Source organism: Camellia sinensis, chromosome 9, assembly GCF_055761805.1.
Source record: "Camellia sinensis isolate YWXY chromosome 9, ASM5576180v1, whole genome shotgun sequence".
In the NCBI taxonomy this organism is placed as follows: domain Eukaryota; kingdom Viridiplantae; phylum Streptophyta; class Magnoliopsida; order Ericales; family Theaceae; genus Camellia; species Camellia sinensis.
The window spans coordinates 98423873-98542559 of record NC_138969.1 but is presented as its reverse complement, the minus strand read 5'-3'; the positions used below and the strand labels follow the sequence as shown (position 1 = coordinate 98542559).

The 118687-nt window shown below is 36.0% G+C and overlaps 1 protein-coding gene across 2 annotated transcripts; it reads left to right on the top strand.

Annotated features, from left to right (window-relative positions):
* The first annotated feature begins 4814 nt into the window (after positions 1 to 4814).
* Positions 4815 to 113734, top strand: AIR9 (Outer arm dynein light chain 1 protein). 2 transcript variants are annotated; one of them, XM_028235033.2, is made up of 38 exons: positions 4815 to 5145; positions 5704 to 6617; positions 7063 to 7134; positions 8132 to 8197; positions 8995 to 9066; positions 9161 to 9226; positions 9340 to 9402; positions 9475 to 9540; positions 15869 to 15968; positions 16200 to 16301; positions 24385 to 24617; positions 24716 to 24830; positions 24926 to 25046; positions 25863 to 26038; positions 36810 to 36945; positions 43017 to 43117; positions 43225 to 43272; positions 43607 to 43791; positions 43873 to 43990; positions 47690 to 47817; positions 58005 to 58173; positions 61671 to 61789; positions 62064 to 62232; positions 62546 to 62630; positions 62721 to 62794; positions 62889 to 63008; positions 68851 to 69043; positions 69134 to 69255; positions 69673 to 69880; positions 76327 to 76400; positions 87892 to 88030; positions 89366 to 89547; positions 90322 to 90477; positions 103884 to 104015; positions 105618 to 105676; positions 112784 to 112816; positions 112914 to 113045; positions 113319 to 113734. In XM_028235033.2, the coding sequence occupies exons 2-38, from the start codon at positions 5769 to 5771 to the stop codon at positions 113493 to 113495; spliced, it is 5160 nt and encodes a 1719-aa protein (XP_028090834.2). In that variant the 5' UTR covers positions 4815 to 5145; positions 5704 to 5768; the 3' UTR covers positions 113496 to 113734. The 2 variants fall into 2 exon arrangements, with proteins under 2 accessions (XP_028090834.2, XP_028090835.2); XM_028235034.2 differs by having other exon boundaries at positions 5132 to 5290.
* Positions 113735 to 118687: the final 4953 nt, after the last annotated feature.

Sequence of the window (118687 nt, the reverse complement as noted above, 5' to 3'; positions counted from 1 at the left end):
GACTTTTGTTTTTTATTCTCAAATGGTAGAGCTTGGAGAGATAGTCTAAAAATTATATATGGTTAAACCTACAATTAATTATATCACGATTCTCTACAAAAAAAAAAAAAAAAAAAAAAAAACGTATATCACATATTTCAATATTATATAACCATCCATTCCTATTTCTTGATAAGTTGAGATTTGTTATGATTTTTATCTTTGTCATTTTATAAGGTATTTCAAATCACATAAGACGCTTCATCGGTCATAGGTTATGCCCCAATGGATGCCAAATCTAAATTTGCAACCTAACTCAATTTCCAACAGAAATTCTAAGGAAAATTTGTGTAATTACAAAAACATCTAGACATTGTTTCTGCCAATTTAAATTTGGGACAATCACAAAAGGAAAAGAAAAAAGAAGATTCATCCTTTATTTTTGCCTCCCCAATTTTACCGCTAATGATATTGACCTAGAGGAGGCTAAAGATGAGAGAAAGAAATGAATATGAGACCGCTTCAAATAAATCTTAGGCACGTCATTGAGGGTGGAATTAGGGTGTCACGACCCAGCTGCAGGGGCTTAGGGCTGGAATCGCAACTTACTAATTAATTCTAATTTTAATAAATTAAATGGCGCAGACGGAGGCATAATGGAAGTAAGAAAATAATTAAACAGAAAATTTACTTCGTTAATGATAAAAAATGCATCCATGGGGCTTTTATTATTTTATTATGTGGTGAAAAAATTTTAGAAAAAAGAAAGAAAGAAAAACAAAAGAAAAACAAAATGTAACAGGTCGGTATCAAATTCTGTGCAGGTTCCGCTATACGAGGTTACAGTTCTTCTTTACATCTCATCACCTGAAACGGGTAATAGCTATAAGCACACAGCAGAGTAAAAAATATTATACCAAGAATATATTAAGCACAAAATAACCATGAATAGTTATTTAAGCTAAAATGTTAACATAACTTAATTTGAATAAACAAATTATTTAAGTGGCAGAAACTAAAATATAGAAATTATGTAAATAAAAAACCAGAACCATGGTATAGAGCATAATAGACTAGAGGTCATTGTAGTGAGAATCAGAACAGAGGTCAATAGATCTATGACAAACAGAGGGCCATAAGGTGACCAATCAGAAGCCAATAGTTTATTTAAATCCCCCAAGGCATGTGACTTCCATAGTGGTGTTTATAGAAAACAATTGTTTATAAAATCATTGTCAAATAATTTTTAAAATTTAAACAAATATATCCATAAGTTTCAATTTAAGCAAATAGAGTTCAAAAAATAATCAACATAGTTGACATATTAATATAACTTTATAAAACATGAATTGCATAACATAATTTATCGTAACTTGAGACATACATAAAATATATTATGGTAACTGAAGGTATAATATAACTCACTTTAATATCGACCCTTAGCCTTTACTTTCCTACTATAAACTCCCCGCAACTAGCACGCTGCTCCTTAGTTATTTGTGTATTTCCTATATTTTTGAAGCTTCCTCAGTTGCTCCCTATTTATAAGTGGTGATTGCATAGGTTCTAATTAATCATTACGTGTGGCTTGCTTAAAATTGGCCACCTGTCTAACAGATGCCATTTCCCCTTTGCCCCACGTGACTATCTACTTGGATTATTCATCAAGGCTATATGGTCTAGCCTGGTGATGCACCTTGGCTATATTGCTTAGCCACCATCATATATATTAGAATGGTGATAAATCACCATATATATATATATATATTTTTGTTACCCTTAACCCACAAATTAATTTTTAAGGTGTCACATGAGGGGCCTCAATTAGGGGATGTAGGGGGACTGTACAAAAAAGTCCTAACGTTTTAGCCTAGTAACAAAATAAATTTTGAATTTTGTCAATTTAAACCCTAATATTTTGATTTGTTTTTAATTTAAATCATTTGCCTATTTTCGTTAAGTAAAATCAACGGGAATTTTTTTTTTAATCAGTAAAGTGTCTGCAATACCCTTTTCATTGAGTTTAATGACTAAAATACTCATTTTTCATTGATTTTACTTTTAACGAAAATAGATAAATAGTTTAGATTGAAAATAATTAAAAAATATAAGTTTTAATTTGATAAAATTAAAAATTAATTTTGTTATAAAGCTCAAACCTTAAGATTCTTTTAAAATAATTGTTTTTTAATTTTTTACTATATTTAAATAGAGTGCTGTTATTAGCACTCCATCAATTATTTTAAACCCCAAATTTTTTAGTTTTTTATTTTATTTTATTTATTATAATAATAACCTCAAATGAAATTACTAACAAGGACATCAATAATTTTGGGACACGCATTCTCACAATTAAGCCCAGACATTCACTACATCACGAGTTAGGGTTTATGAGAGCACTCACCTCCATCGCCACCAATCTATCTTTCCTAAATCCTACCTTCAAAACGTATTTACTCTCAAAACCTTGAAAACCATTTGGCGGTAATTTTCCAATGACAACTGTGGCAACTATTTGATTACATACACTTCTCCGGCAATGACAATGAGTGGAAGTTTTTCCATCTGCCGCAACTTCATGAAACAATAGGAGTACAATAATAAAAACTCATAAGAGGTTTATAGCTTTAATGGCATTCTTAACTAAGAGGAGATTGGCTTTGTAAGGATAAGTTTATTAAAAAAAATGATAAAACTAATAAAAACTGTTCATCATTTTTTTGAATTGAACTCCCGAACCTATGACGGAAATTTAGGAACACAAGTCCGAATATTTTTTATTTGTTCAAGAACAAGTAATTGAACATTTCTTATTGTTCGAGAACAAATAACCGAAGTAGTATTAGAAGCAAGCAAACAATGGAGATTGGACCACCCTTGGGTGGTCGACTAGAGGGTGAAAACTTGCATAGTTTTGCTCACACAAAGAGTATATAAGTATAGTGGAACCATGGATGAATGGCAGAAAACCAATTAAAGAAACATGGAAGTGGATTGCGTTGTGTGTGAAAAGAGGTAATAGAAAAAAAATTAAATAAATTGACCAACTGAAGTAGAGAAAAAACTTCTTAATCACTATAAATTTTTTTCACTAATTTTGAGAGATTCCACCATTGTAGATTTTGTTAGAATTTTGAGAGAGAGGCTTTTTGGGATATAGGGATGTGCATTTGAATGGGTAGACTATTTTTACAAGGATAATTTTAGTATTATTTAAGGGAAGAAAATAAATTTTAAAGGTTTTATAATTTATAAGTGGGGTCCAAAGAAATAGAATATCCAAAAATAATTGATGAGGTACTAATAGTAGCACTCTTTAAATATAGAGTTTTGTTACATTCCCATTTTATCACTCCTAATTGCACCTCTAATAGTGAGATAAAAGAGTAGAGCCTCACATAATTAAATATTACTTATTTTGGAAAATAAATTAAAAGTTGATTTTTTTTTTGTGATTATTTTTGATTTTTTTTTTAAAAGAGTATAAAAAAAGTAGAAGGGTGAATTTGATTAAAAACAAATTAAAAATTTTAAAATTAACTTTTAATCGAATTTCTAAATAGACTTATATGACAAATTAAAAATTGAGATATATTTCCTGTTTGGCAAGTAGGTTTTGGGCTATTTTTTGACTAAAATTCACAAAAAAAAAATAAATTAAAATAGTTAATAAGGCAAAATGTCATATCAAACTCATAGTTATCTTACTTTTTCTTTCAAAAATATCACATCCAATTACAAAAAAATCAAATCATCTTCAAAATACAAAATTTTAATCTAATAAAATAACAACTAATAATAACTTTCCAAAAACTCACATCATTTTTTTATTTTTTTTATAAAAAAATTCTCTCTATTTTTTCGCAGGTCCAAGGCAACGCCTCTAGTAGAGATCACCAGATGGGGGCTTTTCCCTAATTAAGTTAAAATACCAAGCTATTTCCCAAACTAGACCTAGTTTTGACGAATTTCCCAAAATAAGCTAAAACGTGATTAGAAACCATGCTTTCACCATTTTTGTAACCCAACCGCAGAAAATTTGTAAAATCGTAAAAGTATGATTACAAATCACGTTTTTAATTAAGAAAGCGTTGTTTCTAATCACGCTTTTAAAGATTTTTTTTAAAAAAAAATGTAATTTCTAAACCGCGCTTTTAAAGAAAGTTGTGTTGTAAAGAAAGCGTGGTTAGAAACCATGCTTTCAATAACAAACTATCGTGCACTCACAAACTCTCTCTCTCTCTCTCTCTCTCACACACACACATCACTCACACACACACTCACACTTACACTCACGTCAAAATAAAAATAAATAAATTTTAAGGATTAAATAAATAAAAATAAATAAATAATGTTTAAAAGTAAATAAATTTTAAGAATTAAACCCTAAACCTTAAAATAATAAAAAAAAATTTCTCCATAAACACTAAGATAGTGTTTGGGAACGTTTATATTTTTGGTTTATGTTTACAAAAATTTTATAAACTGATTTTTGTTTATTTTTAGAAAAATATAAATTACAAACGCGTTTGGTTTGAACAAAATACTTAAAAAAATTAAAAAATATAAACTAAAAAATATGTTTGTTCAAGCTTAAAATATTTATATTTATATTTATTATTTATGACAATAGGATCACACATATTATAATTAAAAAAAATTAATTAAAAAAAATAATTGAAAAAAAAAATATTTTAAAAAAAATTAATTAAAAAAAAAATTAATTGGCAACCCACATCATTTCACTGTCATTAAAGATGAAATTTCCTATCCTAAGCATTTTCCAAATAAATACACACTTAGCTAAGCTCACTACAGTACAGTGACCACCACCGTGCCTCATTGGCATCCAACAAGAATAATATTTCCATCCATCTGTCCCTCTCAAGCTTCTTTATCACTGCTTCCTCATTACAGATGTCCCACTCTCTCTCTCTCTCTTACATAATTTCAGCTGATTCTCACACACAACTTTCTACTTTTTACTTTTTCGTGTCACGCCGCGAAAACTTGTCTTTTTTCAACATGTATTATACTAGTAGTAGTCTCCGCCGACTAGTATGTAGAAATCGTAGAGAAAAATTATTATTATTGGGTTGTTGTTGTTGAACAGTCCCAGTCCTTGTAGGTTTCTCTGTTCTTCTCCAGATCTAGATGGCATTGCAGGTAAGAACGACCCACATTCTCTCTTTTTCTTTTTTTCTATTTTTCTTCCAAATTTGTTTCGATCTGGTATTGTTTTTTTCTTGGCTCGATCGACGGAGGGGTTTGAATTTAAGCTAAAGAAGCTGCATTTTGGTGCTAGATTCAAGTAAAGTCGTTACTGTTCTCTAATTAGTTACTTTTTTGTTTTATTTATTTTATTTTTAGAGCTTATTATACTTCTTTTGGCTGGCTTTTGTTTTTGGGAACTCTAAAACTGATTAAAAGAAAAGAAATTTAGACTTGGGGGAGTGTTTTTTGGTTTCATAAAATGAAACTAATAGCCCAAGTTATAACCCATGTTTTTGAATTCAGTTGAGAGTTTGGGTTGTTTAACCAAGCCAGATTGTTGAATCAGGCTCAGTTGGGTGGGGGGTTTTTATTTGTTTATTTTTGATGTCTTGGACCCAAGTTTTTTGGACTGCCTAAGTACAAAAATTAGACATTCTTCTTTTTCCGCAACATTTTCTTGGAAACCAAACACAACTGATGCAAATTTACACGGTTCTTTGTCAATTGCAGTTTGGTTTTGCTTGAATCAGACTGTTTGTTGTTAAATAATTGGAATTTGGGATTTTTGAACCAAAATGGAAGACCTATTAGTTCAATCTGGTGAAGGTCCAGCGGATGAGACCCAGAATTCAGAGTTAAAGAAACAATCATCTGCAGAGAGCGAGCGGAGAACATCGAAAACTGAAAAATTAAATGCCACAGTGACGCCAAAGGTCTCAGGGCCAACGGGGTCTACCAGAAAGAGAATGGAAATGAATAAAACTTTGGATTTGAGCACAACATCTGTAGCTAAATCAGCCTCAGCCAAATCAAGCTCTTCACGGAGTTCGAATTCAGTTTCATTGACCATGAGAAGGAACAGCACTGGAGGTGGAGGTTTGCTGGAGAAGCAGCCAATCTCAGTTACTAAGCGGCAAACTAGTGTTAATACCGTTGCAGGCAAAAAAACTAGCCCTCTGGCCTCGGAAACACTTAGGCGGTCTCTCCCAGAAGTTCGAAGGAGTTCATTGCCTTCTGTTGCTACCAAATCGTTGACTCGGTCGAGCATCTCAGAGACTACAAAGTCTGTTCCCTCTGCACCTGTTACTCGAACTTTGAGAACATTGCCTACTGATGTAAATAAACAAGATTCTGGAAAGAAGTCTTCTGTGAAACCATCATCTTCAACTTCCTCTTCAAAGAGGGTGCCTTCTTCATCGTTGGACAGCACTGCCAGCAGCACAACTAGAAAGGTGGTTTTGAAGACCTCTTCTCTATCACCTCGGACACCTTCAGTTACCAATGGATCAAAAGGTCGTTCTTCGACTTCATCTGTAGACAGGAGTTCTGGTTTGTCTGGTCGCCGGAAAGTGGGAACACCGGAGAGTCGGGATTCTCGTTTCATTATGCTTCCGCAGGTGGAGATCAAAGCTGGTGATGATGTGGTAAGCACTGTAGTTAACAAACCTTCAAGAGCACATGGACAATGGAATACGTGACCACCTACCATGTTGGATAATTTATTAATTTGGCCCCAACTTATGAACTGCTAAATTCATTTCTTTGTGTGCAATTCAGATACCCAAATGTGCCATCAACTGAGTGGGGGAGTTTGTCATCCACTAACCTTTAGAATCTTGACTAAATACATTGCTTTTATAAGCTGCAATGCACAGAAGTAATGCTAGTTAGCTGCATGACTATAACTTGGCGACAAGAAACAAATACCCATGTCTGATCTGACATGTATTACGATGGTCATAATTGCATATATTTGAATTTTTAATATAGAATACATTCACTTGTTAACCATTTTCATAGGTGTTTTATGATTTTATCATCTTGGGTGATCCTTTGTTCTGTACTAATCACCAGTTATTTTCATACTAGAGGTTGGATCTTAGGGGTCACCGAATTCGAAGTCTCAATTCTAGTGGGTTGAACTTGTCACCTAATTTGGAGGTAAGCCAATTAATTGCTTTGTTGTTCTTGTTGTATTGCCAAAGCTATAAACAATTATTTGTTGCTCACAAAAGAAAAGAAGTATTTTAGTTTCTTTTATGGTGAGGTATATAACTAAGATATATTCTTGCCATTGTGTTTGAGTTCCTTGCCCAAAAACTTATAACAAATGAGGTTTTGATTTGCCAACTTAGAACTTAGTTGTTGTTTAACTTATAACAATGATACTCTAGGGTACTGTTATGCGTTTAGGTTTTTAATTTCATGCTTTTGGTAGTTTCGGAGGAGATATTTATTTCTGCTTTGATTGATCATTGAACACAATATCAACATACAGTTCATAATTCTATGGGTTTGTGCAGTGGCAAACATTTTGAATATATATAAAAAATTATATGGCCGTCTGAACTTCATTAAAATCTCATTAGCTCCCATATATTTTGAATGTTTATATATGAAAAATTATCATTTTGGCTCTCAAAATCTATGTAATCTTACTTTGGTCTCTTCAAAATCTAAATAATTTTACCTGGCCTCATTGGGTTTGTGATTTGAAATTCATCCGAATTAAAAATTAAGAAAATCTTGCTAAACTATGGGATTCACTAATAATGATAACCTAGAGGCTAGAATTGACAATGGAAGATTGACATTCAGCTTTCATTTAGAGCTCGTCATATTGCCTCCTGCAATCTTCAGAGTTGGGGATGTTGGTACCTTAATTTCATTTATTGATGACTTCGTTTTAATCGTGAAACTGACATAGGGAGGGGCCCTACTGCTTAATCTACTATGAACATGTTGGAAGTTTGTGCGTCTATAATTTTGCAAATCTATTCTTGGAGTTCTTTTATTTTTGTTTCATAGTGCCAAACAGCAATAGGTGTGATGCATGTGAGCAGCAGAAGGCTCCCAACTCCCTAGCATTTGCTGCCAATATTTTTTAGGTTCTTTGGATAACTATAACCAACTCCCTAACTGGAACTCCTTGTGGCAGTTTGTCTATCTCAGAGACAATCTCTTATCTACACTGGAAGGTGTTGAAATATTGAAGAGGGTGAAGGTTTGTTTTCCATTTACACATGCCAGTGTTTCATTCTTATTTTATCCCGTTGTTCCTTTTTTTTTTTTTTCTTCTCTTCAAAGTGGAACCTTTCTTCAATAATGTTTCTGAGTTTTTAGAGGAACGTGATTAGACATGTTCATCATGCGTATCTGGATGTACAAATTATATTAGTAAAGTAGTTGGAACCTTTTATTTATTTATTTTATTTTAATTTTTACCAAAGCTTGGCGCATTGATGTTCATCGTGTGTCTAGATCATGTATCTGGACATGCAAAATATTCAGTATGTTTGGTTTCAGTTTTCTGAATTTAGTTTCCTGAAACCTGAGTTTTTTGTTTTTAGTGAATATTTTTAAAATTTTAAGCAATTTTTTACTTTTTCAGATGTACCTTACTTAGATGTATCTAAATAGTAAAATATTTGTGAAAAAATATTTTAAAAAATTAATAAATATACAAAAATACGAAAAATGTATTGAATTTTCATTTTTTTTTGTTGTATTTTGTTGTATTTTTTGGTATTTAGTGTATTTTTTGAAGATTTTTTTCCACAAATATTATATTTTTTAAGTGTATTTATGTTAGATTTGTCTAAAAATTAAAAAAATTGCTTAAAATATTAAAAAAATTCATTGAAAACATTAAAATATGGAAGATAAAAAAGTAAATTTTTTTTAAAACTGTTTTCTGAAAACCAGAACCAGACAAGTTGATTAGTTTTGTGGTTTGACCTTTTCTTTTTTCTTTTCCTAAGAAGACTGAAGCTCTGTGCATTTGTTATTATTGCTTGCCAGGTTCTTGATTTGAGCTTTAATGATTTCAAAGGGCCTGGATTTGAACCACTTGAGAGTTGCAAAGCTCTACAGGTCTGTCTGTCACATTTATACATATCTGATGAGGTCATGAATGTTGGAATGTACTCATGGAACGAGGTTCTGAAATATTTTATTATACATGTAGCAACTCTATCTTGCTGGGAATCAAATTACATCACTTGTAAGCCTTCCTGAGCTTCCTAATCTAGAGGTGAACATTTAGACCTGTTTTCATTTTGCTTATCTTTATTTAAGACACAGAATTTTACCATGATTTCCATATTCTATCAACAGCTAATATAATCTCAAACATTTTCCTTCCAGTTTCTTTCTGTTGCACAAAATAAGTTGAAGTCTCTTTCAATGGCCAGTCAGCCTCGATTGCAGGTTTGTTGTTAGTTATTTGATTATTGCCTTGCCTTCCCACTTTTGTATGAATCACTTACATTTCTTGTACAGGTACTAGCTGCAAGCAAAAACAGAATATCAACTTTGAAGGGTTTCCCACACTTACCAGCCCTTGAGGTTGGTTCTGCATAGCTAATTGTAGTGCTTCATTATCATTGAAAGAGCTTCTGACGTTATCCTTTAGTAACTAAATGTTTGTGGTAGGTTTTTTCCTAAAATTTGTTGGAGAGCACAATAACCCTTCTTCTTAATTGCCTATCCAAAGAAAAAGGAATGGAAAAGTAACATCCAATTTTGAATGGAATGTCATATTTCTAGTGTGTATAAGAAGCACCGCTACCTTTTATGTATAATGTAACCTGTCAAGTATCTTATAGCTAATGTCTGAGGCAGTGTTTTTAAAGGTGCGCCTAGGTGTATGCCTAGGCCCAAGCCCCCTCAAGAAGCAATTAATGCGCTTCGGAACATCTCAAGGGGCCATAAAGGTGCATGATGCGTGCACTTTAGGCTTAGGCTCAAGGCACATGACTTGCGCACCCTTTTAAAAATGTTTGTTTATAATAATTATAACCTTTGATTTCACTTAATCTCATTTTTTGTGTGTGTGTTTACATACGGCTACAGTGGATTAGACCCTGAAACATACAATGCAACCCAACACTTTTTGAGCCCTACTTGTACAAAGACATTGGCTGGATAGGGCTTTCTCTTTGACGAAACTAAGAGTTGTCATTCCTCATAATGCAATCCAAATGCTAATCAAGTGTCAAATTGAGAGAGAAAAGACAAATGCCCCAATTAGGGGTAAAACCCCTAAGGGCTAGAGAGAGAAACCAAGCTCTACTCCAATTTCAAAGTATATTCTTTTAATCCAAAACTAACTATAATGAGTATTACATCACCTATTTGTAGACAACAGCTAATAGGCCACTTAGTAGACACTTAACCTATATAGTCTATTACATCAGACTCTTCCTCTTAAAGAAACTTGTCCTCAAATTTAAGCAGCCGCTAACTAAACTCAATGTAACACTATTCATGTAACCATAGGTAAGGAGTAGGTGCCTACATTTCCCTGATCAAGAACAAGTATGATTCTCTCAACTTAGCCATTTGCAAATACATTGAACTTCATCCTTGCATCCTTGGCTCAACAACCCTCTTGCTAAAACTTGGATAGACCCCCATTTCGAAACCCCTTCACCTCTAACCTGCATACTCATGCAAAAGGGTACTCATTTTGTTGGAATGAGACCAATGGCTGGCAAATGACATCTTCCAAAGCAAAGCTGAGAAAATTGACAGAACGATAGGATGGACGATGCATCCACTAGGCAAAACCATGAGAGTAGCTGATCACGAACTAGAATTTCGCATTGCAGGCATTTTTGCCTTCCTTCCTTGGCACATATGTGAATTGAGCACACAAGAAGCAACCCACTCAACTCGAAACAACTTCATACAGAGGTATGAAAGAGTCCAACGATAAGACTGAGAATAATTTCTCTGAAGCTTTCAAAAATTTCAAGGTTGACAAGTCGTCCACTCATTTGCTTCAACTCACCACTTTGATTATGAGTTTGATTTGAATTAGCATCATAGCTCCTTCCAATTGAGAGAGTTATCTCAATTTCCTAACCCAAATTCGCAGCATTTATGATTTATCCTACTTTGTTGCCTTGACCTCTATTAGCAATCAATGCTTCAACACTTCGATATACAGAGCCAGTGTCAAAGTCAATCAAAATCAAGTCACGTGATCAATAGCACAACAGTCCAAAGTCAATCAGCAGGTTAACACACACTTCAAGTACCCAGAGTAAGACCTCCATTGTGATTGTTCAACAACAAAACTCAGATTTCAAAAGTCCAATCAAGAATCACAAACCCAAGTCGACCAACAGTTCAAGAATAACAATGGAACAATTCAAATAGTCCAATGTTGAACAATTCAATCAATTGAAGAACATAGCATAAGCAAACCATCCCAATCAAATCCCAATCCCAGATATAGATTCCCCAAATCACAGTATAAGAATTTCAGAACTTGCTCCAAATCAAGAAATTCAGAATTTACAAATTGAAATCAATTCGACGTCAAATGAGTTAAAGGTCAATACTGAGAGGTCCAGGTTCGAAATTCAGGGACGAACACGAATGGAAATCCAGAAATCCATCAGAGAATCTGGTTCAGAGGCAAGCTTAAACAATCCAGATAATGTTCTGAATCAACCTTTAGTCATGGAAAACCCAAATCAACAAACAACTCAGAGTTTGAGATCACAAACTCAAATTGCGATGATGAATCTTGGGCCTCATTGGGTATCAGTCTCAGTTGCGGAGTGAAATCAAGTTTTGCAACTTTGAATCAAGTGAAATCAGTTTTCGCAACTTCAAATCAGAAGTGAAATCTAACCGAGACTCAAAATCTGGTGCAACTTCAAATCAGAAGTGCTAGGGTTCAACTTCAAGTAAAATCGCAATCCAGTTCTAGGGAAGATCAACTTGCATGTGGCTGCGAAACAGATCGCGAGTTCAGGTCAAATATATCAGATGACTAGTATTCACTGGTGGACTTCAAACTGTGGGCTGCGAAGTCGATCAACAAAGGAAACCACGAATAGAGATCCAGAGTTTTGATGAAGACCTGAATGCTTTGAGATTGTCAGATTAGAGCTTCAAAACTGGCTTTGGACTTGAAGGTAGGCTTCGACTTAGATACACAGGTCAGATTGCGATCGCTTGAACCAGGTCAGTGTTCTAGGTCAAAGATTGAACGAATCTTAGGCTTTTGATACCAAATAATGCAATCCAAATGCAAATCAAGAATCAAATTGAGAGAGAAAGACAAATGCCCAATTAGGGTAAAACTCCCAAGGGCTAGAGAGAGAAACCAAGCTCTACTCTAATCTTAATGTATATTCTTTTAATCCAAAACTAACTATAATGAGTATTACATCACATATTTATAGTAGACACTTAACCTATCTATTGCATTACATCACCTCTTCTTCTTCATCTCCTCCCTCTCTTTCTCCTTTTCTGTGCTTATCTTGTTCGACACTTCGACTTCATCGCTGTTTTCAAATGTTTATGATTTATGAGTTAGATATTTTTGTTTATTTGAACCTTGAATTATTTGTCTATCATAAAATATTGGTGTTTGTTAGTAGTTATGTTTACAATATTTAATATTTCATTTTACTTATGTTGAACCTTGAATTATTTACTTGTATTAAATTATCTATTTTTTATCGTCAACATGAGACTCGCTTTGATGAAGCTCACACCTTGCCTTGCACCTAGGCCCTAGTAAACCTTGGCGCTTTAGTGCGCCTATTGCCTTTAATAACACTGGTTTGAGGGTAAGGTCTTTACAATTATAAAGTTGGGGTTTACTTTTTATTCTGTCTTTGTTTGCTTTAATTTCCTAGAATTTTATACGTTTCACAAAGTCTCATCCTAATGTTCTTTTTGGCCCCCTTCTCTCACTTTTGGCATTCTTAACTTGGATCAAGTCATTCTTTGCTCATGTTGCAATAGATGGTTTATGTTGCACTTTGCCAAATCAAACCTTTTCCCCCCATTTTATCTTCAACCAATGCCACTTCTAATGTCCTATGAATGTAGTTGTTTCTTATTCAATGTATTTTAATAGCACCGCTGGTGCAACATAATTTAATTTAAGTGAGTTATTTTGAATCTTATGTACCATATCAAATGCGAGTAGCTAAATTCATGATGCTCTTCTTTTTTTGTACGAGAGCCACTGATGAAGCAGAACTACTTCTAAAAGGGAGTAGTATCCATATTGGATAGAAAATACTCCTTGAATACTTGCAGATATGTATTGCAATACTTCTTAACCGTATGCGATGCTTGAAATTAATTTTCTTTAATTTTGAAAAGTATCGGTTACTTTTTCGATACTCTAGTCATGTATTATGAAATTGAGTTTGTAATAATTTTTGCATAAACTACTGTATAATTATGAGGATAAATACAAAAATATTCTTTTAATTCTTTTCTTACTTAAAGAAGAAGAAATAATGAGATTATAGTATTATCCAACTTTTGGAACTTAGCAAATTGACTTGTCCTTAACGTGCATGTGTCTAGTATCCATGTCCATACTTTATAGAAAGTAAGAATAAATTAATAATATAATATACTAAATCATATTTCAATAATAAAACAAGAATGGAAACTTGCGCACAATATTTTTTGTTTACTTCATTGAAGTGTGAAAAGGACAAGCACAATAGCAATATAATTAGTTTCAAATTTATATTTAAATGAATTTTTTTTAGGGTCTATTGGAAAAAAAAGAAGGAAACTAGTTACTGGCTCTTAAACTAATTCCTAATTTCTATAAAACGATTTATCACCATTCTTTGAGCTTATGTATAATACAATACTAAAAATTATAATTTTGTTTTACAATTGTATCATAGTTGTACCCGTATCCTACTTTTTTAGGTTTTGTCGCATTGCTGTATTCGTCTCATATTGTATCCATCTCTCGTATCTGTATCTGTGCTTCATATATGTGCATGTAAAATTCAGTTTGACAATATGTGGCAACCATATTTTCCTTATTCAGTACCATATGTGGAGTGTTGTTAATAAAAAAAGTTGTTAGTATGATAGTAGTTTAGGCTTTGTTTACTTTTCTAAAGTCATCAGTTATTCTTAATTCCTTCAGGAAATGATGCATGTTGATATCTACGTTGAAGTGTCATATAATCCAATGCTTCACTGCATTGTGGTGTATTAGACCTCTGTCATGTATATCATATTTCACATTCAGCATGCACAACTGTTTTTCAAATAAATGTAAAATTTTGAATTTTAGCCCCATGTGTCTCCCTGAATTCATAGTTGAGACATTGAGTGATTTGTAGGGTAATAGTGTACCTGTGGGCAGTGTTATCAAAATTGTACGATACACAATACGTATCGTACTATACATATCGTATGGAAAAAAGATACGTATTGCGGACTTGTATCGTTGGTGACTTGAATCGTGAGATATGTTCTCATTTCGTGTGATTCCATATCGTATCGCGATTCAACTCATATCACATGATTAATTAAGTCTTACATTTTTCTTCACCTTTGGCCCCATTAGCTACTTTTTTCACTATCAATCACATAGTTGACACTCCATTGCATAGTCGACACTCATTGAACAGTCATGAACTATATTATCAAAAAATCCCATACAAAGGAGACCCAAATTCAAATAAACTCGCAAGAAAAATTAACATACTCCTTTTGCCACAAGAAAGTAAACTACTATCATGAATCTAATTTGATTGAATTTGTGTATATCTTATTGACCAATTTGGTCATTGATTATATGATTTAGTAGCTTATTTTTGCAATATATTTATATATTATATGAAAATACTTATTTTTTTTTTTTATCTATATTTATATATGTTAATGTATCTTACAATACACGATATGATATGATACATGATACGTAAAAGTGGTATAATGATAACACTATATGTATCACGATTCGACAACATTGCCTGTGGGTATTTTGTAGACGCAGTAGTGTAGATGTGCTGTTTTTTCATCCTTGTAGTGAAGGTGCAGAGAAGGGTATTGATTACTTTGCATAGTTAGACTATTATGTGAATTTCTTATGTGCTTGGCAGGTTCAACTAGAAAAATGATGAGTGGAACTACATAGGAAATATTTTAGTTGGTGCCTGAAATATTGACTGTATACATTATTAGTTTTCATGGGTTCTAGCAAAACAACATATTTGACATGACAAAGATCCTGGACTAGCAAGAATTGATAGCTGAAAACCTTTGTAATTGGTTGATTTAAATCTTATTGGCAATTCTAGCAAACTTACATTATTAAGGAATTTGAATTCTTTAATGTAGGAGAATAGTATAATGGGTTGTAGTGCTGAATGCTAGATTGGAATTAGGCTTTTTTGGGTTATTTAACTAAAAGGCAATTCTGCTAAAAACACTTGCAATTTTCATTCTTACATTTTCGTCCATGTATATTTCTAAGTTTCTTTTTATTGTTTCGTTGTTATTGGATGTTCCTGAGGGGAGATATTTCTAAGGTTCAGCAATTCATCTCTTAAGTCCAGAATAGTAATTGTGAGAAGAGGTGCTCTAAACTGTTTTCCAATCTGTTGCATTATTTTGTAACTTGTTATTGAAATAAAGTTAAGCTACATTGTTACATTTTATTTTTGTTATCCAATTTTTTTTTTTTTTTTTTTTCTTCTTTCCATTTTTGGCTATGTGTCATTCCATGTTTTCTTTTGGCAAAAAGAAATGAAGGCCAAATAAAAGAAATCCATGCCTCAGGAATTACAAAATATTAGTCTATCGATTCTGTGAATGCACAGGCATTTCAGTGATCATGCATGCACTGTAATTTTTCTGATATTGTGATGTTCTGCAGCATCTAAGGGTGGAGGAGAATCCCATACTTGAGATGCCACATCTAGAAGCAGCTTCTATTTTGCTTGTTGGCCCAACTTTGAAAAAATTCAATGATCGAGGTACTGAAATTTTCTAAAATCCTGGATTTGGTGTCAATGTTTGCTCTTTTTTACTTTATTCATCTGTTCCCCAAAACCTTTTTGTCTTCCTTAATTTTATTTCTTTCTTTTCTTTTCGAAATTTGGTATGGTGAGCTAATCTCTTCATTATATTGTCCTAAAAACTTTTTTTTTTCTCTTTATGAAAATTGTTTCCAAGTCTCTAATGTATAAAACTGAAAATGGTTATAGATCTTTCTCGAGAGGAGTTGGCATATGCAAAGCGTTATCCTGCACACACTGCCTTGTGCATTAGAGGTGGTTGGGAGTTTTGCCGTCCAGAGCATGCATCAGGTGAGTTTTTGAGAAATTGCCTTTTTTTAGCATGCATCAGGTGAGTTTTTGAGCAATTGCCTTTTTTTAGTGGCTAGTTTATGTATTATCTACTAGAAGAATACCTTCTATTACCTAGTCCAGTGAACTGCTGAGAGAGAGAGGGAGAGAGAGAACTAATTTACTGTGATAACACTTGGTGGGACCTCAAATGATTCCACATTTGTCGATGTCTTCTAAGTGTTGTTGTCCTTTTTTTGTTTGAATGAGTGTTGTTATCCTTGGATAGATAAGTTGCTAGTGTGCATGTGTGCAGTAAATGGGGAAAGCAAGAGCATATAACTGTCATTCTGTCATGTATTCTACATCTTAATAGTTGTGTATAAGTACTATAGATTATGGTGGGAAAAGGAATGTTGGTGAAGCCTTGGCTTTTTTTTGGGTAAAATATCAAAGATAAGGTGCTTATGTCCTCTATACGGGTATTAAAGTTTGTTTGCATACTGTTTTTGGCTTGAAACATTCGGAATCAAATAAATTTTTACAAAATCCAGATCATTATACTCATGTGTTCGTAATATTCTAGTTGAATAATGTGATCAATTATACCTTTGCAGCTCCGGTTGCAACTTGCAATCCAAATTACACGACGGTTCAATTTTGAATAAGAACTCAAAAGCTTGTACTTTATTACTCTGAAATCTGAATTGTAACTTTCAAGAACACTTAGGTATTGATGGATTTCTAGAAATCTCGATGAACGAAAAGAAACTTGAATGTAGTTCTTCAATTCAATTCCCTTTGGAACCTTAGCATAGGTAGCATGGTGGGATTCTTCTTTCTCTATCTACTATCACAAAAAGGAAAAATAATGAATCCTAGAATTCAACCTTGGCCAACCAACTTGTTCAACTTGAGTTATACCCTAGAATGCACATGCTTTCCTTGTGAAATCTGCAAGGAGAGAGTAATCTCTTTATTGAATAATAATATTGATCAAAAGGTTACATTGGCAATGATTACAAGGTTACGGTCCTTATTTGTAAATATGGCTAATGAAAGTCAGAGTTTATATGCATGGTTCTTTAACTCTCATGATCACGAGGATGCAGAAATTTTGTAGTACCATTTACACCATTGAGAATCTAATGCTTATTCTTGCAATTTGAGATGATAGCTTATTTATGATAAAACCATGTTCTCTATTGACTGGTGAATTCATGTTGACTGGTTTGAGGTTGTATCCATCTTAATTGACGGTTATTACTTTTAGTATCACAGACAGTTTTTGTTTGGGACTGCTTGATGCAGCATAATCATTTACATTTAAGGAGAAAAACATGAGAATTTATAACCTTAACCAAAGTGTTATTTATTTATTTATTTAATGTTTTTTGCTTTTACTTCGTTAATTGAATATGGTCCTACACAGGGACGTGGCCAACTAGTAGCACTTAACTACCAAAGGCCTAACTAGACTGAAGTATTTGTGAATTATTATTGTAGTATTTTATATTATTCATTAAGGATAGTTTAGTCCTTTAGGTTATTAGGGTTTTATCCTATTAGATTATATATTTGTACTTAGCTTTCGATTGATCAATGTAATCAATATACAAGTTTCTTCTCTATTATCATGGTATCAGAGCCAAGTTCCAGACACTAGCATACCTTTCGTAGGTCATCATCGACCATCGTAGCCCCTTTCTCTCTCTTCACAAGGCCTTTGCTAGGTCCTCTGTCCTGTTCGTCGAAGGTCATCTGCTGGTTTTGGTCTCTAGGTTGGTTCGATCGATCCCTCTGTGCGACTCTCTCTTTGTCTTGCCCTCTAGTGCACACGATTAGCGTAAGGTCTGACCTTGACGCTCATTCTTGCTTCAGACTCAGAAATCGACTGCGATTTCTGGTGTCGACTTCGACTTCTGATTTGCAGTTACTTGACAGTTATACCAAGTATCGGGAGAAGCAACGTCTTGTTCAATGTCTTATGGCTCTTCGTGATCAATTTGAGCCACTTCGGGGAGCTATTCTTCATCGGTCTCCTTTGCCTTCTGTGGATGGTGCTGTCCGTGAGCTTACTGCAGAAGAAACTTGGTTTAAGGTCGCTCATGGTGCTCCTGCTTCCCAGTTAGTTTTTGCCACTCCTCCACTCTTGCCCACCCTACTTTCTCCTTTATTTCAGGTTACTGGTAAGCCCAAGCCTTGGGTTTCCATGGATGAGTACAGCTTTTGTTGTAAAAAAGGCCATTGGAAACATGCTTGTCCGAAACTTTTGTAGCCCAAGGGTCGTTCATCTGGTCCACCATCCTCTAAGCTGACATCTTCGGGATTTCGCTCATCTGTCGCCTTTTCTGCACCAGTTTGTGAGAATGGTCCATCTTCCAATATGCAGTCTATGTTTTGAGCAGTTTAAGGCTTTCATGGTGGCCAATCCAAATCTTTCGTCCTAGGCCTTCGCTATGACTACCACTCAGTTAGGTTTGTTTGGTTCATCCTCTTCAGGTAATATCCACACTTAATAGATTTTTGATTCCGGTTGTTCACATCATATGACCCCTGTTACATCTCTCCTTAGTAATTGTGTCTCTCCTTCTTCTTCTATCACTATTGCTACCGCTAATGGTTCGTCTTTGCCTGTACAATCTATTGGTTCTATTTTCTCTTCCCATTTTTCTCTTTCTCCTGTATTTTATGTGCCTCACCTCTCACTCAATTTTATTTCTATTAGTCAATTATCTGATTCCGATTTTGATGTTGTTTTCTCTTCTTCTCATTGTGTTGTGCAGGATCGGGTATCCAAGAGGCAGATTGGGATTGGGCGTCGAGTTGGAGAACTATATATCTTGGACAGCTTACATGTTCCAGAAGTGTCTTGTACTGCATTGTCTTCTTTTTGTTTAAACAATAAGTCTTCTTTGTTTTATATTTGGCATTCTATGTTAGGTCATCTGTCGAGTGATCGTTTGAGGATGTTAGTTCGATCTGGACATTTAGGCAATTTTCCTATTGAGGATATTTTTTAGTGTCGTGGTTGTAAATTGGCTAAAATAAAAGTAGTTCTATTTCATCTTCTCTTTTTCAATTGATTCATACTTATGTTTGGGGTCCTTCCCCTATAGTTACCAAGGGTGGTTCGCGATATTATGTGTCTTTTGTGGATGATTACAATCGGTTTACCTAGGTTTATTTGATGACTCGAAAATTTGATTTTTACAAAATATATTCTAATTTTCACTCCATGATTCGCAGTCAGTTTTCCACCTCCATTAAAGTTCTCCGTTCTGATTTGGGGGGTGAGTATTACTTGTTTGAGTTTGAGGAGTTTCTAGCTACTCATATCACTATTCATCAGTCTTCGTGTTTTGACACTCCTGCCCAACATGGTCGAGCTGACCGCAAACATCGCCATCTCCTTGATACAAGTCGCTCTTTGTTGCTCTCGTCTTTTGTCCCTTCTATTTTCTGGGGATAAGCTGTTCTCACTGCTACATATCTTCTCAATCGGATGCCTACTCTTCTGTCAGGCTCATCTCCATATGAGCGTCTTTTTGGTGTTACTCCCAATTATTCTCTTCTTCGTGTTTTCAATTTTGCATGCTTTGTGCTTCTTCCTAAACGAGAGCGCTCTAAGCTTAGTTCTCGTTGTGTTCTATGTGTCTTTTTAGGGTATGGCATTAATCAGAAAGGTTATCGGTGCTATGATTCTGCCACCAAAAAGCTATATGTGTCTAGGCATGTCACCTTTTTAGAAAGACTACCCTACTACACTATACCTTCCATCCCTGTCTTTATTACCAAGGATGAATTGGTTCACATTGACCCATTTCCTCTTGATATTTCTCCTGATGAGTTTGTTTCTGATCTTGAGGTCTCTACCTTGTCTCTTACTAGCACTTCTGATATCTCGCCAACTACTCTCTCCCCCGCTTCCTCTCCAACTCCTGCTTCCCCTGCTTCCCTTCTTGTTTATTAGCGCCGCAAAGCACTTCCGAGCTCGCCTGTCTCTAGCTCTACTGTTCCTCCAGCTATTTCTTTGGATCCTGCTCCTCCTGCACATCGCTTTCCAAAGCGAGACTGTCATCTTCCGAACTAGTATGGTTTTGGTAATACTTGTTTTTCTCTTTCCTATCAGTCTTTTCTTTCTTGTCTTTATACTTATTTTGAGCCCAGGTCCTACAAGGAAGTTTGTCATGATCCCAATTGGATTGCTGCCATGAATGACGAGTTACTGCTTTGGCTAACACTCAGACTTGGGATTTGGTTCCATTACCTGCTGGCAAGAATGTTGTAGGCTGTAAATGGGTCTATAAGGTTAAAACCCTTTTTGATGGTTCTTTGGAACGGTACAAAACTCGTTTGGTTGCCCATGGCTTTTCTTAAGAGTATGGGATTGATTACGATGAGACTTTTGCCCCTGTTGCCAAGATGACTACTGTTCGCACTCTTGCTGCTGCCCATCATTGGCCTTTGTTTCAACTAGATGTCAAAAATGCTTTTCTAAATGGGCATCTTGCTGAAGAAGTGTATATGCGCCCTTCATCGGGCTATGTTACATGGACTCGGGTACGAGTATCGATTGCGGGTGCGGGGTGCGTATCTCGGTGTCGGACACTTCAAAATTAAAAATTAAGGATACGTGGATATGCATCCAAATTTGGATATAGGTATGGGGATACGTTAAACAGTTTTTTAAAAAAAAAATAAAATATATTTATTATATGAAGATGAGTTATATTATATAAATAACAAATAAATATTTATGAAGCACGGATACGGATATGGATACGGACACGGACACGGACACGGACACACATACAGACACAGACACAGACACGGACACGGGACACGACAATTTCTAACAAATGGGGACACGAACATGGTAGGAGACACGGCAAATTTTTTAATTATTTTATAAATATTTTTATTTTAATATACATTAATTATTTTATTTATTTGTTATATTTTTTAAATAATGTGTTCCAATTAATTTATTTTATTTTATTTTATTTTACATGTGTTTATTTTTTATTTATTAATATACATAAGTATATATTATCTTATAAATATATTATATGTTATATAATATATAATAATAATAGTTATTAACTATTATTATTATTATATATAGATAGATACGAATAGATATGACTCAAGAGACAGAGATATGAATCAAGTCAAGAAGATAAAACGAGAGAGAGGGAGAGAAAAGCGAAGCGATCGATCGCGATTGCGAGAGAGAGAGGAGTTGAGAGAGAGATTGAGAGAGGCTTTTCGAAGTCGTCTGGGTTGTTCGACTATTCGATCGACTGATGGAGTTTCGATCTTCGACTAGATCGATCGGATGGAGCTTCGACTGGGGGTCTTCGATCTTCGACTGGATGGAGCTTCGGCCAGGTTCTCTCTTGCTCTCTCCTCTTTCATTTCTTTTGTTGTTTGTAAAGAGCCATGTTCGAGAGAGAATAGGCGAATCTGACATAGATCCCACACCCGCACTCGTGTCGTGTCGTGTCGACACGGGTATTGCGCCCCATAGTGCCAAGTCCATGTAACACAGCCACCAGGTCTCTCTCACCCTCTTGGTGGTGTTTGTCGTCTTCGCCGTGCTTTATATGGTCTCAAGCAATCTCCTTGTGCTTGGTATGAACGATTTCACTTTGTTGCACTACAGCTTGGTTTTCGCCCTAGTCATCATGATTGTGCTCTCTTTGTTTGGCGCACTCCTGTTGGCCTTGTTCTCCTTCTCTTATATGTGGATGATATAATCATCACTGGCTCTGATGCTAGTACTATTGAGGCGGTTAAGCATCAGTTGTTTCAAGAGTTCGAGATGAAGGATTTGGAGTCTTTTCGGTATTTTCTTGGTATTGAGGTTGCTACTTCTCGTACTGGTTATCTTCTCTCTCAGACTAAATATGCCTGTGATATTATTTCTCGTGCCAATCTCATTGATGACAAAATTGTCGATACTCTTGAGTTGCATGCTAAGTTTTTTGCTTCTGATGGCGTTCCTCTTGAGGATCCCACTTTGTGTCGCGAGTTGGTTGGGTGCCTTGTTTATCTCACTATTACTCGTCTGGATATCCCCTATGCTGTGCACATTCTTAGTTAGTTTGTTTCGGCTCCTCGTTTCACACACTGGGCTGCCTTACTCCATACTCTGCACTACCTTCGTGGCATTTTGTTGCAATGTTTGTTGTTATCTGCCTCTTCGGAGTTGACGTGCCTATGCTGACGCTGATTGGGCAGGTGACATTTTTGATCGCAAATCCACTTTTGGTCTTTGTGTTTTCCTTGGCGATTCTTTCATGTCCTGGAAGAGTAAGAAACAGTTTGTTGTTGTTGCTCGTTCCACCGCTGAGGCTGAGTATCGTGCTATGGCTTATGCTACTTCCGAGATTGGTTGGCTTCGGTGGCTTCATTCTGATATGGGTGTCTCTCTTTCTGATTCGACTCTGTTGTATTGTGATAATCTGAGTGCTGTCCAAATTGCCCATAATTCAGTCTTCCATGAGCGGACCATGTATGTTGAAATAGATTGTCACTTTGTCAGACAACATTTTCAGGCTGAGGCTATTACTCCCTTTTGTTCCCTCCTCTCTTCAGTTGGCTGATTTTTTTACAAAGACTCACATTGTTGATTGTTTTTGTTTTCTTCTTGGCAAACTTTCGATTCTTTCTGTACTCGCATCCTCAGTTTGAGAGAAAGGGGGGGGGGTGAATTATTATTGTAGTGGTTTATATTATTCATTAATGATAGTTTGGTTCTTTAGGTTATTAGGGTTTTATCCTATTAGATTATATATTTGTACTTAGCCTTCGATTGATCAATGTAATCAATTTACTAGTTTCTTCTCTATTATCAGTATTGTCCACCTGTTTATTGTTGAGTAATTACAATTATAAAAGCGAAACCTTAACAAATAATTTGTGATTAATAGTGTAATTCATCACAATTCATATGAGCTGTTGGAAATAAGATTTATTGTCCAAGATATCCGAAGATATGGAAGATATCAGAATATATGGAGATCTCATGATTTGTGCATATTATGATTCTTTTATATCTTTGATTTATTTCAATTCCTTAACTAAGGGATTTGATTGTCTTTCCCACTCTATATATATGGTGTATCATGTAAACAAGAATATCAAGTTGAGTGAATGAAAAATGTAGCCCCTTTGCGTGGATGTAGGCCAATATTAGCCAAACCACATTAAACCTTTTTGTTCTTTCTTTTCTCTTTTCCATCTCTATTATTTCTCCATATTCAACCTTATTGTCTTATTACAATATTCAACTAGAGCTATGTGCCTAAGTGCTAAACATCATTTCATAAAAACCAGGGACTTGATACAGCTAGTCATTGGCCTTATTTGGTGCAGTTTATAGAGCTTTTTATAGCTTCCTTTTATTATTATTATTATTTGTTATTTCTTTGGAAATCTATGTGAGTGTTTGATGCAACTTTTGTTTACAATTTATGAGGCAAAAATCAACTTATATAAGCTGGAAAAAATTGATTACTGAAAAGCAGGGGAAGGGTTGCTTTTAGCTTCTACTTCCGATTATAAGCTTCTAGCTTGCAAGAGGCTGAACCAAACAGGCCCATTACAACTTATCTGGCAAACAAATAGGGCCATAAAGTACATATGTGTATCATTGTCAAAACTATGAAATTGAAGGTTATAAGGCACGCACAAACTTCATTATCTCGTCGTACAAATACATGGGATCTTCGTTATAAGATATGCACAAACTTCAGTCATCTTCATGTGCACGGATATACAGGGAAGCTGGGTCCACAGTTTTAAGTATCATCCCCTGAACATATAGAAGAGATAGGGTGAGCTAAACCAATAGTAAATATATAGGAAATGGGGCATACACTTTACCATGGATACGTTGTAAAGGAAACATAAGCTGTATCCTTTTCAATTGAAGGTTATCACTTTCAGTGTGTAGTATGGACAGTTTTTGTAATCATTTATATTTGAGAAAAAAAATGTATGAGAGAATTATAACATTATCCAAGGCTATAATTTTCTTCTTTAATTGTTTTACTTTTTAGTTATATATTTTAAATTATATGTTATTCTTGAACAGATTCAACTTTTCGGTTTCTGTTCGAACAATGGAAAGATCACTTTCCCCCAGGCTACCTGCTCAAGGAAGTGTCTATTGATCAACCATTTGAAGAAGATGCTTGTTGCTGCCGCTTCAATTTTATCACAGACAAAAGTGGGAGTAGTGATTCAGACTTAGTTTTGAAGTACCAATGGTTTGTAGGAGAAAGAACTCCTTCAAATTTTATTGCCATTCCTGATGCCACTGGAGATGTAATGGTTTCTAACCTAGTTATTACATGGTAAATTCTGGATTACGGATGGTTTTTTTACATGGTACCATGTCATGCTGATAATTATATGATCGCTAGGTGTATTGGCCAAAGCATGAGGACATTGACAGAATTCTGAAAGTGGAGTGCACACCTGTCCTGGAAGGGACCGAGTATCCTACAGTTTTTGCTATATCTTCACCAGTTTCACCTGGTATGCTCTTTTTATGTTTTTGGAGCTTAGTTAACATCCATCATTCTTCTAAATCATTCATTGTCAAATCTTTATTTTGTTGTTTTATTGCAAAGGAACTGGGTGTCCAAAGGTTTTGAAGATTGATGTTCGTGGGGAACTAATGGAGGGAAACATTATTAGGGGTTATGCAGAGGTTGCATGGTGCGGTGGAACTCCAGGAAAAGGTGTTGCTAGGTATACCACCGTAACTTCGCTAATCAAAGTACTTTTTTTTTGATAAGATGGTGTGCTGGCTGGCTTATGCGCACCTCGACTATAGGTACAACACTGTAAGTACTTAAAAAGTACTTATAGTGTTGTCAGTATCTTATGATTCACGATACTTATCTTACAATTCAATACTATTTAGAGGTAAATTGATACTATCATCAATATGTTTCTTAAATTAAATGTATCTTACGATACATGATGCGGTATACATTACGTGATACATAATGCAATAAATATGTTACATGAATACTTAAATTTCCTTAGAAATTTTGGAAAAAATTATTCAACTTATTTTATGTAAATTAATATTGTCAAAATTTTTCATTAACTTATTAAAAAAAAAGTATTTTTGAGATGAGAAGGGTACTTTTTATTTTCTTTCTCTACCTTTTCAACAAATTTCTATTATGTGGTTTTAAGTATCTTGTATTATTGAATTTACTATGGACAAGCTATTTGAGATAAAATATTAAAACTGACATTGTGATTGAAGACGATATGTCTTCATGCTTGCATGTCTATAATTTAAGGAACTTTGCTTTTGTAATTTTAAGGATTATACATTGTTTAGAGTTTTATTCTCACAAGATATTTAATTTTCATAACTAGATTTATTTTTCTACCTATTTTTAAAGGTTAACATCTTATGATACGCGATTCAGAAAATTAAAAAAACAACACAGAGAATACTAATAAAAAAAGTCTATCAACATCTAAAACTAATTATTCCCTAAAACTTCAATTGGCTCTCAAATGAATTTTTTGGTCTGAAATTTCCAGCTGGCTAAGGAGAAGATGGAATAGCAGCCCAGTAGTAATTGTTGGTGCAGAAGATGAGGAATACCAATTGATTCTAGATGACATTGATTCATGTTTGGTTTTTATGTATACTCCTGTGACAGAAGAAGGTGCCAAAGGAGAACCTCAATATGCAATTACAGATTATGTAAAGCCAGGTATGAGGTGGATAAAACTCCAGTGCATGATTTTTTGTTTTTTCCCTTGTCTTCATTGTTAGTGGACCTTCCTAAGAAAAAGAAAGGAGAAAGGATGCATCTTACTTTACTATGGACGTGTTAATTTATTTTCTCTCAACTTTGCTGCGATACCATCGTAATTACCTCCAAGCTTAGGTTTCTTCTTTTTTTATTTTTTAATTTTCTTATCTTATATATATAGAATTTTTTTCCTCATTAACTGTGCATTGAGTTGTTCATTGGATGTGGATGTTACAAAATTGTGTCACATGACACTTAAAGAAAGATTTTTTGTGTATACAACACCGCCCCTAAACTTTTGGTACTGTGCTTCTTTCAAAGTTAACTTAAAGATAGCTTCAATAAAGTTTAATAATGATTTTTTGTGTTTGGCAGTGAAAAATTTCACTGTCTTTTCATACGGAAATTTCAAAATTAACAGGTAAAAAACAAAAAAAATTGATGAACAATAATTTCAATTTTTTTAAAATCCAAAATTGAGGGGTACAAAATGAACAAATTATTTGATTATGTTTGTCATTTTTTATCAGTAAAATATCACTCTCTTTTCAAACTGAAATTTATAAAAAGGAAAAATTAATTTTGTATACATCCTCCGTCCCAACATATTAGTTCCATTTAGGGAATCCAACTTTTTTGTGGTAGTACAATTACTATAGCTAGAATGTAAATGGAGAAATTTAGGGTTATGGTTTGAGAGGAAGAAAGAGAGAAGAGAGAAAGAGACAGATAATAATATATGGTTTAGAGTTGTTGAATTACTCTACACCATGCAGGAGCCTTAGACAAAAGAGATGAACGGGCTGGGCCATAAGAAACAATGCCACGAGTTTGGAACCGTTGATAAACCTGTAGAGGAGAGGGAGGTAATGGAGTAGGATCTAAACTGGGGTGAGGATCTATATTGGTGGGAGGTGAGATAGAGGATGAGGGAACACAAGGCACCGGAAGAGTAGGTGGGGGAGAGGATGGCTCCTCCTCACGACAAGAGAGAAGATCAACGGATAACTGCTGCCCAGGTGAAGAACAAAAAGGAGTAGCCTCAAAAAAGGTAACATCAACATTGACAAAGTACCTACAAGACTCATGATGGTAACACCGATAACGTTTCTGAGTACAAGAATAGCCTAAGAACACACACTTGTGAGCATGAGGAGATAATTTATCCAAATTCGAGTCAAGAACATGGACAAAGGCCACACAACCAAAAACACGAGGAGACAAGTGAAACAGAGAAGATGTTGGGTATAACTGAGAGTAGGGAGACTAGTTGTGTAACACAACATCACCCCAAAACTACTTGGGAACGTGCATGTTAAATATCAGTGTGCGAGCCACATCTGGCAAATGGCAGTTTTTTCGCTCCACAACACCATTTTGGGGGGATATATGAGAATAACTAGTCTGATGAATAATATAATAAGTATCACAAAAGTTATTAACAATAGATTGCGCATATTCTAAGGCATTATCAGATCGAAATATCTTGATACGTTTCCCAAATTGAGTAAAGATTTGATTATAAAACTTAGAAATGATGGAAGGCAAATCAGATCTCTGTTTGATTAAAAACAACCAAGTCATTTTAGAATAATCATCCACAAAAATAAAAAAATAAAAAAAATCATTAACAGTGGGAGTTCGAGAAGGACCCCAGAGAAGAAGAAATCAAACGGGGACACACACCAAATACCAATGGTGAGACTTGAACCCTAGACTTTTATCAACCTGGACTCTGATATTATGTTAAGTTACCAATTGTTCAAAAAGTTTAAGCTGTTAGGAAATGGGTCAAACAATATATATCAAGCTATCCAACACTAGTAGTTATCCTCATATTCTCTGACATGCACATTAATTGTTAGATGAGATAGAAATGGAAGGAGGAGAGATCATCTTCGGGCATTGCTAACTTGTAGGAAGCCAAATCAAATATTCTGTATTACAATATTCCTTTTTGTGAAGCGAAGTCTCACATCGCCTGAGTACTGAAGAAATATTAAGCATATATGCATGAGGGCAGTGTGAGAATATTGTTCTTTGATTCTGATTCTTTGACCTCTAATTTGATCGCAAGGGCTTTCGCATCTCTCTCTCTCTCTCTCTCTCTCTCTCTCTCTAGTTCAGATACTCAAACATCCATCGTGGTTTGTTGGGTCTGTTCAAACGACGATTTTGTCTCTTATTTTGGTTGGTTGGCCTCTGATTTTGGTTCGTTGGTCTCGATCTCGCTCTTGGGTTGATACATCACCATGGTCTCTCTGTTCCTTTGTTTGCTCCATCCAAATTTGGTGTGTATGTCTCTCTCTCTTAGTCTTTCTCTGTGTTCGTGTTATTGCTCTTCGTTTATTATAGACCCAAACTTCAGTTCTCGGCTTATTACTATTTGACCTATTAATTCTCTCTTTATTACACTTTAATCCATCCCTGGTTTATTACAATGTCGGACACCAAAATCCAAGCCATCAGATGTAAACTCACTTGTTCCAATTATGCTTGTTGAGCCAGTGTTATGAAGAATTTTCTTCTTGGTCAGAAAAAATGGGGTTATGCTTCCGGTTCAGTTCCTTGCCCATCAGATCCGAAGAAGGAAGGATATCTGACTTCTTGTGATACTTTGGATTGTAATAATGTCCAAGTTCTGACATGGTTTCATAATTCCGTGGATGACCGTTTTGGAATGATATTTTCTAAATACAGTACTGCTAAGGAGGTATGGGATTATTTACAGTGTTTATCAGTAATCTAACTTTGCCAGGCGGTATGAGTTGGAAACAACTATTCAGGGTGCTCGTCAGCGATATCAGTCTATTTAGGACTTTTATATTGAGATGACAGGTCTTTGAGATCAGTTAGCTCTTATGGACCCATCTAGCCTCAAGGTTTTAGATGCTTATATTGAGTTTCGGGAGCATGGTTGATTAGTGCAGTTCCTAACGGCTCTCTTCCCTCAGTATGAGGCTATTCGTGGTGGTATTCTTCACCGGTCTCCCTTTCCCTTTGTGGATGCTATTGTTCGTGAGCTTCTCTCTGAGGAAACCCGTCTTAAGACGGGGAGTTAGACTCTGTCTCCATCTGTCTTCCTGGCTCCTGGCCAACCTCCACTACTATCAACCCCACCTCCTCATCAGCTTCCAGTTACTACAAAGCCCAAGAAAGGGCCCCTGACTTCTGATGAGCGTGCTTTCTGCCAACAGAGGGGCCATTGAAAGTACAACTATCCCAAGAAGGGCCGTGCCTCTTCTTAGCAGTCTTAGTTACAGTCCCGAGCTCCTACTCAAAATAACTTTCGGCCTCCTGTTGCTTATACTGCATCTACTCTGGCTCTAGATCCTGAATTGGCTTCCTTGAGTGCTTATATTGCTCAACTTCAGCACCTCTTGTTTACCTTTTAGCCATCCCCATTTGCCTCTGCTTTTACCTCTCTTCATTACAGTTTGCTTGAGTCCTTTTCAGATGTATCTTTTTCTGTTTAGCTTTTTGACTCTGGTGCTTTTCATCATATGAATCCTCACTTTTCCTTACTTCAAAATTGTATCTCTCCTTCTCCTCCTATTACTATTAATACTGCTAATGGGTCTGGTATGTCCGTTCTGTTTATTGGGTCTGTCTTACCCTCTGCCATGTCTGCAGTTACTATTCCCATTGTTCTTTATGTTACTCAGCTATCTGTTAGTTTATTATCTATTAGTTAACTAGATGCTTCTATTTTGGTGTTATTTTTTCACCTTATGTCCGTTGTGTGTAGGATTGAGTGTCCAAGAAGCAGATTGGGACCAGCTATAGAGTTGGAGATCTCTATGTGGTAGAAAGTTTGCATCTCCCTCTATCTACCTCTCTAGTTGCATTTTTCTCTTTTTAGTTAGATTCTCAATCGAGTTAGTTTTATTTATAGCATTCTCGTCTATTTGTCTGTTGACTGCTTACGGTCTTTAGCTCAGTCGGGAGTGTTGGGTAAAGTTTTTCCTAGTTAAATTGATGAATGTCGGGGGTGTAAACTTGCCAAAATATCAACTTTACCATTTAATAAAAGTACTATTTTTGTTTTTCCTTTTTCTCTTGTGCATACTGATGTCTGGGGACCTTCTCTTGTTTTCACTAAAGGGGGTTTTGCATATTACGTGTCTTTTGTTGATAATTGCACCCGCTATACTTGGGTTTATCTTATGACTCACAAGTCTGACTTTCATCAAATATACCGTACCTTCCAGTTTATGATCACTACACAGTTTGGGATTACCATTGAATTGTTACGGTCTGACTTGGGTGGGGAATATTTTAAAACTGAGTTTTGTGAGTATCTGGCCAATTTAGGTACCATTTACCAAACTTTCTGTACTGATACACTTGGCCAAAATAGTCATGTTGAGCGTAAACAACGTCATCTTCTTGAGACAACTAGATCTCTCCTTTCTGCCTTTGTTCCAGCTCCCTTTTGAGGGGACGCCGTTCTTACTTCTGTTTTTGTTCTAGACCGTATGCCTACCCTTTACTATCTAGTCGTTCTTCTTATGGGGCTCTGTTTTCCTAACTTCCCAATTACTCTCTCCTTCATGTTTTGGGTCTGCGTGTTTTGTCCTTCTTCTCCGGAAAGATAGGACAAAACTTAGTGCCCGTTCTGTCCTGTGTATCTTTTTGGGTTATAGTCTTACTCAAAGGCTATCGTTGTTACGATCTTGTTTCCTGTTGCCTTTATGTCACTTGCCATGTTGCCTTTTTGGAACGTCTAGCTTACTTTCAGTTTCTGCCTCTCACTGCTCTAGTTTCTAAAGATGATTTGGTTCACATTGATCAATTTCCTTTTGATGTCCCTCTTGATGAGTACATCTCTATTGTTTCTCATGAGCTTGTTACTTCTTCTCCTCCTAACTCCCCTGCTGAGCCCCTCTCCATTGTACCCCACGAGTCTATTACATCCTCTCCACTTTCTCCCCGCCGGCTCCTTCTGCCCCTCCATTGTTAGTCTATTCTTGTCGCAAGGCTTTCCCTCCACCAGTTGTTTCTGCCCCTGCTATTGATCCTCCTGCTTCTGACGACTGATCTTGCTAACCGTAAGTATCCCTTTTGCATCCGTAAACATGTAGTCAAACTTGGTTTTGCTAAAACTTGTTTTTGTCCTTCATATTGTATGTTTTTGTTTGCTATTCACTCTTTTTTAGAACCTCAATCTTACAAGGAGGCTTGCCAGGATCCTCATTGGATTCAAGCTATGGAGGATGAGTTGTTTGTTTTGCAGAAAACTAGTAGTTGGGAGTTAGTTCCTTTGCCTGCTGGTAAGAATCTGGTTGGTTGCAAATAGGTCTACAAAGTTAAGACTCATTCTGATGGTTCTCTTAAGCGCTACAAGGCTCTCTTGGTTGCCAAGGGTTTTTCACAGGAGTATGGTATTACTTATGAGGAGACCTTTGCCCCTATTGCCAAGATGACTACTGTTCATACTTTGATATCTGTCGCTGTTGTTCGTCATTGGCCTCTTTATCAGATGGATGTTAGGAATAGTTTTCTTAATGGCCATCTCGTTGAGGAGGTTTACATACGTCCTTCCCTTGGCCTTCACCATTTCTCTAGATAGGTTTATTGTCTTCGGTATGCTCTGTATGGTTTGAAGCAATCTCCTCATGCTTTGTATGATCGCTTTCAGAATGTTGTTATTGAGCTTGGGTTTCATCTTTTTGCCTAGGACTCTGCTTTGTTTCTCCTCCACACCTATGCTGGTTTTGTTGCCTTAGTACTGTATGTGGATGATATAATTATTACTGGCTTTGATTCTTCTGCTATCTCTGAGGTCAAGCAGCATTTGTTTCGCACCTTCGAAATGAAGGATTTGGTCCCATTGCAGTACTCTCTTGGTATTGAGATGGCTTTTTCTCCCAAGGGCTACTTTCTGTCTTAGGCCAAATATGCTAATGAAGTTATTCACCGTGCTGGTCTTACTGATACTAAGATTGCTGATACCCCTATTGAGCTTAATGTGAAACTTAAAACTACTGACGATGTTCCGCTGCCTGATCCTACTTCATATCAAGAGCTCGTGGGTTGCTTAGTGTATTTGACGATTACTCGCCTTGATCTTGCCTATACTGTTCATGTGGTTAGTCAGCTCGTTTCTGCTCCTTGTTCTACACATTGGGCTGCATTGGTTCGGATTCTTCGCCATGTTCGCGATACTATCCTCCAAGGATTACTGTTGCCCTATATTTCTTCCTTGGCTTTAGTAGCCTATGCTAATGCTGATTGGGCTGGTAATGTTAAAGATCGTAAATCCACTTCTGGTTTCTGTATGTCTTTTTGGTAATTCCTTGATTCCTTGGAAAAGTAAGAAACAAACTGTTGTTGCCTGTTCTATTGCTGAAGCTGAGTACGGTGCTATGGCTCATGCTATTGTTAAAGTTGTCTGGCTTCGTTGTTTTCTCTCTGACTTTGGCGTCCCTTAGTCTTCTCCGACCTCCCTCTATTGTGATGACCATAGTGCTATTCAAATTGCCCATAACACTGTTTGTCATAAGCGAACAAAGCACATTGAGATTGATTGTCACTATGTCCGTCAGCATCTGCAGTTCGACTCTATCTCGCTTCCTTTCGTCTCTTCGGCTCTGCAACTTGCTGACTTTTTTACCAAAACTCACACCACTGCTCGGTTTCAGTTTTTTCTTAGCAAACTCTCAGTATTTTCTACTAAAACACCTTGAGTTTGAGCGGGGGTGTGAGAATATTAGGTTAGGTTTATATATATGGTAGTGTATATTGTGTATATATTCTGAGAGATTTTGTGTATATATGATAGTGTTTTCTTTACCTTTTTAGTCTTAGGGTTAGGATTACTATATAATAAGATGTATTCTTTGTATTACAACACAATTGAATATTTAGAAAACTTACAGGCACTCTCACCTTAATAGCTAGCTTTAGGGGGGTGAGTTCTATCCAAGATTGTGTAACATGGTATTAGAGTTAGAGTACTCAAGGATGGGTAAGGTGCGTGTCTCTGGCCTGCACACCGTAGGTGCTATCGAGTGAGAACGCTGGGTGTGAGGGAAGGTGTGAAACAAAGTCCCACGTCGCTTGAGTACTAAAGTAATATTAAGCATATAAACGTGAGGCACCCTCACCTTAATAGTTAGCTTTTGGGGTGAGTTCTATCCAAGACCGCATAACATGTTATCAGAGCTGAAGTACTCAGGGATGAGTAGGATGCGTGGCCCTGGCTTGCATGTCGTAGGTGTTGTCGAGTGAGCACGCTGAGCGTGAGGGAGACTGTGAAGCGAAGTCCCGCATCACATCACCTGAGTACTAAAGTAATATTAAGCATAGAGGCGTGAGGACGCCCTCACCTTAATAGCTAGCTTTTTTGGTGAGTTCTACCCAAGACCGTGTAACACTTTCATCCTGGAATTTAGAATTTTGCTCATGTGTGCTCTTAAAACTGCGTGTACAACTCAAGAAAGTTTGGTTGGGTTTGGAGCTTGTCGGGGCCCATCCCAAATGGCACCGAGGCTTGATCATGCCAACCCAAACCTAAGCTCCTAACCCAAGGTCCCAAGCCCAAAGCTTCCCTAAGCTCAATAAATTTAGCTCTGGTTAGCTTGGTTGCCCACAAATGAATAGACTGGGTTGGGTAAGCTAGTTTTTTATGCTGCCTAACTTATTATTTTGGGCTCTTATGGGCCTTTTAAATTTTTGACAGGCCCATTATGTTCTAGGTTTTCTATAGATACATCATAGCAAATAAAGAAGGTTTCAACAATGATGTAGAAAGTTGACTGCATGTTGTGAATAAAAAGATTAATGGCTAAGTTATAACCCAATAAAAAAATCTAGAGATACATCATAGTAAATAAAGAAGGTTTCAACAATGATGTAGAAAGTTGGCTGCATATTGTGAATAAAAAGATTAAATGGCTAAGTTATAACCCAATAAAAAGGCAAATTGCTGTTGGATTCTCCTCTGGACAATTCAAGAATTGATTCCACATTTCTCCTGCAGCAAATTAACTACATTGTTAAGGCACATGGCATTAACATAAAATTTTAAACAAATAACAAACGAACAATACAGTCGTAAAAAAATTCCAACTAGTATGAAAAAAATAAAAAATTAACAGATCAAAAATAGCAGCACGAATTGATAACAACAAAAGGAAGTAGTAAATATGTTAAGGCAGGTTGAAGAGCTCTTGGTTCTTGATGACAAGACAATCAAAATCTTCCAAAGCAAAACTGCAAACAATTGTCAGAAAAGGGCCTCTTAAGGCATGCAAAATGATCAAGTAGATGCAAACTGTTGGAGAACATGTAACAAAGTTAAACAAAATTACTTGTCTTGGTGCAACCAAACAATCTCACTATTCCTAGATATATATGTCACATGTATATATAGCAATGGAGCTAACAGTGCTATATATGTCACATGTATATTGAACAAAATCCATTCAAAATTGCCAATCCCTTTACAAAATTAGCACAACTCAGAAAAAAAAAACAAAGAGGAGTCGGCTTTGAGAACACAGAAGTTATGCATTGTATTCTGAATACAAATTATTTTAGAAAGAAGCCGTAATGGTTGTTTTATATATATACCATCATGGTGGTGGTGGTGCAGACTGCAGTGGTGCTTTGATGGTGCATTCCAATTGTTACAGTGGGACATACACAGAGTTTGAACCCTATTTGTTTTGTATCCAATGGTCGGGAAAGACAAATCCAATAGTTGTGTATGCTATACATACATTATAATATGTGCTTGGGCTAGGTTGGGTTTTCTGATGCCTTTGCCCAGGGCTGACCCACACTTAATTCTAGTTGATGAAATCAGCCCAAGTTTGGTTGGAATTTTCCAGGCCTGAAAAATTTTCAGGTTGGGCTCGAGATACTTGGGGTTCAACCTGCCTGAGTTAGTAGCTTAGTTATTTAATGTATGTGTAGACAGTTCCCTACACATACAAGGAATGTGGCAAATCAAGGAAAAAAAAAAAAAAAAAAAAAATCAATGATACCTGGTTTATGCATAGTTGTCAAATCGGGATACATATCGTGTATCAATATTGTGTATTATAAGATTTTTTAACGTCTTTAAAAATATTATAGAAAAATAAATATAGTCAAATATATTGTGAGAACAAAATAAAACAATGTATAATTCTTAAAATTGCAAAAGTAAGATTCCTTGATTTAAAAATATGTATACATCAATGCTTAATGCAAATAAAACGCAGAGCCGAGTTAAAATATCCGTAACAAAAGATATAGCATTCTAGTACATTATTATATTCTTGAATTAGATTTACTCTCAAAATTTTTTCTCATTATTAGTAATTGTGTTATATATTTTTTATATAGTCTTCATGCACCAATTAAGTTTTAATATTTAGGCCTCGTTTGGGAAGTGGCTATTTTAGTAGGCTATTTGGCTATTTGGCTATTTTAGTAGGTTATTTTAGTTGTGTTTGGGAAGATGAGATGAATTTTTAGTTGAGTTGTTGTATTGGAAAGTGTGTTGAAATGATGTTTAAATTTAAAATGACAGATTTATCCCTAACTTTTTTATTTTTAAAATTGATATAAAGGGGCAAAATCATTTTGCCCTTGATGTAACACTGTGCGGCTGTGACAGTGTAGGCTGTGCCTACACTGTCCCGTGCAGCAGCCTATTTTTTTTTTTTTTTTTTTTTTTTTTTGAAAATTAGAGAAAAAGGTGCTACAGTAGGGGCTTATGGGCTAATTTTGCAAAAGAGGCTATAATAGCCTAAACCTCTTATTGCCAAACACCCCCTTAATTTATGACTTTTAAGTTCTCCAATAGCTTGCCTACAATAGAAAAGTTTTTTCTTTAACTGGTATAAGTAAGTTTAAATCATCAGTACAAGATACTTAATGGCATACAATAAGTATATATTTGTCAAAAATATAGACAAAAATAAAAGAAAAAGTATCAAAACATTATTTTTTAATAAGTTAATGAAAATTTCTAACAATATTAGTTTTTATAAAACAAGTTTAATTTATTTTTTTTCCCCAAAATTGCTAAAGAAATTTAAGTATTTATGTAATGCACCATGTATCGTATATGTATCGTAATATATATTTAATGTAAGATATGTATAGATGATAGTATCGAATTCCCTTTAAAAAGTATTGAATTGTAAGATACGTATTGTGAATCGTAAGATACTGCCAACACTTTATGGCTAGTGGTAACTGTTCATTCAGCTTGTTAGTGTATCTATTGAAATCTAAAAGTCAATCTACTGCACAGTTAATCATATAGGTGAGACGAATAGATATGCGATTGCTGCCCAGCCGTGGTTGCATATCCTGCACTAGGTACAAAGTGTTATTTATTTTGCTCATCTATCTCTTTCTTATTAACCTGGAAGACTATTTCCTGTCCATTTGACCAGAGTAACAATCTTGACCCACTGTAGCGTGTGTTGAATCTCACATTAGAAGCCTATATGGGGGACGCGTTTATATGAGAAGTCTAGATGGGGTTCTTGGTATATAAGCATGAACAAGGAGCCCAAATGACATTTTGGCTATCCCTTTGGGGTGAATTCTTGTGGTTGCTACCTGGTTTATGGATTTATTGCTTTTATGTGGATTTTGTTTTGATTTCATCGGTGTTGCTTATGTCATATGTTTTGTTATTATGTTAGAGAATTCTGGAGTTTGATACATAGCACATTATGTTACTTGCTTTTACTAAGTCACGTAATTACTATTCTATTGGCAGCTCTTCCATCAGTCAGTGATGTGAAAATTATTGGTGATGCTGTTGAAGGAAATACCATCAAAGGTGTTGGAAAATACTTTGGAGGAAGGGAAGGTCCCAGCAGATTTGAATGGTTGCGTGAGGATAAGAACAGTGGGTTAGTATTCTTTCTCATTGCTAAGCTATTATCATGCTGGAATGGAGGACTGGGTGAAACAGTCAAATCTTAATGAGCTAGTTTGACCATTTGTTTGTTTGTTTGTTTTTTTCTCACAACAAACATATGATAGTGAAGATCAGGTGGTTCACATGGTTTTTTAAAATTGCCATTTTGGTTATACAAACATCGTATAAGATGTGCTTCAAATTATTAATATTCTTTTATGGTGGGATTCTAGGAGTTAGGGATTTCGTTACAAGGTAGCTGTTGTTGAAATCCCATGCTTTGGTCGAGCATGGTGATTGGTTTGTTTGGTCAGGTAGGCCAAAAATTTTAGGCAAATATGGTGTGACATTGTTGATTATGCTTGATCACCTTTTTTTTTTTCTTCTTACTTTGGATTAAAAACACTTTTTGTCTCAATGTCACTTTGGTCCCCATCTTTTTTAATTTTCTCAATTTGATCCCTAAAATTTACAATTTGAATCGGAATGATCCTATTCCTAACAAACATTGACTTGGCTAATAGTGAAGGGGCATTTTGAACTTTTCAACTTCTTCCATCCATTTCTTCTTTAACCATAGCCGGCCCTCCCTCCCCCTTCCCTTGTCATCTGCCACCACCCCCTTTTCCCTTTCCCTCCCCATTTCAGCTACCACCCTCTCCTTCCCCGTCCCAATTTCAGCCACCACCTCCTTTTTCATTCCCCTAGCACAACCTATACTCCTCCTCCATCACCACCATTAAGGGCAAATCTAGTAATTTTGTCCATTAGGGGCAAAATCTTACATTTTCCCTATTTTCTTTTCCGAGTTGACATGTTCCATTGATGTCCATAAATCAATAAGGCTACTTCACTTTGGTATCAAAGTTTGCCTCATGGTAATGGGCTTGTTTGACGCAACTTATTGTAAGCCAAAAGTTGATAATCAGAAAGTAGAAGGCATAAACATTCCACCCCCCAAATTCTAAATAATCAGCTTTTTTCAGTTTTTTTTTTTGGGTAGGTTCTTTTTTTTAGCTTATTTAAGTTATTTTTGCCTAATAAGTCATAAGCAGAAGTTGCACCAAACAGTTTGGCAGTCTCAGAATTAAAAAAATCAAAAGCAGCTCTAATAAGCTACACCAAACAACAACTACATTAAGACCGGTGGAAAAGCAAGAGTTCCACCATATGATATTTGCATGGTGATAAAAATTTATATAATATTTGCTTATTTACTGCTATTGATAAACAAATGTATTGTTGCAACGCCAAGTAAGAATGATAAATTAATCCACCCAGATTAACACAAACCAAATACTCGACACCAACAAATAACTATAGTAAAATGCAACAGTAATAATTTTTTATAATAGAAACTAGATGGTTGTTACGATATTTTTATAAAGTTGAGTGGAGGCAAATGCTCTATTGGTGCCAATGTTCATCCGCCCCTGATGATTGTAATCTCCTTCCTAGTGTTCTCAAATGTGCGTTGAGGCGAATGGGTAGGCGCACGGCACACCTGAGGTGCCTCAACACCATTGAGGCAAGGCAACTTTAATGAAGCACATGTGAGGTGCTTGAGGTGTGTAAGGCGTACCAAGGCACAAGGTGCGAAGAGGCACACATCTTTTTCAACTGTGCCTGATTTGTTAAAGATGCAATGTCAACCCTTTGATCTAACGAAGCCTATTGTAATTTTATATATTCCACACATGCTATCAAAGCACCCCAAATAAATAGATGGTCTCAATCTTAGACTACAAATTGAAAATAATTGCCTAAACTTTTATATTTTGGCTTACATATCATGTTTTGTTTTACTGTTTCTTTTTCCTTATAGGAAGTAGTAATGGTCAAATAGTAATGTGCAGGTAAAGTGTTTATTGTTAAATGACTTAGTTTGCTTAATTGGTTATTTTATTTACTTAATTTGTTTAAATACTTAATTGCTTAATTAATTTTAATTTTTTTTAAATAATTAATTGCTTAATTAATTACTTAATGGCTTTGTTGTATAATTGTTTAACTACTTTTAATTGTTAAATTTGAATTTATTTAATTTGAAAATTTTGATGTGGAGTTATTTAACACAACGTAATGTGTTGGGTAGCAATAATCTCATGTAAAAATACAATGGTTCATTCATTAGCACATGGTAGATAAAATACTCAACAAATCTCTCAATACTCGTAAAAATTTATGCAATATCTATACATTGGCTTCACTTGGATGAAGCCTACGCTTCACCCCTAGGCTTCAAGATATATTGGTGACTTGGTGTGCCTCTCGGCTTAAATAACACTTCCCCTTCCTCTTCCGCATGAAAGTTGCCACCCTCTCCTCGTGCCCTCAATCACAACCATTACTCCTCCATCATCCCTCACCACTGGAAACTCTTCCTCTTCCCATCATAACCATCACTCCTATTCTCTCCCCCATCAAGCCCTTAGCCTCCACTTACTCACCACTAGAAATCCTCTCCCTTGCCCATGACAACCACGTCATAGGCCAGCCCCCCCTCCCCCATCACCACTTGGAACCCCCTCCATTTTCCCCATGATAGCTGCCACCTCGTCCTCTCACCTTCATATCTGCCACCCTTTCCCCACAAACATTGTAACCCTCTGCCCCAAATTCCTCAACCCTCACCTCACCATTGCAACCCCCACCTCAAGTCCTATAATCTCCCACCCAGAATCTCACACCACTAGAGATAGAGAGAGAGAGAGAGACAGATAAGATGGTTGAGATGTTCAAAATGCCCCTTTGTTTTTTGTAAAATGTCCAAAATGTTCCTCAAGTGTTAAAAAACATGTTAGCCAATTTGACTGTTGTCCATTAGTAATTATGTTAAATTTGATACTTTAGGGACCAAATTCAAAAAATGATGATCAAACTGACACTAAGCGTATACTTTAGGGACCAATACTGTAATTAATCTTTTATTTTTAATTAATAAATGAAAACATGCAAGTTAAGCTCAAGTTTTTTTTATTTACTAGTGGTTGGGCATGTGCATTGCACGTGGTTTTTCATCAATTGTTAATACTGTGATTATGCTTGTTTCTTAAATTGGTATGTGATATGTATTCAAAATATGGAGACTTGTATGGATAAATTGATCTGTATCCAAAATATAATTAACCAAGAAATGAATACATACTCGGCTGAAGAATTTAAATAATAAATGAGAAATTTTATAAACATAAACATCAATTTATAGCTAGATTGTTGAGATCATAATCTTATCTTAAATATTAAATAATAAACAATAAACAGGTCCTTCAAATATATAGTATTGCATAAATCTTTCTCTATCAACTTCCCACTTCAATTTTTCATAATCCATACATGTAATACAATTGAAGGTATGAAATTAATTGTACAATTACAAAATTTTGTTTAATAGTTCATTTCATAATACAAATTTATTGATCCAACTATTGCATATTATGCTACTGGTGTAAGAATGTATTAATATCATTGTGTAATATATTTTTATACATCAAGAGTGTTGAGTCTCGTTTCCGGTGCCACGAATATCTTGCATGATGAAAAATATAACATTAGCCATTAGTGTATTTTCATTTATGTAAAAAATGTAAAATAGTTTTTATAAGAAAATGGAATGATATTGTAGCTTAATATTTCGATCGATATAGGAATTTCATAGTTGTTTTCACGATGTTTACAGATCATGCTTATAAGTGTTTGCAGGGTCACTTTCATGAATCTGTCAAGTTACATAATTTATTATGTCATTTATAAGTAATCAACATATGACAAAAATTGATCGAAACTTTTTATTTGTACTTACTTTCTGTATCATTGAGTTGCTACGATAATATTTGGGCATCATTGGATTTTTTCCATGTAATTTGACTAAACAGATAGGACAATTCCTGCTTCAGCTTGTCTAACTTTGCTTGAAGAGCATGTTGCAATACATCTTCTGTAGTTTTTGTTTCATCATTTTCTTATTTTTCTTCTTACTGACCATTATAATTTATAACTCATTGTAATAAATATATTTTGATGAGTAAGAGTTTGAGGCGATATCATATTGTTATGAATTTCAAAATCCATTTTCCCTCAATAATGTGATTTTTTCTATGAGGGGGAAAAAAGTACAATTATTGTCGTGATGGAAGTGTTTTGCAAGTCTTGGTTTGTTATTGAAAGTATTTGTTGTGGATGCTTGTTTGTATGACATGTATGTATATATGTATTGAACATAAGTTGATAGGAGAATAATACACAATTCTCAATTTTTTCCTATCAAATATAACTATATTACTGAAGTGATACATGTGAGAAAATTAAAGTATTCGATAATAATATAGCATTACAGATTGATAATGTATGAACACAGTAACATATATACATTTACATTTATATATATATATTATATATTTATATATGTAGACATTGATATATATAAGATATTACAAAAGTAATATTTGGAAATCTTTTGCAACAATATAATATAGGTAACAAGGCGAATTTAATTATTCATAATTAAATAATTGATCATAATGTTGATATTTAGGGTTACATTTTTGTGTGTATGGACCATTTTTTAATTAGATTACTAAATTCACATAAAAATTGAAAGGAATTTGTGAATAATTTGTGTAAAATTAGAGATTAGTAAGGAAAGATTTAAAAAAGAAAAGTTGATAGTGTTTGGTTTGTGGTTTTCATGTGTTTTGTTGACGGCGCTTTTTTTTTTTTAATAGCCCTTTTATTTTCTTTTTAGATTCACTTATTTGATACTTTTTTATTTTTTAATTTTACTTCTAGATTTAGATTCACTTAATCTAAATACACATAGAAAATAATTTTTTGTGTATTATTTTTGGTAAAAAAATTATTAATATTAAATAATAAAAATAATCATAATAATAACGATGATGATGATGATGATGATGATAATAATAATAATAATAATAATAACAATAATAGTACATGTTTGAATTTATAATTTTTTTTACCAATATTTTACTTTTTAATTCTATTTAGATTATTAGATATTAGATTTGCATGTAAAAGTGTAAGTTAAATATAAAATATGAAGAAATGCCAGTATCTTTAATCACTAAAACTGAGAAAATATGATAACCAAAAATTGGAAAACAAATTTAAAAAATAAAACCAACGAAAATTGTTCTTGTTTGGAATTTTGACATCATACCTTGGTAATTAAAGTACTATGTAAAATATTATAGTTCATAAAATATAATTTAAAAAAATGAAAGTATATGAAGATAGTCTATGAATTTTTGAGATGTAGCACAAATTCTGTTTTAAAAACACATGCGCTTTCCTCTATTTAGATTTGAACAAATGTATACAATTTTAAGATTCAACCAAAATTATTCACAATGATTTGATTCATGGTGGACAATTGTAAATATTATGTATATCAGTATAGAAACAGACACAGGAAATAAGAAAGAGTAATTGTTTTTTGTTCTTCAATAATGATCAATGTAAAAAATAGGAGGACGACTTTCTTTTTTTTTTCTTTCTTTCTTTCTTTTTTTTTTTTTTTTGTGATAAGGGAGATGATTTGTTTATATTTATATAGAACTCTTGGAAGCAGATATATCTTTTTGACTGTTCAACTCCAAAAATATATAGATAGTTGGTTTATATAGGACTTTTCATGATTTTTAGAAAATATAGTAGGTTTGAGAGGGCAAAATTGGGATTTAAAAAAAGTAGAAAACATGGTAGGTTCTTCACACTTTTATAATAGTAGTAGATTTTTTATTTCCCCCTTTTATGTACATTTTATGCTCAATCATTTTTCCCAAGTATGAGAATGTTGGTTTTGATTTTTTATTTCCTTTTAACAAAAGCATTCCTTGTGTTGGTAATTTGTACTAATCAATTATTTCTTTTGAAAATATAGAGCATTAATAAACTGAACTATATAAAGTGAATTAAGATAGAACTTAATTTTCTTTTGGCCGATTTTGTAATCCTATTCTAATTATTTTTTTTTTTCTGTTTTCTTTTCTTTTCTTTTATTAAAATTTTTTTTTTAAAAAAAAAAAAAAAATTATCTGGCAGTGAGTTTGTATTAGTGTCAACAGGTACAACTGAGTACGCTATAACCAAAGAAGATGTTGGCCAGCAATTGGCTTTTGTGTATATTCCTACAAATTTGGAGGGTCTGGTCATTCTCTTCTGTTTTATTGACACATTATATTCTTCTTACGATGTATCGTACTCATAGAATGTATGTATCATTTTTTTAAAAATCTTGGTTCAATAACAGGGCAGGAAGGCAAGTCTGTATCAATACTGTCTCAGATCGTTAAGCAAGGTATCTCCAGTTAATATGCGCAACTGAAGAACTTACTTTCATTGTCTTTGTCTTCTTGTATATATGTTTTTTTTATTTGCATTGTGAACAAATTTTACAGTCTCTGGGATGACGGAACCTTATGTTTTTCTCTCCCTTCTATCAATAGTTTCTCCATTTCTTTTACATATGTTTCCCTAATTCTGAATTTTTGATTAATGTACAATTTTTTTAAAATTTTATTCACTCTTGGTGCTGCTCTTGTGTTTTTGAGTACTGGTACGCCAATTTTTTTATGTCACAATTATCACTTAAAGTCTTGTGATCTTATATGTTTGTCCTAATCTGATTCTAGCCCCACCAAAAGTAGCAAATGTGAAGATAATTGGTGACATAAGGGAGGGAAGTAAGGTCACGGTCACTGGTACTGTGACTGGAGGAACTGAAGGATCTAGCAGAGTTCAATGGTTTAAAACAAGCTCTTCAACATTAGATGGTGAGAATGGTCTTGAAGCAGTAAGCACATCAAAAATTGCAAAGGTGGGACATGTTATATGTTGGCATTTGTATTCTTGGTTATTATTTTGATGCGTTCTCAATTGAGCTTTTGACTTTGTTCAGGCATTTCGCATACCTTTAGGAGCTGTTGGCTATTTCATAGTTGCAAAATTTACTCCTATGACTCCAGATGGTGAATCGGGTGAACCTGCATATGCTATATCGGAAAGAGCAGTTGAAAGTAAGTAAATTTATTTATTTTGTTAGAAATTAAATTACAAGGGAAAAACTACGTGGACAGTATGTGTGTCTATTTGTATATATGAATGCTTGATGTCAATCCGAACAAAAAGGGAATCCTCTCTCCCTGTCTCTTGCTCTCTCTCTCTCTCTATATATATATATATATATACATATAATTTATTTGAAGCAAGGTCTACCAGTTGAATTTGATGCTTTGCATGTTGCAATTTACTTGGCAATATTAGCAACATCTTATATAGGGGAGCTTTTATTTACACAAACAAAACAACTCCTTACACCGCCATTTTTCATTCGGATAATTTTATTTCCACACATCAAATCCTCTTAGTGCACATCTTTTCTCAATACACACACTTAATGAATTTGAAATTTTGTGTTTTGCTCAGTACACATTATATTGTACCAAAAATACCCACATCTTCATCATTCAAACCCTAACCCTAACCCCAACCCCCTAAATCCTTATCTTCTTCCTTCATTGTTGGCGAGCTACCACTTCCTCGATCAGAAACTTTTACTTCCACTGACAAATTAAATATAATGAATTGAATAGCTTGTCTAGAATAGAGACTAGACCATATATTTATATGGATGGCGAATATACAAAATAGGAAAGAAATCATAATTACAAGAATATTGCCTAATATCCTGTGATTGCACAATTACGAGATGTTTTATTCTAGTTCTAATTCCAACACTCCCCCTCAAGCTGGTATGAAGACATTCAACAAACTCAGCTTGACAATAGATGGTTAAAGTGATGTTGGATCAACAGACTTTGTGAACATATCATCTAGCTGTTCAGAAAAGGAGACAAAGGATGGACTCACAATACTAGTCCGAACCTTTTCTTGAATGAAATGTATGTCAACCCCTTCGTATTTAGTCTGCTCATGAAGTACTAAATCAGAGGGTAACATAGTAGCTAATTTGTTGTCACAAACCAAAGACGAGGGAGCATCCTCTTCAAACCCTAACTCCGTAAGGATAGAGCGAAGCCATAGAACCTCACATATACCTTGTGTCATTGCCCAACACTTAGCTTCAGCAGAAGATCTATAAACAACTTCCTATTTCTTACTTTTCCATGATATGAGATGATCACTATAGAAAGTACAAAAACTAGACATGGAACATCTATTAGTTCTAAACCCTGCATAGTCTGCGTTAGTGAAAAAGAGTGCCCTGCATGCATAAATTGACTTACAACACTAATTACAAATGTCAAGTCAGGTCTAGTGTTAGTGAAATAAATGAGGTGGCCAATAAGGCGTCGATATATGCTTGGATCCTTCAATAACTCCCCAGATAAACTTGAGATTAGGATCCATAGGGGTAGAAGTAGGTTTGCAGCCTAACATACTAGTGTCTTGAAGAAGATCAAGAACGTATTGCCTTTGGAACAAGGAAGTCCCCTGACGAGATACCGAAAAAATATTTAGGACCCAGATCCGTAAAATCAAATGGCTGACTTCAAATCCCTCTTTACTTGAGCTATGCCGACTGAATTGTCATCTATGAGAATGATGTTATCAACATACACAAGCAGAACAATGCACTGACCGGTGGAATTCCGGCGACCTAGGTAGGGTTGCAAGTTAGAGATGAGTGGAAATCGCGATTCCAGTGATGAACAAAGTTAGATCACACAAAGTTGTTAGCTCTAATGTTTAGACGGGCTCTCAATTTTGGCGACAAATGAAGTCAGATCAAGGCACAGTTTTTGGTCCTAGGGTTCAGATGACATCGTGATTTTGACGACGAACGAAGTCAGATCAAGGCACAGTTTTTGGTCCTAGGGTTCAGATGACATTGTGATTTTGATGACGAACGAAGTCAGATCAAGGCACAAGATTTCCAGCATCTGACAACTTTGATACCATTAAGTCTTTTTGAGAGAAAAATACTATTGAATTATTTGTCGTATAAACAACAATGAAAACAAAGCAATAAATAAGATCAAACCTAAATGCTAAATAATACAAAAGTCTAATCTACGCTCATAAAAATATAGTATATCTTACAGTTGATATGAAGTTTGTGGGTTAAAGGAACCAGTGGTCATTTGACGATATTGAGGTTCTAGTTCATCAAGTGAAGAGTAATCTATCTCTATATCTATCTATCTGTATATTAAAGGAACCATTGGTAAATGGAACCAATAGTCGTTTAACGATATTGGGGTTCTAGTTCATGAACTGATGGGTGAATCCCTCTTCAGGTAGGTTTTTGGACTTTATATTTGCCCTACAGATCGATTCTTTTTAGAGCCAAAAAAATAAAATAAAAAATGAAAGAGTGGTGATGGCACCAAAGATGGTAGTTATTGTCAACTAACATGTTTTAAGAAATCAAACATGCTTAGGAAGAAGAAAAAAAACTTGGATGATGTAAGATGAAGCATAGGGTTATACTATATGCTAATATTGATCAAAGTAGGGTAGAATCAATGATCTTGCAAGTCTATTCTTACCTTAGGGTGGGTAATTTTTTATATTTGCTTGTGAGCAAAATCATATATATACATGTTAAGAGAAAATCAATGGTGTTAAATGTAGGTGTGCCATTTTGAGTGCTTATCAAGTTAGTTATGAGGGAACTGTTTGTTTATTATAAATGGACTATATGATGCTCTGTCAAAAACCACTATCTTTGCAAGTCAACATTCTCTTTTCTGTGTCTACATCTTTCCCATGATTTGTAGAAATTTTTTCATTCCCTCCCTGGCTAGATGTGACATTGAATCTCACAAGAAGTCATCAGAGTGAGATTACTGTGCTATCTGGGACTGAAAAATCTGGATTGCATTTCTCAATACTACCAAAATCATTCTCAACACTTTATCACAGATTAGCATGAGAGTAGAGATCAAATTGATCCCCCCAAGTTGAAGCTGCAAAAATGTTGAATTTTCTGGAAGCTACAGAAATACTGAAAACACCATTTTTGTGTATTACTACTGATGCAGGTTGAACCCCTATAAAATGGTCTCCTATTCAAAGCAAGCTTTGCTAGATGGGATATCAAAAAACTCATCCTTTTTTGTGTTGTCAACTGTTTCTTTATGGTGCTCGTTTCAATGTCCTTATAGGCATATCATTACCAGCTTATTTGGATCCTTCTTCGTGGTAAATTAATGTCGAAGTCTACTTGATCTAATACTAAATCATATTTTGTGTTTGAATGAGAAAAAAGCTAACAAAAAGAGGAAAGAAAAAGCTTTTGTGGAGGAAGCATTAGAATTCTCACGGATCTTTCTTCTTAGTACTAGTAATGCTATGCTCTAAAAATAAATAAACCCCACCACAATTACAGTACTGTTCAACAGTATTTATATCTCTCTTCTCATTGAGTAAATAAAGATGAATTTCTTTGTAAGTTTTTGAGGTGTGGATGCTTGTAGACTTTAGGTACTGTTTTACATACTGGTTGCTTGTAGGGTAGGTATCCTTTGTGCTGTTTATTTTTTGCACTGTGTATGTTTCATTCCATGTAGGCTAGCTGTGATTTTTGTTTTCGTGAATGCTTAAATTTTAATCATTGCTTTATTGCTTGCAAGTTTCTCATGTAGCTGAGATTCTTTTATCCCATTCAGTACATGTTTGTTCCTGAATCTTTTGCAGTCTATTCTGGCAATTGTACACCACTAATATGTATTTAATTATTATCTTTGCAGATCTTCCGCCAAGCCTAAATTTCTTATCTATTACTGGTGATTACTCTGAAGGTGGAATACTGACAGCATCGTATGGGTACATCGGGGGTCATGAAGGAAAAAGTATTTATAATTGGTGTCTTCATGAGGTATACCCTTTTCCCCTATTTGTTTTATTGTTTGTATGGTGTGGCTCCTGCAATTTTGGTTGTGCACATGTTAATTTCTCTCAACTTTCCTTGCCAAAGTCGTTGAATTGGTAAGTTGTCCTAGAAACGTCAATGATTTGTGAGCCACCTCACTGTTACCTGAATGGAGATAGAACAACTTTGTTGCAGGCTTGCAGCTGATGACTTGGATTCTTAAATCGGCTTTGATACTGATATTGTATGCGTTGTGATTGGGTTTTGTGGTTCTGGATGCATTATTGCTAAGATTTTTATAGCTGCACATCTCATGTTTTCCCTAGCTAACCTGAAATAAGCAAATTAATAGAGAATTGCTTCATAATAAAGGCAAACAAAGTTACTTTTACATTGGCAGGGGTGAAGATAGAAATTTAAAAGGACCTACACTTGCCAAAATTATTTAATAAGCCAGTGTTTACTCAACACAATGGAAAAATCCCTGAACTAATGGAAGCCCAATATTGAGTTCGGAGGTCTGGGGTGAAGTATACGGTCTGAAACCTTTTAGTCCAATTAATGTAATTGATAGATTTCTATTTTTATTAGTAGTACTATTTAAGATAGGATTTAACTAAATAATTGCGTAGATTCCAAAATAATATTAGGTTTAGTTTCCTATGTTAAACTAGGATTTTGCCCTATAAAAAGTAGGCTAATGTTATTGTAATATTCAGACTTGGTTTAATAATATTTAGGAGTGTTTTAGGTTTTGGCCGTTGTGGGTAGGGGTGTTCATAGGTCAGTTTGGGTAAGTTTTACCCTTCAATCAACAATCGAACCGACTGCATTGGGTTGGACAAATGGTCACCCATGGCCGGCCACCTTCCTATTTGAAATCAACCGAACCAAACTATATGGTTTGGCAGTCGGTTTGGTTGGTGTAATGCTGTCACGACGCCATCTCGCCCCAAACAGGACAGTGTAATAACCGGCCAGTAGTCATAGACTACCAAAGGCCTAACTAAACAAAATGAGTTAGACTGATGATAATTGGGGCGAATTTTTGTTTTAAGTTGCGGAAGTCATTAATTTCTTTAATTGAGTCCATTTGAAACATCTATTTAAACCAGTGCATAATTATATGAAATGAAACATACATCATTCTTGATTATATCAGTTAGTTCTTTTACAAGGGATACAACATTTTGAAGTAACACCATTTCCAAAGCTAAGTACAACTTTCTTTTCACTAACATTGGCACATAGACTTCAAGAAGCCAAACTCTCCATGATACGTCTCTTTCACCTACATATATATAAGGGAGAGGGGGTGAGCCAAAGTCCAGTGAATAGTAATATAGTAAAGTGATAAATGAATGAACATCGATGAGCTTTATAAATCATGGTACAAGAATCATAGTTTGAACATTGGTTAATAAGGGCATGATACATCAAGGCTTAGCTTTCAAACATATTATGGCCTTGTTTGATAGGGTTTATTTTCAGCTTATTTAAGCTTTTAGCTTAATTTAAGCTATTTTGGTGTGTTTGTTCAGCTTAATAATACTGATTATAACTTTTTCTAAGCCAAAAATTAGCTTTTTCTTTGAGTGGGACAGGAGAAGCTTTTCCAAACAGCTTAAGCGCGCAGCTGCCATTTGAGGGGCAAAATGACTTAAATGCCCCTCAAAATTTCAAGTTATGACAAGTGTGCCATTACTAAAATAAATTTTATATTAATTAATACTAATTAATAATTTTAGTATTAATTTATTACAAAAAGCCATTAATTGCCACTAATTAATTTATGATGAAATAATTTTATACTAATTGATTTATAATGAAAAAATGAAAATAATAATTTATAATGGAAAAATGAAAATAATAATTTATAATGAACAAATGAAAATAAGCCATTAATTGACACTAATTAATTTATAATGAAATAATTTTATACTAATTGATTTATAATGAAAAAATGAAAATAATATTTATAATAAAAATAAGCCATTAATTGACACTAATTAATTTATAATGAAATAATTTTATACTAATTGATTTATAATGAAAAAGTGAAAGAAATAATTTATAATGAAAAAATGAAAATAATAAATTATAATGAAAAAATAAAAATAAGCCATTAATTGACGCTAATTAATTTATAATGAAAAAATGAAATAATTTTATACTAATTAATTTATAATGAAGAAATGAAAATAATAATTTTTGTAATACTAATTATATTAACTTTTATTAATGAAATAATTTTTTTAAAATTAAAACTGAAAAAAAAAATGACAAAATAATCATTTTTATATCATATAAGGGCAAAAAGGACAATTACACAGCAAAAAGTTATTTTACATCTTATCAACCAAACACTACTCTGTTGTTTAAATTCATAATCTCACAGCTACACCAAACAGATTAACAGCTTATGTTCACAGTTATAAGCTATAATCTGTTAAGTTATAATCTATAATCACTTTTCCACAACTCTACCAAGCGGGACCTATATAGTGATGAACATTCCATGGACCTTGACAAGGAATAACCGGCCCAAGAACCGATTAGACACCCCATCCGAGGTGGCAAAGAGCTTAGCCATCATGGTGTTATTGGCATGTTATCACATCCCCCAATAACTAGGACGTTTCCAAGGGTGTCATCTTCATACATGATACAAGAGTATGGGATGTTCATTCATAACAAAACATTAGCATAACTTTCATAAACATAGCATAGGTTTTGCATTTCAAATCATAGCTTAACAAACATAATTTTACAATATTATTACTCACCAATGGCTCTTACAAAAGGGGGGGACTTCCAAAGATGTAACCTACACAAGAACAATAAAAGCATTCAATGAAATATGGTTCAAAGTGATAATACTACTCTTTTTGGTTCTAATTCTAATTTTCTGGTTTATGATTATATTAATTCACTCAACCATAGACTTTTAGGTCTATTTTCAAGTCTTATTCATGTTCATTTCGAGTTCCAATTAGGCGAAACGAGGCCCGGAGAGTGAAAAGGGTGAAAAAGAAGCCAAACGGGCCAAAAGCCCTGTTGGCTGCACGTGCAGAGCTTATGCAGTGCTGAAATTTGAGTTGGCTGCACGTGGGGAGGTTTTGGCCGCACGTACGGCCGCTGGGTGACAGAATTCGTAGTCTAACTTCAAATAGTCATATCTTCCTCATCCGGTCTCGGTTTTGGGTAATTCTTGAGTCTAAATTCAAGCCCTGTAAGTCTAGTTTCTAACGGTTGTGGTCTCACATCCAAAATCCAAGTATACAAAGAGAAATGATTAAATTAGTGAAGGCAGCTTACTTTTCTCTTAACTATTTCATTCCAAATTTTTACCTAACTTAATTTCCTTCCATTTCTTCCTATTTTCTTCAATTCAAAACATCTAAATATGATATAAAACATATAAAAATGTTGTAGGATGGTTGGTTGAAAGATTCTACACAAAACCCTTTGATTTATTCAAGCAAATGGTTGAATTCCTACAATTTATTCTCAACCTAGCTTCTTTCCATTTCTTTTCTTTTAATCTTATCATATCTCAATCTTCCCCTAAATATTTACTAGATATGATGATCAAGACGAGAAATATTGACAAGAACTTACCTTAATTCAAGTATTGGTGTGCCTAGACTCAAGCTCTTCAAGCTCTAATCCTTGTTCTTCCCTTTTCTTCCACTTTTCTTCTTCCTTTCACCTGCCTTCTTGTTTCCAAATTTCCAGCAACTCTCTCTCCTCAAGGCTGAAATTTTGTGTTTTATAATGTAAGAGAGACACTTGTCTTGCAAGGGTGCAACCTAATCTCCTAAGTAGGAGGTTTAAAGATTTTGGTTAAGGTGGATGCTTGCTACACCTAGTTGCTTGGTTCACCTTCTAGCTTGCTTCACCTATGTGTTTGCTTCACCAAATTCCTAATCCTTCTTCCTTAGCTTAGTTAATCAAGGTTAGGTCTCTAATCATTATTAACTTAATTAATCTTGATTAGGTCTAGTTAATCATGCTTAATTAGCGCTAATCCCGATTAATTTTGGTTCAATATTTGAAATTGCTCTACTCATTAGACACAAGTTATTAAGCTCCTCAATTAAAGTTTTCAAGATGTTTAGGGCATCATAATTCAAGTTAAACTCATCTCCTAACTCTTAGTAATCTTCAAGTATTTCTATTCTTAGGTTTGTTTTATCAAGTCATGCTTTTCACTTCTAAATTTCTTACCAATTGCGTTCATCTTCTAAGGTTTCATCTTAGCAATTCATATTTTTATTTCTAGAGCATTGTAAAGTAATTAAATTCGGGTAAGTATTCGATCATGTCACATAAAAATGCTTTTGATGTGGTATACACTTGCTTACTGTGTTCAAGAGGTGACTACTTCCCAAGTCTTAATAGTTGACAATGAAATTCACATGTTCAAAGCATCCTAACTACTCATTGCTAAGCTTTAGTATTTTCTGTAATGAGATAATTAATTAGACTTAGAGTATTCAAAGATGGATAATAATATGGTTATGGCACGTGGCATTATTTAGGGTGTTACATCTACACAACTCAAATACTATGGTGCTAATTCAAGCAAAGTAAAACATATGGAGGGGAATGGAAGAGGGACAAGACTCGTTCAAAGCCGCCACCACCACCATCATTTGCCACCCCAATGCCATTGCTATCCTGTGTCACCATGGAATAAAGTCATCATTGTGGATCTACTACCATGTATCAACACCCGCTGCCTCCACCATTTATGATTTCGAGGTGAAGCAGATTGAAGAATGAGGGGTAGATTGAAGATGGAAAGGGACTTTTGGGAAGGAAAGATTGAAGAGGGCAAGACGAAAAGACAATATAATTAATTTAGGACCAATATATTTTTCGAAGAAAGGAAGAGAGAGAATTAATGGAAGAATATATCTTGAATACCGAAGAGGTGTAGAAGAAAAGAAATAGTAGAGAAATAAAGAGTTTTCAATGCAATATTAATGGAGGACAAATTGAAGAACAAAAGAGGCGATGATAGAGATAGAGAGTAATGAATGCAGTGGAGAGAGAGAGAAGCTTTTGTGAATGGGGAAGAGAGAAAGTTAGAGTTGGTGGAAAAAATCTTGGTTAGAGAAAAGTGTAATCTAAGAGGCCCAATTACATTATGACATGTGAACAAATTATATTCAATATATATATCGGTTGGGTCAGGTTATGCGGGTTTTGCTACTCAATCAACCGACAACCCATGAAAATTGTACATATTTATCCATGCCAGAGCCCATGAAGTGTTGAAACCGTCCGTTTGCCTTCAGTCCAGGTCGGGTTGGACGGGTATTTGAACAACCCTAGTTGTGTGATTTCCTCCCTCATTCCCTATCGTATTCTAGATCATTTTGGCATCGGACTGTCATGACCCCAACTTGCCCCAAACAGGATGGTGTAGTGATCGGCCAATAGTCCTCAACTACAAAAGGCCTAATAAAGCAAAAACAAGATGGACTCTTATTATAAATAGGGCAAAATTTCTTTAATAGATGTGCGGAAGCCATTATCTGTTGTATTGAGGTCATTTATAGCATCCATGCAAAGCAGTGCATAACTATATGAAATGAAAGCATACACTCCTTTTAATTGCGTTACATTACATTATTACACAACTTAAATGATAAAATATAATACATGTGTCATAACTTTACCAATTAGCACAAGCACACAAGTCTGGCTTCTAATTTAACTTCTCTTCATACCCGAACTTTCCGTCACCTACATAGAGGAGTGAGCCATTGCCCATTGAATAGTAATAAAGTAAGATGGTAAATGAATGAACATCCATGAGCTTTAGAAATATAACATTTAACATAACTTGTTCATAACTTTAACTTGAACAAGGCAAAACATACTTGATTTGCAAACATTACATAGTGATGGACATTTCAAGGATTACAAGGTGCTTAACCAGCCTGGTTACCGGCTAAACGTAATAAATGAGGTCAGCCATTATACATGATTGGATATTCTCCCAATAGTGGGCCTGACTGGATGTTCCCCCAATTATGGGCTTGATCAGTGAATGTTATCTAAATACATAATAGAAGAATATAGAATGTTGATTCATAACAAAACATGTCAAAGCTTGTAAACATAATCAAGTTTTGTATTCAAAACATAGTTTGACAAACATAGCATTACTGAATTACTACTCACAAATGGCTCCGGGAGCGAGTGTGTAGCTTCTCCAAAGCTGAACCTACAAAAAACAAGAACAAGCATTGAAATTAAATTCAACTTGCAAGTCCTAATCTTAATTCAAGTGTTCTAATCTTGCTTAATGTTTCCTAACATCTTTTCTAAATTGTTCAAGGCTTGGCTATGACTTAACTTGTATGCCTCTAGATTAGTGAGAGCGTTCTAAGTGACTTAATGTGTTCTTAGTTCTTACTCACATTGTTTAATCCCTTAAATTCAATTGTTGGTTGTGGCATTGAAGTACCTAGCTTATTTGTGCGAACATGACAAACCGAGTGCCTAAACTTGGTTAGATGTTTCCCTAAACTTCTCTTGAGTGTTTAATGCTAATCTAAGCTTAATTCATGTCTTTTCTAAATGTGAATCAAGTACAAAGCGTGTGCCAAAGACGTACTTTGAATGGCCCTAAATGTTCACGGCTTGAATTAATGTTTCCTAATTTTCTAAGCTCAAGTTCAAGCATTAATCATGTACTAAATATGCATATGGAAAAGCCTTAGGTATCCTATAACAGTTTCATATGTTTTGTATTGAAATTATCACGTTTAGATGCTTGAGGTTCAAGGAAATAGGAAGAAATGAAAGGAAACTAAGATAGGAGAGGAAATAGCATGAAACGGTTAGGAAGAAAGTGAGCAGCCTACATTTGGACATATCTCTTTGTAAACTTAGAATTTGGATGTGATACCACCACCAATGGAAACTAGACTTCCGTGGCTTGAATTTAGGCTCAAGAATCGCTTAAAACCCAGTCTGGATGGGAGAGATATGCGTATTGGAAGTTGGGTTGTGCGGATTGGTCAAGGCACGTGCGGGCCGCAAGTGCCTTTTATGCAGTCTGAATTTTGATTTCTGAAGGGGCAATCCGCACATGCGGAAATCCAAACCGCACGTGCGGTTCTGGGTAGACAGGTGCTGTTCGAAAACCCTGCATTTTTGAGCTTTTTCTTTCTACTTCTTTGAGCTAGGGCCTAAGAAAAGTGGACATAAACCTTGCAAAATCAATGACATGGGGAAAAGAATGTTTTTCAAATCAAAACCATCAAAATTTGGTTTAAATTCAAGAATTAAGAATCAAACTTGAAGTTCATCAAGGGATTCAGGAAAATCTATCTTTTCATGAACTTCTCTTCTCCTTTCTTTCTAAACATGGTTTGAAGCGGCAAAACCTATGCAAATCAAAGAGATATATGATGATGAAGGTTCATAAGTATCAAGAACACCATAAACAACTTCAAAATGAGATGAAATTCTAGCTTTCTTACCTAATTCTTCACTAGCTCAACTTTCTCCTATTCTTTTCCAAACTTCTTCATTCCTAAATCAATTTAATCCTAACTTTTTCTTGATTTTGGATGATAGGAAGGTTTACTACAAGAAATTGGATATAAATCTTACCTTAGAACACTTTTTAGGTTAGATTTGTTGAAGTTCTTGAGCTGTCCCCTCTTCTCTCTTCTTTCTCTTCTCTTCTCTTCTCCTTCCTTCTCCCTTTCTCTCGTTTATTCTACAAGGTTTCTGAATTCTCCTCTTTATTTGTTTGGTTTGATTAAGGTTTTATTGGGTAAGGTAGGGCAAAAGTTGTATAGTTCATCAATTGGCTAATTCCCTTGCTTAAGCTTAGCTAACCAGGTTTAATACTAAGAAATCTAATTTACCTTAATCATTCTTAACTTTGATTATCCTTGTTTACTTAACTTGGGTAATCAATTTTAGTTATAATTAATCAAGGTTAGATTCTAATTAATCAAGGTTTACTTAATCTTACTTAACTTAATTAATCATGATTAAGGTTCACTAACCCTACTTGATTAACACTAATCCCGATTAGCAAAACGACATGTGATATTGAAATGATGAGTACATTAGTCTAAGATCTTTAAGCTCCTCAATTAGTGCATAGGCACATCCTAGTATTCACAAATTTAAGCTTAAGGGATTCCCCTATCTCCTAATAATCTTTGAATTATTTATTCTTTTTAGTTTTCACTAGGGGCATATTTTCATTTCTAAGTTTCTATAGATATCTTCTAAGGTTTCCATCTTATCATTTCAAATTTTGATCTAAGCTATTCAAATGTGGACAATGATATAGTTATAAGACGTGGCGTTCTTTGGGGTGTCACACGGAGCCATAATTTTGATCCACTAGTTATGTTCAACTGGCACAGTTACCTTTTTGATACAATCCTGTTGGTTTGAACAATCATCACCATCATCGTTCAAGAATATTCAGCCAGTCAACCACTACTTCATCAATATTCCTTGGGAGTTTTCAATCGACATTTATCGTCATCATCTTCATTAACCCTTTTGGCCACTGTCATCAGCAACCATTGTTGCAACATTGCTACCTTGCATACCACTGTTAGTCACATCATCGCTTCCATCCACACTAACAATTCCAGCTTCTTTGAATCAAATCTTCTTGCCATTGAAATTGAGCCTTTGGTGATGCCCTTGCCAACTTTCACACCCATCATCTTGTTGCAGTGGTTGACCACTGAATTGAAGTTGCAGCCCTGTACTCGCAATCATTTCAGTCTTAAGAATGAATTGGTTTAATTAGTTATGGGTTGGGTAGGTTGGTTCGTCAATATGGTTTGAGCTGGTTATCTTTGCGTAAAAGGGTATTAGGTTTTAAAATGGGTTGGGTCAGGTTAAGGTTATTAAACTTAGTTGTCTGCTTCCTCCATCGATTGACTGAGCAGCACAAGCGCTAGGGAAAGAGGGCACCAACGATCAACAATGGGGAGTATCTTGCAAGAGCCATGCGACAATGGGGAGTACCTTAAGCCAAGAACAAGAACTGAAGCAATCACATCAACGACTGCAGATGAAACAACACTAGATGGCACAGATGCAAGCTACTTTAGTGAAGTTAGCTGACACCTTTTTGGAAGATAAAGGAAAGGCGAAGGTTGCAACTAGTGGATCTTTGGGTGCTCCTCCACCTCGTGCTTTTGGGTACAGACACCAACGAATACCAGATGATCATTGCTGGACTGATGTAGATAGAGGCACCAAGCTTGATGTTCCTAGTTTTAGTGGAAATCAAGACCTAGATGCATTTTTTTATTCGTTACACAACTTGGATATTTTCTTTCATTGGTACCAGTTGACTAATAAAATGAAATTACTTTTTTCTGACGCATAGTTGAAGAGTACATCCAGAATTTGGTGGACGTGCCAACATCTACTCTTTCATTCATGGCCTACAAAATACACCTTTAATTGTGCCACTGACTAAAAAGCCGTTAAATTAAGGAAGAATTCATTGGTGATTAGATGTGTTTCTCCTTTTGATAGAACTCTTGGTTGTCCTCCTAACTTGCTGGAGTTGGGTTCTTTTTAGTGAAGGATAATTGATGACGGAACCTAGGGTGAAGTACATGGGTGCAAAAACCTTTTGGTCTAATAAATGCAATTGGTACGTTTCCATTTCTATTATTAGTAATTAAGCTAGGATTCAACTAAATAATTGCTTAGAATATTTGAGTATCTTTCTAAAGTAATATTAGGTTCGGTGTTCTATTTTAAACTAGGATGACCTATAACTGTTAGGCTTATGGTATTGTAATATTCACACTTGGTTTTATTAATATATGAGAGTGTCCTAGGCTGTGGCTGTTGTCTAGTTTTCTCCCTTTTTCCTTGCCCTTTTCTACATCAATAATTCTATAACTTGTATTTTCTCAGTCTGCTAACATTAATCTTGTATGGAATGAAAAGAAATAAACTTTCGTTTATTTTATAAAATTTTTCTTCAAAAGATTATCCACTCGATATATTCCTGGTTGGGTATACTGATCTTTAGACTAAATTTTTATGCTTGAGCACAACAACTTCATCACATATATATTTCTGTGCCTTTTTCTTTATTTTTTATTATTATGTAGTGCAATATTGAAAGTCCTGCTTTTAACTTATACCCACACTGTTAATTATACCAGGTAGAAACTGACTCTGGTACTCCAATACCTGAGGTTTTCGGTCTTCTTCAATATCGTGTTACCAAAGATGCCATTGGTAAATTCACTTCCTTTACGTGCACCCCAGTACGTAATGATGGGATTGTGGGTGAGTCAAGAACTTGCATGGGGCAGGAGCGCGTTCGGCCGGGTAACTATATATATTCTCATCTTGAAATTATGTTTTTATATTTACCTAAACAAATTTGAGATTCTTTATGTAGTGCCAGAGTATGTCGCACTTATGAAAGGAATGTAATGTGTTTTAGTGGTGAGCTTTTTTTGGTTATTGCATATGTTTAGTGTAAGAGTACTTTAATTTGTTGGGGCTTTGCTTTTATATTTCTTTAGGGTTAGTTAAGTTGTGCCGTTGCAGATTTATTGAAATAATTTACCTTTTCTCTTTTTATATTGCACATCGTAACATGGTATCAAAGTGATCCTCTTCCAGTGATCTTTGGTGTAGTTCTTTCCACAAAGACGCTGCCTCGATTTGCACTTCTCTCTCTCCTTCAACATTCAGTTTCAGATTTTTGTCTTTAGCTTTTGTCAAACCTGTGATCATCGGCTTTCTACACTTTGCACTTCGTTGCAATTCACGATTTTACTTTTTCTTGTAAGGCCACTACCAAAAGCTAAGCACTTCAAAAGCCTCCTAAGAAACATTGCTTTTGATGGTCTTTCTGTGCAGCAGTCCACTAGTAGAGGAACAGAGGATTGGTGTGCATACAAGAGTCTTCCAGTTCTTACGGAAGCTCTTTCTTACGAGTCTAGTAGTACAAGAGTTGTGCCTTATAGGGTCACCTACTGTTTGAGAATATCTATAACTGCTTTTTAAAAATGAAGCCTTTTACACGGAGTGCTAAGACCCCAAGTAGGCTATTGAATAATAAGCTATTGAATAAAGTACTTTGAAATCAATCTCTTTCAGTTGCCGTTTGTTCATTCTAGGGCAAGTGGAGTATCTCTGAAAGTGAGGGAACCAGAATATTGTATTATATTAATGTAATTAGCAGAACAAAGTACAAACTCAAATAGGCAAAATATGAAAACCCTAGAGGCCTAATTATACGTATTAAGAGTAAACTGCCCTCATAGATGGTGAATAATATGACATAATGTCTCAACCCCTCCCAGCCCACTGCCATAACTCATGATGTGAGCTCAGAGAGCATGGAGAGTTTGCCAATAAGAAATCGAAAGCGATTAGTTGTGAGTCTTTGTGTAGTAGTCAGTTAACTGAGGAAGGCACAAAGGGAAGATCAATAGTGGCAGTTTGAGAATGTTGATGAACAAGTGGCAATCGATCTCAATATGCTTTGTGCGCTCATGAAAAACAAAAGTATGAGCAATTTGATTGTCACAGTACAAAGATTTCGGGGAAGAAATTGAAACATCCATATCTGAAAGAAGCTATAAAAGCCACATTATCTCAGAAGTGGCACACAGTATTCAACTTCAACAGTGGAGTGAGCAACAACTAATTGTTTCTTGCTTTTCCAGGAAATGAGAGAATTCACCAAGAAAAGCACAAAAACCAGATGTAGACTTGTCATTGAAGATATTATTAGTCCAACCAACATTAACATAAGTGCGAAGAGTCAAATCTAATGAGGAAGATAGTAGTAAACATTGGAGCAGAGTACCATAGATGTAGCGTAGAGTATGTAACAGGGCAGCCTAGTGGGTAGAACGGGGAGCAGAGCCATACTAAGGATGTGAACAACACATGAAATATCTGGGCATGTCACATTGAGGTAAACTATAGCTAACTAGCTCACGATAGGCAAATGGATCATTAAGGAGCATAACATCAGAAGTAGATAACTTAGCTTTTGCTTACTTTTTGATGGTTGTTTTTATTTTGATTGGGTTCTTTTTCATTGTATGAGGACTTCTTGTCCTCCACACTTTCTTTAATAAATTTTGTTGTTGATTTTCAAAAAAAAAAGAAAAGAAAAAAGTAGATAACTTAGCATGCAATTTAATAGAAGTGTCAACAAGCTTGTCATCAGTGAGATGAGCACGAGAGAGGATATCACTAGCATATTTAGTTTTAGACAAAAATACCCCTTAGGAGATCATGACAACTTAAAGCCAAGTTGAAGAGCAATAGAATGGAATCTCTCATACCAAGCTTGAGGAGACTACTTAAGACCATAGAGGGCCCGACGAAGACGACAAACAAGGCTATGGGGATGAGAAAGGCTAGGAGGAGCCCGCATATTAACTTCTTGTTCAAGATAGCCATTGAGAAATGAATTCTTGACATCCAGTTGAATAGAGGCCATTGAGATACAGTAGCCACACAGATGAGAGTATGGACAATAGTCATTTTAGCAACTAGAGCAACGGTTTCTTCATAGTCGAGTCCATACTTTTGAGAAAAACCCTTAGCCACCAAGTGGGCTTTGTACCGTTTCAAAAAACCATCACAATGAGTCTTAACTTTGTAGACCCATTTACACCCAATAAGATTTTTACCACCAAGCAAAGGAACTAACTCCCAAGTTTGAGTCTTAGCCCAAGTAGTTTACTCGTCATTCATGGCAGCCACCCAATTTGGATCATGACAAGCTTATTTATAATACTTGCACTCAAAATAAGTGTAGATACAAAAGAGAAAAAGAACAATAGAAGGAAGAGAAACTGGAATTAGTTGAACCAAGTCTAATCAGTGGACGACGGTCCTAAACGAGGTGCAGGTCAGGTGACTTTTTGTCTCTAGTTTGTGACTTTTGCTTCTTGTTTCTAACTAGTAGAAGTTGCTTGTTTGCGTCATCTCTGTTTTATCTCCTTGTAGGTCAGGTTAACTCAAGTCTCTCCTTTTTTCTTTTTCCCTCAAGCGACTCTTTTTGTTGCCAAATGAAATTTTGTTTACAAAACAAAGTGAAAGCACCTTTTATTCGTTCCACTTTTTTTTTTTCTTTCCATTTTTTGAAAACAGTTCCCAATTATTTTTAGCAACCCTAAAGGATGAAATGTATTGTTTCCTTGTTGTTTACCACAACAAACGTGAAAGAAGAATTAAAGCAAGTGGCGAAAATAAGCAACCTCAAATTTGAGGTAATAGTCAGCCAATAAAATTCCAAATAATCAACCCAAGGGAAAAACAATAGTTCAATTGAATATGCAAAAGTCTTCCCATTGATAAAGGCTACAAAGAAAAATGCTAAAAATAATAGCTTGCTGTAGTAGCATAAATAGCGGTGATGCAGTAGCATTACAGTACTGCTAAAATAACATGTATAGTACTCGTATAAAATAAGAAACAGAAATTAAAGGAAACTACAGAATTAAAATATTGAAATTTGCCATTGTTTTGGCTGCTTTGTTGAACATAAATGTAGCTCTAAATGTGCTGTGTCATTGTTCGATATAATATTTGATAGAAAATTAAGTACCTTAACAAGAATATGGTTAATCTTTGTGAACAGTTTGTTGCTTTTTAAAATTTAGAGTATGTAGATATTTACTTTTATGAAAACTTGATGTCAAAAAACACATGTAATTGCATTAACTTCATTATGTGGTAATTGTGCTGTATGTTATCTTTTACATAGATGGGACTAGTATTTTTGTGCATGATTCTCACAATGTGGTGCTTACTAACATTTTGTCTACTGTTGACTGCTAATTGTTTATCAGGGAGCCCGAGATTGCTTTCTCTGCAAATAATCGGAACTGCTGTTGAAGGCTCTATAATGACTGTTGATAGAAAATATTGGGGTGGCAAAGAGGGAGAATCAGTTTTTCGGTGGTTCCGGGTATTTTAAATTAACACAGTCCTCGTAAATTTTCACCTGGCCCATTCTTGGAAAGCAATGATTTGAATTTACCTTGGTTACTACTTGACAATGCTCATTACTTTTCTATGAACAATAATTGGTATTATAGATACCAGATTTTAAATTGTTGGATGATAGTTGGATCTCACTTATATTGGTGACATATACCACTGGTCCATTAACTTGAAAGTGGTTGCATTGTAATTGATTGGTAACTGTTACAATTGCTGAATAACATAAACTGTTGATGCAGACTAGCTCAGATGGCACCCATAGTGAAATTAAAGAGGCTACTACTTCATCATACACGCTCTCGGTTGATGACATTGGCTTCTTTATATCAGTTTCATGTGAGCCTGTCAGAAGTGATTGGGCCCGTGGTCCTGTTGTGCTTTCTGAACAAATTGGACCAATAATACCTGGTATGCAAATGATTTCTTTGCATTGCCTTTTGATGATATAATGGCCATGGTCCAATTGTGCTTTCTAAACAAATTGGGGTGATAATAAGTACTGGAATGATTTCTGTGTAGCACTTTTTGCTAATGCATGTTTAGGCAATAGTGGGTTAAAATTTTATTTTCCTTCATAAATGTTGTGATGTGTATTGTTATTGACATTCTCTTCATTCATGTTTGTTAATCTATAGTAATGCCTATATATGTCTCCTTCCAGGAAAACCATTATTTAAAAATTGGAAGTAACATTATCTTTGAATATGACTTGCTATTGTAGGGCCACCTAGTTGTCAGTTACTTGAATTTCATGGATCATTTATGGAAGGGGAACGTTTGAGCTTCTTTGCATCTTATAGTGGAGGGTGAGACATTTGCTCGACTATCATACTGTGGAAAGCTTGAGCTTCTGAACGTACTTGTTTTGAAATTGAATTTATTAAATCTTGGTTCAGGGAAAAAGGAGATTGCTTATCTGAGTGGTTTAGAGTGAAAAGTAATGGTTTAAAGGATAAACTAAATGCTGGTGGTAAGTTCATTTGTGTCTTACACAATATTCTTATTTATTTTGTTTTCCCTAACTGGCTTGTTTGGACTTACAAGATTAAATATTCTGTTAGCAGAGTTCTTTGACTTAACTATTGAGGATGTGGGAAGACGTGTGGAACTTGTTTACACACCTGTCCGTAAAGATGGAGTTAAAGGGACTGCTAATAGTGTGATGTCTAGTGTGGTTGCTCCTGGTAAGTAGTTCCTTCAAATGGAAGTTCCAACAATACTGAAGCAGTAAATATTTGGTCATTTTACTTCTAACATTTTATATCCCAAGAAGCATGAGCACTTTTAAGAAGGTGATGTGTCCGCGTTGGACACCAATACTCGTCGGACACTCCTAGACATGTGTCGGACACATCCAAATGTGTCATATTATTATTTTAATTTATTATTATTATTATTTAGGAATTGGACACTACAAATACTTAAGAGACACATGTCCTTGGTTTAGAGACACGTGTCCTACAATTTCCAATTTGTGTATGAATAGAGTTTTCTAGATATTGGAATTTTTTGTTCACACTTCTCCAATATATAGAATGTGCAAAATGATGTTTGCTTTTTATATAATGAATTTAAGTGTAATTTTAACGTTAAAAAGGAATAACTTATTATTTTCATGTACATATGTAAGAATTTTTATTTATTTGTCGTCATTTCCATACCTTGTTGCATCTTGGTTTTTAAAAGTTTTCATGTCGACATATCAATATCGTATTGTATTTGTGTAGTGTATAACAATCGTATTAGATAATGTGTATACTATATTATAGTATCCATGTCTTGCGTACATATTTTTTTATTTTTAGTGTATATTGATTATATTATAAGGGTAAATTACACTTTACCCCCTTTAAGGTTCACCATTTTCTCACTTTGGCCAAGTATTTTTTTTCCCCAATTTGGCCCTTAACATTTCCAATTTGGCCCAATTTTCTCCAAAAGCTAATTGCCATCCATTTTTTGATAGAATTTGCCACGGTAGTAGCCACATGGTGCCACATGGCACGAAAAAAATCATTATATAATTCAACCCAAACCCAAACCCAAACCCAAACCAAAATTCAAAAACCCAAACTCTAACCCAAAAAATAAAAATCAAAATCAAAACACCTAGGAAAACACTATGGACCATTAAATTTTGCCCTGAATTTTACCCCAAAAATGAGGTTGATGGAGTACATTTAAAGTTGGTGAGATGTGGGCTACACTTAGAATCATCGTGGTTTCAACACATCACTATCAGAAATCTCCTCAAGTTCAACCATCTCAAGTTCTTTAGTCTTGTCATCAAGCCTATCTTTGTACATGACAAGACTCATTAAACACCACGTCCATGCTTCTAATTATTTTTCGATTTTCCATGTCCTAAACTCGGTACCCATAATTATCAAAGCCATGCCAACTAAAGACGCATTTACTAGACTTGGGATCTAACTTCTTTTATCAGAATCAATGTGAACATAAGAGATACAACCCAATATTTTTATATGTGACAAATTTACCTCTTTCAAGTCCATGTTTCTTCTAGGGTTCCGCAATTTAGGGGAACTAGAGGACATCTGTTAATCATATATGTTGATGTACTCAAAGCATTTGCCCAAAATTGTTTTGGCAACCCGACATTAATCCTCATGTTCTAGCACATTACAGGATTATTCGGTTCATGAGCTCAGCCACACCGTTTTGTCGTGATTTGCCTGAAATCGTCGTCACATATCGAAGTCTGTTTTCTCCACAATATTTTTCTAGAGCGCCATCTATGTACTCCCCACCATTGTCGGACTTGAGACACTTCAACTTTGAACCTGTCTCATTCTCAATCAAAGCTTTCCACTTTCTAAAGACGTCAAACACATTAGATTTATTTTTCAAAAAATATATCCATAATTTACACGTAGCATCATCAATAAAAGTGACAAAATAACTAGAGTCACCAACGGAGATGGTCCCTACACCTCTATATGAACTAACTCCAATCGTTCTGACTTCTGAGCTCTCAGAATCTTGGTGAAACTAACCCTTTTTTGTTTTCCAAAGATGTAATCTACACAGAAATTCTAGTCCAAAGAATTCAAACTCGGTAGTTTCCCCTTTGACATCAAAACCTTCATCCCTTTGTCAATCATATGTCCAAGTCTACAGTGCCATATGATCGTTTCAATTTTTGATGATGTTACGACAATCGCACTATAGTGCCCGACGTCACATATAGAGTACCTTCTATTTTTCCATGAACCACCACCATGGCTCCCTTGGTCATCTTCCACGTGTCACCGACGGAGATTATCACAATATTGGAATTTGTGAGTTGGCCTACAAAAATCAAATTCTTCTTCAAACATGGCACTTGTCTGACATCATTGATTTTCCTGTTGGGTTGGTTTATTTGTACTTCACTCTTGCTAATTATGTAGCATTCTTCATTGTTTCCAAGGTACACGTTTCTGAAATTACTTGAGACATAATTGTGGAGCAACTCTTTGTGCGAGGTAGCATGAAACCACGCACCAGAATCAATCACCCACGATTCTTGACGAGTTTCTAAAGCCCACAATAATGCTTTAGAACCCTCTTCATCAAAAACATTCACGAACTACTCACCTTGATTATTGTCGTTTTGTTTCTTAACTTTGCTTTTGCGTGACTAGTCTTACTCCAACCCTAGCACTTGCGTGTAACTTTGGTCGAGATGGGGATCAACCATTCGTGGATTTACTTGTGCTTGTCTTCTTGTTGCTATTGGAATTAGGAATTGGAATTAGAATCCCGTGATTGTGTAATCGTGGGATATTAAGCATATATTATGTGATTCGTTTCTTTATTTTATTTCCGTTCCTATCTTGTAAATCTTCATCAGTATATATATACATGCTAGTCTCCATTCTAGACTAAGCCATTCAATTCATTGTATTCTATTTGGTATCAAAGCCTAACCCTAACCCTAGCTCTAGACCTAACCCTAACCCTTCTCTCTCTCTACTGCCTCATCCTTGCCTAAGTCCTCTAACAGCCTCTCTCCCACTCTTTTGTCTCCGACAGCCTCTCTCTCTCTCTCTCTCTACCTAGTCCACTACCTCCAACCCGCCCCAAACAGGATAGTGCAGTGATCGGTCAGTAGTCCTCAACTACCAAAGGCCTACCATAGCAAAAACAAGACATACTCTTAAATATAATTGGGGCAAAATTTCTTTAATAGAGGTGCGAAAGCCATTCTCTGTTATATTGAGTCCATTTACGACATTCATTCAAAGTAGTGCATAACTGTATGAAATGAAAGCATACATTCTTTTTAATTTCATTACATTGCATTATTACAAACTTAAATGATAAAATAAAATACAATACATGTGTCATAACTTTACAAATCAACACAAGCACACAAGTCTGGCTTCGAACTTAACTTCTCTTCATACCCGAACTCTTCGTCACCTACACACACACACACACACATAGATATATATATATATATATATATATAAGGGAGGGGTGAACCATTGCCCAGTGAATAGTAATAAAGTAAGGCGGTAAATGAATGAACATTCGTGAGCTTTAGAAATATGACATTTAACATAACTTGTTCATAACTTTAACTTGAACAAGGCAAAACATACTTGACTTGCAAACATTACATAGTGATGGACATTTCAAGGATTACAAGGTGGTTAACTGGCCCATGTACCGGCTAAACGTAATAAGGTGAGCTTGGCCATTATACATGATTGAATATTTCTCTAGTAGTGGGCCTGATTGGATATTCCCCCAATTGTGGGCTTGATCCATGAATGTCATCTAAATACATGATAGAAGAATATAAAATGTTCATTCATAACAAAACATATAAAAGCTTCTAAACATAATCAAGTTTTGCATTGAAAATACAGTTTGACAAACATAGCGTTATTGAATTACTACTAACAAATGGCTCCGGGAGTGAGGGTGTAGCTTCTTCAAAGCTTAACCTACACAAAACAAGAGCAAGCATTGAAATTAAATTCAGCTTGCAAATCCTAATCTTAATTCAAGTGTTCTAATCTTGTTTAATGTTTCCCAACTTCTTTTCTAAATTGTTCAAGACTTGGCTATGACTTAACTTGTATGCCTCTAGATTAGTGAGAGCGTTCTAAGTGACTTAATATGTTCTTCATTCTTACTCACGTTGTTTAATCCCTAAAATTCTAGTGTTGGTTGCAGCATTGAAGTACCTAGCTTATTTGTGCAAACATTACAAACCGAGTGCTTAAATTTGGTTAGATGTTTCCCTAAACCTTTCTCAAGTGTTTAATGCTAATCTAGGCTTAATTCAAGTCTTTTCTAAATGTGAAGCAAGTACAAAGCGTGTGCCAATGACATACTTTGAATGGCCCTAATTGTTCATGACTTAAATTAATGTTTTCTAATCTTTCTAAGCTCAAGTTCAAGTGTTAATCATGTACCAAATGTGCATATTGAAAAGCCTTAGGTATCCTACAACAATTTCATATGTTTTGTTTTAAAATTATCACATTTAGATGCTTGATGTTTAAGGAAATAGAAGGAATGGAAGCAAACTAAGTTAGGAGAGGAATTAGCATGAAATGATTAAGAAGAAAGTGAGCAGCTTCCACTAATTTGAACATATCTTTTTGTGTATTTACAATTTGCATGCTAGACCACCACCATTGGAAACTGGACTTCTGGGGCTTGAATTTAGACTCAGGAATCACGTAACACCGAATCCAGATGAGAGAGATATGCTCATTTAAAGTTGCAAGGTATAAGCTAAAACAGGGTTGGCCGTAGTGCACCCACCTTGGCCGCTCGTGCGGTGGCTGGGCAGCTCGAACGGAAGTCTGGGCAGCTCTTTTCTTGGAAAGATTTTGAGTTCAAACTTGTTAAAATTAAGGTTTAATTCAAGATTTCACTAACTTGGTTCCTTGTCCATTTTCTTTATTTCTCTTCACTCAAATCTCTACAAAACTCATTGTTTAAGGTTCCTAACAAGAATGGGCGATAGGGGAATGAAAGGCAAACACTTGTATGCTATGAATTCAAAGTAAAAACATACCAAAACATGTTCTTGATGCCAAATCTTTGAACCCTTTCTTGGTTTCTAAACTTTCTTGTTTTTCTTCATTTCAATTCTTTTAAATCTTAGTCCAAATGAATTTCTAACTAGAGTAAGTTAGCAATACTACGCAGAGAACCCAAAATTTGTGTATCATGTAAACCTTATTTGAGGTAAAGTGTTTTTTTGTATATATATATATTTGCAAGGGCTTCCATGAGACCTGCTGAACATCACAAGCCAATATCAACTGAACAACTCCCAATAGGCCATGTAGAAGTTCTTCTAGCCCAATTATTTTCAATCTGCATCTTCAAGAACCCAAAATTCGTGTCATTGAATTTATCAATCCTAACCTTTTCTTTGTTTGAGGCCAGTGCACCCACTCAAACCTAAAGCTTTAATACCAGCTGTTAGGAATCCGTAACACCTAAGTAGGATAAATGAGAGCTGAAAAACAGAGAAGAACAAAAGGACAAGAATTGTAAATCCCATGCACACACAAGAACATAAGATTTATGTGTTTCACCCAAAAATATGGCCACATTCATGCTTCGACTATGATTATAAAGTTACAAGAGACATAAAAATATCTGCTGCCCCTCAACTAACATATATAGAATCAGGTATAGAATTAGGGCAACATGTCACCAGTGCTGAAATACCAAAAATGCTCTTTCTTCAAGTTGGATCTGTTGTCAAGTGCTTAGTGTCCAGTACTTAATCAGGATCCACACAATCCCAGTTGATTGTTGTTGGAGCACAAATAGTATGCATCAAATAAATACTAAAATTAATAATTATCTAGTGATTAAAAGATGATGCTATTGCAGCCCACTGTAAGTCCTCAGGATTAACGATAAACATTGTAACAATTAGAAAGTAATAATGCTTCATTTTTTCTCTTCATCTCTGTATATTGGTTTACACATCACATCTTCATGTCGTACTCGAAAAATTTGACTATAAGTGTCTTGCAACAGCGGATCCGATGGGTTTGGAGCTTGTAATTCCTGATTGCTGTGAGGATAAGATGGTGGTCCCTCAAAAGAAATACTTTGGTGGACAAGAAGGTGATGGCGAATATGTTTGGTACAGAACAAAGAACATATTACATGGGCCTGCTCTCATGGACATATCCAATGCTTGTGATGTCTTTATATGTGGAAAAACACTGTAAGTTCTGCATCATGTTATGAATTTCGTAGCTTGGAAATGTATGTACATTGCAAATAAGCTACTGTAAATGACACACTATACTGGCAGAACATACACACCATCACTTGAAGACATTGGAGCTTATTTGGCTTTATATTGGCTGCCGACTCGTGCAGATGGAAAATGCGGAAAGCCTCTAGTATCAATTTGCGATTCTTCAGTTACTCCAGGTGCAGACTTATTGTTCTTTACTGAGATGTATAAGGTTGTTTATCTGTGCATTGGACCTATAGCATGGTTATAAATGTACTTTCTATCACTAAAACTTGTCAACAGTAAGATACCTTTACCAATCATGTCCAAATAGTTCTGACTAGGTGGTTAGTAGAGGTTCCTATAATTTTGTTGCATCTTGTATGGTATGTAGCATTCTGTCAAAATTTATGAAAGTTCAAGTGTTTACTGTCATTCATAATTGTTAGTTTCAGCCTAAGAGAGGTGGATATGTGGAGACATTAAAGAGTCGTGCTACTTCTTGGTTGCCTCTCTGAGGCATTATTATTACTGCTTCCTTTTGGACTCAATCATACCTTCTGGTTCCCTTTATTTATTTCTGCCTAACATATTAAAGTGAAATGATATGGCAGCTCTTCCAGTAGTTTCTAATGTTCATGTAAAGGAGTTGTCATCGGGTACGTATTTTGGGGAAGGAGAATATTTTGGTGGATATGAAGGACCAAGCCTGTTTAGCTGGTACAGAGAAACTAATGAGGGAACTATCATTCTTATTAATGGAGCTAATTCTAGGACTTACCAAGTTACAGATTCAGACTACAATTGCCGCTTGTTGTTCGGGTAACTATCTAGTCTCTGATTTTTTATGCTTAGTAGTCCCTAATAGAAAATGATTCTAATAAAATAATTTTGTGACATATTACACTTATTGTCTCAAGCTACTAAAAGGCTAATCATTATTACTATAATAATCATTAAAATCCTTACTAGTTAAATCTGCTATTTTTTATGTTATTTTACTTTAAATAATTGTTTATTTTTGTGTAAAATTTTAATTTAAATTACTTAAAATTTGAAATTATATACAATACAAGCTCTTAATGTGATAAATCTCTAGCTTTAATTAAGTCATTTGTAACTTTATCTGCATATAAACAACCTAGGAATGCCTGTTTTGTCTAGAAGATCAAGGATATTCTTCCTTTGAGAAATAATGATGTCATTGTCAAATTTGGCAACCTCAATTCCAAGAAAGTATTTCAATGACCCCAAATCTTTAATCTCAAATTCCTGCTGTGCCTTGGACCCACCCACTTCTTCCACAGCATCAATTCCTATTGCCACTATATCAGCAACATATACAATGATGATAGTTATCATATTGTCACCTCGTTTAATGAACACAGTATAATTTGCACACATTTCCTTCAGTTACATGAGAGGAAAATCTAGTGGAACTTCCATGGAGATTGTTTCAGAACCACCACAGCCACCAACCTGCCCTCGGGTAGGGTGACCATGTAACTTCCAACAATGTTCCCTATCATACCGGTCTTTCCCACAATAATCACAGGTAATCTGATCACAATTACCACTGTTACCTTTGCTTCCAGACTTGGATGGAAGAAAGTGGTCATCTTTGGGAGCAGAGGAAACAACTAAAGCAGAGTGATCTTGGAGAGGCTGATGAACCATAGCGTTGCGCCTACTCTCTTCTTGATGAACACAAGCATATGCCTCATGCATAGTGGGAAAATAATGTTGGCTGAGAACCTAAACACAAATCTGATCATTGATGTTAAGACCAGCAAGGAAATAATAGACCTCCTCTCTTTTGATACTATTTGCTGAAAGGTAGTGGCATCTTGAGAACAAATAGCCTAGAAGTTCTAAAAATAGTCGATAACACTCGGCAAGGGACCTATCCTTTTGATCAACTCCCGTATTTTTTTTCACAGCTCACAGGCTTACACATCATTACCATGTCTAGATCTCATGAGCAGTATCCATCAAAATAAATGAGCAGCTAATACTGTAATGTGTAGAGTAAACGAGCTAGGTCATGACAAGAGCATTCCTTATGCCATTTCTTTCGGGCTGGTCCATACTCCTTGGGAACCTGGCTAACTCTCTTGATGGAACCAGACATGGCACGAGCAGTAATGGCCAACTGAAAAGAACGTGACCAAACCAGGTAATTGGTGTTCTCTAACTTGACCGGAGTAAGTTGAAGATAGGAATTATCACCAAGAGAGATAGTGGGACTTGAATCTTTCACCTCCCTGCTTACAGAGGTCTTGTCGTCATCTGCCATGGCCTAAGACAGTGCTAGCACACCCAAAAAATAAGACAAAACCACAACCAATTGAAAGAATCCATCAAAAGAAAATTATTTCCCAGCATACACAACCCAACAGCATGAAAATAAAGCCAAAAAGAGACAGCCTTGAGGAGAAAAGCAAAACACACTGTCTGGAAGAAGACTAACATCATTGTGAAGCGAAAAAATGATCAAAACGCATCTAGAATCACCAACCGAAGCTAAGGGAGGCCTTGAAGCACCTGGTTGGCCCCATAGGGTGTGGCCCAAGTGATGAATCGAGCAAAACACTGACAGAATGGAGAAATCAAAAAATTAGACCTATTTTTCCAAAAAATAAAGAAAAATAAAAAATATAGGCAACCAAAAAGCAAAAAATGATGAAACTTTTTCTAGCAACTGTCCTACCCTAGTTGACCATAGTGGTATGGGTTTTTTTTAAAATTTTTTTTTTTACATTATCGATCAAGGAAAAAACAGGATAAACCACCTAGAAAGACAAAGAATAGAAGAAAAATAAAATACAATAAGTTCTTAGCTTTGATACCGAGTTAAAACTATATGATGAAGCGTAAGCGTTGAGGGAGAAGACAAAAAGAAACAACAGAGTTGTAGGAAAAGGAGGCACAAACCAAAATTAGGTTTTTACCTCTCTAATCACATGTATTTATATTAATAAAGGAATAAGTACAAGGACAATATCACCCTCCAACACATAACTTAACACCTGTTTGATCTCACAACATCCATTCAGAGCAACTGCGTAGATAGATGAAATGAACACAAACTACCGCTCTATTTATTATTACAACCTTCACTTAATCACAACGGAGTACAACTTTAAAACAAAACTAATATACATCTCATTTACTAAACTAACTATGCACGAGTCATTACAAAACTTTTCTCCAAAAGAGAAGGCAAGACATGTAGGTCCTTCACGTCATATACACATATATACCAAGCTGGCAACAATCTTCATTCACTTTTGTCACCTATATATATGTAGGGAGGAGGGTGAGCCAAAACCCAATGAATTTAATCAAAGGTGTATAATAATGGATATCAGCATTTGTGTGATAAAAAACATAGTTGAACTGAGAGTTTAAACAGTTTGAGAACAAAATAGCCATATACATTTCATTTCAAAACGATGATAATGAACTCCAAATCAGTGCTAACAAATGGGATAAGCGGGTCGACTCCGGTTAGACAAACCCACCCGTGGGTGGCATTGGAGTTCTGAAACAACTGATACTAGTATATTTCCTGTCCCTTAATAGCTGGGACTAACTGAGGATGCCATGTATATATTCACTTCAACGTAATCATGGGATATCCATTAGTTTGAAACATTTCAACACAATTTGGATCAAACCAAGTTTTAAGCATTTAAAATAGAAGTTCAAATTAACTTTGAAGAAATACTACTCACCTCAACTCTTTCTAAGTGTTAGATCCAAATATAATCAACTTCCATCATATAATGCAATGCATGTTGGTAGGTAATTCATTTCAATAAAATTAGAGCAATTGAATTTCATTTTCTTAAATTAACTTGTTTAACGTGTAGTGAGACTCAGATGTGTTACTTTGGCCCTTACTAATATCTCAAACATTTTAGGGTTAACTTCTGTGTGATTTGGGATTGAATTAAATGAAGAAAATAGGATTGAAACAATTTTAGTGTGATTTAAGTTGTCTGGCAGAATTGACACCTTTTAGTAAAACAGTCATATCTCTTATTAGAAAACTCGAAATCAACCTCCATTTTGTTCGTTAGAAATTAGACTCCTATGTGTTTCCTATGATATAGGCCATACAAATTATTTCTTTCCCAATTAATACAGATTTCAATCAAAGTTGGCCCAAAATTGCTGCCTGTGCACTAATTTCCAGCAAAGATTGAGCAAAACTCTTTCATACAAACATGGATTTGGGCAAAATTTGAGCCTAAATTGTAGTCCCAAAAGTCCAGTTTCTAGTGGAAGTAATCTCACATAAAAATTTTATAGACTATATATATTAGGAAATATGGCCAAAAGAGTGCAACCCGTCAGGTTATATTTCTCAAATAATTAGGGGTTTCTAACTCAAAAGCTTAAATTCAATTAATATAAGTATGAAAACATAAGTTCTTTGATTCCTCCCTAAAAATATCATCTCTAAACAAAATCAACCGATTAAAAGGTTATAATTAGGTGTAAGAACAAGAATATTACCTCAATTCAAGCTAAGAAGAAGTCTAGGTCAAGAATCCAGGGCTTGTTTGGTTTGTTTTTCAAAAAAAGTTTTGGAAAAAATTCTCTACAAATAAATTTTCAAGAGTAATCAAACCAAACAAATTTTTTAAAAAAAAATCTCAAAATTTTGTTTGGTTAACTACTTTTCAAAATCACTCTCTTTCATATACATCAAATCAATCACTTTTTTTAAAACACTCTCCCCAAAACAATTTTTCAAAACCGTTTTTGAAAAAAGGCAAACCAAACAAGTTTTCGTACTTTTTATCTAAAAAACTACTCTATAAACACAAACCAAACACACCCCACGTTTTTCCCCTTTCTTCCTCTTCTTTTCTCTCTTATTTGCTCCTTTCTTTTCCAGCAGATTTTCTCTCTCTTCTATTTTCTTTTGTTTTACATGCAAGAGAGACACTTGTCTCTCAAATTTATGTGTATATCTCTTACAAGTAGGAGGTGGCACCTCCTTGAGTGAGGGGTGTGTGTGTGTGTACTTGTCTCTACTAATCATATCACTAAATTAATCTAGATTAACACTAATTAAGCTATGTTAGTACTAATTAATCCAGCTAAGGCCACAACTTAACTTAGTTAATCATATTTAAGGGTTTGTTTGTTTGTTTTTTTTATGTTTTTGATTAGCAGCAAAAGAAGATTTTATTAAAATGGAGAATAGAGATAAAAATAAAAATAAAAATGAAATGAGTACAAAGGAGGACAAGAAGTTCTCAAAAGCAAAAACCAAAAAGCCTAAAAATCACACACGGGCTTCCAATTGCTAGAAATCAAAAAAAGCGCCAAAAAGATGGTAAGAATCTGATTTTCACCTTCATTGAAGAGACATCAATACATTTATCCTCAAAGATTCTCGCATTCCTTTCCAACCATATGATCCAGAAAAAAGCTAAAACTGCACAAAGCCCCAACACCTTCCCCTTTTTATTTACGCCCAAAAATCGAAAATCAATGGAGAGCATTGAACTACATGATTTAGGTGCCACCCTAGCAAGACCACCCCATGAAAAGAACTGCTGCCACAAACTCCTTGCCATTGGGCAATGCAAAAAAAGATGATTCAGAGTCTCCCCCTCTCCCTTACACATAATGCACCATTGAGGAAAAAGATAACGATTAGGCCTACTTGTCTGAAGGACATCATTGGTCAAGATACTTTCATGAACCAAAGACCATAAAAAAAAAACTTCAGTTTGAGATTAATTACACTATACACGCTTAATTACCACTAATCCCAATTAAGTTCTTACACATAATATATAAAAATGTCTAGTGCATTAGACCAACATAATTAAGCACCTTGATTAAGAATTAAGAGCACACATAAGCATACTATGTTCAAAGAGGAAGCTTTCTAGGTTTCATACCCTTAAACTTCAATTTATTTCCTACCAAAGCATATTTGAAAGTATTTTAAAATATCGAAGGTACTAATGCAATTCAAAGCACTTAAACATAGAACAAAACATGCATATGTCATGCAAGAACATTAGAGGTGTTATAGTTCGTAATTAGACCAAGAACAACAGCAGGTTGGATTGATTCACTTCAGGTCGTGAGTTGATTGCAAAGGTTCGCAAATTCGACTCAGGACTGTGAAGAAGAATCGCGAGTCGCGAAGGAAGCCCCAAGGTCAGATCACAAAGGAGTCTAGATTCGAATTTCAGAGTTGATGAAGGGTCAGCGATGTCTGATTCAGCGACGAACTGAGTTGCAGGACCAAACTCTGATCAAATCTTGATCTGCAAAGTCAGATCGCAAACTCAGTTTGTGATTAGATTCACATGCTGACAAGAACAGCTTCGCGAAGAACTCCAGTCAGTTCGCAAAGAGCAATACTTTGATCGAAGGTGTCAATCAACTCGCATGTGGGCTGCAAAACTGATTTGCAAAGAAGGCCCATGAACTGGAACCAAGTTACGACACTGAATCTAGGTCGAATCAGAGTGGAACATCAGCGAACCATATGCTCAATTGCTGCGGATGATGAAACCATGTACAGCCAAATTAGGCACAGAATCTCAAGCTCCAAAACCAAATAATAAAGATCAAATTGAGAGAGAGAAGACAAATGCCCCAATTAGGGGTAAAACCCCCAAGGTCTAGAGAGAGAAACCAAGCTCTACTACAATCACAATGTATATTCATGAATCCAAAAACTAAGTACAATGGTATTACATCACCTATTTATAGACTACAACTATTAGGTCACCTAATCATACACTTAGGTATTTATTCTACTACATCAGTTATGTTGGTGGATTTCTTTTCCACCATATCCTTATCTATCTTTTCTTCTTTGAAATAATAATAATTTTTTTTTCCCAAAACAAAATGATTTACTTTGCTCATATTTATTTACACTATTCCTGATATGGTGTAAAAAATGTTGTTTTTTATTTTGTTAGAAAGATGGTATCATCAATTTCTCTGGCACCTTTACTTATTTATTTATTTATTTATGGATGATATCTAGTAGTGCAGCAGCTAAAGGGTCTGCCTTCAATGGCATTAATTTCATTTCTAGCTTCCTGTTTATCATTGCACGAATAAGTTTGTCTTTTCAATTATCTTAAGCTGGTGCCAACTAGTGTCATGTTGCTTGGTAGCTAAAAAATTGTATTTTATTTTTTTGAAAATTTTTGTTTCATGAATTCTTTTGCAGAATTAGTATATATTTTGAAACAATTGTTCAATGTGCATGACAGATATATGCCAGTTCGTTCTGATTCAGTTGTGGGAGAGCGCCGATTATCTGAACCAACTGACATTATTCTCCCAGGTAATGCCATATCTTGATATATGATATCAGGTTCTAGATAGGGAGATGTACTCACTGAAATGATTTAAACTTTTGCATGTTATGATTGGTATTAGATTTGTATTTTCCTCACCTTATTACCGCAAGTAATTCAATCTAGGTTTAGTTCTAGATGGAGGTTTGTAGCTTTCTAGCTTTAATTGTTTCTTGTTCTTTGGTTTACGACACATACTTCTAGAAGAGAGTCCTATACATATCGGATACTTATTAAAAGTGCCGGATACTTCCTAATTAATTTTTCATTAATTTTGAGTCATCAAGTGCTTAATTTTGAATAATTGGATACTGCAAGTCACGTATTACTTCTATTGGCTACTTCTTAATTAAGTTTTCTTTAATTTTGAAGTATTAGATACACCAAGTCACGTATTACTTTTACAAAATTAGAATTGTAGCATTTCTTGCATTGAATTATAATATAATATAATTGCGAACATGAATATAAGAATATTTTTCTAATACTTTGCTTATTTGTTTGATAAGAAGAACATAGTGAGTTAATAGAATTTGTCAATTTGACGGATCCATATTGTATCATGCATAACCACATAGAGAGTAAGGATTATCAAGAGAATATAACAATAGTAAAATTAAATATCGATAAATGAATTAGCAAGTAAAGTTACAACCTTTTTTACAAGTGCAAAAGGGAAAAACATAGGGATAAGTTGTGGATTGTTATATTATTATAATATAAACATATTAGACTTGATATTGAAATGAAATATTTGCAAAACCTATCAAAATTTTATAAAGTAAACTTGTTAGTGGCTTAAATTAATATCCAATTCTTAAAGATTAGTATTTTGCACTAGAAAATTACAATGTGATTTTTCAACATTCTTGAGCTTATGTGGAACTATTATTAAAATTAAATTTATTTATGTATTTATTTTTGACAAATGTATCCTAGCCATTCCCGTAGCTTATTTTTTTAGGTTTTGTTTATTGCCATATCTATATTTGTATCTCATACCCATAGCTGTGCTTCCTACCAAGTTTTCAAATTTGCAAGGATTACAATTTGTTTGTGTACTGTAATATAGAGTTCAAGAACCTTGTATTTAGGATTGTGTATAGATTTGCATATGCGTTCTTCATAATATTAACATTTTTCAATTGATATTTCTTCAATAAAACTCTTTTGTATTTGTCTAGGACATAAATAGTTGAAGTGCACGTTCTCTAACATCAAAGGCATTTTAGATGAGTTAGTGGTTAACAATTTAGTGCAATTCATGGTCAACAATATAAGAGAATAGAAGAAGAGGGAGTGGAACCCACGAAACGCCCACAACCTTTTGCTCTTATTAATGATACTCTTTTGAAAACTGATTATTACAATGTCGAAATCCTAATATAATTTGGGAAACAAAATCAAGTCTCATACTAATTATTACATAATTAAATCTAACTAAATAATAATAATAACTACCAATTACATTTATGGGACTGGAAAGTAGGGCGGAGGATATTAGAGATTTTCGGCCTATTAGTCTTTTGGGTAGTGCGTATAAGGTGTTGACCAAAGTTTTGGCGAACTTTTGCGAGGAGTGCTGGATGGGGTGGTCTCGTAATCCCAGAATGCTTTTGTGGGGGGTAGGCAAATCTTGGATGCGGTGCTTGTGGCGAATGAGTGTGTGGACTTGCGGTTGCGTCAAGGGAAGGAGGGGATTATTTGTAAATTAGACATTGAGAAGGCATATGATAATATGGGAATTGGCAGTTCTTGATGTACATGTTGTAGAGGATGGGCTTTGGGGATAGGTGGCGCCGCTGAGTTCAGTTTTGCATTTCTACCGTGCGAATGTCTGTCTTGGTTAATGGGTCTCCTGCAGGTTTCTTTCCGACTCATCGAGGGTTGCGGCGGGGTGATCTTTTATCTCCTTTGCTGTTTATCTTGGTTATGGAGAGGCTTTGGGGCGTTTGTGGCAATAGCGATGCAAGAAGGTTTGTTGAAAGGTTTTGAGGTAGGGGTGGCTCTAGGGGCTGTGGAGGTGTCTCATTTGTTTTATGCAGATGACACGCTCATTTTCTGTGACGCGGAGGAGGACCACATTGGCCATTTGAGATGTGTGTTGTTGTGCTTTGAGGCAGTGTCCAGGTGAACTTAGCAAAATCAGAATTGATCCCAGTGCGGGAGGTGGAGAGATCTTCGGTTTTGGGAGCTATCTTGGGGTGTAAATGTCAGTTTTGAGAAGAGAAAAGTTAGAGGTATGAAGTGGTATCTTATCCCCTTTTATATTAAATTATCACCATAATTACAGGAGTGCCCTAAGGCATAAAATAAGAATACTAAATATACATCAGAATAAAATAAGGAATATTCTAACACATTCTAACACTTTCTCTCAAGTTGATGCAAAGATATCTCTCATGCCCAACTTGTTAAGAATGTTACGAAATGGTTTATTCCCTAATTTTTTGGTGAGAACATTAGTCAGTTGGTCCCCAAACCTCCCAAATGGCGTACATATAGTGCCACTAGTGAGCTTTTCCTTGATAAAATGTCTATCAATCTCCATATGCTTGGTCCTGTCATGCTGAACTGGATTGTGAGCTATATTAATGGTTGTCGTATTGTCACAGTATAGCCGCATAGAATTTGTCTGATGAATCCCCAAATCCCTCAAAAGTAGTCTAATCCATAATAGCTCACACACATCCTGAGCCATAACTTCGAATTCAGCCTCTGCACTGAATCTCGCAACTACATTCTATTTCTTACTTCTCCAAGTAACTAGATTTCCTCCAACAAAGGTATAATAGCCAATTAGCATCTGTATATGCCTCCACACTAAGATGACCATGTTTAGAGAAATAGAGACACTTTCCAGGAGAAGACTTCGAGTACCTCAGAATCCGCATAACTGCCTCTAAGTGAATTGCATGTGGAGCATGCATAAATTGACTAACCATACTCACTGCGATAGCAATGTTAGGATGCGAATGAGATAAGTAGATAAGCTTACCTACTAGCCGCTGATATCTCCCCCTGTTTACAAGCTCGCCTCCTTGATCCTCACTAAGCTTCATTCCAAGCTCTAGTGGTGTGTCACAGGCTTTACTTCCAAGCATCCCAGTTTCTTTTAGCAAATCAAGCACATACTTTCTTTGACATATGAAAATGCCATCTTTGGACCGAGCAACTTCAATACTGAGAAAGTACTTCAAGCTGCCTAAGTCTTTGATTTCAAACTCATTGGCCAAATACTCCTTTAACCAAGGAACCTCCTCAATATTATCTCCGGTGAGTACAATATCATCCACATAAACAATAAGAGCTGTCGTCTTGGCATGTGAGGAGTGCTTTATGAACAAAGTATGATCAGCTTGACTCTGTTTGAAATCATATCGCAGCATCGCCTGAGTAAACCTCTCAAACCAAGTCCTAGGCGACTGTTTGAATCCATAAAGTGACTTGCGTAGTTGGCCCACTTTTCCTTTGGTTTTAACATCTTCAAAGCCTGGGGAATGTCCATGTACACTTCTTCTTCCAAATCTCCATGAAGGAAGGCATTCTTCACATCAAATTGATGGAGAGGCCAGTTGAGATTAGAGGCAAGGGAGAGAAGGACTCTGACAGAGCTCATCTTAGCAACAAGAGCAAATGTCTCCTGGTAGTCTACTCCATAAGTATGTGTAAAGCCCTTGGCCACCAATATTGCCTTGTAACGTTCAATTGAACCATCAGCTTTGTGCTTTAGTGTGTACACCCACTTACATCCAACAAGTCGTTTTCCCTTAGGTAACTCAGCCAATTCCCAAGTGCCATTTTAGCCAGGGCTCTCATCTCCTTTATCATGGCATGCTTCCACTCAAGAGTAGAAAGAGCATCCTGAAAATTAGAAGGAAGACTCACAGAAGAAACTTTAGACAGCAAAGCTTTATAGGAAGAAGACAGATTAGTGTATGTGACAAAATAAGAAATAGGATGTTGAGTACAAGTCCTAACCCCCTTTCTTGTAGCAATGGGAATATCTAAATCAGAAAGAATAGAGTTACCTGGAGTTTCATCAGAAGAAGAGGATTTTGGACACTTATCAGGTGGAGAAGATAGCAGTGGAGAATCCGAATTGGTTTCTTCTACCCAAGTAACTTGTTTTCTATCCTTGTCCCTGACATAAACTTTTCCGTCTTTCACTGTGGATTCAGGCTCAACATCCTTCACTATTGCGGATTTAGACTCAACATTCTCAATAGCTGGGTCACCATTAACATTCTCAACCTGCTTAATCACTGATGGTAGTGACATTGGAATTGCTTCATGCCAAGGCTCCCCCTGAAGGGATGACTAGGACACCGAGAAGGATAGGAAGTAGGATTGAGACTCAAAGAAAGACACATTTCGAGAAGGGTGATGATAACACTTATAGCCCTTTTGTGTGGTAGAGTAACCCAGGAAGACACACCGAAGAGACCTAGGATCCAATTTACCACGGGTAGGAGAGTGGTTATGAACAAAGCACACACACCCAAAGGTTTTGGGAGGAATGGAGAAACCAAATGAGTGAGACCCTAACAAAACCTGAAGAGGAGTGTGTTTGTGGAGGACTTGGGTAGGGAAACGATTGATGATGAAGGCTGCAGTGAGAACAACTTCCTCCCAATATGATCTAGGAACACACATTTCAAAAGACAGACAACGCGCAATATCAAGAAGATGGCTGTTTTTACGCTTTGCAACACCATTTTGCTGAGGCTTATTGGTACAAGAAGTTTGGTGATTAATACCATGGGTGGCAAAATAGTTGGCAAGGCCAGAGTTAATGTATTCCCCCCCATTATCAGAATGCAGAATTTTGACAACCGCGTCAAACTGGGTGCAAATGAAAATTTTGAAACACAAAACACTTCACATTTGTCCTTCATAAGATACACCTAGGTGGTCCGAGAACAATCATCAATAAAGGTGACAAACCATCGGTGACCCTTTAAAGACGCAAAACGAGAGGGATCCCATACATCAAAATGAATCAATGAAAAAGGAACTAAAGTTTTATTAATAGAATGAGCAAAAAAATCTCTCTATTGTTTTCCAAGTTGACATGACTCACAGTGAAATTCAAAAACATTATTGTTCAAAAAAATGAAAGGAAAAAGATGCTTAAGTAACAAAAAAGAAGGATGCCCAAGACGACGGTGCCGCAACAATAGGTCTTCCTTTGTAGATGGTAACTGAGTGGATGAATGAGCCCGCTTGTCGGCTTGATCTAGGATATAGTGATCATTCGCGTTTCTACCACTGCCAATCATCTTCCTCGTGATAAGGTCCTGAAATAGATAATGCTTAGGAAAAAAGGTTACAATACAATTCTAGTCCCGAGTAATACGACTCAAAGATAAAAGAGTAACACTAAAATCTGGAACATGTAGTACAGAAGACATCAAAAGGGGAACGGGAACCACGATCCCCATCTCGAGAGGGTGCAGAAATCAGGGCAGATTGATCAGAAGAGGGTGCAGAAATCAGGGCAGATCGATCAGAAGAGGCAGACAGAAACATAGCAGAACGACGACTCTCCTCATTATGCATATAAGCTAATGCTTCTTGGAGAGAAGGAATCACATCCATCCCAAGCACACGACTCCTAACAGGATCAAACTCCACACTCTGACCTTTCAAAAACTTGAAGACTTGCACATTTTCAACAAATTTCCAATACCCAGCAGAATCAGTGGGACAAACAGGCTTGTAGTCCTGAAGATGATCAAGTCTCTTCCACCCATTGCTAAGGAAAGTAAAATATTGGAGGATAGTCATCTCTCACCCTGGACGGACCTGTCAATGGAGTGTCGCAACTCAAAAGTCTCTGAAAAATTGCTTTTGCGGGAATACGTAGTGGCCATAGCCTCCCAAATATCATGTGCTGTGTCCATAGAAGTATCCCTCACTAACCTCCGGTACCATGAAATGTATCAACTAGCCCATGATAAGAGAATTGGTAATTTTCCACTGATCGTAACCCGGATCTTTGGAACTAGGGGCTTGAACGCGCCCATCAACATATCCCAGCTTCCTTTTGCTCTCCAAAAAATATAGTCAAACTCTGCGACCACGGTAGATAATTCTGACCATTAAAGAGAGATGTAGTGATTTTCTGGCCATGGTTGAGGGAATCAGTCATAGTAGTAGGCAAACCAAGACTCGCGCCCTGAAGGGTAGGCTGTGAAGTAGTAGACTCACTAGTCAATTCTGTCATGAATACTCTACTAAGGAACCCTCACAACAAACGCCGGTCTAATCACAAACCCGGAAGATGAGAAAACATACCAAACACAACGAACGGAATTTAAGATAACATTTTTTTTAAGAAGACATAAAAGAAAAGAAGCAGAGAGAGAGAGAGAGAGAGAGAGAGAGAGAGAAGAGAAATTACATGAATAAAGAAGCACTAAGCACTAGTGATCACCGAATAAGGACAATGCAACCCAGACCCAAGACCCAAGAGATAGACAACTGAACCAGGGAGAAAAAAAGTCAACTGAACCAAAGAGATGAGAGAGTCGACTGAACCAAAGAGCTTCTGAGTGACTATCGGCACCTGAGGAGGGAGGAGAACCCACCTGACTGAACCTCTAACCCTGTCGACAGACCTGGGTGGAGACAAGGAGGGGCTTCGATGAGCCCGAAGCTGCAGGCGAAGCCTTCGAAGGCTACGGCTAGGGTTGCCGAAGTCTTAGTAGGATGCGACTTAGGATTGTCGAGGCCCTAGGAGGTTGTGAATGGTTATGGCGGAACCCTAGGGAGATGGTGTTTGGTGTTGTGTGGACTGCGACTAGGGTGGCGGTGTGAAGGTGGCTGTAGGGTTGTGGTTGCTAGGGTTTTAGAGTGGCTCTGATACCATGTCAGTTTTGAGAAGAGAAAAGTTAGAGGTGTGAGTGGTATCTCATCTCTTTTTATATTAAATTTTCACCATAATTACAGGAGTGCACTAAGGCATAAAATAAGAATACTAAGTATACATCAGAATAAAATAAGGAATATTCTAACACATTCTAACAGTAAAGTGGTTTCTTTGCTTGTCACATAATTGGGCTTGCCTTAGGGGGCTTCCTTTAAGGTGAAACGGGTGTGGGATGGGGTGGTGGATTGGGTGCAACGTCGATTGGCAGGATGGCAACGGCAGTATTTGTCAAAGCTAGGGCGGCTTACATTGATTAAAAGTGTTTTGTTGAGTATCCCTACTTACTTTATGTCTATCCACGTGATCCCAATGGCAGTAGCACGGCGAATTGAGCAGCTACAGTGAAACTTTCTGTGGGGTGGGGAGGATGAGAGTGCTTATTATCATTTGGTGTCATGGAATCGGATCTGTCTGCCTAAGGAGAGAGAGGGCTTGGGGGTTCAGAGGTTGGTCTTGTTCAATTTGGCCTTGTTAGGGAAGTGGTTATAGCATTTTGTGGAGGAGAGGGAGCGACTTTGGAGGAGGGTGGTGGTTGCTAAGTTTGGTGTGGAACGGAGGAGTGGTGTTTGGGAAAGGTGGGTCATTCTCATGGTTGTGGCTTGTGAAAAGGGATTGAGTTGGGTCGGGAGGTGTTTTGGAGGAGGGTGAGGTTGAACGTTGGTGTGAGGGATAGAGTTCGTTTTTGGCAGGATAGGTGGTGTGCTGACTTGTCTTTAGAGTTTCGATTCCGTTTGATCTTCACTATTGTTGCTAATTGTGAGGTGTTGGTGGGTGCTGTATGGGTTAGGGAGGGGCAATTGATGGTGTGGAATGTGCAATTGTATCGCAATGTCTAGGATTGGGAGCAAGATCAGTTGGTGGAACTTTAGGGTTTTTTATATGGTTTGCATCTTGGGAGGGTAGGTCAGGATTTCATGGTTTGGGATTGTCCTAGATCCAATGGTATTTTTACTGTGTCTTCATTCTATGGGGTGCTTGTTCAGGATGTGTATGCTAATGATGTCGCTATGGTTTATCCGTGGAAAGGTGTTTGGGTGTCAAGCTCGCCATCCAAGGTTGCCTTTTTTGTTTGGACAGCCAAAAGGCATATTTTGGTGAATTGGTGTTGTCTGTGTGGTATGGCAGCGGAGTCGTTTGACCATTTGCTTATGCATTGTCCAGTCTCTTCTCGTTTTTAGATGCTTGTGGTTGCAGTTTTGGTTTAGTTTGGGTTCAATCAGGTTCTATGTTCGTAGTTGTGCAAAGTTGGGTAGGGGGGAGGGCTGAGAGGAGGCATCGAAAGCCTTGGATTCTTGCTTCGCACTAGTTAATGTGGTTGATTTGGTTGGAGCGTAATAGGCGGGTGTTTCAAGGGGTGGCTCACTCCATTCCTTGGTTAGAGAGGCGGCTTCTTATAGTTTTGTATAATTGGGTGACAGGTTTAGTAGATTTGCATGTGTTGGCTTTTGTAGATTTTGTGGAGGATTTGATTTGTTAGTTTGGTCGGGCTTTTGAGGCCGCTTTTGTATTATTTGCATCATCTTGATGATTTCTCAATAAAGTTTGGTTATTTTAATGGGCTTCCAACCAATGTATGGTTGCGCCATCAACAATATTTGAGTTTCGGTTCCAAGAAACCTTGAATTCAAAGTCTTGTAATCTCAAAATGTTATTCCAATTTGATTAGGAGCATGACATGGTTCTTGTTCTTTCATTTCTTTGGGATCCATATGTTTGAGAGATTCCATCCCAGTTGGGAACGCGAATCTTTTTCAGTGGGAACATAGTTGTCACCTGCAGTATCCCACATTTTTGTCTCTCCTTGCAAATATTGGGAGCTCCTCCTTGATGGAAGATGAAGATTACTATGAATGAACACCAAGTCCTCTGCTCGTTAAGGGAGCATTTTGTTTCTTCTCATTGAGTGAATAAAAGACTTAGTACTCCTTCTCACTGAGTGAATAAAAGACTAAGTACTCCAATTTCTCTCACAACAAGATGAGGAGGCAAGTTGCACAAATAGTCTCAAAGGTAGTTATTGAAGGTGGTGCATATGCACCATATGCAAATCAAGTGTAAGGATCCATGTGCCACATATTATGAATGGAATCATATTCGGAGAATGCCTCAACATACCCCGAAAATTTTTCATACTCCGTTACCACCTTGGTTCGCTCCATATCATCAAAGTACCTCTTAAAGCACTTGTTCCTCGCACACGTCACCTCTTCATCCCTTTGTGATGGAACTCTATTTGGATCCTCATGGAGCCACTCATAACTATAGTATCTATAGTACAAAATAGGAAAAATAATCATTTCAAGAGACTAGACAAGTCCATTAAAATAAAATTTCTGAAAACAATTTAGAATGTGGTACTCACTTGGGATTCAATGAATGTGCCAAACAATGGAGAGGGGTGTTGTTCTTATTCAACCGGTTCATAAGAGTTTGATGCACCACATTATAAAATATAGAATCCTCTTCCATTCTTTTCCCTTTATTCCTATGTAATGCCATCTTCACTTTGTCTATGATTGTGTCCCACATATCATATATTGAGTTTAAGACAAGGCTTGTCTGTGCCACAAGCCCTAAGGATACATATAGGGCCTGTGAAGGAAATAATATAATCAATGCAGTCCCACCACACATCATCCAAAATCTTTTCTTTCACAAATTTTGCCTTCCCAACGTCATCATGTCTATAGCAATTCCACTTGTCACTAATCACCATTGCTTGAAGACCATGTTTTATAAGCTTCAATCTCTTAATGATAACAATTGTGGAAGCAAATCGTGTTTTGACAACCAAAAGCAACTTTAAAGACACATTCATTGTATCAGGCCAATCCCATTGAGTGATTGGTGATAAAAACTTTAATTATCATAGCATCACCGACAATATCACTAATCCAACCACACTGTTTATATGTGATTTCTTTCGTCTCAATAATTTTTTGCGGCACGAATGTTTTTTAAAGCTAGATTTAAACTGTACACCACACAAGGATTCTAGAATGTGAGGGAATTGAGCTTCAATGAGTTGTCTGACCACCTTACAATTAGGAGCATTTTCAGTGACGACTTGAACCACATTAATTGGTCCAACCTCATTAATCATCTCTTTTATCAAATTTGCAATGAAGTATTTTTCTTCGTTTCTCTCGAACAATCAACTGCTGTAATGAACATAGGCCCACTTTCATTCACTACCATAAAATTAGTTAAAGGCCAACTTTGAGAATCACTCCAACCATCACTAACAATGCTCACCCCTTTTTCTCTCCATGTCCCCCTAATTGGTTGCAACAATCTATCAATATTTGCCCTCTCCTTTTGAAGTAGTGTGGCTCTTAACACATTATAACCAAGAGGCAAATATCCAGAAACGTAATGATTTGCGGCAAACTAGTGAGAGCTAACATAGTAAGGGTTCCTTGCAAGATAAAACTTTCTAGATACATCTGGGCAACTCTGAGGTAGGTATATTACAATATTTCATGTGTTAAAGGCTTGGACAAATCCTCTCTTTTTCTCAGATTGTTTGAAGCGTGCCAAAGGGGAGATCATAGAGCACCTAGACTTAGCTTGAGTTCTAGCCCCCAATTCACAAGCCCTCTAATGGTTCCGAACTAGGTACATGGGCTCTACTCTCAAACCAAGTAATTATGTAGCCGTCTAAACTTAAAGATAAAGATCGGGCTTGATGGGGCTGTTGGTGAGCTAAGCAACTGAGCAGGTCAATGGTGAGCTATGTTACGTGGACTCGGGTATGAGTGTCGGGTGCAGGTATGTATTTAGGAACGGACTCATCAAACCATAAATTTAAGGGTACACGGATTAAGCAAAAAACTGTCATATTTTTAAATTTTAATCTAATATGTGAGATAAAATAGTGCTATATGTAACTTATAGTGTCAAAAAGATATTTATAACAATTACACAAAAATACTTACATATAATAATAGTATTATATATAATTATATAAAAAGTATCCGTTGAAAAGTATCCGACACATATCCCATACCCTTGTTAGAGTGTCAAATACTTTTCGAGACTGAGGAGCTTGACTCAAACATTGAGGTTGCTAACGAACCAAGACCGAGCAGCTAGACCTGAGCCCAAGTATGCCAAGTGAGACCGAGGACAGTTCCTGGAGACACATGGCATGTAAGGTTTGTTGGGGAAGCCATAATGTGAATTGGAGGCTACAGCCGGAGGTGCTACATTCCTGGGCTGAGCCCATATACCTACATGTTTCAACCATTTTTGGTCGATACAGTGGCATTGATTTTCCACATTTTCTTTTACAACTTTTTAACAAACTGCAAAAGGCTCTGTTTCTTTACTCAACCTTTTGCTTGATGTTGCCCAGATGTTTAGATGCATGTTATATTTCTGTTCTTGGAGGCTGGTTTTTATGTCAATTTCTTTTATGGTTACTCCACTAAAGTGACTTTGTAATGTATAGCTTGAGACTAAACATTTCGTATTAAGCCTTCCAACATAATGCTTGATGACTATCATTTTACTTTGCATCTGAATTTTGGCTCTCATTTCAGAGCTTCTAAAAATTGAGATGCTTGCCCTGACTGGAAAGGCGGTTGAAGGAGATGTACTTACTGCTGTTGAAGTAATTCCAAAGAGCGAAATTCAGCAACATGTTTGGGGCAAGTACAAGAACGATGTCAGATATCAATGGTATAGTGCAATATCTCAATACTTAATAACACCTTGTTTTTCATATTCTTTGCAGTAACAGTTTGCTATGCCTAAATGTTTTAATTGCAACTTGCAAGAATCTCTCAGAAGTATCTGGATAGTTTTCTTGAAGGCATTCTTTTGCATCCTTTTCAAGCTATCCTTTTTGTAGACAGTTATTATAAAAACCTAAAAGAAAAGTACGTGTTTATCATAAAAAGAAAATTCATCAAAGCAGAATGTTGTTTATGCTTTTTTCATACATCTAATCAACGTGCATTAATAGTCAGACATGTAGTTTCATATTTGTCAACATGCTGCAACAGCTGTTCTTATTTATCTAAGGGTTATTTACATGGAGACCCTCTAAACTATTGAGAAGTATTACTTTGACCCCCTAAACTATAAAAATGTACAAATGGACCCCTTAAATTATTGAGAAGTATCATTTTGACCCCCTAAGTTGTAAAAACATATAAATAGATCCCCTAAACTATTAGTATGTTTCACTTTGACTCCTTCTGTTACTGCATTGACATTTTTTAGACGAAAATACCCTTCAACACTCTATATAACACATCCAACATTACGTCTTCTCAATTTTTCTCATTTTTCTCTTTGATTATTATTTTTTAAAAATATTCTTTCTGCAAAAATATATTTACAAAGAATATTTTAAAAAAATAATAATAAAACAATAACAATGGATGATTGCTTATATTAAAATTAAAGAACAATAATAATGAGATTGTAAATATATAGTGTTGAAAGGCATTTTCATCTAAAAAAATGTTTGAAAGCTTGGTTTAACTCACGGTGCAATAACGGAAGGGGTCAAAGTGAAAATGCCAATAGTTTAGGGAGTCCATTTGTATGTTTTTATAGTTTAGGGTGTCAAAGTGATACTTCTGAATAGTTTAGGGGGTCTCTGTGTAAATAACCCTTTATCTAATATAGGATTCCTAGCGGAATTTGATGTTTTGGTGGGTTCTCCCAAATCCAGATTACTTTGCTAGATTAATGATAAATATCTTTAGCCACATTTTATTCGCGGACAGGATTAGGCGGGCATTTTTCAGATTTGGTGACGTGAGTGTCATTCCAGGATTAGTTGTTTCACTCCTCCCCCTGGGACAAAATAATCTTGCAAATGCTGGATAAAGACCCTCCTCAATATTAGACATCCTGGATCAGGAAGTTTGAACCAAATGTGGAATTATTTTATCCCCGAGACAAAATAATCCAATCCTGCCCCCTTATCCACGAATTAAACATGGCCTTTACTCATAGTATTTCACTTCACTTATTCCAACACATGACAAGAGGTATGTGCAGGTTTTGTTCATCTGAAACAGGAAATGATGTTTCCCTTGAGCCATTATCTTCTCAGCGTTCTTGCTCCTATAAGGTGCGATTAGAGGACATTGGTCGGTGTCTACGTTGTGAATGCATTGTGACTGATGTGTTTGGAAGGTCGAGTCAGTCAGCGTATGCTGAAACTGCCCCCATTTTGCCAGGTATTACTTCCATTTACTGTTGGTTGACCAAGAGTACTTTACTTGTTTGTTTGAATTTTAACTATTGAGATATATTTGTATATATTACCAACATTGCGAAAAGTGTTGGGCTTTTCACAAGTTAAGGCTTACGAGTAGAAGTGCATAGAATTTCTTTCCTTTTCACCTTATGGAGGATGTGAACATGCAAACATTTCACTTCTTGTTATAACCCATCCTTAGAACTTATGTTAGTTCAATTTTGGCCAATCAAAGCTTGTCTTTTGCTAATCAACCTCTTTTTGCAGTTTTACCATTTTTCTAGTAATACTTGTTTGATAATGGTTTTAAAAACAATTATGTATAACACTTGTAACAGTGCATTTTTGACACCTCTTTATTTGGAAGAATTTCATAGAAAAGATCAATGTTGAGGTAATTATTATTCTTGAAAACACATGTCCATTACAAAATTACTTTTAAAAGAAGTGAAAACTGAAAGTGAGAATTATGAAAATATATCACCACCAGAATGCTATTTTTTGGTATATAATACAAGTTTCTTTGTTGTTGTTGTGTTTTATTTATTTATTTATTCTGGAATACAATATTGCTAGATAGCTTGATATATGTTGTTGGGTCCATTTCCTAACTGGTTAAGATTTTGAGATAATTGATGATTTCCTTGACAATCTAGTGCTTTTTGGATGGGTAGAAGATAAGAGTTCAAATTTAAGGAGTTAAAATGGTGGACACAATACAGTTGATTGTTTTATCCTTTCTGTTTTTGTTCAGGCATTCCTCGAATAGATAAGTTGGAGATCGAGGGTAGAGGTTTCCACACTAACTTATATGCGGTTCGTGGTGTTTATAGTGGAGGAAAAGAGGGCAAAAGTAGAATCCAGTGGCTTAGATCAATGGTTGGAAGCCCCGACCTTATCTCTATTCCTGGTATGCTCTAATCATTGAGCTGATTTTTTACAGCTGAATCTGTCTTTTATAAGATGATATTTTTCTTTCATTAAATTTCTTTACCTCATTCTGTATTGAAGAATGTATAGTAGAAATGCAGAATGTGTATTGCATCATAGTCATAAGATCGGGATGTTCCATCTCCCTCTTTGGGAATTGGGAGGATGTGTTAGTCACTAATTCAACTATTACATTGATCTGTTGGATGTCTTAATTGTAAAAAATGTTCATTTTGGATTTCAATTATGCATTACTTCTATGAAAGAAGCTCTTAGCTCTGTTGATTGTTGGAAATACTTAGGCCCCGTTTGGGAATTGGCTATTTTAGTTTTTTACGAAAAGACATGCAAAAAATAGATCGAGTAATGTGACAACTTATATTGACTTATTTATTTTTTTGACCACAAACCCATGTTGCCAAATGAAGCCTCGATAATGGTGGTGTTTAGTGAAGCTTATAAGTTGTTTTTTTTCAACTTTTAGCATATATTTGAGTTTAAAATGAGTGTTTGGTGTAGCTTAACCGGAACAACTTATGGCTTGACTCAACTTATTTTGGCCCAAAATAAGTTGTTTATTGGAAGCACTGAAAGGGGTGCTTTTCAGCTTATAGATTGGAAAATTCTATTTGCACACCGGTCAATATCTCAATACACACCATTTCTCAAATTTTTTTATTTACATTTTTATCCCTTGAGCAAATTACCTTTTTGGTCAAAACCTAAATCCTAATTTCTTGACACACACCATTGGCTGCCCCACCATCACCATCGGCCTCCACCACCTTTTGCCTATTGTCCCCCTGCCACCACCATTACCCTCTTGCCCATTGTTTTTAAAGGCTCAAGGCACACCAAGGCACCAAAGGTGTCACGACCCCAACCTGCCTCAAACAGGATGGTGTTGCAACCGGCCAGTAGTCTTGGACTACCAAAGGCCTAACTTACAAGACATGTTGGACTCTTATGATAATTGGGGCAAATCTTTCATTTAACAATTGCAGAAGCCATTATTTTCTTATTTTGAGTTCATTTGAAGCATCCATTCAGAGCAGTGCATAACTATATGAAATGAAAACATATATTCCTCTTGGATTGTTATCTTGCAATATTACATTGTTGATACAATAAAAGTAAAATACATCACTTATGACACATTTTGACAAAACCAACACAAAATTTGTAAGACTGACTTCTAGGCAAACTTCTCTTCATAACCGTGCTCTTCGTCACCTACATATATACATAAGGGAGAGGGGTGAGCCATTGCCCAAGGAATAGTAATATAGTATAGTGGTAAATGAATGAACACCGACAAGCTTTTAAACATAGCATCAAATCATAGTTTGAACATAACTTTAACTTGAACATAGCATTAAATCATAGTTTAAACATAGTTTGAGCATAACATCAAATCATAGTTTGAACATAACTTGGCTTGCAAACATTTACATAATAATGAACATATTAAGGATTGCAAGGTGTTTAACCGGCCCGAATATCGGCTAAACGTCCCACCCGAAGGTGGCAAAGTGAGCTCGGCCATCAAGACATGATTGGTATAATCCTCCAATTTTGGGACATGATCCAAGAATGTCATCTTAATACATGAGACAAGAGTATATGATGTTCATTCATAATAATATGTTAACATACTTTTTATAAACGTAGCATAGGTTTTGCTTTTCAAATCATAGCTTAACAAACATAACTTTACTACATTACTACTCACGAATGGCTCTTGAACAAGGCTTTCGCTTCCAACATGCTTGACCTACACAAAGCATGAACAAGGTATTGAAAACATTGTAACTTTCAAGTTTTAACATTAACTCAAGTGCTCTAATCTTGTTTAATGTTTCCTAACTTCTTTTCAAATTGTTCAAGGCTCTATCATAACTTAGCTTGTAAGCCTCTAAATTAATTAGAGTGTTCTAAGTGGCTTAATGCTTCCTAATCCATATTCAAGTTGTTTAGAGTTTGAACTTTTAAATTCAAGTGTTCATCAAGGCATTCAAGTACCTAGCTTACCTATACAAACATAACAAACCGAATGCCTAACTTGGCTAAACGTTTTTTCCAAACTTCTTTCAAATATCAAGTACTATTCTAGGTTTAATTCAAGTCTTAAACATGTGTATAGCAAGTATGACATGCAAGCATGGAAGGGTCCTATGCAAACAAAACTTGAAATAGGCTTGAATTAGTGGTGCTGCACGTGCGGGGCTCAGGGGCCACATGTGCTGTTATTTCAGAATGGTTTTTGGTGCTCAGAAAATTGGGCTGCACGTGCAGGAGCCATGGCTGCACGTGCGGGGATGGCTGTTTCAGTGCAGTCCAAAAACGCAATTTTGCTCTAGCTTATCTCTTCTCAATTTCATGGCTTGGGACCTCAAAAACTTGATGTGAAACACACTAAAATTGTTGGAAAACAGGGAAATAGAATTCTTTTCAAAACGATAACATCAATACATGTTTTATTTTCAGAACTCAAGGATCAAAACCAAGCTTTTATAAAGAATTTCTCCAACCTCATTCTTTATTCAAACCCTTTCTTTTTACTCTTTCAAAACATGAATTTGAACTTACAAAATCATTGAAAACAATGAGAAAACATGAGATTATAACTTCCTAAGAATTAAGAACATCAAGAACTCAATTGAAATAGCATGAATTCCATCTACTTAACTTATTCTTGAACCTGTTCTACTTTTTTCCTTATTTCTCTTCATAACTTCGATACTAACTCGAATTGATCCTCGTTTCTTTTCAATTATTGATGGTAGGAAGGATCTCTACAAGGATTAGGGTCTAAATCTTACCTTAGAATAATCAAAGGATGGATTTTGATGAATTTCTTGAGGCTCTCCCCTTTTCTCTTCTTCTTTCTCCTTTCTTCTCCTCTCTTCTCTCCCTTTCTTGATTCTACCAATTTTTGCTCTTCATGTTTTGTTTTTATAAGGTTAGATAAGACAATAGTTGAGTTGGGACAAAAAGGGAGGAGTATGCATCACTTGTATGCCTCACCAATTTACCTAATCTCACTTACTTAGCTTAGTTAATCAATCTTAGTTATAATTTAGTCGAGGTTAGCCTCTAATTAATCAAGGTTTAACTTAATCTTACTTAGCTTAATTAATCATGATTAAGGCTCACTAATCTTGTTTAATTAGCACTAATTCTGATTAGTAAAATTTCGCATAACACCAAAATGATAAGCACGTTGGTCTAAGATCCTTAAGCTCCTCAATTAGTATATGGGCACATCCTACTATTCACAAATCTTAAACTTAAGGTACCCGTTAACTCTTAGTAATAAGTATTTCTATTCTTGGATTTATTTTATCAAGGTATGTTTCTCACTACTAAATTTCTTCTCAATTGTATTCATCTTCTAAGGTTTCAACTTAGCAATCTATGTTGCTATCTCTAGAGTGTTGTAAGGTAGTTAAATTAAGGTAAGTATTTGATCATGTCATGTAAAAATGCTTTTGATGTAATACACACTTACTATGTTGAAGAGGTGACTAGCTCCTAAGTCTTAGATGTTGATAATGTCATTCACAAGTTCAAAGCTTCCTAACTTCTCATTTCTAGGCTTCGCCTTAAGCATTTTGTGTAATGGGATAGTAAATATGACTTAGGGTATTCAAGGATGGATAATAATATAGTTATAGCATGTGGCATTCTTTAGGTGTCACAAAAGTTCTTGTCACACCCCAAATCCAGGCATGACCGGCCGTGGCCCATAGGGACTTAATCCAAGGCACACGTAAATAAATCCAAAACCATAAAGAATAAATGTGATGATAGCCCAGAAATACATAAATCAACACTCAATCCAGTGACATACCACAAGTGAAAAACAAGTCATAACCAACTTCCTAAAAACATATATATACTAACTGGGACACAAACCGCCCACAAAATAAAATAATTCTAAATAAAACGCAACCACAATGTATGCACAAAACTCGACAAAGCAACCTAAAACAAATTAAATAAATGCCCTAGAGGTCCATGCAATTGAGTCCCCGCTATGCCATGAGTCCACTCTAAGTCCTTCTGACACCTGGAAATGGTAAACAACTAAGTCAGCTGATAGCTCAGTGAGTAGCAACATGGATAGTAAATACAGTTTTGAAAATAGGGTTTAATTCCAAAATAAGATATGTATCACAGAAACTAGATTGACATACAGTTTGGTAAATACAATCTGTTTCAAAAAGAAGGTTCCACAATTCAACACTTAAAATACTCATGTCTCGTAAGAACATGATAAACGACATTTTCCACTTAAAACAGATTATAACATGAACACCAATAATTTTCTGGGTACTAATAAAAACAAATAATCTGCCACACAGTTCTCAAGGCTATAAGCCCTGTTGGATCCAATACCGAACTAAGAGTCTGATAACAGATGACAAAACTTGTGTATATTGATTAATCAAAAGAATTACAAAATATATAAGCAATAGAATGAAACGAAACCCTAATAATCCCTAATAATCTAAAGTACTAAACGATCCTTAATGAATAATATAAACTACATAATTCACACCCCCCCCTCAAACTGAGGATGCGAGCGCAGAAAGTATCGAAAGTTTGCTAAGAAGAAAACGAAAACGAGCAACAGTACGAGTCTTCGTAAAAAAATCGGCCAACTGAAGAGATGAGGGAACCAAAGGGAGAGTAAAAGTGCCAGCCTGAAGATGCTGTCTGACAAAGTGACAATCTATTTCAACATGCTTTGTCCGCTCATGAAAGACTGAATTATGGGCAATCTGGACAACACTCTTATTATCACAATACAACTGAGTCGGATCAGAAAGAGAGACACCCATATCAGAAAGAAGCCAGCGAAGCCAAACGATCTCGGAAGTAGCATAAGCCATGGCACGATACTCAGCCTCAGCGGTGGAACGAGCAACAACAGATTGTTTCTTACTCTTCCAGGATATGAGGGAATCGCCAAGGAAAACACAAAGACTAGAAGTGGATTTGCGATCAGAGATGTCACCTGCCCAATCAGCGTCAGCATAGGCACGGAGAGTCAAGTCCGAAGAGGCAGATAACAGCAAACATTGCAACAAAGTGCCACGAAGGTAGCGCAAAGTACGAAGTAAGGCAGCCCAGTGTGTGGAACGAGGAGCAGAAACAAACTGACTGAGAATGTGCAAAATATAGGTGATATCCGGACGAGTAACGGTGAGATAAACAAGGCACCCAACCAACTCGCGATACAAAGTGGGATCCTCAAGTGGAACGCCATCAGAAGCAGAAAACTTAGCATGCAACTCAAGAGGAGTGTCAACAATTTTCTCATCGGTGAGATTGGCACGAGAAAGAATATCACGGGCATATTTAGTCTGAGAGAGAAGATAACCAGTAGGAGAAGTAGCAACCTCAATACCAAGAAAATACCGAAGAAACCCCGAATCCTTCATCTCGAACTCCTGAAACAACGATGCTTAACCTCCTTAATAGTACTATAATCAGAGCCAGTGATGATCATATCATCCACATATAAGAGAAGGAGAACAAGCCAACAGAAGTGCGTCGAACAAAGAGAGCGCAATCATGATGACTAGGGCGAAAACCAAGCTGAAGGGCAACAGAGTGAAATCGCTCATACCAAGCACGAGGAGACTGCTTGAGACCATATAGAGCACGACGAAGATGACAAACAACACCAGGAGGGTGAGAGAGACCCGGTGGTGGGCGCATATACACTTCTTCAGCAAGATGGCCATTCAGAAAAGTATTTTTGACATCTAGTTGAAACTGGGGCCAATGATGGGCAGCAGCAACAGAGATAAGAGTACGAACAGTAGTCATCTTGGCAACGGGGGCAAAAGTCTCATCGTAATCAATTCCATACTCCTGAGAAAAGCCTTGGGCAACTTGACGAGCTTTGTACCGTTCCAAAGACCCATCAGAAAGGGTTTTGACCTTATAGACCCATTTACAGCCTACAACATTCTTGTCAGCAGGTAATGGAACCAAATCCCAAGTCTGAGTGTTAGCCAAAGCAGTTAACTCATCATTCATGGCAGCAATCCAATTGGGATCATGACAAGCTTCCTTGTAAGACCTGGGCTCAAAATATGTATGAAGACAAGAAAGAAGAGACTGATAGGAAAGGGAAAAACATGTATTACCAAAACCATACCAGTTCGGAGGATGACGATCTCGCTTTGGGAAGCGATGTGCAGAAGGAGCGGGATCCAAAGAAACAGCTGGAGGGACAGTAGAGCTAGAGACAGGTGAGCTCGGAAGTGCTTTGCGGCCTTGATAAACAATAAGAGGAGTAGGAGAAGCGGGAGCAGGAGAAGCGGGAGCTGGAGATGAGGTAGCTGGAGAGGTATTAGAAGTGCTAGTAAGAGGCAAAGTAGAGACCTCAAGGTCAGAAACAAACTAATCAGGAGAAACATTAGGAGGAAATGGGTCAACATGAACCAATTCATCCTTAGTAATAGGAATAGGGGTGGAAGGTATAGTATAGTAGGGTAGTTTTTCTAAAAAAGTGACATGCCTAGACACATATAGCTTTTTGGTGGCAGGATCATAGCACCGATAACCTTTCTGATTAATGCCATACCCTAAAAAGACACATAGGACACAACGAGAACTAAGCTTGGAGCGCGCCCGTTTAGGAAGGAGCACAAAGCATGCAGAACCAAAAATACGAAGAAGAGAATAATTGGGAGTAACACCAAAAAGACGCTCATACGGAGATGAGCCTGAGAGAAGAGGAGTAGGCATCCGATTGAGAAGATATGCAGCAGTGAGCACAACTTCTCCCCAGAAAACAAAAGGGACAAAAGATGAGAGCAACAAAGAGCGAGCTGTATCAAGGAGATGGCGATGTTTGCGCTCAGCTCAACCATTTTGTGCAGGAGTGTCAAAACACGAAAACTGATGAATAGTTCCATGAGTAGCTAAATACTCCTCAAACTCAGACAAGTAATACTCACCCCCCAAATCAGAACGAAGAATTTTAATGGTGGTAGAAAATTGAGTGCGAATCATGGAGTGAAAATTAGAATATATTTTGTAAAAATCAGATTTTCGAGTCATCAAATAAACTCAAGTAAACCGACTGTAATCATCCACAAAAGCTACATAATATTGCGAACCACCTTTGGTAACTATAGGGGAAGGACCCCAAACATCAGTATGGACCAATTGAAAAGGAGAAGATGAAATAGAACTATTTTTATTAAAAGGAAGAGCAGACATTTTAGCCAGTTTACAACCACGACACTCAGAAATATCACTAATGGGAAAATTGCCTAAATGTCCAGACCTAACTAACATCCTCAACCGATCACTCGACAGATGACCTAACCTAGAATGCCAAATATAAAACAAAGATGACTTGTTGTTTAAACAAAAAGAAGACAATGCAGTAGAACACTTTTAGAGGAACATGCAAGCTCTCCAAGATATATAGTTCTCCAACTCTACGCCCGATCCCAATCTGCCTCTTGGATACCCGGTCCTGTACAACACAATGAGAAGAAGAGAAAACAACATCAAAACCGGAATCAGATAATTGACTAATAGAAATAAGACTGAGTGAGAGGTGAGGCACATAAAATATAGGAGAAAGAGACAAATGGGAACAGGAAATAGAACCAACAGAGTGTACAGGCATAGAAGAACCATTAGCAGTAGCAATAGTGATAGAAGAAGAAGGAGAGACACAATTACTGAGGAGAGATGCAACAGGGGTCATATGATATGAACAACCAGAATCAAAGATCCACAAAGTATGGATATTACCTGAAGAGGATGAACCAGACAAACCGAACTGAGTGGTAGTCATAGCGGAGGCTTGGGACGAAAGATTTGGATTGGCCACCATGAAAGACTTGAACTGCTCAAACATAGACTGTATATTGGAAGATGGATCATTCTCAGAAACTGGTGCAGAAAAGGCGGCAAATGAGCGACATCCTGAAAATGTCGGCCTAGCGAATGGTGAACCAGATGAATGACCCTTGGGCTGCAAAAGTTTAGGACATGCATGTTTCCAATGGCCTTTCTGATGACAGAAGCTGCACTCATCCATGGAAACCCGAGGCTTGGGCTTACCAGTAACTTGAAATAAATGAGAAGATGGGGTGGGCAAAAGCGGAGGAGTGGCAAAAACTGACTGGGAAGCAGGAGTACCATGAGCCACTTTAAACTGAGTTTCTTCCGCAATAAGCTCACGGACAGCACCATCCACAGAAGGCAAGGGAGACCGATGAAGAATAGCTCCCCGAAGTGGCTCAAATTGATCACGAAGGGCCATGAGAAATTGAACAAGATGTTGTTTCTCCCGATACTTGATATAACAGTCAAGTAACTGCAAATCGGACGGTTCCATCAAAGCAAGCTGATCCCAATAAGTAGTCATCTCATTGTAGAACTCCTGAATGGACTTATCTTTCTGACTAGCACTGCGAATAGACATCTCAAGTTCATACTGCTTTGCAAAGTTAGACTCAAGGTACATAGTCTTCAAATAGTCCCAAACTTGTTTAGAAGTAGAATACTTGGAAAAATTCATACCAATGGTAGTTTGAACTGAATTATGAAACCAAGTAAGAATTTGTGCATTTTCCTTATCCCATTTAGCAACATCGGCCTCAGTTTCTTGAGATTCCACAGGTCTAATAGTCATACCAATAACATAATTCCACATACCTTTACCCATTATAAAATTTTTCATCACATGAGACCAATAAGAATAATTGGTACCATCTAATTTTGTAGTAATAGCTTGCAATTTATCATCAGCCATATTGTATACCCAAACTACAGTGCATTCAAAACAGAGTGAAAGGCAGCAGAGAAGAGAGAGAGAGAGAGATGAGTGACCTGTCAAGAGTAGCAATGCACTCTTCTCATAACCACGGCAACCTATAAACCAGAGAGCAGTGATGGAGGTTCACCGTTTACGAGAGCTAGGTCAAAATAGAGAGAAGATCAGCGAGATACCCAACCTAGGTCTCCAAATGAACCAGGGACCAGCGATGGAAGCTTCCTAGGGTTTCGATTGAACCAGAACCAAAACCAGCAAGTGAGACGAGCTGTTTCGATGACGACCTTGCGAAGAGAGAGGCAGAGCTGCGAGAAGAGCTGCTTCGATGACCTTGCGAAGAGAGAGACAGAGCTGCGATGGTCGATGATGACTTGCGAGGTATGCTACTGTTTGTAACCTTGCTCTGATACCATGATAACAGATGACAAAACTTGTGTATATTGATTAATCAAAAGAATTACAAAATATATAAGCAATAGAATGAAACGAAACCCTAATAATCCGTAATAATCTAAAGTACTAAACGATCCTTAATGAATAATATAAACTACATAATTCACATCCTCAGGGTGGCACCTGGGCCTTTTCTCAAAGACGTTCCGATTGAAGGTCACCTAGTTGTTTTTAAAGGTCTTTTCTTTACAATCGTTGAGCACTAGAGTCATCACGGCCCAACTCGGATCTGTTCCCTAGTGGCCAGAGTCACCACACACACTGGAATAATTTCCCTGGACTAAATACACACATGGTCCCAATAATTAATACGCATCAGTTTCGCGAAACATGGTGGTTCATCATTATAAACATGAGATCAAAACAAATAGTTTACAGTATGCCAATTTAACACATGTTTCAGAAATAATTTGATTCAATTGATAATATAATAATTTATCAAAACAGTTTGATCATGAAACAACAATTTAATTTTCCAACAGTTCAGGGTAGGGGAACATTTATAAAAATATGTAGCATGAAACTACTCACCTGAAAACGAAATAATATAATCCTCGAATAGAGTGTAAAAGTCTAACTAGTGCCCTGAACCAAGTATGAAAACTACACGTCACTACTAATTTAAAATACTAGAGAATAAGAACTAAGTAACCTCAACTAAAGCGCACTAACATGGCTCAACCCAACTCACCGTTACTCTTAAATATTACCTAAGTTCATATTCTTAAAGGTCTAAAATCACCGAAGACATGGGTTCCGATCGAAACTTAACTGAAAATAACTTTAAGATGAAACAGAGTTTTAAACAAGTTTTCCCAATCTATTCGCTAACTTTGAAAATTACAAAACCCACTCCACGCTATTCAAAAAATTCCAAAAACCTCCAGATATGATCTAATATATCCTAAGGTTCAAACCCAATTGGTTTCACTTGATTTGCTTATCAAAATAATTATCTACAATTTATTATATCCAAATAGGTTGTTTTCTGCAGCACTTTAAAGAAATTGACGGTTTTCTTAATATACACGAGCAATCAATGCAAGGCCAAAAACGTACGAAACTAGACTCGTAACCGGTTCTAATGACACTAATTTGATAATTTTTGGATTTATACCCAATGAGAACAACACTCCCGAATTTACTGTTTCGGACTGGTTTCCTGGACAGATTTGAATACCTCAATTTATATGGATTTTGACTCCAAAAAATTATAAAAAGATTCAGATATGCAATTCAATATGTAATTGACTTACTGGAAAAATTTTAGTTCAAAATTCAACCGTTTGATATGGTTTATTGATTTTTAAAGTTTGCGATTCTGTGCAGAATTTTTGAACTAAGAATTACACTCATTCTTTATACATCAATTTAACTCCTTAGATTTCTTAACAGTGTATACATATATATACAAAATACATAAACCTACAACCTCTCCATGAATGAATAAAATAATTATAGAATAAGGATGAAGAACAAAGAAAGAAGAGAAGAAAACCTATGAGGGCTAACCTTTGATGATCACACACGACACAACACACCCAAAAGTTCTTTGATTGCAACATCTTCTTCTTTTTTTCCTTCTCTCAAACCCTCTCCTGTGGCTGCTGTGTTGTTGCCCTATGTGGTGAACAAATAATAGAGTAGGGTTTGTGTTTATTTTATTTTGTACCAGTGGTGGGCACACTTAGGTCAAATAGATAGATAAATATACAAAATACATATATAAGTTACATGCAACTCAAATGGTAAGAACTTAACTTATTAATTTTGTGGTCTATAGTTCAAGTCACACCCTCTTCTCCATTTTTTTTTTTTTTTTAATAATAAATCTTGCTTCTAAATCAATGACTTTCACCATAAATTTATTTTAAGTTTAAAATTAGTTAAAAGATCCTCCAATAATATTTAATTTGTACCTTAGAATTCACCACCAAAATATTTGAGATTGTAATATTATTATTTAATTATTTACTTGATTTGTATATTCGGATTCTCACAGTTCTCTTGGGGCTTAGGCAAGGCATGGGCTTTATTGAAGCAAGGCGCATAGTCTCAGTAAAAATATATAAATTAATATAGACTAATGATTAATAGCATGTAAGTACTAAGATAAATATTGTTTTTAAAAAAAGTAACTAAGGCAAACTACAAAATAATTCTCAAAGCCATAAAAGTATATATTAAATAGCATTCCAATTTTCAAAGGTAAAATAATACACATTCAACAAGAAGAAAGAAGAAGACACAATCAAAGAGAAGCAAAAATTTTAAAAAAAAAAAAAAAAAAAAAAAACAGACGTAGCAACGAAGAAGAAAAAGAAGAAGAAAGAAGAAAAAAAAGAAGACAACATCGAAAATGCAAAAAAAAACAAGAGATTAGAAAAAATAAATAAATAAATAAACAACAAAAAACAAAGACATCGGCGAAGGGGAAGGGGAAGAAGAAGAAGACATATCGAAGAAGCAAAAAAAAAAAAAAAAAAAAAACGAAGGGGAACAGCCTGGGGAGGCGGCGGGCCTCCACAGCGCACCGCAATTGATATTTACGGGATGCGTTGTTTAATCCTAATAGCTGCGACTTATATGAATATAAATCAAACGGTCAGATTTCAATAAAAAACAATATCTAAAAAGAAAAAAAGCCTCCTAAGTTGTGCACCTTGCGCCTTTCGTTGCCTACCTAAGTCACGGCCCAGGCGCACGACTTCTTGGATGTGCCTTGCCTTGGGTGTGTTAAGGCACTGCCCTTGCGCCTAGGCACACCTTTCACAACACTACTCTCGCCAGCCACCATCGCAGCCTCTTAACATCATTGCTTCACCACCCTTGCCCTTGCAACCATAGCCATTGCAACCCCAACTGCTACCCCCACCCCTCCACTGCTACCCCCTTTTCTACCCCTCCAGCCGCTGTGTCTGTGTTGCTCCTCCCTAGTCCCTCTTGCCACTGCTCTGCAACCGGTGAGGCTCTATATTTCGATTTCATCTGCTGGCTTTGGCATATACTTTCATTCGTCACCTCTGCGATCCCCCACCCCTGCAATCCACACCATCTCTGAAATCCACCCCATTCCTGCAATGCCCCATCCCTGCACTATCCACCCCCTGTGACCCTCATTCAAGGATAAACAGTCTTTGTAATTAATTGTAAAATAAGAATCAGAATTGATTTGACACACCCCCCCCCCCCCTGCCAACTGTGTGACTCACCTCTGAAAATTATGGAAATTTTATTTTTGATATGAAAATTTGAAAATTTTGAGACTGGATTTTTCCTAACCATTTAGGGTGTGTTTGGTTTGTATTTTGAGATAAATTTTCAAAAAAAAAATTTGGGGAGAGAGTTTAGAAATTTTTTTTATTTGTTTGGTTGTACATTTTTGAAAATAGTTTTGGAATGATTTGATATTTTGTTGTAATTGGGTGGATGCGTGTGAGAGAAAAAGTGATTGAGAAGGAGAGAGGAGAGAAGAGATAGAAAAAGTGATTGATTGATGTGTAGGAGAGAGAGTGATTTTGAAAAAAAAAATTCAAAAAATTTGAACCAAACAAAATTTTGAAAATTTTTCTCAAAAATTGTATCTTGAGATATAAACCAAACAAACCCTTAGTTTCTTATGGACAAGTTTTTTGAAGTAGGAAACACCCCAATGAAAGAATTTTTTGTAAACCAACACCCATTACTCCCATTAAGAGAAAATTAGAACCTCCCAGTGTACAAAATTAATTTTGTAGCTGAGTACAGACCGAAATGTTGTGTGCATGCATAATTATGATAACTCTACTTTCCTTCTTCCCTACATTTTTCCTTTGTTTAGAAGACCTTGAGCTTATATCACTTCTCTAGTCTTAGAAATGATTAAAGCTGTTCATGAATTTCACTGAACTCTTGATTTTTCTTTTCTTTTTGGTCACAACGATACCTCTTTCTTTATTTAAAAAGAAACAAATATCTTCACGTCTTAGGGTTGTCAATAAAAAAAGGTGGGGTAAGTTTATGACTCTAGATGAAGGCATCGACACTTGTAAAGCTTCTAGAATTATTCATCAAAAGATCCAGCTTCAATATTTCAGTTGAGATGTTTGCTCGCTAAACATGGTGTGATATTGCAGGGGAGACTGGGAGGATGTACGAATCTAATGTTGATGATGTGGGGTACAGACTGGTGGCACTGTATACTCCTGTAAGAGAGGATGGAGTTGAGGGCCAACCTGTTTCTGCATCAACAGAGCCAATTGCAGTTGGTAAATTATGAATTAAATCTCATCTTTATGGCTTTATTCCCTTTTTACTCTTATTGTTCTTGTATGTTTTGCTGTTTTCATATTGTTTGTAGAAACTCAGTTATATTTTTACTTGACACTATTACACAAGAATAGCAATTTCTTTTGTGATTTTATTTTTTACTAATATTCTTTGCTATTTATTTGATTTTGTTATAGTAAAAATAGATTGCTAGTAACTCCTCAAGCAATGGCGATGTTTCTTCTAGCTAGTGCTATGTTGGCAATTGCTAATATGGCTATTATATGAATTCTTTTGGAGCCCCCCTCCCCCACATGATGGGGGCACTTAATAGTCAGGCCCAAGGCAACTTGGGCAGTGGGCTTTTGGCATATCTATTCAGTTAGAGCCTAATTTTAGACATAGAAACAATATTATTGAATTGGCCATTGTAGTGTGCAATCATTTTTAGTGTGCAAACCTGGTTCCATTTACCCAAACACAAATTTCATTCACTTTTTTTTAATCTAAATATTTTGTGCTTTAAAAAAACAAGGAAAAAAAAGAAAGAAAAGGAGATACATTGGTCAATATTTATATTACCTTCTGCATGTTAGAGAATTGATAAGCACTGACAACAAGCTGGCGTGTACAAGTACTTCTCCACCTCCACCTTGATATAAGTGGTTTGCCCAAATGAGAGCCTCAATGCCTGCCCTTAATAGCAATGTTGCTTTCCAACTCTGAAGCTTAGTTTGGATTGTACTTAAATTCTCTCTTTCTCTCTCTTTGGAGACTAATCTTTGATATTTTGGTTTCTGGTATTTGTTTTTTCTTCCTATTTTTTATTAATTTGTCGGACCCTAATGCGAGATAGGTAAAAAATAACATTTAACCTGGTCCATGTAGGATGAACTTATGACTAACATCTAGACTTCATACTGAGCTCTCACTGACATAGCTGGCCCAGGAGCTAGGAATATTTTTGTCTAATGGGTATCCTTTATTTATCTTATTGTAAATGGGATGGTACAAATTTATTTATTGTTGTAAATTGTAGAATGAGTTAAGATGAAGATGTCAATATTTATACAATAATGCTACAATGACTGTATTTGTATACTATAAGTGCTTACCATATGTGTCATCATTGCATTGGTTTAAAGGGGCCACCACTCATGTTTGTTACCAATGCAATGTAATGGTGACACATGAGATGATAAGCACTGCAAGGTATACAAATATGGTCATTGTAGAATTATATTGGCATTTATAACCAAACTGTACGACAAGGGTAATTGTAGGTGCATTATGGTGTTGTTGGGCCCATTTCCGAATAGCCTAAGCTTTTGGGACAATTGGTGACTAAACATATATGTTATCTAAGAATATATGGGCACACAAATCTTTGTCTAACATAGACAATTAAATGTAATACGTTATGTGGGTCTGGTTTTTCTGTAATTATTTGCATTGATATCTCCTACTTTCTTCTTTCTCTTTCTGATGTTTCTCTTCTTTTAAACAAAATAAATAATTTATTTCAAGATTTGCAGAAAAATAGTGTTTGTTAATTCACAATTTTACTTTTACATCTGATTTGGCATATGATTAAATTTCAGAGCCTGATATTCTTAAAGAAGTGAAGCAAAAGCTTGATCTTGGATCTGTGAAATTTGAGGTATGATAGCATTTTTTTCTTTTAAATCTGTTCTGGATTTCTTTCTAATATGTATAACTTTTACAGTAGTTGTTTTCTGCTCATAAATATTGAGGTTGCTGCATGGACCGATATATCTTTTCCATTTCTTTTAGACATGGAAAGCACAAACTCCGCTTACACATTTCTACATTCTGTAAAAGTGGGAACTCAACAGAATTTTTTTTTAAAGTATCAGATCTATTTGCAGTCCATTAATATCTTTCACTCATGTATTTGATGTAATAGTTGATTAAGGTTTACCCCTTGTCTTCTAGAGATTGGTTGTCGGTGAAATGGGTGTCCTTAATTATGTAAATGACCGCCACAGAGCGTCATAAAAGTGTTTCACTCTGCATGAAATATATAGAAGAGTAATCATCTTAGTCAATTGAGAAAATTTTGGCCTTGTTTGATTTGTTTTTCAGAAAAATTTTTGAGAAAAATTCTCTACAAACAAATTTTCAAGAGTAATCAAACCAAACAAATTTTTTCAAAAAAAATCTTAAAATTTTGTTTGGTTACCTACTTTCCAAAACCACTCTCTCTTATACACATCAAATCAATTACTTTTTTTAAAACTCTCTCCCCAAAACAATTTTCCAAAACCATTTCTGAAAAAAGGCAAACCAAACAAGTTTTTGTACTTTTTATATCAAAAACTACTCTACAAACACAAACCAAACACACCCTTTAACTTCTGAAGGGGACGATGAATGCAGTTAATGTTTCTTTATTTCTCTCTCCCCTTATCAGCCATTCCCCATCATCAAATTACTTTAACAAAGGTCATCTTTTTCACCTTATGTGGGTCATATACAGTCACACAGTTCACCTGTCAACCGTGTTTTGATGTACTAATAAGGGTAATAGAGGAGATTTTATCTTGTAAAATTCTGGTGCCACGTTGGCAGTACAGAGAAAAAGATTTTATCTTGTACTGACAACGGTAATACAAGACATTTCATCTTGTAGAATGTTCTGTTTTTCATTTTCTTGTTCTTATTTATATTAGGGTAAGTGACCTTGATTTACTCTGAGGACGGATGTTGTGTTGGACACTGATAATAGAGAATGAATAGAAATCTTGTATTCATTCATCAATCAACTGAGTACAATTATATAAGCTAATAGAATACAAACCCTAACAACCTAAAGGACCAAACTATCCTTAATGAACAATATAAATTACAAATTCACACCCCTCCTCAAACTGAGGATGCGAGCGCAGAAAGCATTGAAAGTTTGCCTAGAAGAAAACGAAAACGAGCAATAGTGTGAGTCTTCGTAAAAAAATCGGCCAACTGAAAAGAAGAGGGAACAGAAGGGAGAGTAATAGTGCCAGCCTGAAGATGCTGTTTGACAAAGTGACAATCAATTTCAACATGCTCCGCTCATAGAAGACTGAATTATGGGCAATTTGGACAGCACTCTGATTATCACAATATAATGGAGTCGGATCAGAAAGAGAGACCCATACCAGAAAGGAGCCACCGAAGCCAAACAATCTCAGAGGTAGCATGAGCCATGGCACGATACTCAACCTCATCAGTGGAACGAGCAACAACATACTGTTTCTTACTCTTCTAGATATGAGAGAATTGCCGAGGAAAACACAAAGACCAGAAGTGGATTTACGATCAGAGATGTCACCTGCCCAATCAGCGTCAGCATAGGCACGAAGAGTCAAGTCCGAAGAGGCAGATAATAGCAAACATTGTAACAAAGTACCACAAAGGTAACGCAAAGTACGGAGTAAGGCAGCCCAATGTGTGGAACGAGGAGCAGAAACAAACTGACTGAGAATGTGCACAACATAGGAGATATCCGGACGAGTAACGGTGAGATAAACAAGGCACCCAACCAACTCACGATACACAGTGGGATCCTCAAGAGGAACGCCATCAGAAGCCGAAAACTTAGCATACAACTCAAGAGGAGTGTCAACAATTTTGTCATCAGTGAGATTGGCACGAGAAAGAATGTCACGAGCATATTTAGTCTGAGAGAGAAGATACCCAGTAGGAGAAGTAACAATCTCAATATCAAGAAAATACCAAAGAGGGCCCAAATCCTTCATCTCGAACTCCTGAAACTACTGATGCTTAACCTCCTCAATAGTACTATAATTAGAACCGGTAATGATCATATCATCCACATATAAGAGAAGGAGAACAAGGCCAACAGCAGTGCGCCGAACAAAGAGAGCATAATCATGATGACTAGGGCGAAAACCAAGCTGAAGAGCAACAGAGTGAACGCGCTCATACCAAGCCCGAGGAGACTGCTTGAGACCATATAAAGCACGGCGAAGACGACAAACAACACCAGGAGGATGAGAGAAACCCGGTGGAAGGCGCATATACACTTCTTGAGTAAGATGCCCATTCAGAAAAGCATTTTTGACATCGAGTTGAAACAAAGGCCAGTGATGGGCAGCAGCAACAGAGATAAAGAGTACGAACTGTAGCCATCTTCGCAACAGGGGCAAAAGTCTCATCGTAATCAATCCCATACTTCTGAGAAAAGCCCTGGGCAACCAAACGAGCTTTGTACCGTTCCAAAGAACTATCAGAAAGGGTTTTGACCTTGTAGACCCATTTACATCCTACAGTATTCTTGTCAGCAGGTAATGGAACAAATCCCAAGTCTAAGTGTCAGCCAAAGCAGTTAACTCGTCATTCATGGCCGCAATCCAATTAGGATCATGACAAGCTTCCTTGTAGGACCTGGGCTCAAAATAAGTATGAAGACAAGAAAGAAAAGACTGATAGGAAAGAGAGAAATATGTATTACCAAAACCATACCAGTTCGGAGGATGACGGTCTTGCTTTGGAAAGCGATGTGCAAGAGGAGCGGGATCCAAAGAAACAGTTGGAGGGACAAGAGAGCTCGGAAGTGCGTTGCGGCGCTAATAAACAAGAAGGGGAGCAGGGGAAGCGGGAGTGGGAGAGGAAGTGCCTGGCGAGGGAGCAGAAGTGCTAGTAAGATGCAAAGTAGAAACCTCAAGATCAGAAACAAACTCATCGGGAGAAACATCGGGAGGAAATGGGTCAATGTGAACCAATTCGTCCTTGGTAATAGGGACAAGGTTGGAAGGTATAGTGTAGTAAGGGAGTTTTTCTAAAAAGGTGACATGCCTAGACACATATAGCTTTTTGGTGGTAGGATCATAGCACCGATAACTTTTTTGAGTAATGCTATACCCTAAAAAGACACATAGGACACAACGAGAACTAAGCTTAGAGCGCTTCGTTTAGGAAAGAGCACAAAACATGCAGAACCGAAAATACGAAAAAGAAAATAATTGGGAGTAACACCAAAAAGACACTCATACGGAGATGAGCCTGAGAGAAGAAGAGTAGGCATTCGATTGAGAAGATATGTAGCATGAGTACAGCTTCTCCCCAAAAAACAGAAGAGACAAAAGACGAGAGCAACAAAGAGCGAGCAGTATTAAGGAGATGGCGATGTTTGCGCTCAGCTCGACCATTTTGGGCAGGAGTGTCAGAATATAAAGGCTGATGAATACTGCCATGAGTAGTTAAAAACTCCTCAAACTCAGACAAGTAATACTTACCCCCCAAATCAGAACGAAAAACTTTGATCGTGGTGGAAAACTGAGTGCGAATCATGGAGTGAATTAGAATATATTTTGTAAAAATCAGATTTTCGGTTCATCAAATAAACCCAAGTAAATCGACTATAATCATCTACAAAAGACACATAATATGACGAACCGCCCTTGGTAACTATAGGGGAAGGATCCCAAACATCAGTATGAACCAAATGAAAAGGAGAAGAAGAAATAAAACTACTTTTATTAAAAGGAAGAGCAGACATTTTAGCTAGTTTACAACCTCGACACTCAGAAATATTATCAATGGGAAAACTGCCTAAATGTCCAGACCGAACTAACATCCTTAAACGGTCACTCGACAGATGACCTAACCTAGAATGCCAAATATAAAATAAAGAGGACTTATTGTTTAAACAAAAAGAAGACAATACAGTAGAAGACACTTCTAGAAAAACATGCAAGCTGTCCAAGATATACAATTCTCCAACTCTACGCCCGATCCCAATCTGCCTCTTGGATACCCGATCCTGCACAACACAATGAGAAGAAGAGAAAATAACATCAAAACCGGAATAAGATAATTGACTAATAGAAATAAGACTGAGTGAAAGGTGAGGCACATAAAATACAGGAGAAAGTGACAAATGGGAAGAGGAAATAGAACCAATAGAGTGTACAGGCATAGAAGAACCATTAGCAGTAGCAATAGTGATAGAAGAAGATGGGGAGACACAATTACTAAGGAGAGATGCAACAGGGGTCATATGAACAACCAGAGTCTAAAATCCACGAAATGTGGATATTACCTGAAGAAGATGAACCAGGCAAACCTAACTGAGTGGTAGTCATTGCAGAGGCTTGGGACGAAAGATTTGGATTAGCCACCATGAAAGACTTGAACTGCTCAAACATAGACTGCATATTGGAAGACGGCTCATTCTCAGAAGCTGGTGCAGAAAAGGCGACAGATGAGCGAGATCCCGAAGATGGCGGCTTAGAAGATAGTGAACCATATGAACAACCCTTGGGCTATAAAAGGTTAGGATAAGCATGTTTCCAATGGCCTCGTTGATGATAGAAGTTGCACTCATCCATGGAAACCCGAGACTTGGGCTTTCCAGTAACCTGAAATAAATGAGATGGTGGGGTAGGCAAGAGCGGAGAAGTGACAAAAACTGATTGGGAGGCAGGGACACCATGAGCCACCTTAAATCGAGTTTCTTTTGCAATAAGCTCACGGATAGCACCATCAACAGAAGGTAAGGGGGACCGATGAAGAATAGCTCCCCGAAGTGGCTCAAATTGATCACGAAGGGCCACAAGAAACTGAACAAGACGTTGCTTCTCCCGATACTTGGTATAACTGTCAAGTAATTGCAAATCTGATGGTTCCATTAACACAAGCTGATCCTAATAAGTTGTCATCTCATTGTAGAACTCCTGAATGGACTTATCTTTTTGACTAGCACTGCGAATGGACATCTCAAGTTCATACTGTTTTGCAAAGTTAGACTCAAGGTACATAGTTTTCAAATAGTCCCAAACTTGTTTGGAAGTAGAATACTTGGAAAAATTCATACCAATGGTAGTTTGAACTGAATTATGAAACCAAGTAAGAATTTGTGCATTTTCCTTATCCCATGTAGAAACAACAGCCTCAGTTTCTTTGGATTCCACAGGTCTAATAGTTACACCAATAACATAGTTCCACATGCCTTCACCCATTATAAAATTCTTCATTACATGAGACCAATAAGAATAATTGGTGCCATCTACAGTTTATCCTCAGCCATATTTCTAAAATTCAATTCACTATTCCAACACTTATCAACAAATAGCCCTCAAATTTCCCTCTAAATACAATCTCTATATCTCACCAAATGCTCATAAATACAACTCAAATCAATAGAGGAAGTGAACAGTACCAGAGAAAGAACTCTGGAGACGCTGTTTGTCAACACAGCCGTGGGTTTCGAACACAAAATTCCAAAGTAAGAAGAGAGACGAACCACTTGTAAGAAGAGAGATGATCGATGATGCAAGAAAAGTCTGGAGACAGACCTGCGATGCACTGGGCGATGCGATGCGATGCGAGAGAGAGTCAGACGAACCACTTGCAAGAAGAGAGATGATTGATGATCCAGGAGAAGTCTGGAGACAGACCTGCGATGCGCTATGATGGACAGAAACGAAGCCTGCGATGCGAAAGAGAACCCTGCGATGTGAGAGAGACAGAAGCAGACCTGCGATGTGCAACTTCTGGTGCCAAGAATAACCTAGGTTCGATCGCTACTATGCTCCGATACCATGATAATAGAGAATGAATAGAAATCTTGTATTCATTCATCAATCAACTGAGTACAATTATATAAGCTAATAGAATACAAACCCTAACAACCTAAAGGACCAAACTATCCTTAATGAACAATATAAATTACAAATTACACAACACTATATGGACACTTTTAAAAGCGTGTTTGATAGGTGTCTTAATTAAAATTTTGAAGTCATTATATCATACACTTCTTGGAATCTTCAGCGATCCTTCTTCAACACCCTCTGAACTCTACCTATATGATGAATCGCTTCATGGTAAAAATGTTTTGCATTCTTTGGATTGCAACTTGTGCACTCGAAATATGTTTTGAAATATTTATGAGATGAATGCATCATGTGTATTCTAATAAACTATATTTGTTTTGCATTCTTTAAAATGTAATTGTTATGTGATGTCTTAATGTAGTTATGGAATATTATGCCTTTTGAAGTTTTAATTAATGCTATGTTGTTTTGCTTTAATTACCTTTGAAAATAAACTGGTCATATATTTGACATATAAGAAATTTATAAAAATATGAAAATTTAAGGGTAAATTTCACTGACTTGCCCCAAGGTTCGTAGAAAATACAGTAAGCTCTACAATTTTGACATAATTATACTAGTATCCCTTTTAGTATGGTCAAATGGATGAAAATTAATATAGATGGTGTGAAAACACAAAAATAAATAACGTAAAATATATATTTTCGTATAAAAGAGATGACAATATCATTTTTTCATCTATATGACTAAAAAATTATTGATAAAAAATGGTCCAAGTGTTATGTAAATTAAAACTCAAGTGAGGTCAATATGATTATGTCAAAATTGTGGGGCTTACTGTTTTTTTTTCCAAACCTGGAGAGGTTAGTGTAATTTACCCAAAATTTAATGAGTCTCAGGTGCATCTTGTCTTGCATTTTTTAAAAATTGACGTGTCATTGTGTTTGTGTTGTCGCGTGTCGCATGCCGCATGCCTGCTACTTAAATCTCCGCTGTAGCATAAATACCAGCACTAATGGGATCAGTTGTGATCTTATTTCTTGAGTAGTTGGGTGGTATTAAATTTTCGAAGAATATGTAACGATCTCCTTATGGACTAGCATTGTTAGAAACCCTAAATGATGTTCTCTAGAATAAATGAAATTTTAATTATCATTGAGCTCTCACACCTTAGGCCTTTGGAACAGGCATTGTGTGACAAGGACAGATCTCCAAAAAAGGTAAATATATCTTCTGTTCAATTTTCTGGCTCCATTTATTAGGTTTTATTTTTTTATGTGATGACAATAATAATAAATGGTTAAATTGATAATCTAGGTTCCAGGAATGGGTAGTCTTGAGAGAAGAATTCTGGAAGTGAATAGAAAGAGAATCAAGGTTGTGAAGCCTGGTTCTAAAACTTCTTTTCCTACCACTGAAATACGGGGAAGTTATGCTCCTCCCTTCCATGTAAGTTTTTATTTTTTATTTTTTTGGGTTAGAACTAAAGATAAAAATATTCCCTGGAATATTTGATTCTGTAAAATACCAAAGTTTTCTAACTTCATTTCCTTCCAGTTTTCTTAAAGCATCTATCTACTTGCACGCATTATACATGCATACATATATACATACATTTCAGTTTTAAATTTTTATTTTGCTTATAAAATTATAAGGATGTGTGGGAGAGATGATATTGATATTGATATTGATAATGATAATGATATTGCTATTAATGTACAGGTGGAGCTTTTCCGAAATGAGCAACATCGAATTAGGATAGTTGTGGACAGCGAAAATGAAGTAGACCTGCTGGTGCAGACCCGGCATTTGCGTGATGTCATCGTACTTGTAATTAGAGGCCTTGCTCAGCGTTTCAACAGCACTTCCCTCAACTCTCTCCTTAAGATTGATACTTAAAAACTTCCTCTCCATGAGACACTTAAAATACAAACTACTTATATTTGTAAATTGGGCTTCTTTTGGGGGTCCACTCTGTTTTTCGTTTCCCCCTCCTTTCCCCATTGTTTCTTTTTTTTTTTTTTTTCAGTGTATGCTTTTCTGTATTACTATTTAACTAAACAGTGTGCAGCATCATCATCATCAGAGGGTATGTATTGGTTTTTAACATCTGAACTTAAAAATTAGTGTTGGTTTCACTGCGCGTGCTTTAGTTGATTTTGTTTATTATTATTATTATTATTTTATTATTTTTATATTTTGTGGTAGATGGAGATTGTAGTTTGGTGCTACACCTCATATTAGGATTAGAGGTTATGGGTTCAAGTCTTGCCATTTGTACTTATTCTTTTGTAAAAATGTCTGCAACTCTTAAATAAATTGCAAATTAAATTAGTAGTAATTTTTGTTCAAGTCTTTTTATCTCTTTATTTGATGTTGTAATGATAAATGCTAGTTGGATATATATTCCCCATTATTATGTATATCTCAGATTTTTTTATTCAGCACGTGTATGATGAGCCTGTTATTTCTGTTCAGTAGTGAAAGGGAAAAGCAATTGGCCTCTTTTTTTTGTTTTTGTTTTTGTTTTTGTTTTTTTGATTAAAACTGAAGGCAGATATATATTAAGAACTAAACCGCCATACAATCAGGGCCGGCCTTGAGGGCAGGCAAGAGAGGCGTGTGACTTGGGCCTCCAAATATAATTTTGTGTTTTAGATATAAAAAATAAAAATAAATAAAAAAAAGCCCAAATACTATAGGCCCAATTGTAAAAAAACGCCCAAAATAAAAATATTTTTGTGTCTGAACTTATCGTTTTATCTGTGAATTTTTTTTTTTTTTTTTTTTTTTTAATATAAGAAGGGCCCATTTTCGAAATTTGCTTTAGAACTCCTAAATTTCAGTGCCGGCCCTGCATACAATTTACGACATTAGCTGGCAAGGGCAACTTTTACAACTTGCCGAACTACTAACAATACTAATATAGTTACATAACCGTTTAATATCACTACTAATATGAAAACGATCCCATCCAGCTTCAACACTTCGCCTCAATTCAGTAATGAGAACTTGAGATTGGTGAGAATCGTAATTGTTTTAACTATGTGATCCACAAACACCATTTAAGTGCTTGATAGCAAGCTTTAGCCTCAACCGTGGAACAGAATATTTGCAACCATAAAAAGGATTTTCTAAGCTCTATCCTCTGCCATGGCCGAACTGAATTGAAGGATTCTGAGCAATAAAATACCTAGATTTGGTAGTGTATCTACCCATTGAACTATAACACCAAACACACTTCTCTGGTAACAGTTCATTCGGTAAGTGAGTAACTAGAATATGGGCTGACATTGAAGCAGGGAACATGGCTTGAACTAGAGGTGCTCTCCATTCCCGATGAAGGAAATATAATATTATATACATAGCGGGAAATTATATGAGTTTAGGAATACCTTGTGGGTAAGCAGATTGCACAATGAATCCGGCTTAGAAGGTGAATCACGTACTCTTGAATAATCTTCATAACAATGGAAGTACAAACGCAGAATGATTTATGAGAAGAGAGAACGTATATTTTAAATGTTGTACTAAATACAGAACCCAAATTCTGTTTCTATAGGAGAGTTAGAAGACCTATAGGATAGATATATTATCCCAGATAATGTCTATCCCATATCAATAATACCTAATAAATAATTATCATCTAATATATTGACAATTATCCATATCAAGATTATCTCATATCTTGAAATATAATCTATTATTATATTTGGATCTCTCTTAATCGGGTCATGCCACCATGGGCGACCCAATTGGGTCTGGGTTTTAAACCCAACCCAATTTCCAACATCTCCCACTTGAACATGCATTGCCATGACACCGCACCTTTTGTATCTCAATCTACCCAATAAACGCAATCATACTTAGCCAATGGACCGTGCAACCGCTGAGGATACCTGCATGTGGGAGCCCTACACTAGAAACTCATCACGAGCCAACATAGAGGCATCAACCCAAAGATAGTATCTCATATGCCCTAGATCCATCTAGTTACAATGAGTCAAGCATCTCTGATCCCTTAATGAGCAAACTTTACTCATCCAATCATGCTATGTATTCACACCCAATCTATGTCCCATATAGAGCAATGTGAGTTGCCAATAGTGAATATAGAGCAGAGGTGTAATTCTAGACAATCTTCCTTTCACTCTCATGTCATTTAGTTCGAAGTTAACTGCTTTCTTGGACATGTTCCTCAAAGCCGAATCATACATGACCACAGACAACATACCAAAGTAGCTAACATTGACTTCTTACTTTATGACATAGTGTGAAAGTTGTTAAGGGTATAGTATAAATGTCAAAATTTAAAGCATATTTTTGACGTATTTAGACTCACACGATGAGAAAAAATTAGGATCCTTTCTCTCACCTCACTAACTGGTTGCCAAGTACATGTAGTATGAATACATGCTACGGTGGAGTTACTCTTCTAAAGAGTGATGTCATCCTCCAAACACCGTACAGATCTTAGATTCAATCATTAACTAGCACCTAACCCAAATTCTCTATTTGCTCGCCTTCCAGGTGCCAAATGAGATCTCACATCTGTCTAATCATAACAGGCACAACATAGAAAGTGAGTACTAACATCCATGTTTAGTCTTTAACACGACCTCATCTTGGTTGCAACCAAGGCAGCATACACAGTGGATAATTTAAGCCTCTCTTGGTGTCACACCCTAAACCCGGGTATAACTGGCCGTGGCCCACAAGGACTAAGCCCAAGGCACACGTAAGCCTAAACATGAACCTAAAATCACAAAGAATAAATGTGACGATAGCCCAGGAATAAATAAATCAAAACCCAAACCAGTGACAAGTCACAAGTATAAAGGACAAACCAACCGTAATCAACACCATCTAAACTTATGGGATATAAACAGCCCACATATCAAAATAATTCTAAATGAATCTCAATAAAAATAAAAAGAAATAAATGTGACGATAGCTCAAGAATAAATAAATCAAAACCCAACCACAATGTATGCACAAAACCCAACATAACAAGCTAAAACAAAATAAATGAATGTCCTAGAGGTCCATGCAATTGAGTCCTCGCTACGCCGTGAGTCCACTCTAAGCCCTTCTAACACCTGGAAATGATAAACAACTAAGTCAACTGATAGCTCAGTGAGTAGCAACATGGATAGTAAATACAGTTTTGAAAACAGGGTTCAATTCCAAAATAAGATATATGTCACAGAACTAGATTGACATACAGTTTGGTAAAGACAATCTGTTTCAAAAAGAAGGATCCACAGTTTAACAGTTAAAATACTCATGTCTCTCAAGAACATGATAAATGACATTTTCCACTTAAAACAGATTACAACATGAACACCAATAATTTTCTAGGTACCAAGAAAGAACAAGTAACATGCTACACAGTTCTCAAGGCTATAAGCCCCATTGGATCCAATACCAAACTAAGAGTCATCCTCAAGTTGGTAACCCGGGCCTTTTCTCTAAGACGATCCGATTGAAGGTCACCTAGCTTAACCAAGGTCTTTTCCTTAAAATCGTTGAGCACTAGAGTCATCACGGCCCAACCCGGATCTGTTCCCTAGTGGCCAGAGTCACCACACACACTGGAATAATTTCCCTGGACTAAAATATACAGATGGTCCCAATAATCAATACACATTAGTTTCACAAAACATAGCAGTTCACCATTATAAACATGGGACCAAAACAAATAGTTTACAATATGCCAAGTTTACACATGTTTCAGAAATAATTTAATTCCATTGATAATATAATAGATTATCAAAATAGTTTAGTCCTGAAATAATAATTTAATTTTCCAACAGTTCAGGGTAGGGGAACATTTATAAAAATATGTAGCATGCAACTACTCACCTGAAAACGGAATAATGCAACCCTCGAATAGAGTATAAAAGTCCAACTAGTGCCCTAAACCAAGTATGAAAACTATACGTCACTGCTAATTTAAAAATACTAAAGAGAATAATAAACTAAGTACCCCATACTAAAGCGCACTAACACAGCTCAACCCAACTCACCATTACCCTTAAATATTACCTAAGCTTATGTTCTTCAAGGTCTAAAATGTAATAACCCGACCCTTGTACATGTTTTCTGGTATGCTTTCAGTCCCTTATTCTGTGCACTTATATGCTTATTGTGAAATTTCATGTGAAATTAAGTTTAATTAAGTGAATCTTATGATTATAGATTCATAACTGTCTAATAAGAGAAATATCTGTTACAATTATAATGTTTGGATCAGAAATTGGAAGCCTTAGAAGCTTAATCATCCGAAATTGACTTTATATTTGAGATCAACATAATTTTTAAGTCATAATAAGCATTTTTGTGAAAATCTGATTCGGAATGACTAAACTGATTAAATTTTGTCTTATTCAACCTTGCTATATCTATATGTTCTTTAAACATTTGACTTAAAAGCTTATATACAAGTATCTCCTGAGAAAGAAGAGTGAAGGGAGAAGGAACAAAGGGGGAAGATCTACAAGGAAGAAGATTGAGAAGTTGAGAGGGTATTTAGAAATTGAAGCTCAAGGTGAGTTTATCCCACCTAGTTCAACCCCCTTTCCTTGGTTTAGAGTAGGAATTCCTTGATATTGTGTGACCTAGGGTTTGTAATTGAGATCTTGTGTGTATATGTTGGTTAATTGGCAAGATAATCTTATCATTTGGTATTTTGACTTAACTTGAACTATCTAGTGAGAAATTACATCTTATTTCTTCAATTGTCATGTTTGAGCTCAACTATGTGGACAATGGCCATGTATGTATATATCTATGTGTGTGAGAAGTTGGAAATCTCATGGAATTGGACTATGTTTATGAGTTTCAAGGAATTAAAGGTCTAATTAAATTTGTGATCCATGTTAATGTGATGTTATACCATTATATTGTCTTAAATTCCTCCATTTTTGGGCCTTGAAATGTTGTAACTTAGTTGAGTTATGCTTTGAATTCGGACAACCCAAAACAGGGGCCACGGCCGCACGTGCGGAGGTCATGGCCGCACGTGCAGAGCACCACCGTACGTGCCGAAAATGGGGAAAAATTGAGATTTGCATTCTGAAATTACCGCA

What these genes read in the sequence shown, in the direction of transcription:
- AIR9 (XM_028235033.2), top strand. Translation starts at nt 5,769, where the DNA reads ATGGAAGACCTATTAGTTCAATCTGGTGAAGGTCCAGCGGATGAGACC. An exon ending in CTGAGCTTCCTAATCTAGAG is followed by an intron (nt 9,227 to 9,339) that starts GTGAACATTTAG and finishes TTTTCCTTCCAG; the next exon opens with TTTCTTTCTGTTGCACAAAA. An exon ending in GTTATGCTCCTCCCTTCCAT is followed by an intron (nt 113,046 to 113,318) that starts GTAAGTTTTTAT and finishes ATTAATGTACAG; the next exon opens with GTGGAGCTTTTCCGAAATGA.